The sequence below is a fragment of the Entelurus aequoreus genome, linkage group LG05 (genome assembly GCF_033978785.1).
Source record: "Entelurus aequoreus isolate RoL-2023_Sb linkage group LG05, RoL_Eaeq_v1.1, whole genome shotgun sequence".
NCBI classification, from domain to species: domain Eukaryota; kingdom Metazoa; phylum Chordata; class Actinopteri; order Syngnathiformes; family Syngnathidae; genus Entelurus; species Entelurus aequoreus.
Window position 1 is genome coordinate 55,899,180 of NC_084735.1, and position 144,179 is coordinate 56,043,358.

A 144,179-nucleotide genomic window follows, 5' to 3' on the forward strand; every position below is an offset into this window, starting at 1 on the left:
TTTATATTTTGTATTTTTTTTTTTTGTTTTGTTTTTTTTCAACAACAACAAATATCTGACCATTGGCCGGCCATTTGGAGTGTCCATATTTGAAGAAAAAAATAACAAGACAGTAGGCTATTTACCAAAAATATTGTCTTATTTCAAAAAAACTAAAATACTGTAAAAGTCTGCCACTCCTATTTTTTCACAGACTGCAAAAAGTAGCCTAGAGTCTACCTCTCTCAAGAAATGTAAAACAAATGAAAAATGGCAATATTCATCCCCCACTCTCCAAGAAAGGGTAAAGCACTACTGGGCACATGATCCACAACGGATGTGCTCCTTGCAGATGTATTTGCCACATCCCCCACATGTATTAGTTGTCTTGTTATCGTTCCTAGTGGAACAGATCTGGCACCTGCCTCGTTTTTGCCCTCTGGCCACTGGAGGATTGGAGGTGTGTGCCTCCCTCTGAACATCCTCCACTATCACCACAGCAGCCGCTGAGGCTCTTGGTAGGACAACTCTTCGTGCAATTTGGGGTTGCACCAGCGCGTACCCCAGCTGTTCCAGGAACAGCCTCCTCCGGTACAGCTTTTCGCTGTTCCAGCCTTCACTGATCTCCCTCCAAAGCACAAAAGCGTTGTAGGCACTCACATCGATGATGTTGAAGAATACAACAAGGGGCCATCGTGCAGTCATGCGTCGGCAGCTGTACGTGCCTGTGACTTTATCCAGGTTGTCAACACCACCCTTTGTGGCATTGTAGTCCAACACCATTTGTGGCTTCTTGTCCTCCCTGGTGCTGAGCTGGGCATCCTTGTGCATCGTACTCATGAGCACAACGTTCTTCCCTTTCTTGGGGCAATACGAAACAGCTGTGGCGTTCTCAGTGAAGGCAAACACTGAGGATGTAGCCTGTCTGTTCTTGATTGCAACAAGCTCAGAGGGAAGCTCTGGCTTGTTCTTGCGGACTGTCCCCAGCATGGTGACTTTCCGCTTTGCGAGTTCTTCACCAAGGGCATAGGAGGTGAAGAAGTTGTCGCACGTTATATTGTGCCCCTCCAGTCCCTCAGCCATGTCCAGGACAACCCTCATGCCCTGATTTTTTTCAGGTGCTTCCCCAGGGGCTTTGCCGGTGTAGACCTGCATATTCCAGGCATAGCTCGACTGGGCATCACATGCTGCCCATATTTTAATGCCGTATTTGGCTGGTTTACTCGGGATGTACTGTCTAAATGGACAGCGGCCACGAAACGCCACCAGACATTCATCCACAGTCACATGGGGGCCTGGGTTGTAAAGCAATGGCAGTTGCTGAACCCACTTGTCCCATACATCCCGGATAGCTGCCAGCTTGTCATGTTCTCTCCGGCCCTGTCTTTTCTCTCTGTCATCGAACCGTAGGACACGAGACATAATATGGAATTTCTTCAGAGACATGGTGGCTGGGAAGATGGCCCTTCCAGTCTCTTTATTCCACAGGCTTTCTGCTGCCTCGCCTTTGGACTTGTACACGCCCCCCAAAATGAGCAACCCGATGTATGCCTGCAAGTCAATTGCATCGATCGGCTTCCAACTGTCCCCAAACACACGACTCCCCTCTAAATTGGTCATCAAGAGTACATGGTTCTCAATTGATGGTGTCATGAGGAGCTCAAATGCAGATTTTATGTCTTGGACACGGCTAATCGCATATCGGGTTGGGCCTGGAACCATTTTGATGACATTACCAGCGCTAAGTCTACCCTGCCGTTGACGTGGGGCAGGGGACCACGACAACTTTCCATTTTTGGACAGGAAAATGTCTGCTGGTGTTCCAGTGTTGACAGGAACTTCAGCATCAAGGGTCTCATCCTCATCAGAGGACGATGCCCCATAATCAGGGTCTTCCACAACATTGTCTTCGATTTCAGACACATTTTCCTCTATGTCTACCTCTTCACTAAAAACCTGATCCAAAACCTCCTGGACAGAGAACGTCTTGTGGTTTGGCATCATCAAACTCAAAACAAGAGAGAGAGAGAGAGAGAGTATATCACAAACAGCAGCAGAGAAATGGTTTAGAAGGCAAACTCGAAACAAGAGAGAGAGAGAGAGTATATCACAAACAGCAGCAGAGAAATGGTTTAGAAGGCAAACTCGAAACAAGAGAGAGAGAGAGAGAGTATATCACAAACAGCAGCAGAGACAGCAGCAGAGAAATGGTTTAGAAGGCTGCTATGCGAGTGCTTTTATATGTTTGCTCCTCCCCCCTCCCCTCCTCCTGTTCTCACACGGCGCGGGAACGGAATGTTTGAACTGTTCCGACATCCCGCCATTCCGACAGAGTATAAATTATAAATTTATTTTCAAGACCATTTATCTCAGTGGTTTCTGCATCAATTACTAATAAAGATCTACTCACTGCTTTTTTCTGTGTTCAGGGGACTTAGGAGCACAAATAAATGGTTTCCTACTGGGATGTTCGAGGTAGAAAAACACTAAAATGGCCACCAAACGCTACTCAAACCACACTAGTTCAGCATGTAATAGTCAGATAAACTCACAGTGATTGTTCCATTTCATTTCTTGTGTGACACTTATATGGAAAACTGAGTTTATATGTATTTGTACGTTCAGAAATTACGAAAATCACTTTTGGTCACATTCAAGACCAAGCCTAACAGTATTCAAACTGCAATAACTCGGTCTATGATGGTTGGATTGACTCACTATTTGTTTCTTTGTGTTCAGGGGACTTAGGAGCACACATAAGTAATTTCCCACTGGGGGGTATTTGGTGGGGGGGGGGGTGCAATGTGCCGAAATATCTATGGAAAACTGTCAAAATGGCTGCCAAACGATATTAAACCAACAATAATTCAGTGTATGATGGTCAGATCAACTCACAATTGAATTCTCTGTGTTCAGATCACTTGGGAGCACAAAAAAGTCAATTGGATCATGTGTCTCACTCTAACACACAAAGACTTATAGTGCTTTCCAATCCTGGGGTCTATATGACCCCTGAGGAACGATGGCGTGGTCAAAATGTGTACAGAGAAATGAGAAACAATCATGCAGTTGATTTTATATTTTTCTGTGTCTCCCTGATGGATTAGGAAAAGTCATGAAATATTAGGAAGAAAAACTAATGACAACCATCTTTTTAGAGACTCTCAAAATGCCTTGGGGTCATATCCATTGTTGTTTGGATACTTTACATTTGTTTTGAGCGATACTACAAATTTGGGTATCAATCCAATACCAAGTAGTTACACAGTCAGTATCGACCATACCAACGCTGATACTGATACTTGAAATTTTCAATAATAATGAATGATTCCACTTTTAATCACAACTATAATCGGACAAAAACACAGGATGGCGGTGTAACAAAATCAAGTAAATATTCAAAGCATCTCTTTATTCCCTTTTTTCGAGTACAAATTGTACAATAAAGTCAATATTAGGGGTGATAGAAATCATCATAATACTAAAACAATAATTTTCAAGAATCTGTAGCCTATTTATTTTTATTTAATAATTTTAGTTTTTTATTTATTTATTTAAAAAAAAAAAAAGCTTTTTAGGCCAACTGCACACTTACTCGCTACATATATACGTCATACAGTACGTCAGCATCTAAGACGAACATTTGCAACCTGTCTTCAAGTCAAGTCTTTACTCTCATTTATATACCAAATACTATATCGCGAGAATTGATTTGAATCGAGAATCGTGCTGAATCTGCAATCGATTCTGAATTGAATCGTCACACCGAAAATCGGAATCAAATCGTGAGTTGTTGTAAGAGTCCCATTCCAATAGCTATACAGGAAAAAAATTAAACCAAAGCTAAAAGTACTTATTTCCTGAGATTGTAAACAATAACAAAAGCGACAAAAAACGATTTTGTGAAGATGAAAAATATCTGTAGTATCGACCATACTGTTACTATACCTGGTGTCATTACCGTCGATATTTGTATCAATCCGCCTACCTCTGTTTACATTAAAGAACTCTATCTTAGCAATTAGCAATGTTTTTTGTATCCTCCAACGGTGTGTAGTGTAGAATGTTTAGCTATTCCTTGTCCTCCAGTGATAATGTACTTGTAAGAAACTAGTTTTGCCGCCATGGAGGCGAAGATTAGAGATTTAGAAGCAGCTTCACACTGTGAAGGGACATTAGCTCGCTAGCGAGGACGTGACATTGTATGGAAGACCGCTTTCTCACTTGTCCCTGTCAACAGAGCTTGACTGTTCCATCAAGAAGCATTATCACGATATAACCAGCATACTAAAAGCTCTATCTTCGACCAAATGTATATCATTTTTATCGTATATCGTGAATATCGTGCAACACTACTTTGCATGTATTGTTACATCTAATAATGCTGATTGATGTCTTTGTGTGCTGTCAGGTTCTTATGGCGAGTTCATCCTCAGAGCAGATCACCTCAGCAGAGTTTCATCACAAACTTGTGGCCCAACGCCCCCAACAAAGTTGAGGCTGCTTACGAAAACAAAGATTCAGGGAATATTTTCCTTTTTAAAGGTATGTGTCAGTTAAGTTAAATCGCCTTGCCCAGTCGGAATTTCTTAGAGCAAGTGTGCCACGCAACCCATTTTCAATCCTCAATATCCTCTATAATGCACCCTTAAGGTCACAAATAATTTTTTTTTTAATGTGTGCAGTTAAACTCCCTACACAACCCATTTTTTAAAATATCATCTCTGATGTGCCCTTACCTCCCAAAAATACTTATTTTAAATGCATAATATATTCTCTGATGTGCCCTTAATCTCCTGGCGGAAACTATAATTTATAGGTAATACAGTCTCTGATGTGCCCCTAATCTCCCAATGGAACCCATGTTCAATACATAATATTAATGTCCTGATGGAACCCACTTCGAATACATAATATAATCTCCAATATGCCCTTAATCTCCCGAAAGAAACCATTTTATATACATAATATAATCTCTGATGTGCCCTTAATCTCCTGTCGGAAACAGTTTTCAATATGTACCTTCAATCTCCCGATGTAACCACTTTTCAATAGGTAATGTGATCGCTGACGTGCCCTTAATCTCACCACAGAACCCATTTTAGATATGTGATATAATCCTTGATGTGCCTTTAATCTATGGACGGGACCTATTTTCAATAAACATTATCATATATGATGTTCCCCTAATCTCCCGATGGAACCACTTTTCAATAGGTAATATAATATCTGATGTGCCCTTATCCTCCCGACAGTACCAATTTTAAACATGTTCCCTTAATCTCCTGACAGAAACAATGCTTAATACAGTATGTGCCCTTAATTTTCCAACAAAAAACATTTTCAATATGTGCCCTGAATCTCCCGAAAGAAACCATTTTGAATATGTGCCCTTAATCATCCAACATAAGACATGTTCAATATGTTTCCTGAATCTCCCGACGAAAACAATTTTCAATATGCGCCCATAATCTCCCAACATAAAACTTTGTCGATATGTTCCCTTAATTTGCCAACAAAAAACTATTTTAAATGTGTGCTTTTAATCTCCCAACGGATAGTAATTGTATTATGTATCATTAATTTCTCGCCAAAAAAAACATTTTCATTATGTGCCCCGAATCTCCCAACGGGAACCATTTTCAATATGTACCACTAATCTCTTGACGGAACCCATTTTCACGACATAATATCTGATGTGTATTCCCTTTTCTTGCTGCAGGTAATCGAGTGTGGTCTTTCCGAGGCTACGACCTTGTTCAAGGTTATCCGAGGACATTATCACATTTTGGTTTGCCCAAAAGCGTGAAAAATGTGGATGCAGTTTTGTACGATGAGGAATCTGGGAAGTCTTTGTTCTTTGTTGGCAAATCTTACTACAGGTATGCTCTTATGGTGGCTCCAACATTGGTTGGTTAAAAAACAGGAATAACGTTGTTGTTTGTGTCTTAAAGATACGATGAGGCCAGGAAGACGATGGACGAGGGATTCCCCAAACCTGTTTATGAGACTTTTTCTGGTCTAGCAGGGAAGGTGACGGCAGCTTTCCAGTACAAAGGTGATCATGATAATCAGTATGATTTATTAATATTATTTTACTAACAAACATTGTGTATAATTCTCTTTTGTGAATGTAAATACTAAAAAAACCCTCTGTTTTCCAGGTTTTACTTACATCTACAGTGGAAGTCACATGTTCGAGTATAGCCTAAGCACGGGGACATTTTTCCGAGTTCTGGGAAACAACTACTTCTTGCCTTGCTCTAACTTCTAAACTACTTCCTAATGTGTAATGTTTTCTTTGTTAAATTACAAATCACTGTTATCGCTGTATCCATCCAACATTATTTATGAAGCACCAGGATTGTATGTCACAATGCATTGATGAACATGTGCTGTGCCAAATAAAATATTCATACAATATATTCATTTCCTTGTGGGTTCATTTTTTACCAAACAAAATGTTTTGTCCAATTTCCCATTAATGGATGAACTGGAGGTCCTTCAATTTAACATATTTGCAGACAATATATAATTTCGATATAATTGTTTGTTTTTTTTTGTTATAAATGGGTAAAACAAAATCGAACAGTACAGAACTGTTTTGCACCACACTGTAAAAAAAAATTCTGTAAAAAACGGTCATCTACTGGCAGCTACGGCTGCCAAACGAAAACCATAAAATTAAAGTAAAACATTGTAAACCAAATAATGATCAAAAACATTATATTTACAGAAATTTTCATGAAACGTTTTGCGAAAAAATATCGTAATTTTACAGATTTTTACTAAATTATTTAGATCAACCACCTTTAATAAAGTGACGATGCAAACAGTTCTGCAGAAAAATACCTTTATTCTACAGAGTTTTTCCAAATTATTACGATCAAACACCTTTAATGAAGTGACAATGCTGGCAGTTTCACAGAAAAATACCATTATTTTACAGATTTTTTCTGAATTGTTAAGATCAACCACCTTTAATAAAGTGACGATGCAAACAGTTCTGCAGAAAAATACCTTTATTCTACAGATTGTAAGTATGGACATAGACTTTTATATAACAAGCTACATATTTATTGAAAGATAATTACTGTAATTTTACATGAATTTGAAAGTAATTTAAAAAAAACAGAAAATGCTATGTATAAATAATTTGGTATTTTTCTGTAAAAGAAATAGAAATATACATAGTTTGTCATTACTGGCATATTACTTAAAATAACAGGCGGATTGTTAATTTACTGATAATGTCTTCAATTCTACAGTTTTATAAACTATTTTTAAAAAATAGAAAAATTACAGGCTTAGACGAAATATTGTTTTTCTCCTGTTTTGTCTGTCTTCTATTTGATAGAATATTATTACATAACTGTGTTGCAGCGCCTAAGTCAAGTAGAAATGTTCCTTGGGTGGCCAAATGGACTTTGACAAGACACTTCATGCCAGTGTTTTGCTGACACGTCAATCTTTTGAGGCGGGGCAATAGCTCAAGGCCTGAACAAGACAAGGACTATGTTAAGATGCATACTTTACATGTAAGTAGTTTGTCCTATCTACGTGAGGTCACAGTTTATGTGAACTATCCCTAATTCGAATCGCAGAGTGCCTCCCAAACACTAGGGATGTCCCACCTCCCCTTATCTCAAAAATTCTCGAAATAATTGTTGCACAGCAGCTAAATGAAGACTTAGCGTCTAACAATCTCCCTGAACCTTTTCAGTCCGGTTTCAGGGCAAATCACTACGAAGACATCTCTCGCAAAAATTACTAATGACCATTAGTCCATGGTTCTCGCCCGGAAAAGAGTGGAGTGCCATCTCCGGGTTGAGGAGGAGATCTTGCCCTAACTGGAGAAGTTCAAGTACCTCAGAGTCTTGTTCTTGAGTGAGGGAAGAGTGGATCATAGGATCGACAGGCGGATCGGTGCAGCGTCTGCAGTGATGCTAACCCTGCATCGATCCGTTGTGGTGAAGAAGGAGCTGAGCCGGAAGGCAAAGGTCTCAATTTACCGGCCAATCTACATTCCTATCTTCACCTATGGTCATGAGATTTGGGTTATGACCGAAAGGGCAAGATCACGGGTACAAGCGGCCAAAAGGAAATTCCTTCGTCGGGTGACGGGGCTCTCCCTTAGAGATAGGGTGAGAAGCTCTGTCATTTGTGAGGAGCTCAAAGTAAAGCCGCTGCTCCTCCACATCGAGAGGAACCAGATGAGGTGCTCCGGGCATCTGGTCAGGATGCCCCCCGCATGCCTCCTTAGGGAGGTGTTTAGGGCAAGTCTGACCCGTAGGAGGCCATGGGTAAAAACCCAGGATACTTTGGGGAAACAATGTCTCCCGGCTGGCCTGGAAAGGCCTCGGGATCCCCCGGGAAGAACTGGACAAAGTGGCTGGGGTTAAAGTTAAAGTTAAAGTTAAAGTTAAAGTACGACTGACAGTCACACACACACACCAGGTGTGGTGAAATTATCCTCTGCATTTTACCCATCCCTTTGTTCCACCCCCTGGTAGGTGAGGGGAGCAGTGAGCAGCAGCGGTGGCCGCGCTTGGGAATAATTCTGGTGATTTAACTCTCAATTCCAACCCTTGATGCTGAGTGCCAAGCAGGGAGGTAATGGTTCCCATTTTTATAGTCTTTGGTATGACTCAGCCGGGGTTTGAACTCACGACCTACCGATCTCAGAGCGGACACTCTAACCACAAGGCCACTGAGCAGGGTGACTGTAGTCTGGGCCTCTCTGCTTAGGCTGCTGCCCCCGTGACCCGACCTCGGATCATCACGGCTTGTCACACCACGCTGTGTCTTATTTTGAGCTTCTTGGTGATTTTATGGATGTAGTTTTAGTTCCTGTCTTGCGCTCTTATTTTGTGGTTTTTCACTTCCTGTTTTTCCCTTTCCTGCAGCAGCTTTATCCCTGCCTTTGAGCACTTTTCCCCTCACCTGTTTTCTGTTTGTAATTAGCCGTTTTTAAGTTGAGCTTGCGACACCATTGATTTGTCTGTCATTATTCACAATTCACTGGTGACTGTTGAGGATTTGTTCGATGCAGTGCTCTAGTACGCTCGTACTTTGTGGACGCCGTCTGCTCCACCTTCCGAGTAAGTGTTTTTGCTGTGTTCCAGCATTTTGGTTTTGTCTCCCTCATAGTCTGTCCGTTCAAAGCACTTCCCTTGCTTTTTTTGTTGTTTTGTTTGTTTAATGAATAAATCCCTTTTTTACTGCACGCTGCCACCTCGTTCGTCTGCATTTTTTAAATCACTGCAGCCTTTGTCATCTTCCACAACACAGCACCTGACACGGATAGGCGAAAGAAGATGGATGGATGGATGGATGGATGGTATTACGTCTTAAAGGCCTGCTGAAACCCACCACTACCGACCACGCAGTCTGATAGTTTATATATCAAAGATGAAATCTTAACATTGCAACACATGCCAATACGGCCGGGTTAACTTATAAAGTGCAATTTTAAATTTCTCGCTAAACTTCCGGTTGAAAACGTCTATGTATGATGACGTATGCGCGTGACGTCAATCGTTGAAACGGAAGTATTCGGACCCCATTGTATCCAATACAAAAAGCTCTTTTTTCATCTCAAAATTCCACAGTATTCTGGACATCTGTGTTGGTGAATCTTTTGCGATTTGTTTAATGAACAATGAAGACTGCAAAGAAGAAAGCTGTAGGTGGGATCGGTGTATTAGCGGCGGACTACAGCAACACAACCAGGAGGACTTTGAGATGGATAGCAGACGCGCTAGCCGCCGACCTCACCTTGATTTCGTCCGTCTCCGGGCCGCCGACCGCATCTATGATCGAGTGAAGTCCTTCGTCGCTCCGTCGATCGCTGGAACGCAGGTGAGTACGGGTGTTGATGAGCAGATGAGGGCTGGCATAGGTGGATAGCTAATGTTTTTAGCATAGCTCTGTGAGGTCCCGTTGCTAAGTTAGCTTCAATGGCGTCGTTAGCAACAGCATTGTTAAGCTTCGCCAGCCTGGAAAGCATTAACCGTGTAGTTACATGTCCATGGTTTAATAGTATTGTTGATTTTCTGTCTATCCTTCCAGTCAGGGGTTTATTTCTTTTGTTTCTATCTGCATTTAAGCACGATGCTATCACGTTAGCTCCGTAGCTAAAGAGCTTTGCTGATGTATTGTCATGGAGATAAAAGTCACTGTGAATGTCCATTTCGCGTTCTCGACTCTCATTTTCAAGAGGATATAGTATCGGAGGTGGTTTAAAATACAAATCCGTGATCCACAATAGAAAAAGGAGAAAGTGTGGAATCCAATGAACCCTTGTACCTAAGTTACGGTCAGAGCGAAAAAAGATACGTCCTGCACTGCACTCTAGTCCTTCACTCTCACGTGCCTCATCCACAAATCTTTCATCCTCGCTCAAATTAATGGGGTAATCTTCGCTTTCTCGGTCCGAATCGCTCTTGCTGCTGGTGTAAACAATGGGGAAATGTGAGGAGCCCTTCAACCTGTGACGTCACGCTACTTCCGGTACAGGCAAGGCTTTTTTTATCAGCGACCAAAAGTTGCGAACTTTATCGTCAATGTTCTCTACTAAATCCTTTCAGCAAAAATATGGCAATATTGCGAAATGATCAAGTATGACACATACAATGGATCTGCTATCCCCGTTTAAATAAAAAAAAATCATTTCAGTAGGCCTTTAATAAGTAATTATTTGTATATATGAATTTAAAAAAAAGATTATTATAATTAAAAAATATTTTTAAAAAAAACCCATTATGATTATTACAAATTGTATTACCATTATCAAATAAATGTTTATTAACGAATTGAAAGTTAGTCTAATCAATAATAGTGATATTTTCGTTGTCATTATTTTTATTAACAAATATTTTGGAACAAAAACATTTTAATTATTATAATAATTACCAATATTAATATTAACATTAAATAAATCATATTTACAAATGTATTTAAAAAACGACAATAATATAATAATTGTCATCTTTACATTATTTTATTCTATTTACAAATATGTTGGTAAAAAAAAAAAACAGAACTGTAATAATATAATTTTTATCAAATACTTATTTTTAACAAACTGTATTATTACATTATAGTTACACTAAGGGAAAATCACAGATAATTCATAGTATCAAACACACCTAAAAAAACAACTCAAATCAACATTTTTGAGGCAAAATCTGATGTTTAAGGCCTGGAAATACACCCCCCCCCCCCCCACCCCCTCGCCCCCCGGCAGCATGAGAGCATCTTTTTGAAGATATTAAACAAAAATTGTGTTTTACTATAGTATATATAACTTGTATAGTGGTATATGATAAAATGGTAGAGTTCTTGTCATGTATGTTTTCCACATGTATTTGTTTGCAGTTGTTATGTGTTGTATCTTAATTGCATGTTAGTTGATGAGTAATAACAGCTTCTCCATTGGTCATCCATGAGTCAAGAGCAAAGTTGCTCAACACGCCCACCCCTCAATCTCCCCTCCTGGGCGTGCAAAAACTATTTAAGTAGCGTACAGAAGGTCTGTATTCACATTTACACTGAGCACAAAAAAGATGACATTCTTCAGGCTGTGCATTTTCCTCAATTTGGCACTTGCAGTTTATTGTATTCCAGTATCACAGATTCCTTCAGAAGATGAGAGTCTGGCAGAGGTGAGATTACTTTCACTGTTTCTGCTGAGTTACCCCTTTTGCATGTCTTTCATCTTTTTTTCCCCAGGGTTACTTGAAGAAGTTCTTCAATCTTACGGAGGAGAGTGGCCCTCCGTCCAGACGGGGGATCAATCCGCTGAGTAGGCGTCTGAGTGAGATGCAAAGATTCTTTGGTTTACAAATCACAGGCACGCTGGATGCGGACACCTTGGAGATGATGAAGAAGCCTCGCTGTGGCGTTCCTGACAATCATTTTGCCAGATTCTCCATCTTTGGAAACAACCTCAAGTGGCAGAAAAATAGTCTGACATACAGGTACATGATTTCATGATCACCTAACCAAACTTTGTGCTTCATATTTGTTTTTTTGTTGTTTTTTTACGTGCAGGATAGAGAACTACACACCAGACATGTCCCAGTCAGAGGTGGATGATTCCATAGTAAAAGCTCTGGATGTTTGGGCCAAAGTGACTCCTCTTAGATTCACTCGACTCTACAGCGGCACAGCAGACATCATGATCTCCTTTGGTCGACGATGTGAGTACAATAAACGTTGAAAAAAGCCCAAAAAATAATTAAAACTAAACAAAAATCAAGTCCAAAGTCAGTTTGGGCCTGTCTTTCTGGGCTTTGCACTTCGTGTCTGTAATGCAGGGGTGTCAAAGTCAAATGGACGGAGGGCCAAATAAAAAATTTAGCTACAAGCCGAGGGCCGGACTGTTCGAATGTTCATTGAAAAATTTTTAAATGACGCATATAGTCTAGTGAACCTAATTGAACCTACTGAAAACCTAACAAATATATTCCAATATGATCAGATAAATAAAGCAATATTTTCTTATGGCTCTGTCAGTAATCTTTAATTTTCAACAGACACAAAAGACAAATTTCCTTTATATAAAAATCCCCATAACATGAACATTAAATGAAAGAAACCGGTATTCAAGGCACCATCAGTAGCCTCTATTTTCTATTTTAGCAAAACTGGGCTAAATTTACTTCAAAGAAAAAAACAATAATAGCAATTTTCTATCATCCACTCAACTGAAATATTTTTAAAATATAATTAAATTGAAATACAATAAAATAAAGTGCAAAAATCTATAAATCAAAAACAACACTTTGTTTAAGGAGAAGTAACATGCAGTGAAAACAAATATTAAACTTTAACTTTTAAACTTGAATTGAGTAAAAACTCTAAATATGTGATTGCACAGTAATGTTCACATTAAACCCCCCTCCTCCCTCCGTGGGAGGGAGGCGAGTTGGGTGCCCGAAACCCCCCGCTGGTTTCGGCCCGCCCCTTGGCGCGCGTGGCACGGCGGGCTCCGCGACCCGACGGCTGGCCCTCGTGGCTTGACGGCGGGCGCGTCCCGACGGGCCGCGCGTAGGGGTCGAACGCAGAAGTCTCAGGGCCTCGTGGTGAGGGGGTGGCCTGCGGGTTTCGGCCCGCTTGACCCCCCGCTCCGCTTGGCGCGCGCGGCACATGACGGGTTCCGCCACCGACGCTCGGGCTGCAGCCCGACGGTGGTGCGGGCCCGGCGGTGACGCGCGGTTTGGGGAAACAAAGCAGAAGTCTCAGGGCCTCGGGGCCGGGTTTCGGCCCGCCCCCTTGGCGCGCGTGGCACGGCGGGCTCCGCGACTGACGGCCGGGCTGCAGCCCTTCGGCCGGCAGGCGCGTCCCGGCGGGCCGCTCGCCCCCTTTCGGAACCTTGGACCGGCATCCGCTTGGTGCGTGTAAAAGATCTGCGGTCTAAAAAAAAAAAAAATAAAAAAAATAAAAAAAAAAAGATCTGCGGTCTGCGGGCCGGTTCTAATAATAAATCAAGATCATCCCAAGGGCCGTAAAAAACCTTCTCGCGGGCCGGATATGGCCCGCGGGCCTTGACTCTGACATATGTGCTGTAATGTGTAAGCACTGAGATTGACTCAGTACGGCTCGGTTGGTAGAGTGGTCGTGCCAGCAACTTGAGGGTTCCAGGTTCGATCCCCGCTTCCGCCATCCTAGTTACTGCCGTTGTGTCCTTGGGCAAGACACTTTACCCACCTGCTCCCAGTGCCACCCACACTGGTTTAAAAATGTAACTTAGATATTGGGTTTCACAATGTAGAGCGCTTTGAGTCACTAGAGCATACTTGCCAACCTTGAGACCTCCGATATCGGGAGGTGGGGGGTGAGGCGGGGGGCGTGGTTGGGACGGGGGCGTGGTTAAGAGGGGAATATATTTAAGCTAGAATTCACCAACTCAAGTATTTCATATATATATATATATATATATATATATATATATATATATATATATATATATATATATATATATATATATATATATATATATATATATATATGTGTATGAAATACTTGACTTTCAGTGAATTCTAGCTATATATATATATATATTTTTTTTTAATTTTTTATTTTTTTATTATACATATAAATAAAAGAAATACTTGAATTTCAGTGATCTGGAGGCTATCCAGTAGATGGCAGTATTGTCCTGTTTAAGAGTGTGACAACTTTGCTGTTTACGGCAGACAAACTGCTTTACGGTAGACTAAACGTGACTGCTGTTGTTGTGTGTTGTTACCGCGCTGGGAGGACGTTAATGAAACTGCCTAACAATAAACCCACATAAGAAACCAAGAACTCGCCCTCTATCATTCTACAGTTATGACGTCATTGGGCAGGCAAGCTGTTTATATTGTGGGAAGGCGAACGTGAGAACAGGCTGTCCCCACTCAGGTCCGCATTGAAATGGAGGGGGCGTGGCCTCCAGCTCTGGCTGAATACCGGGAGTTTGTCGGGAGAAAATTTCTGCCGGGAGGTTATCGGGAGAGGCGCTGAATACCGGGAGTCTCCCGGTAAAAACGGGAGGGTTGGCAAGTATGCACTAGAGAAAAGCGCTATATCAATATAATTCACTTCACTCTTTCATTTTAATCTATGAGATTTTTTTTAGAATTTTTAGATTTTTAAAAAAAGCATATTTTCCACAATATTTCAGTTAGGCTCCAAACTTTAAGACTTTTGGGAATTTTACTTTGTTGTTTCCTATACGCCAGGGTTGTCAAACTCATTTTCATTGAGGCCCACATTGTAGTTATGGCTGCCCTCAGAGGGCCGCTTGTTTGTTTTTTGTTGTTGTTTTTTTTTTTGCTTGTAACAACAAATGATATATGACTTTGCTTATGCACTTGATTATTATACATATTTTTTACGTACACTGTAAAAAAAAAATCTGTATTTTTTTACAGTAAAAAAACTAGCAACTCAATCACCAGAATTTTACTATAAAATGTACAGTGTTTTTTGCAACATATTACGGTAAATGGAATAACTTTACCATCGTTTTTATTTTATTCTGGCAACTGAGCTGCCAATTTTTTACCTTAAAAAAAACGGTGATACTGTTTTATCAGTAACAGTAAAAATAACAACCATAGATCTTACAGTAATAAAACTGGCAGCTCAGTCGACAGAATTTCCCGCGTAAAAAAACAGTGGTAGTTTTTTGCAATTTACAGTAATATACTGTAAAAAAAAAAAGCAAATTTTACAGTAAACTGTATTGTCATTTTTACAGTGTACAATTTGATGAATAACTTGCTCTAAAACCATAAGTCAGGTAGTAGTTTAAGTATTGTAACAAAATAAAATGTTTGGAAAGTATGATAATATATTTTTTGCTATATCGGGTAATATTTAAGTTTAAAAGGTGTGCAATGTTATGCGGCACCTGCATGTTTTTCTGTTAAAATGGAAAGAACAAATACATTTAGTAAGAAAAGATAATATACTGTACTGACACTTATTATTTCCAGGCCTTTGTTGGCCACATAAAATTATGTGGCGGGTCAGATCTGCCCCCCGGGCCTTGAGTTTGACATCCCTGCTATACGCGCTGTGCGTAGGGTACCAAAACCCATCCCATTTTGTGTGAAAAAGCGCACGTAAAATGCCAGTTAATGAATGACAGGGTGCTTTATATGAAATTCTACCACAACTTCTTGCTCTGTCACTGTTCAAAAAATGATTGTAGATTTTCCCAGGCTTGTACTCAGTTCAAAGATTCATGGTAACATTTAATTATTGTTAAATTGAATTCCCATGTATTCGTTTTAAAACAAAATGTGCATTCAATTTAAATTCAGGTTTGATTAAACAGCTATACAAATCGTTTTACGTAAATAAAAAAGTATTAAACATTTTTTGTCATTGGAGGGGGGGCTAAAAATAAAATTCTGCTTAAGGCCCCAATTGAGCCAGTGTAGAGGGTTTATAACCACCTAAAATGTATACGATATTCATATAAATAAATAAATGGCGTCCCTACTTGGCAGAAATGTACCTATCTAAGGGGGGCTGGAATGTAACCCCTAGGATAGACAAGGGGACACCGTACATCCCAAAAAATTGGAAACATTTTGGAAACATTTGAAGATTTGTTTCTCCATGTCAATCATTCAAAGACAACATCATAATAGTTAAGTTAAAATTAATTTCGATGTCAAAATATTGTTCGAATCAAATTAGGAATGTGTAACACAACCTACACCACTTGCAAAAATGCATAATGGTTCATTGTGTATTGTACTGTGTATTTATTTTAACAGTTTTATGCTGTGTACAAGGTGTATTCATAATATGTTGTGTAAAGGATATGTCACATTTCTATAAAACTTAACATCAGAGCCTGATGTCTCCTGGTTTTACGACATTTTATATTTGTGTTGTTAATAGGGTTAGGCAAAACAAGTGCTTAACTTCAGCCTAAACCCTTTCGGTCTTTAAAATTGTCAATTTATGAATTTATGGATGTATGTTTGCTTTTGTTTAATTTGTTGACCACTGACCAAAGAAATAATAATACAGACAGCTAGCACCAATATTTCGGGCAAAGTTATGTATAAGTTTCACTTTTGCATCTCATAGTAAATAACGGTGGTGCGTTCAAGGACCCTTGATTGAACTTCAAAACATGCCGTTACTTGTTTTTAAAGACAGGGGAGGCTTAACCCCCAGTAGATAAAATAAAATAAATATAATGTAATAATCATTGTAATATCCACCCATACATTTTCTACTGCTTGTCCCACTCTTCGTCGCAGGGCCAACACAGATCGACAGACAACATTCACACTCACATTCACACACTAGGGACCATTTAGAGTTGCCAATCAACCAATCCCCAAATTAGATGTTATAATGATTATTATTTTACGATTTGCTGCTACATGACTTTTTGTCTTCCGTGCAAGAGGGGACAGATTAGATTTCTTGATAGTAAAGGTTGCCAACCTCTGAACTAACCTGAAAAAAGTGAGCGTTCTCACAAGATGTCTGTGGAATATCAGCAGTTCAGTTCAACAAGCATAAACAAACTCTTTTCCCTGGAGGGGAGGAAAGCCAATGGATGTTTTCTGCTGCATGCACAGACTCGCCGTTAGTGTTGTTGTGCTCTTGCTGCCTGCCAAATGTTACACAACAACTACAACAGTGTAACTGTCAGTCAAATGTAAAGATATGTCATAGTCAACTTTTAGTGGTCCTGAGATGTCGCTGTCATATATTAGCATGATAAGCAAATTAGTATGCATTCATTTCATCTGGAGCGCCCTGTTCTTTATTAATTAACATTATACATGTGCTTTTTCACGCAATCCAGGGTCCCTCACTGATCACAGTGAGATTTGTATAAAGCAGAGATGTAGCGATCAACAGTATTAATTAGTACCATTTTAAATTAAAATGATGGAAAAACCCTGATTAATAGCAGCACTTTAATAAACTCACGGACGGACTGGCGCACTGGCTTAAATGCTAACATGAAAACAAGACGCATTAACATCTTTCCCCATTACGAAACGGCATACCACAATCTACACTTATATAACACATGGCTGTCCGAGCAACTAAGCTATTCAATTGTGCACATTGAACCTATACAAGCTGTGCTCTCTTAGAACAGAGTGAGCGAACTATACTAAACTATATATTTAACGGTGCGTTTAAAAACCACTTAAAGAGTGGGACACCACAGCACCCGTAAGAACACTTATCAGTAAAGCATAAGAAACACAAAACATGCAAAATAGTGGGTCTATAGATTTTAGTTATTTAAAAATATCAACATTTCAGTGATTTTTATTTGTATTTTTTATTTTTGGAATCAGTCCAACAAAATAGTACACAATAATACAATAATACAATTCCAATTCCAAAACCAAGAATAGCAATCAACAGAGCAATTGAGAGGACACACAAACATGACAGAAAACAATCCAAAAGTAGTCAAACAAAAATGAATAATATCAACAACAGTATCAATGATAGGTCGTGAGTTCAAACCCCGGCCGAGTCATACCAAAGACTTTAAAAATGGGACCCATTACCTCCCTGCTTGACACTCAGCATCAAGGGTTGGAATTGGAGGTTAAATCACCAAAAATTATCCCCGGGCGCGGCCACTGCTGCTGCTCACCGCTCCCCTCACCTCCCAGTGGGTGATCAAGGGTGATGGGTTAAATGCAGAGAATAATTTCGCCACACCTAGTGTGTGTGTGACAATCATGGGTACTTTAACTTTTCAACATTTTAATATTAATAGGAATTCCAACATAGCAGTGATTAAAAATCCCTCATTGACGTTATCATCACAGCCATTTATAAAGAAATAAAATAAAAACATTTAAAAAATGAACAATAGTGTCACAGTGGCTTACACTCATAAGTTTGACAACACATCGTGTCCAATATTTTCCACATAGATAAATAAGTCATATGTTAGGTTAATTTAATAGTTAAAACTAATTTAAATAATGGATCCAATATTATTATCATTGTTATCTAAACTAAATGCAGTTTTTGTATGTGGGTACATTTGAGCACATTCAACAATACCGCAATAATGATGACCGTGATCATTTTGGTAACACGAACCGTGATATGAAGTGTTCTTATTGTTACATTCTTAGTGCATAGCTATAGGCTTGGGCGGCCCAGTTTCCATCCTGGGTTTGGGTATCGTTTGGATTTGGAAGATTACTGTGCCGGTTCCTTGTTCCGATTCCAGTTCCCAACGATTCCTAGTTCCGATTCTTTTAAGAGGCAGGGTCTAAAATTTACAAAATGTACAATTCTCATAGGCAGTATATAAATATCAATCCTTTGAACTTAAAAATATACATGTTTCTTTGAACAGGAGTACACGTTCACTAAATTGAACTTTATTTTTGAAAACCTCATAAAAATCATTGACACATATTCCATTGTTTATTTATTACAGATAGGGCAGTTCCGATCAGGGTTTTATCAATCAAAGTTGATTTATACAGCCCTTAATCACAAGTGTCTCAAAGGGCTGCACAAATGACATCCTTGGCTCAGATCCCTCATCAATCAATCAATCAATGTTTATTTATATAGCCCTAAATCACAAGTGTCTCAAAGGGCTGCACAAGCCACCACGACATCCGCGGTGCAGAGCCCACATAAGGGTAAGGAAAAACTCACAACCCCAATGGGACGTCGATGTGAATGACTATGAGAAACCTTGAAGAGGACAGCATATGTGGGTGACCCCCCCCCCCCCCCCCCCCCCACATCAGGGCAAGAAAAAACTCAACCCAATGGGAACAACGACAAACCTTCGAAGGGACCACAGATGTAATAATATGGACATTTCCTGTGGAATCGGAATGTAAATCCTAGTTGTTTCCATCGATGCCTGATGCCCAACCCTATTTACTACACTCCTAGACACTTTGTACACTCTTATATAACTGTAAGATATAAAATATCGGTACTCACGAATGATGACGCAGAATTAGTTCACTATTGGCTTTTTACAAATGAACAACAAAGGTATGGAGTGTTTTTTTGCATAATTGTTTTATTAGACAAGTTTGCTGTCGTCGTTAGTATTATTTTACGACTTCTTTATGTAGCAAACTGGAGATTCATTGATTTTGTAATTGGGCTAGTACATAGTGGATATTGTCACCTGGCCAAAACTGGGAATACATTTTAAAAGCTCAGCTGAAGATCCGGCTTGCCAAGTCGGGAATCCACCACCTGATGCCCCGCTTCAGTATTTGGCCAAAGATAGATAGATAGATAGTACTTTATTGATTCCTTCAGGAGAGTTCCCTCAGGAAAATTAAAAGATAGAAACTTACCAGGTGACTGGCATGGAAGCAGACAGTTTGAAGGGTAACTACACCATCCCTAGAAATCCTCATTGGTAGCAATTTATAAAAGCCAAGGCTTTTATACCATCACGTCAGTTATGATATCAAACCATCAGAGAAGCAGTGTGTTGGTTTGGCACCACTGATTATGTTCTTTTTGGCAGCACATGGCGATTATTACCCCTTTGACGGCCGTGATGGAACCCTGGCCCACGCTTTCGCTCCAGCGCCTGGCATTGGAGGAGACGCCCACTTTGATGATGATGAGACCTTCACCTTCCGCTCAAATTCTGGTAAGATAATCAGGTGTTTTGTTTTGTTGTTGTTTTTTTTACACAGAACTCCAATTATTCAAAAGCTGTGAAAATGTACTGTTTTGTGCTGCAGGATATGTTCTCTTCATGGTAGCAGCCCATGAGTTTGGTCACTCCCTCGGCTTGTCTCATTCTGATGACCCCGGTGCCCTCATGTACCCAATGTACTCGTACAGAAACCCAGACACTTTTCTTCTGCCCCAAGATGATGTCAAAGGCATCCAATCTCTTTATGGTGCGTATCGACCTTACAACATTCCTCAACCAACCGCCAAACCAACCGGAAATGTTTCAACTTCCAGGTCCAAATACGGATCCTCAAAAGCCTGGACCTCCACCCCCCACCACCCCTGATGCTTGCGACTCAACCATGGTTTTAGATGCTGTAGCCACCCTGCGTGGAGAGATGCTCTTCTTCAAAGACAGGTACCACCGAATGACTAGAATTTGCAATTCCGGGAGGAATTGCGTGTGAATGCCCTATGTGTGCAAGCAGGTGATCTGCCGATAGGCGTAAGCGGAACTGAAATGCTTGAATGTCCAGGGTGAGTGGAGTGTGTGGATGTTGGAACGGTTCGAATCGGATGACAAATGTGGGATATGGAGAGGTTTGCCCATTCATTTTCAACGGGGGGAAATTCATGGTAATTACAGGTAATCAGGGAATTTTCGGAACCGGGTAACATGCTGGCTTAAATGTCCAGGGTGAGTGGAGTGTGTGGATGTTAAAACAGTTCACATCGGATGAGAAATGTGGGATATGCAGTAGATTGTATAATGCCCATTCATTGTCAATGGGGAGAAAAATTTGAGAAAAACTGGGAATTTTGGAAAAGGGCAAAACATGTTTTGCGTTTAATATATTGGTAGAGTAGTGTGGGTGGATGTTTGAAATGTCAGAATTATACACATTTTAAAAATGGCGCACATTTTTGGGCATTGTAGGACTATGAATACATCTATTAATTTGAATGGGAATTTCCTGGAAATTTGTGAATTTCTGGAAAACCGGGAATTTCTAAATACAAACGCCATTTCCATATGAGTTGGGAAATTGTGTTAGATGTAAATATAAACGGAATACAATGATTTGCAAATCCTTTTCAACCCATATTCAATTGAATGCACTACAAAGACAACATATTTGATGTTCAAACTTATAAACTTTATTTTTTTTTTGCAAATAATAATTCACTTAGAATTTCATGGCTGCAACACGTGCCAAAGTAGTTGGGAAAGGGCATGTTCACCACTGTGTTACATGGCCTTTCCTTTTAACAACACTCAGTAAACGTTTGGGAACTGAGGAGACACATTTTTTAAGCTTCTCAGGTGGAATTCTTTCCCATTCTTGCTTCATGTACAGCTTAAGTTGTTCAACAGTCCGGGGGTCTCTGTTGTGGTATTTTAGGCTTCATAATGCGCCACACATTTTCAATGGGAGACAGGTCTGGACTACAGGCAGGCCAGTCTAGTACCCGCACTCTTTTACTATGAAACCACGTTGATGTAACACATGGTTTGGCATTGTCTTGCTGAAATAAGCAGGGGCGTCCATGGTAACGTTGCTTGGATGGCAACATATGTTGCTCCAAAACCTGTATGTACCTTTCAGAATTAATGGCGCCTTCACAGATGTGTAAGTTACCAATGTCTTGGGCACTAATACAACCCCATACCATCACAGATGCTGGCTTTTCAACTTTGCGCCTATAACAATCCAGATGGATCTTTTCCTCTTTGGTCCGGAGAACACGACGTCCACAGTTTCCAAAAACAATTTGAAATGTGGACTCGTCAGACCACAGAACACTTTTCCACTTTGTATCAGTCCATTTTGGATGAGTTCAGGCCCAGCGAAGCCGACGGCGTTTCTGGGTGTTGTTGATAAACGGTTTTCGCCTTGCATAGAAGATTTTTAACTTGCACTTACAGATGTAGCGACCAACTGTAGTTACTGACAGTGGGTTTCTTAAGTGTTCCTGAGCCCATGTGGTGATATCCTTTACACACTGATGTCGCTTGTTGATGCAGCACAGCCTGAGGAATCGAAGGTCACGGGCTTAGCTGCTTACGTGCAGTGATTTCTCCAGATTCTCTGAACCCTTTGATAATGTTATGGACCGTAGATGGTGAAATCCCTAAATTCCTTGCAATAGCTGGTTGAGAAAGGTTTTTCTTAAACTGTTCACCAATTTGCTCACACATTTGTTGACAAAGTGGTGACCCTCGCCCCATCCTTGTTTGTGAATGACTGAGCATTTCATGGAATCTACTTTTATACCCAATCATGGCACCCACCTGTTCCCAATTTGCCTGTTCACCTGTGGGATGTTCCTGGTGCTACTTAGCAGCAGGCTTGTGTATTAAACACCCTGATACCTCACCGGGTCCTTACTCATTATTTGAGAATACGCCTGTTCGGCCGCCGTCCTGAGTCTGCAACATAGGTATCGAAATATGGTTCAGTTTAATTTTTACGTGAACGAAATTCAGTCAGTACGTATAAAAGCACAAAATTCGAGAAGCCCATCCATAACTCCGCCCCTCAAAAGCACACTGTGGAGGGAGATGTAGCCAGCGCTGCCTGCAGGAGCAAAAGTCACCGCCTCTGTCCATGGTGCTGGACAGAGTACCATCAGACGGGGCGTGGCAGTGCTGACGGCGAGACACAGCTGGCGGGTGATTAGATTTCACAGGTGGTACGTGTCATCTGTTGTCTTTAACAGTAAGCAGGGAGCAGGAGGGGAGAGAGGATACGGACGTGACTGAAAAGTCACGTTCTACTAGGAGAGAAAACTTTTGTTGACAACACTATCATTAAAAACCTTGTTAAACCTGCACGCTTGGCTCCGGTGCCGTGTCTGACAGTGGGGCCACTAGGAAGCGACTTCCACACACGCCATCTTGCTTTTAAAAAGTGACAAAACAAGCGACAGAAGAACGTTCATTTGTTTGTGGCTCTTACACAACGTTACTCCCCTCTCACGCAGCATTCATTTGAAATGATTGCACATGAGTCATGGCCAATTATGCAAACTAGATGATGAAGTCCTAGAGTAGATTGCAGTCATGTAGGAAACTCCAATGACCATTTTGAAATGACTTTGCTCGTGTGATCCCAGTTTCTTCTGGCGAAGCTACCCTCAGAGCAGATCGCCTCAGCAAAGTCTCATCACAAGTTTTTGGCCCAATGCTCCTGCCAACATCGACGCTGCTTACGAGAGTCAGAAGTCAGACAGAATCTACATCTTCAAAGGTACTTTGTATTTTTTGCATTTGGAAACATATTTCATTGTCTGACGTCTGCCTGCAGACCGTCAAGTGTGGGCTTTCTCTGGCTACGATCTGGTCCGAGGGTATCCCAAAACACTCAGCAGCTTTGGTCTGCCCAGAAGTGTGAGGAAAATCGATGCAGCTTTATATGATGTGCAATCAAGAAAAACTCTGTTTTTCGTCGGCAGTAATTACTACAGGTAAGTTTGAAGTTTGAATCAATATTTTTAGAAAAAACTATTTCATGGTCTTCCGTTCATCTTTTTTTAATTATGTTTTTAGTTTTGATGAGGCTGCGAATAGCGTGGACTATGGGTTCCCCAAACTTATTCATCAGACCTTTTCTGGCCTGAATAAAGTGACGGCAGCTTTCCAGTATCGAGGTGAGTAAAGTATATCAAAAGCAAATAGAGTTTACACTTTTAGTGAAAAACTAGTGCAGAGTTTTATAAAGTTTTAACAAAATTTAAAGTAACAAGTTTAAGTGATCAATAATACTTCAATATGAAGTTTTATCTAGACAAGTGTGTTTCTGCAGGTGATCTACTAAGAGATGCACAATTAGTAACAAGTGCAAAAGTCATGCAAACCGCCCTATTTAAATTAGGTTTTTGCATGTACTGCCAGCCGTCACCATGGAGACACTCATTTCCCTCCACCTTCAAGTTACCTGTGGCATTTACTATGTTGTGGAACATGCAACACACAAATATAACATGCATCATATTTTCTGGACTATTATAAACTCTTCTAGTGTGATCTTACTTTTTATTATTTAGCACGCCGAAAGTACTCTGATGGTGCCTGTGATGGTGCGCTGGAATGATCAAAACTAGAGATGTCCGATAATATCGGTATCAGGTTTTTTGTTTTTTTTGTTGTTGTTTTTTTAATTAAATCTACATAAAAAACACAATATACACTTACAATTAGTGCACCAACCCAAAAAACTTCCCTCCCCCATTTACACTCATTTACACTCATTCACACAAAAGGGTTGTTTATTTCTGTTATTAATATTCTGGTTCCTACATTATATATCAATACAGTCTGCAAGGGATACAGTCCGTAAGCACACATGATTGTGCGTGCTGCTGGTCCACTAATAGTACTAACCTTTAGGCAAGGCAAGGCAAGGCAACTTTATTTGTATAGCGCTTTTCATACACAAGGCAGACTCAAAGTGCTTCACAGACAACAAAGTGAAATGAAAGAAAATAAAAGCAAAATTAAAATGCAGACAATAAAAATAAAAACAGTGCAGACGTTAAAAGTTAAAAGATTAAAAGATTTAGCTGAAAGCTAAGGTGAACATAAAAGTCTTCAGTCTAGTTTTAAAAGTAGTGAGAGTTGGGGAGAGTCTTTAACAGTTAATTTTACTCATTTTTATTAATTACTATTTTCTATGTAACTGTTTTTATATTTTTTACTTTCTTTTTTATTCAAGAAAATGTTTTTAATTTATTTATCTTATTTTATTAAAACATTTTTTTTAAAAAGGACCTTAACTTCACTATACCTAGTTGTCCAAATTAGGCATAATAATGTGTTGATTTCACGACTGTATATATATCGGTATCGGTTGATATCGGTATCTGTATTTAAGAGTTGGACAATATCGGAATATCGGATATCGGCAAAAAAGCCATTATCGGACATCCCTAATCAAAATGCAAAAAAATGTGTGTTGCTAGAAGTTTTTTTAATATACGAAGTATATTTAGGGTTGCATAATAATGGAAATTTGAACAGATACCGAAAACCGATAATTTACAGACCTTTACAACCGATAACCGATATTTATCTATATGTATTTACAAAAGATTTTGTGGAAAAAAAAAAAATTATATTTTTGCCCATAACAAAACATACAAATCTAAAGTAGGGATAGGAATAATTTCAATTTATAATTCTTTACTTAATTAACAAAAATGTGGTAAAAAAATACATTTCCTACTATAATTCGGACCCATGCAAATAATTACAATCATTGCGTAGAGCAAAATAATTTTTAATATTTCAACTTTTCAGTGATTTAATTGATAGACAACCAGCAACTTAAACAATCTGAGTATGATTTTATAAAATGAAAAAACAAACACACTCAAACACAACAAATAAATGAGGCCAATAGAATGAAGCCAATAACAAAATCAATACAAGTGGAGTCACCTCTCTTGTTGAAAAAATGAAATACATGTAAATACAATTGTATTTTTCCCTGAACGTAATACAAAACATATAGAATGATAAAATGCATTTTTTCCAATAAGAAATCATAAAAGTTACAGTTGCCTGTGCTACCAGAAGGACCATGAAATTAAACAAGAACTCATTTTGTTGTCAAGTTATTTCTCCGTTAGGTATTTCCTTTTAAACTGTTGCCTCTTATCAAACACTTTCTCGTCACCTGTGGCTTTACGTTTGCTGCGGTCACCGCTAATAACGCTAGGTCTCGACTTAGCAGGACATGCAGCCTTGTACTGCTTACATAAATGTTCCCATTAGTGATTTTTTTAAGATGACTTATCAGATTTGACTGTGTTAAAGCTTGTTTTTAACCCTCCCCGTCTAATTTCTGCAGAACTAGTTTTACAAAACGACAAGTCAAATGTCTTCTTTGGACATGCATAAAGAAAGCCCACACCGGTATCTGCTGCGCAATTATGCTTTTCTCTGTACACAACAGTATCATGATATCGCATATATGCGACCAGACAGTAGGGGAGGGGTTGAGGAGCCAGGCATCAGCAAAGCCACAACAGAGAGACCAACGACAAACACAGAGATGATAAGTCTTTATTATTATCAACTTGTTTTATCAGTTGATTTTTCATTAGCGGAATCAATAGGATGTCATAATTGCCATTAGGATAATCATCAGACGCCGATAATATCTTGCATCCGTAGAAATATTGATTATTTTTAGTGTCTGCTGGCTCCAAAACAGCCATTAAGTCAAAGATTGAATTTGGGTAGAGATGACATGTATAATATTTTTATAACTGACATTAATGTGTCGATTGTCAACACGGAGGATTGTCTCTCTCCATCGTCTGTCATATCGCAGCGATCGCCTCCTTCTGACCGTGTTGCGGCAATTTGTGCGTAACTGTGCTACCTTCTTTTAACAAAACAATTGGAAGGTGCACATTTTCTTCTATGGTGCAGCTTCCTCAGGGACTTGGTTCCTGTGCCAAAAGCCTTACAAGGCGCAGAACATTTGAACGACATGGTAGGGCTTCTAATAAATAAATAAATAAAACCCAAAAGCTAGACTATGACTCTGAACAGGATCATCTGTATGTAGGATGAATTGATGGAGCAAAACGAGCGCTTAAAAATGAAAGAAAGTATAAGCTGACAATGAACGTGTGATTCGCAGGTTTCACGTACATCTACAGCGGGCCTTACATGTTTGAGTACGATTTGAGGACCGGGAGATTGTTCCGCGTGCTGAGGAACAGCTACTTCCTGCACTGCACTAACTACTAAATGGACTTTTTCGATGTCTTTTTTTAATTTTTATATTTCTGCATGTAGAATGAAACAACTGACAAAATTGTACAATGTGTGTTTTTTTTATCAATCCTGTTTGTTACATGAATATATACAAATAAAATGTGATTATTTGTAACCTGGCCTTTGTTTATGGCTGATAGAATGTCTCCAGCTTGTAGACTTTTATCATTATCTCATCAGTAAGTGTATTCAGTCCCTCATCACTTTAATCAAAGATAGAAATTGATAACATCTCATATGTCCAATTCACACTTGCAATGCCGTTTTATTAGGGATGTGCCAATCGATCAGCCACCGATCAGTATTTGGTGATCTTTTGCAGATTATTGCTTTTTAATGCGGATCACAGAGCGATCCTCTCTGGCTACCACTGTATTTATTTGTAGTCCCCCAACCGCAGCACCTACCGTATTTTTGGGACTATAAGTCGCAGTTTTTTTTATAGTTTGGCCGGGGGTGCGACTTATACTCAGGAGCGACTTATGTGTGAAATTATTAACACATTACCGTAAAATATCAAATAATATTATTTAGCTTATTCACGTAAGAGACTAGACGTATAAGATTTCATGGGATTTAGCGATTAGGAGTGACAGATTGTTTGATAAACGTATCGCATGTTCTATATGTTATAGTTATTTGAATGAGTCTTACCATAATATGTTACGTTAACATACCAGGCACGTTCTCAGTTGGTTATTTATGCGTCATATAATGTACACTTATTCAGCCTGTTGTTCACTATTGGTGTTGGGTTTTATCAAATACATTTCCCCAAAAAATGTGACTTATACTCCAGTGCGACTTATATATGTTTTTTTCCTTCTTTATTATGCATTTTCGGCCGGTGCAACTTATACTCCGGAGCGACTTATAGTTATACTTATACATAGTGTGGAGCCCCTCCCTTAAGTTAATATTTACCTCCAATTATAGTAGATAACTGTATTTCTTAGTATATTTGTCAGCATCGTCACAATCAGTACACATCATGTAAGAGGAGGGCGGATGGATTCATAAATCAGTGGTGTCGATAACAAAGGTGGTATCAGTATACAGTATGATTTATACTAACATGATTAGGTCAATGTTTTTGTTTTCTCTAAATATTTTTGTTTGCTTTGTAGGACTTTAATATGACTAACTATTTTTGTATTACAGCCCTTTTATGCACAGTACCTCCATTTTCAAGGGCTCAAAAGTATTTGGACAGCTGACGAACGAGCCACTAACTGGCCAGCAGTGTCCCAGTCCTCCTTACGTCAAAATAAATGAAGAAGTTGTTTATATCACGTAAAAAGTATCATTCGCTGCGTTAGTATCAACTATATTGGATGATCACACCTGTGCGCATGTCTGATGCAAGTGGTTATCTGACACCTTTCTCATGTCATGACTCTGAAGACATTCAAAAGGGTGAAACTAAAAATAAAATACAATAACACAAGTGCAAAAATAAAATAAGAGTTAATTGAACTTATCATCATACCAGTACCAATGAGACACATGAGATGGCACGAATTAGACTTATAGACTACATTACCACTATGAATTCAATTAACTATGTAAAAAAATATATGAATTTGTACTACCGACGCCATCTAGGATGACAACGCAATTCACTGCTAATTAGCATAACAAACAGACTTGTTTTACCACTATAGCGCATAGAGCAGGCAACATCTTGGACACAAACAAAGTTAAACTTTCCATACAGTACACAATGACAATGCAACCTTAACCAAGAGATGTAAGCTGTCATTTCTTGAAAAAGGACAGCAAAAAGTGCATGCTGGCCAGTGTTAATTTTGACAGCAGTTTTTAATTTAGACTTAGTCATAGTCCTTTAAAGAAAATGTCTTTCAGTTTCAGTGATATTTTGGTCATTAGAATTGATTTAGGCCCTGTTACACTGCACACCAAATCTGAAAATTTTTGACAGATCTGGTTTTTTTTGCCAGTCTAAACGCTCTAAAGTGCTTCAAGTTTGATCTTTTCACATCAGATTCAGGCCACATCAGAAGCTAATCCTGAATCCGATTGGAATCTGATCTTTTCAAATGTGACTTCAGTCTAAACGCAATGTGAACTGAATCTGATTTTTTTTGTCAGCTTTGGGTGAGCTACGTCATTCGTGTGATGTTAGGGATGAAAGTGATGTTAAATCATTCATATTTTTCATTCATCATTTATATGTGTTTCACATTGTTCTTAATCTTCAAATTAATTATGAAGGCTGATTAGTAGTATGAGAATCTATACTGTGTCTAAAGTAGGTGTGTCCTGATCTGATATTGATATCAGGTTCCGGTTCAATATCAGCAAAAAACGTGGATTATATCAGCTTGCATGTAAAATGCATGTAAAAGGATTGGCAAGGCCAGGATAGCTTACCTACAACTGAAGGACATCTGGAGCGGAGAAAATACCTAGCCATGAAAACAAAGATCAGGATATTAAAAACAGCATAGTGAATGCAGTCCTACTCAGTGGTGCTGAGACATGGAGGACCACTGTAAACACCACCAACAAAATACAGTCATTCGTCAACACCCGTGTGTGACGAATCCTCCAGATCCGCTGGCCTAACACCATCGACAACCAAGAACTGTGGCAACGCACCGACCAAAAACCAGCAGAGGAAGAGATCCTCAAACGGCGTTGGCGATGGATAGGCCATAATGTCCGTAAACCAGCCTCAAACACCACAAGGCCGTCCCTCAAGTGGAACCCCCAAGGGGAAAGAAGGAGAGATCAGCCATGAAACACATGGCCCTGAGACTTTGAGGCAGATTCCAAGAAAATGGGCCACACTTGGCAACAGCTAGAGATGTTGGCTCAGGACCGAGATGCTTGGAGAACTCTTGTAGACGGCCTGAGCCCCAGAAGGGGTAATAGGCATCAGTAAGAAAGTACATAAAATGTGTTTACTTGTGCAAAGTTAACATGTAAATGTCTTCCAACAAGCACACAAGGTTGGTCTTTTACAAATTCATTTCTACAAAGTCATTTACAAAAGGTAATCATGGTAGGTCATAGGCTATTAGGAGCTAGCAGCTACTCAACAGCTAAGCACACAAGCTAGACATACTGTACGTATTAGGTAACCTTCAGTGAACAATATTGCAGTCCAAAACGAAATATTTGACAATATAAACAAGTATCAAATATTCACAGGTGCATACTACTTACAAAATACTCCAAGGCAGCAGCTTATTAGCACGCATCCAATGACAAACTTGTCCACATCTTTCAATTTACTGCATCATTATCTTAACTTCAGGAATTATGTGGCCACTCGGTGTCACCAAAAAAACAATTACCACTCCACTTCAACTTAAAGACAGCATAAGTCCATTCCAGGCTGTTAATAATAAATAGGTTAGTGTTGTTCATACTTACCATTGTTCTCTGACTAATTGCACTTAATCAAACTTTTTCTAACACTCCACACTATAACATACTAAAAGTATTTATTGGAACAATATTAGTATCGACCAACACTTAAGTCTTCCATATCAGCATTGTATCGGAAGTGGACAACCCTAGTCCAAAGTTTCCCCAACATGTTTCATTGGCTTTTTGATTTCGGCTTTCCTACGATTCAGTTTTTGTCCCACATTTTGGAGCAGATTGGGATTAGATTTGCAGTGCCTTTTCACCAGATCTGAAATATGCATGTGGCAGAAAAAGTGTAGAAAGGAAAAACAGTGGAAGGTAAACAGAAACTCTGCATTTTGATCCTGTCATAATATTTTTGCAGACTAGTTGAGCAATGAAGCTCATTTTACCAAACTCAGTGTTATCTCAGTGTTGATCTAAATAATGACAATTTACATATTTCTTTAAAAGGTGCTTGTTCAGACAATCAGCGGAATGCGCCGTGCCCAGTCTCGCATCGTTCTCTGCTCTTAACCTCCCATCTCAAATACTTTAGCAGGAAATAATTGAGGGCTTTGCAGGTGTGCAGAGCTAAGACATATTCTCTATCTGCAGGACAATAACTATGGAAGCTCCATGGACTGTCAAGGCTGTCATCATGATGGTGACGATAGCAGTGGGTACAGCTGTGCCTGCCATCCTCGACAGCCAGGAAGATGTCGCTAAAGCCCAGGTAACATGCAAACGACAGTGCTGCTGCTTTGTTTGACCTGGGTCTATGAGACAATCACTTTGGGAAATGATCTGGGATTACTTTGTGTTATTAAAACACTCTCAGGGTTTATCAACTTGGCTTGTTGTACTAGTTGGAGTTCATGTCAAAGTTAGTGTCTTGCATTAATACGTTCCTTTTCATATGTCTTTGTAGGGTTGTTAAATATCAGTTCATGATCCAAAGCATTCCAAATCATGTGTCAGTCATGTTGGAGGCAGTGTTGTATAATAAGGGTGTCCCGATCTGATATGAGTATTGATTAAAAAACGACGTTTTTATATCTGCTTGCACCAAAAATATATGATACAAGCAGTCCTGCAAAGTGTTCACTTGTGCAAAGCTGGACAAGTTAAATGTCCTCCAATAAACACACAGGGTTTGTCTTTTATTGTATTTTAGTCAAGACATTTTCAAAAGGTAAACATGGTAGTCCACAGGCTACTAGGACCTAGCAGCTACACAACAGCTTAGCACACAAGCTAGATATAGGTGATAAGTCTCCTTAATTGAGCAATATTAAAGTCTAAAACACAACATTTGTCAATATAAACAAGTATTAATGAAATAAAATAATACATTAATATACAAAGTCTCCAAGGCAGACGCATATTAGAAAGTATCCAGTAACAAACGTGTCTGGATCATTTAATTTACTGCGTCATGAGCTTAATCTAATGAAGTATTGTGACCCCTGAGGTATCACCAAATCACAAAGTACTACTCCACTTCAGTTTAATGACAGCGTTAGTCTTGTCTGTTCCATTGGAAATTCCACTGGATCAACCCTTTTTTAACACATCAACCCCCAAAATAATGTAAACAACCAGTCAACAGTGAGAATTAAGAGCAGTTTGAGCGTTGAGGGCGTGAGAGTTGTTGAGGTTTGTTCAGCCCTGGGACGCCCATTAGGTTAAGGCTGCCTTGGCTGGGCTATCTAATATGAGCCAGACACTAAATATATCCAAACATTCAACAAAAGTAAAATACATACCGCATACTTCTCTTTTGTGAAGTAAATGTGTGCAACAGATATGTGCATCTACATCAACAATATAATATGCCTGAGCGACTGCATAGGACTGATTTATTTTATATTTTTAAACTTTAGACAGATTGTGGAAGCTGGCGGGCCGAATCCATAGTTTAGGGACCCCTGATTTAGAGTCTCCAATTAACCAGTGCTTTTACATTTGTTTTCTGTTACGAAGAATAAGTGCTTATTACATTTTAACAGAAGTGTAGATAGAACATGTTAAAACAGAAAGTAAGCAGATATTAACAATAAATGGACAAGTAGATGGATAATCCATTTTTTACTGCTTTTCCCTCATAATTTTGACAAAATAATACAATCAGAAATGACACAATATGTTACTGCATACGTCAGCAGACTAATTAAGAGCTTTTGTTTGCTTACTTAATACTAAAAGAGAAGTTGTCTAGTATGTTTTATATCTTATTCAATGACAAAATTGTTCTTCGATTGCAATAAGAAACATGTTTAATATATCAGGGGCCGTATTTATCAAGCGTCTTAAAGTGCCATTTTACACTTAAGTCCTGAGAATTTGCGAAATTTAGTCCTACTCTCAAATTTAAGAATAAAAGCTATTCATCAACTTTCTTAAGTCTAAGAATCACTCCTACTCTCCACGATATTTAAGAGACCTTCAGAGGTGTCCTAAGTGGTTAGGAGTTGCCAGCAGGGGATGGCACTGAGGCGAGAGAGACGTGCGCGAACGTTCAGGGAGCGGAAGGATGTCCTGGCTTTATTTGATGACGAGCAGCTGATCAAACGGTATCGTTTAGACAGAGCGGGTATTATTTTTGTCACAGATTTAATAAGGGGCGTCATCTCATCAGCAACATCACGCAGCAGAGCTTTCACAGCAGAACTAAAGGTCATCACAATGCTTCGATATCTAAGTAATGAATTGGAAAGAAAAGGAAACATTTATTTTTGATTCATTGCCAATATTGTTTGTTTGTTTTGTGTAACGATCTGGTGTGGTGGATCCCAAGGATGCAGAGACGTTTAGCGTGCTGTCAATAGTCTCTCTTTATTCAAGAGGTAGCACACGATAGCAAAAACAAAGGCGATGGTGGCAAATACACAAAAACACACCATGTAAAATCTACCAATACAAATACCTACAAAAAACCAAAAGCGCTGGACAAGGCTAGGTGATACACTTCATGAAAGAAGTATAACTGAAAAGACAAAGTACAAAATAAAGGCGCTAGACAAGGCTAGGTGATCCACTTCATGAAAGAAGTATAACTGAAAAAACAAAGTACAAAATAAAGGCGCTAGACAAGGCTAGGAAAAAAAATACAAGCAAACCTGAGAATGAAGCACAAGACGGACTAGTGAGTCCGCTGGCGAGTCTAAGTACAACTGCGTCAGAAGCAAACAGTAGACAAAGTTCCGGCGCTCACAGGTTGTCAGCAGCCAGGTTAAATAAGCTGTTTCTAATTACTGTCAGGTGTGTGCTGCTGCCTTGCGTCAGCTGCACTCCATACTGTGAACGAGAGAGAGAGTGAACATGGAGTGCAGACAACAGAAATGAGCAAGGAAATTTCAGATTACCACAGTACCCCCCCCTCCCCCAACCCCCCAAACCCCCCCCCCCCCCCTCAACGGACGCCTCCTGGCGGCCTACCTGGCTTGTCTGGGAATCGAACGTAAAATTCCTTGATCAAGTCCTTTTCAATTATAAGCGATCTAGAAATCCATGACCGTTCCTCCGGGCCGTACCCCTCCCAGTCTACCAGGTATTGGAAACCCCTGCCCCTTCTTCTCACATCCAAGATGGTGTTTACTGTAAATGCTGGGTGACCCTCAACCAGCCTGGGTGGAGGAGGCGGTACCTCAGGAGGACTGAGCGGGCTGGATGAGACAGGCTTGATGCGGGACACGTGAAAAACAGGGTGGCACTTGAGAGATCTAGGGAGATGGAGCTTGACTGCAACACGATTGATGATCTTGGCAATGGGGAATGGTCCAATGAACCTGGGAGCCAGTTTCCTAGATTCGGTGGCCAATGGTAGGTCCCGGGACGATAACCAGACCTTCTGTCCCAACTGGTAGTGTGGGGCTGGTGTGCGATGGCGGTTGGCTAAGAGTTGATTCCTGGCCGATGTTCTTCTTAACGCCGCCCTGGTGTTGCGCCCAGCCTGGTGAGCCCGATGCAGGTGTGCAGTAACTGATGGAACGTGGGTTGGGTAGAAGGAAAAACTGGTGGTTGGAACCCATAGGCGACGTGAAATGGAGACAGGCCGGTGGCGGAGCTAATGAGGGAACTGTGAGCGTATTCGATCCATGGGAGATTCTCAGACCAGGTCGAAGGTTGCTGATGACAAGTGCACCGGATGGCTGCCTCCAGGTCTTGGTTGGTCCGCTCGGTCTGTCCATTGCTCTGAGGGTGGTAGCCGGAGGACAGGCTAGGGGAGGCCCCCAGAGATTTGCAGAATGCCCTCCAGACGGCCGAGGAAAACTGTGGTCCTCTGTCGGATACCACATCAGTGGGGATGCCTTGCAGCCGGAAAGCGTGGAGCACTAATAATTGGGCTGTTTCAAGAGCTGAAGGCAGCTTGGAGAGGGCCACGAAGTGGGCCATCTTCGAGAACCGGTCCACAATGGTCAAGACAGTGTCATTTCCCTCGGAGGGGGGAAGTCCTGTGACAAAGTCCACAGCTATGTGTGACCACGGGCGGGAGGGGATGGGTAATGGGTGTAACAGTCCTGCTGGAGCCTGGTGGGATGCCTTGTTCCGGGCGCAGATCCGACATGCTGCCACAAACGCCTTTGTATCTGCCAGAATGGATGGCCACCAAAAACGCTGGGAGAGGACAAAACTGGTGCGACGAATACCTGGATGGCAAGCGATCTTCGACCCATGTGCCCAATCCAGAACGCTGGAACGGAGCCGAGGAACCACAAACAACCGACCTGGTGGGCAGCCCCGAGGAGATGTGTCCGACTTCAGGGCCTCCAAGACTTGCCGCTCGATGTCCCACTGGAGTCCCCCAATGATGTGGGTATGGGGAACAATTGGTTCATGTGAAGAATTGTCAAAGGACAAAGAGTAGACACGGGACAGGGCATCGGGCTTCCCATTCTGAGAACCAGGTCGGAAAGTGATGATAAAGTTAAAACGGGTCAGAAATAGTGCCCACCTGGCCTGGCGGGGTTTCAGTCTCTGTGCGGTCCTTAAGTAGGACAGGTTCTTGTGGTCCGTGTAGATGATGAATAAATTAATATATCGTCCAGGTAAACAAAGAGAAAATGACCTGTCATGTCCCGAAAAATGTCATTAATGAAGCCCAGAAAAACGCCAGGTGCATTAGTAAGTCCAAAAGGCATGACAAGATACTCAAAATGTCCGAGAGGAGTGTTGAATGCGGTCTTCCATTCATCCCCCTCTCGGATGCGAACTAGATGGTAAGCGTTGCGTAGATCGAGTTTAGTAAAAAACCTAGCTGATTGTAATGGAGTAAAAGCAGAATCAAGGAGTGGTAGAGGATACTTATTCTTGACAGTAATCTGATGAAAAGTGCGGTAGTCTATACAAGGCCGTAGGGACTTGTCCTTCTTTTCGACAAAAAAAAATCCAGCGGCTACAGGTGCGGTCGAAGGGCGAATGAGGCCCGCAGCTATAGATGTGTTTATGTATTCTTCTAGTGCTTTGAGTTCGGTGTTAGACACCTTGTACAAACGGGTCGATGGTATCGCCGCCCCGGCTAGCAAATCAATGCCACAATCGTAGGATCGGTGGGGGGGAAGTGAGAGTGCTCTATCCTTGCTAAACACCGCTCTTAAGTCATGGTAGTGCTTGGGCACGTTTGTCAAGTCTATGTTCTCTATAACAGCGGTAGGTGGTGGTGTATGAGATCCTGCTGCGGAACGAAGACAATGTGTGTGGCAGGTCACACTCCAATTAATAAAGGCCGAACGAGGCCAGTCTATGTGCGGGTTATGCTTATGTAACCAGGTTAACCCTAGAATGACGGGCGCGGACCGTGATGGCACAACAAGAAAAATTATTTTCTCACAATGATTACCAAACAAGCGCAGGTTGAGTGGGAGTGTCTGGTGGGTTATGCTGGCTAATAGGCGCCCATCAAGAGAATACACCCTCTTGGGCACATACAGTTTGACAACAGGAATCTTATGGAGTCTCATGAACTCAAAATCCAAAAGTTATCATCTGGTCCTGAGTCAATGAGAGCGCAAATGTCTATTTGTTGGTTAGACCAAGAAAGAGTACCTTTTAGCTGCATTCTGCCTGCGGCCAACGAAGGAGAACGGCGACCTCTGGTGGACGTGTCCTCTGGCGAGTGATGGCGCACTCGTGGCCGTGCGGCAGGGCGCGGTAGTTCCTTGCAGCGGGAGATGAGATGATCAGCGGCCCCACAGTATAGGCAGAGTTGGAGGCGAACACGGCGTTCCCTCACGCTGGTGGTGAGTCGGCGGCCTCCCAGTTGCATCGGCTCATCTATCTGCCATGAAGGAGAGGTGTCTTCGAGTTGCTCCGTCTTGCAGATGGAAGGTCTAGCAGACGCTGATTGGCTGCTAGTGGGGCTTGTCTCCCTCGTCGATCCCTCCTCTCCTCCAATAGGCGGAAGTCGATTTGCACCGCCAGCTCGATGAGATCATCCAGATTCATCGGGAGTGACAGCGGGATCATCATGTGACGAATCTCGTCCGCGAGACCCAGGAAGAAAGCGTCCAACAGCGCCGAGGGACCCCAGTCACAATCGGCGGCCATGGTGCGGAACTCGATCGCGTAATCCGCGACCCGTCGTGAACCCTGTTGCAGCCGGAAAAGGGATCTCGCTGCCTCTCTACCTGGGAGTCGTCGTTGGAAGATTTGCTTCAAGGATTTGGAAAAGTTTGCGTATGTGGAGCTGGAGGTGGTCTGACGGTTCCATTCAGCAGTCGCCCAGGTGCCAGCACGGCCAGACAGGTGAGAGATAACAAACGCTACCTATCAGAGGTGAAAGCGGAAGCGTTTAGCTCGAAATGAAGTTCACACTGCGTCAGGAATTGTCTTACGTCTTCCCTTTCCCCGGAAAAACGTTCGGGTCGGGATAGTCGTATGTTGCTGGTACTTGCGGGTTGTGTAGGTTGGGTGGATGCCTGGTCAGGCACAGTGGTCGAGGTGGGTATGACGGTGGCTAGCAGCATGTTGACTCGCTCCAACATGGCGTCTTGACGCTCCGGCATCCCCTGTAGACCTCGGCTCAGGTGATCAAGCTGGTCCCCCTGCTGGTTGATCTGTTGAGCATGGCCTTGAAATGCTCTTTTCCAGGAGTCTGTCTCTGCGGGTTCCATAGTATTGGCCGGAACTTTCTGTAACGATCTGGTGTGGTGGATCCCAAGGATGCAGAGACGTTTAGCGTGCTGTCAATAGTCGTTCTCTTTATTCAGGAGGTAGCACATAATAGCAAAAACAAAGGCGATGGTGGCAAATACACAAAAACACACCATGTAAAAACTACCAATATAAATACCTACAAAAAACCAAAAGCGCTAGACAAGGCTAGGTGATACACTTCATGAAAGAAGTATAACTGAAAAGACAAAGTACAAAATAAAGGCGCTAGACAAGGCTAGGTGATACACTTCATGAAAGAAGTATAACTGAAAAGACAAAGTACAAAATAAAGGCGCTAGACAAGGCTAGGTGATACACTTCATGAAAGAAGTATAACTGAAAAAACAAAGTACAAATTAAAGGCGCTAGACAAGGCTAGGAAAAAATACAAGCAAACCTGAGAATGAAGCACAAGACGGACTAGTGAGTCCGCTGGCGAGTCTAAGTACAACTGCGTCAGAAGCAAACAGTAGACAAAGTTCCGGCGCTCACAGGTTGTCAGCAGCCAGGTTAAATAAGCTGTTTCTAATTACTGTCAGGTGTGTGCTGCTGCCTTGCGTCAGCTGCACTCCATACTGTGAACGAGAGAGAGAGTGAACATGGAGTGCAGACAACAGAAATGAGCAAGGAAATTTCAGATTACCACATTTTGTATTATTTTGTAGTTTATTGTCAAAATATACACTCCCATTGTCCACTTAAATATTTCTAAGATATTTCTTTATTCTTAGACAAGGGATTCCCTTCCGTGATTGGTCATTTCTATGGACACAGAAATCACGTAACCTAAAATTCCATTTACATCACATAGTAATGTCGTAATTCAGCTCTGAGTGTGACACTTAAGATTCAGTCCTACACTTCGCTGAAAGTGTGAGTAAGACGCTTGATAACTAACTTTTAAGTGCAGCTTTCAGCGAAGAATTTCTTTACCCATAAGTCAACTCTTAGCAGACTTCTTAGGAGTAATTCTAAGAAGCTTGATAAATACGGCCCCAGATCTGCTGTAACAAATAAAGCCAATAATGAAATTTTTGTGGTCCCCTTGATTTTGAAAAGTATCGAAAGACATTAGAGTACTGGTACCGGTACCAAAATATTGGTATCGGGACAACCCTAGTTTTGATAGTAAAATAAAACACTTTATTTAAATAAAGACTCAAATCTTTGGTGTGACACTAGATGGAGCCAGCGTGCCACAATTTGAGAATCACTGGCATAGGCAATTGTGTAATAATATTATGAGGCGATTATACATTAATATTGGAACAAGCTGTAGAAAATGGATGGATGGATGGATTATTACATATTTACTGTTACAAGCGGCCGCCTGAAGGCAGCCATAACTGTGATGTGGCCCTCTGTTACGACCTGTTACACCGGGTCGCTCTTGGTTTTGCTTTTTGGGATTTAATTTTTTTTGGTTCTTTCTGTCTTGCACACAAATGTTGTTTCCCCCTCCTGTGTTGTCTGCTTAGCACTGTCTGGTTCACCTGGAGGTGATTAGCGATTATGTGTTTCACCCCAGGCCGGCTTTACGTAGGGGAAAGAGGGGGCGGAGCCCCCACAAATACATTTCTTGCCCCTTCAAATCAACATTTTTGAAGTTGAGAAAGTACATTTTACTATACTCACAAAATTATTTATGACAAGTTGACAATATTATCGGCAGGAAACAATACACTAGTATCATCTTCCCTCGTCTCTGTCCCTCGGCTGTCAGGCTTCTTGCGTTTGCGCACACACGGACACACACCCCTACCCTTAGCTTAGGTAAAGCTGGGTTGCAATTACGTGACCTAGAGGTACTTCCGGGTTCCAGGCGATGGTCCAGATTCCTATTAGGCTCCTGTTTAAGCGCAGACCACATGGCTTGAATAATATTCATACCCAGTATCCTTGTACTTGGTCCTAAACATTCATCGTCCACAATTATCACACCTTTATCTGGGATATTAATCCTTCCTACCTTACAGTCAACAAGGGCAAACGTTTTGTCAGCTGGAGTGGATCTAGCATAATATTGTGAGAGTCTAGTCCATAGTGGATCTAACATAATAGTGAGAGTCCAGTCCATAGTGGGGCCGGATTAGGCCCGCGAACAGGTTTTATCTGGGCCGCGGTATGAGTTTGCTAAGTATAAAAATGAGTGGAAATTTTTGAATGAAAGAAACTGCTGTTCTAAATGTGTCCACTAGATGTCGCAATAGCAATTCTTTGTATCTGTAGATTATGCTACATATGTAAAATAGTAAAAATAACCACATGATGTAAGTGCACCAGTCGAAGAAAATGAGAAAATTACATTAATGACATCCTGTAATTTGATTTTGATATTGTTTTATCTTGATAGATTGAAAATGAACACCAATGAGTTGACTGAGGAACATTATCACATAATTTATTCAGAAATTATGAAATAACGACAAATAAAGATAGAATACTATAAACCGCAACAAAAACATTATGATTTGTACATTTTCAGAATGTACTTGTTCTATTTTTAAACAAAGAAAACATTCTGAAGTTGTCTTTATTTTTAAGTTATTGTGCCGTGATTTGACCAGTCCAGCCCACTTGGGAGTAGATTTTTCTCCATGTGGCCCCCAATCTAAAATGAGTTTGACACCCCTGCTCTAACTAAACTAAATTCTCTTTTTTTCCAAATAATAATCAAAAAGAGAAACGTTAAGGAACCAAAACGTTAATCAGAATCGAAACCGGAAACATGTTATCAATTCCCATCCCTAGTTGTGTTGTGGAGAAAGTCACTCAAAACAGATGGCTGTGGCCATCGATGTCCAAAGCACACAATAAAACCCAGAAGTCTAAAAAACTACAAAACATCTGAAATCAAGATTTTAGAAATTAAGAATTGATATTGTAGTAACATATGTCAAATTTTTTGGGGTGCCAGCTCATGTCGGGGTGATGGGAAATGAACTAGCAGACAAATATGCAGAGCAAGCAATATTGACTGAAAGTATAACAGTATATTGTCAAATTAGTAAATTAGAAGTCATGTCATTAATTAGAAAATAGGTTATGAAGATGTGGCGTGACCAATTTCACTATTAATCCTCAAGTTGGCTTGGGACATTGGGGGGGCAGATGCAGAAAGGATGAACCGATAATCACTCATTTGAGGTGATGACAGGGTTGTCAAACATTATGCCTGCGGGCCTGATTCGATTTGAACAGTTTTTATCCGGTCCGCGAGATGAGATTGCTAAGTATAAAAATGAACTAAAAGTTTTGAATAAAAGAAACTGCTGTTGTAAATGTGTCCACTGGATGTCGCAATAGCAATTCTTTGTATCCCCTGCCGCAAGACTTGCGCATGACTTCAGAAGGGGCGGAGGTATGTGTCCTGTTAAGATAGAGGCAACCCTTTTGATTTTGGACATTATGTACTTCCGCTGCCTATTAGTGATAGTATACAAAATGTGGATTGTTACGTTCATGCCGTGAGGATGCCTGCCGAGTATTCGCTCGCTTTGTTTTTTTGTAGTTTATTTTGTATTTTGGTACTATTATCCTGTCTTCCCCTAAAGACTGTTGGTGGAGAAGAAGACGGCACTGAGGCAGGGACGTCCTTTAGCCTGAGGCGTATTTCTTCATATAAATAAATGACGTGTGTAATAAATCAAAACGTGTATGGTTTGACTATGTGGTGCATCTAGCTGGTGAATTTTACCGTACAATGTTGAAGGTGCATGTTGTGAGAGGTGCGGAAGTCCAGAAGGGGCAAGGCAGGCTTGGAGGTCCGTGGGCAAGCAAGAGGTCAAGGGCAGGAGTGAGGCGTCAGAGTCTGTGTCCAGGCGAGAGGTCGAGATACAGGGAGGCAGCAAGAAGACCAGAGGGAATCCGGGGAGACGAGACACACAGCTCGAATCCAGGGAATGAAGAGGAACTGCAGGGTGACGACACAGGACAGGACACAATGAGCGCAGAGGAGAGGAAACACAGAGAACAAGGAAGCACATAGGTGAGGAGAGCTAGAGACGTGTAGGGCTTACTGTAGAGAGACAAGTAGCTACGTTCTGGCACTGGAAGGCAGAGGAGCTCTCATCAGCGTCAGGTGTGTTGATTGTAGATTGGAGACAGCCGTGCAGGGGCGCGGCCGCGGCAGAAAAGGCTTGTGCATGGGCGTGCTCAGAGATGCGCTCAGCGGAGCGCACTGACAAAGACCTCCATTAGTTGTGTTCTTTTGTTTGTTGTGTCCTTTTTCGTGCAAAGACACACCTGCTAAATATCTTGTGTTTTTTTTTCCTTTCCTAGGATTACCTTTCTCAGTATTTCTCTGAAGTGGGCGTCAGCGATGGTACCGGGACGTGGCGTAGTGGACTCGATTCCTTCACAGACACTCTGAAAATAATGCAAGAGTTTTTTGGCCTGGAGGTGACAGGACAGCTGGACTCAAACACCATGAAAGTGATGTCTCGCCCTCGATGTGGTTTCACAGACTTGGACAAATACAAATACGCCCACTTTGACGGTCAGCCCAAGTGGGAGAAAAACGTGATCACCTACAGGTAGAAGTATTTCAAATAGTTTTCAGCAGCAATTCGGTGAGCAAATCATTGAAAGGACTTCTATAAACCCTTGCCAGGATTACGGACTACACGTCGGATTTGAGTGAAAGTTACGTGGATGCTGCCCTTGCCAAAGCCCTGCAGGTCTACAGTTCTGTAACACCTTTGGATTTCAAGCAGATTACTAGCGGCACGGCCGACATCATGATCAAGTTCAAGGCTGACAGTAAGTCTTTCTTCTTTTAAGAACGTGCATAGAGAAAAATACTAACTAGTTCTCTTTCCAAAAAAATCAGATCATGGAGACTTTGCTCCCTTTGATGGTGAGGGTGGTGTCCTGGCGCACGCCTTTTCCCCTGGGGAGGGCAGAGGAGGCGACACCCATTTTGATGACGATGAACTCTGGACTCTAACCTCATCAGGTGCGGCCATCAGTAAAGCATTCTAATACTATTGTATGTCAGACCTAATCACACACTGTACCTCACCAAAGTGAGTACACCCCGAAGTGAGAATATGAATATTGCGTGGCTGCTATTATTTTCTAACTCTGCCTTAAGCCTCTTGGGCGTGGAATTCACACAAGTCTCACAGATTGCCTTTGTAATGCACTCCTCCATGATGATGTCATGATATTGGTGGTTATTTCAAGGATACATCAAAGTCACAGTGTTACACGAGCTGTACACTGACTACTTTACGTTGTATCATAATGTAATTTCTTCAGTGTTGTCCCATGAGAACATCAAATATCAAATATTTGCAGAAATGAAGGTCCTGGGTTCTATCCTGGGCTTGTGATCTGTCTGTGTGGAGTTTGCATGTTCTCCCCATGACTGCGTGGGTTCCCTCCGGGTACTCCGGCTTCCTCCCACCTCCAAAGACATGCACCTGGGGATAGGTTGATTGGCAACACTAAATTGGCCCTAGTTTGTGAATGTGAGTGTGAATGTTGTCTGTCTATCTGTGTTGGCCCTGCGATGAAGATGGTGACATGTCCAGGGTGTACCCCACCTTCCGTTCGTGTGCTGCTGGGATAGGCTTTAGCAACCCCATAAGGGACAAGCGGTAGAAAATGAATGGATGGATGAGCAGTGTACTCAGTTTTGTGAGGTATCATACCCACTGTTCTCAACAGTATAATCTCCGTTGTGTCCAGGATCTAACCTTTTCTTGGTGGCAGCCCATGAGTTTGGCCATGCGCTTGGATTGTCACACTCCAAGCTTCCAACATCTCTCATGTACCCCACCTACCAGTACACCGACACAGATGGCTTTGTGCTACCAGACGATGACACGCAGGGAGTGCAGGCACTCTACGGTGATTGCAAATACACTATCATGATCAAATGTTTAGCATTTCTACGCTACTGAAAATATTAAACAAAACTATATTGTCTGATGAAGATTTCTCTATAAAAACTCAGCATTATTATTTAGGGATGGGTGCCTTTCGCATTTGAACAGATACGGGACCAATTCTCGATGCCTGGAAATCGATACAAGTACTTAACGATACCAATTTTCAGTAATGTGTTAGTAAACTTTTCAACTCAACATTTAACAATGAGCTGCAACATTTAACAGTGAGTGCTGTTATATCTTCATTTTCTTGAGTTTAATTTGCAAGTATGCATTCATTTCAGGAAAACTACTATTGACAATTATTTATTATATTTCGGTTAATAACCTTAAAGTCATCCCGTATCCAGGGAATTATTTCCTGAATTTGTAAACATTAACAAAAATGACGCACAAAATATTTAAGGGATAAAATTAGAAATATCGATTTAATTTCTCTCATATCGATCATATACTTATACTACCCTTTGTATCGACATTCCCAGTTTACTTTCATTTTCCTTCTCCAGGAGTCAGATCGTCATCGCAACCAACAGTTAATCCTGAACTGCAACCTGGATCAGAGCCTGAACCTTCTCCAAAACCTGTTCCGGACAGGTGCAGCAATTATTTGGTTTTTGATGCTGCAACCTCCATAAACAATTATCTTTATTTCTTCAAAGATGGGTAAGCCAAGAATATTGCACACAAACATATTTAGCCGAGAGCTCAATGTCTAAGTGAAATAGCGGTCACTATAGGGGTGTTATCGAATAGTCGATTAATTGACGATTCGATTTGGAGGAGTCAGATTCGACTGTTAACTTCAGAGTTGAATCATCAACACTGAACCGTGTTCCTCCAAATCCTGTATCTGACCTCCCCCTGCGTACCAGCGGGTGTGTTGAAATGATGTTCCAAGTTGTGGGACGCTGGGCTCAGGAAGCTCCACATACCGAAACCTTGTTATGATGTCAACATTTTCCAGGCCAGGGATCCCAAACTGATCCAGAGACCGAGCAGGGACGCCCTACTAAAATAGTGGTTGTGTTTTAAATAAAACTGGTCCTAAAGATACCTTGTTATTGCGCAATACTATACTAAGATATTCAAATATTGCAGTATAGGGCCGTTAATGGCCAGCACTAATCGCTGGCTGGCAACTAGCACCCTAATCGTTTGTTGGCAACTGGCACGCTAATCACAAGCTGACAACTAGCACGCTATTCACTGTCTGGCAACAAGCGCCTTAATCATTAGTTGGCAACTGCCGCGTAAATTGCTAGTTGACAGCTAGCATGCTAATTGCTAATGACAACTAGCGCACTAATCGCTAGCTGGCAACTGCCGCACTAATTACTAGCTGAAAAATGGCCCGCTAATCGCTAGCTGACAACTAACGCATTAACCACTAGCTGGAAACTACTGCTCTAACTGCCATTGGCATCCTAAATTTTAGCTGGCAAAGAGAGCACTAATGGCTGACTATCTTAAATGCTAATATGAATACAATTATATATTTGTTTTTTACAGTGAGTTGGGCAACCAAACCACTGTTATTTATAAACTGCACTACAATGTATTGGACCAATGATAATATGTATTTAAACACATTTAAAATACGGTAAAAATTGAGGGGAAAATATGTAATTAAAAAAAAAAGTCTTATCAACCAAAATTTTTCCGACCACCCTGCAGTACCTTTGCAGACACCCTAAGAGTCACGGACATTCTGTTGAAGACCTCTGCTCAAGGTCAAGGGTGCCCATTACGTCAATAGTAAGCTACCGGTCAATCGCGGCGGTTGTGTACAGTGTCGGACATCACTTTCGGTCTTCCATTGTTGTAGACGGCAAGTAAACAAAAACCACAATTTTTTTCATAACAAATCAAATTACATGTATTAAAAGTGCATGTTTTTACCTTGCAAATAAAGTAAATTATGAATTATTCAACATACTGTAACTTTACAATACATTGTATTGCATTGGGTTCTATGGGAAAGGGGGCCTTTCTAAGATAGCCGCCACAAAGGCAGCATGGCTGCTACAGTGCACTGACAGATCTAGTTATAGCTATGATTGTAGCCTTTTTGAGGTGGAAAAAGTTGTAGTTGAGATCTGTTTATTTGTGGGGATCACCCATTAGCTGTGCTCTTGCAATTATACATGCTGGAATTCACAAAATATGTTTTGACGATGAAAATCAGCTCATAACACCACTGAATGAGTCACGTAGTGCTAGCCGGTAGGCTAAAAGCTGAGACTGTTAACTCATTGTCCGGCCCGGCTCTTGACACATTCTTCTGTTTATTTGCCAGCTATTTTTGGAAGAGGAGCAGCAACTGGGATGGCGTCACCACAAGGAAAATAAGTTCTATCTGGCCTGGAATTAACAAAGTGGACGCTGCGTACGAGTACAAGAGACGCAACATTGTTGTACTATTTGAAGGTTTGATTACGTGGTATATTTTCTTAACAAGGACATACATATAATAACATCACCTTTCCTGCTCACCTGAATGCAAATGTATGGAATTAAATGTGGGAACCTGATATTAACCCAGCCTTTCCATGACAAAGGGAACCGCTACTGGCAGGTCCGAAGAAACAGCGTTTTACCGGGTTTCCCTAAACCTATCAGCGACTTGGGCTTTCCTTCATCAGTCACCAAGGTCGATGCTGCCGTCCATGTAACATTTTTGGGAAGAACCCTTTTCTTTGTGAACAACAAGTACTGGAGGTGAGACAACATAAACACAAAGTACATACAGTACATCCAGGGATCTTATTACATAGTTTTTGGTTCGATTCAGTTTATGTTGTTTTTTAATAATTTCAATAACCTACCACTACTATTATTTTATCAATAATGTCATGTATAGGCGAAGTCCAGTATCAATCAATCAATCAATCAATCAAAGTTTATTTATATAGCCCTTAATCACAAGTGTCTCAAGGGCTGCACAAGCCACAACGACGGCCTTGGCTCAGTTGCCACATCAGGGCAAGAAAAAACTCAACCCAATGGTATACAATGAGAAACCTTGGAGGGGACCTCAGATGTGGGGCGACCGGTGCAATGGACGTTGAGTGGATCTAGTTAATACTGTGAGAGTCCAGTCCATAGTGGGGCCAGCAGGGGATCATCATGAGTGGAGACAAGTCAGCAGCGCAGAGATGTCCCCAACTGATTCACAGATGAGTGGTCCACCCCGGGTCCCGACTTTGAACAGTTAGCGCGTCATCTGTGGTCACCTAATAACCTCTCAACGCAGGAGAGGGGGGCAGAGCGGAAAAGAGACAGCAGATCAACTGGTCTAACAGTAGATTTCCTTCCATGTACTTTTGTCTAAGCTCGATATTTGGCAACGACTTCATTAGAGTTCTGTGCCATTGAGACTCTCAGGATGGATTGCAGCAGTTGTTCATTTGTGAGACTACTTCATTCGCTGATTCTAAAGATAATTTAGGCAAGGCAAAGCAAGTGTATAAAGCACAATTCGTACACAAGGCAGATGAAACGTGCTTTACAGAAAATTACAAGAAGGTAAATGATACAAATAAAATAATTATCAGATAGTCATAATTGAAATTAAAATCATAAATTAAGTGGTTCTCACCGGGTACTCAGGTTTCCTCCCACCTCCATTGACATGCACTAGGAAAATAGGCTGATTGGCAACACTAAATAGGCCCTAATGAGCGTTTAAATGCTTGTTTGTCTATCTGTGTTGGCTCTGGGATGAGGTGGCCACTTGTCCATGGTGTACTTCCGCCCAAGTGCAACTGGGATTCGCTCCCACAACCTCGAAAGGGACAAGCGGTAGAAAATAGATGGTAAGATGGAATAAAATCCTCATAATTATGGCTCATATGGTTCTAACATGTCAGAGTTGTACTTTGGCACAAGACCATGAAAAGACTTGCACACAAGCAGAGCTGTTTTAAAGTTCATTCTCTGAGCTAAAGGAAGCCAGTGCAGTGACCTAAGCACTGGACTAATGTTGTCATATTTCCTGGTTCTAGTCAGAACTCGAGCAGCAGAAGCATTCTGGATGTATTGCAGCTGCATTACAGCCCGTTTAGAGAGCTAGAGTGTCCGCCCTGAGATCGGTAGGTTGTGAGTTCAAATCCCGGCCGGGTCATACCAAAGACTATAAAAATGGGACCCATTACCTCCTTGCTTGGCACTCAGCATCAAGGGTTGGAATTGGGGGTTAAATCACCAAAAATGATTCCCGGGCGCGGCTACGCTGCTGCCCACTGCTGCCCACTGCTCCCCTCACCTCCCAGGGGGTGATCAAGGGGATGGGTCAAATGCAGAGGACAAATTTCACCACACCTAGTGTGTGTGTGACAATCATTGGTACTTTAACTTTAACTTTAACTAATGAGAAGACCATTACAGTGGTTTCACCTGCTGGAGACGAAAGGCATGGATTTGTCTTTCTAAGTCTGCTTTGGAAACTACTCCTTTAAATTTAGGCAACGTTGTAAGGTGGTAAAAAAGGGTCTCGAGGTGACTTATAATATTGTATCTTTGCTTCTGTAGGCCAAAGACAATGATTTTAGTTTTGTCTAAGTTTAGCTGAAGAAAATTGCATCCACACACTATGTTCGATGCGTTGACTAAGTAAGTTCAACAGGTTACCTGTTCCCCTGTTGTCAGTGACACGTAGATCTGAGTGTCATCTGCATAGTTGCGGTAGGACACATTGACGCTGTGTATTAGATGGCCTAGTGGCAACATAGACAAGTTGAACAATAGGGGTCCCGGAATCGATCCCTGAGGAACCACACAGATCATAACCATTTGGTCAGAGACACAGTTACCAATTCCAACAAAGTATGTCCTGTGATTGAGAATCTAACTGCCTGTCTCTGAACTAATCTATGTGCTTCGATAGTAGTAGGGGACGGCGTGGCGAAGTTGGGAGAGTGGCCGTGCCAGCAATCTGAGGGTTGCTGGTTCAATCCCCACCTTCTACCATCCTAGTCATGTCCGTTGTGTCCTTTAGCAAGACAGTTCACCCTTGCTCCTGATGGGACTGGTTAGCGCCGTGCATGGCAGCTCCCGCCATCAGTGTGTGAATGTATGTGTGTGAATGGGTGAATGTGGAAAATAGTGTCAAAGCGGTTTGAGTTCCTTAAAAAGGTAGAAAAGCGCTATACAAGTACGACCCATTTACCATTTACCATTTACTTTGTTTCAGAAGTAAACACTTCTTTGTTGTGCCTCTGTTTGCGCAGAGACCCTTACCATCCTAGACAACAACATTGACGCTGTTGGGAATTACAGCTATGGGCACCGCTTGCGGGGGCCAAGCTGAGGGAGGTTTGGTTAATTGAATAGACCTAGGAGTGAAAGGGGCGCGATATCTTTTTGATGACAGAATCCTTGATTGCACCATAAGGGGAATCATTTAAATTCCTGACACTTTGGGTAAATGTATACCATGTATGGGTATTCCGCTGACGTCACCAATGGGAACGAATCGTTTGGAGGAAGTATGAAGGAAAACGCAAGATTGTTTTATAAATATCTCCGCAATGCCTCCCCGGTTGGATTTCAAATTTTCTAGACATATGCAGATCTCAGATACACAAAAACAGGTACCAATAGGTAAGACATGTCGGTTTTGCATTAGAGGGCCCTTTTAACAAACGTGTTACACCTGTACAAAACAAGTCAGTTGAAAGAGGTACTACTTAAACATGTTTGATGTATTACAGTTACAGTGAACGGAGAGGACGAATGGATCGTAGGAACCCAAAACTTATTCGCACAGAGATTCCTGGGATTGGCTACAGAGTTGATGCTGTCTTTGAAAACAGAGGTAGGTTGTTGATGAAAGATGAAACCTTCTGCTACATTTTGCTTTCAGCAAGTACTACTTTATTTTGCAGGGTACTTGTACTTTTCCTATGGACCCAGGCAGACACAGTACTCTTATATGAAAAGGAGAGCAGTTCGTATTCTGAAAAACAACGACTGGATGGATTGCGATTGAACTTCTTCACGCATTAGTGTGCCTTTGATTTACAGCAGTGCCGGTGTTCTGACGAATCAGGCTGCTTCGTCAAAAAGAGCTTCCCAACGCTACTGAGCATGTGCAGGCATGCGCACGCATGTGCATCAAAGCTAAAGTTTTCCTTGAAAAATATTCCATCCATTCATTTTTCTACCGCTTGTCCCTCTCAAAACTAGTTTATGTAGACTTTGTGCAGACTTACCTTGTGTAGACTGTGTCACTCGCGCTACAAGCAAGTGATTCTTTGAAATTATATTTCTTTCATTGTGTTTTCTGACCAGCATGTAGAAACTTACAGAATGAGGAAAAGTACATTGAGGCAAATAATAGTAACCTACATTTTTACTTTTCATCACCGTTATTTAAACAGGAATAGCTACTGATAGCTGTTTTTGCCAAAGCAGCTCGATTCAAAAGAACACCGGCTCTAAGCTTTTTGTGGCCCTAAACAACATATTCTCTGTGGCCCCATTTTGTTCTTTGATATTACTCACATTTGATTGTATAAGTCCCACCCTGCAAGGCTCCAAATGTCACTACTTATTTAAATGGTCACAACCAGGGACGTAATTTGGTGGGCAGAATGGGACAGGTCATCTGACTTTTTCAAAAGGCAGTTTCGGTTCCCTTCCTACTATAGGGTTATAAGGCACTTTGTTGTTTGTTTTTTTGCCAATCCTAACCCTAGATTTTTTATTGTAAATATCTATGAATTCTGATTTGTATCCATTTATGCGGTCCAAGAAGGTCTTAAATTAACCCAAATGGTTCCAGTAATAAATGAGGTGCCCCAAAAAGTCCCAAATGGACCCATGGAGCTTCAGATTCTTTGGGTAAATGTTCAACCTTTTGGATGATTGAGTCAATTTTGGGGAACTTAGGGATCTTTAGCGGTAATATGGTCCTTTTTGGGGTACTTCTGGACCTTTGGGTATATTGCTTTAATTGTGTGAAAATCTTTTGCCAAAGTTAATCTCTGACATGTTAGAGACATATAAACCATTTTGGGGAGTGGTCTCCTGCTGGTGTCAAGAATCAGGAGCAAACATGGTGAGGCTGCGTTTCAGTTTCTTAATCTGGAATAGTATTCCTGAAAATGTGAGACAGGCAATGTTGGCAACGTTCAAATCCAGGCTGAAAACAATTGTTTTTAATTGTGCATATGACAACTGATAGTATGTTACCAACACTATTTGATTTTACTTTAATTGAAAATATGATAGTATGATGATTTTAATTTGTTTGTGATTTGAATTATGGTTACTTTTACTTTTACTTATTTCATTTTCAGTTTTGGCTTCTTGTAGTTTTCTGTACAGCACTTTGAATTGCCTTTTGTATGAATTGTGCTCTCTAAATAAACGTGCCTTGACTTGCTCAGTTCCTGAGTCCATGGACTACAAATACTGTGGATAAGCCCCACTTCCTTTGGGTCCACTTGTTGTGAAAAAAGTGCCCCTAAAAGTCAAAGTCTCATTTTATAAATTCCCCAAACCAGCCGAAAAACTTTCTCAAAAATAACGTTACGCTGTACAGTGGAACCTCAATTTACGAACTAAACTGGTTCTTAAATTAGGTTCGTATGTAAGAAAAATGGTATATGGAAACAAATTTCTACCAAAGAAATTATGTAAAAAAAAAAAAAAAAGATAATTAGTTCCAGATTCGACTTTGTAGGACTCAACAATAACAAGACTTGCACATGCAACTTAATGGCAAAGACTACTTCATGGCAAAGGCAACATAGTTTATGCACTACTGCCATATAACATCTTGGAATTGCAACTGCATGCTAAGTCAACCACATACTTGCAAATGAGACTCTGAAGAGTAAGAAAACAAGATAAAACAACTGTACAACATAATTATTATCATCAGCTTGCTGTTAAATGCTACATTAAAATAGAGATTTTAGTATTAAACAACTAACATTAATGAACATTCAAATTCACACAAAAGTACCAAAAATTTGCGCTCAGGAAACTACTCTATGACTTTAGCTCCAGATTTCTTCTGCTTGTTTGATATTGTCATTACTGACACAAGTGAATGGAAAGGTGTATTACAACTGAGTAATGTAAACGGACCACAGCTGAGAAACACATGTTGTTTTGCAGCCCAACAATGGGCCACGGCCCTATGGTCAAGAAACACTGACACAGACAGTATGTCCTGTTAAACCCACAAAGGCTGACATAGGCTAGCTGCTGGTGTTTTTGTTTGGAGTCAAAGAGAGAACAAAGATAGAGATGAAAAACTTTAAACTATTTATTATTCACAGACTTATGCTGTCTTTAAGTTGAAGTGGAATGGTATCGGTATAGTTACAAGCATGCGCAAAGTTAAGCTCATGATGCAGTCAGTTGAATGCTGCGGACACGTTTGTTACTGGGCACTTTGTATGTGTGAGTGATATGCAGCTCTAATTATTTGATACTTATTTTGACGAATGTGCTCTTTTATTGTTGAATGATCATTAGCTATGTCTAGCTTGTCTACTATTGTGTGCTTAACTGTTGTGTAGCTGCTAGCTCCTCGTAGCCTATAGCATGTTTACCTTTTGTAAATGACTTTAGTAAATTACAAGCAATGGTGTGCGTTTTGGAGGACATTTAGATGTTAACTGTCTGTCCGTTTTTTTTTGGTCGCCAATATCATTCGATACTCTTTTTTTTTTTTTGCTGGTATCGGACCAATATCTGATCTCCATGTGGCCCCTGAGCTCAAATGAGTTTGACAACCTGGCTCTAAAACAATGTGTGTGTAAGGATTCTGTTTTGGTTTAGTTCTTCCTGGGTTACTTGGAGCGCTGATTGTTTACACCTGTCAGGGCTTAGTGATTAGACTCACCTGCCAGGAAGACTAATTAGGAGGCTTTTATGCCCAGTAGCTTCCTTCTGACGTTGATGACTTGTCGTTTCCACTGTGAATGCATTGTCTGTCTGTCACAGTGAATTGTCAGTATTGTATAATATTGAATACGTCACAAGTCACAAACATTTTTTTTGTTTTTTTTACTGCGCAAAATGTAAAAGGAGTCACATTATGGATTATTACGCTTTGCTTACATTTGGCTCTCCGGTAACAGTTGACCATTCACACATGGAGTTGTTGCAGTGATATTTATGAAACCATTTTCCTATAATTATGAAATGTAGTCAGCTGAGTGAACCTTAATGAAAATAAGCTGTTCAAAAGGTGCAGTACAAGAAACAATACTGACCCCTGCTGCAGTAAAGAGGTACTGTCACAGGCTGGTGCTTTATAACAAATCCCATTTACTGTTGCCCTCCAAAGTTGCAAAGTTGAAACTGTGCAGGATTTTTTAAGAGACCAGCAAAACAATTAAATTGTGAAATAAATGTAAATCCAATTGTCACACTACTGTGAAAATACAGAAGATGTAATAAAAACATACATGATATACTCTAGTACATGTTGGATCAATTCTACATGTCTTTATTGTTTGCATTGAAGTGTCTGATGAAAGAACTTTGTAATTTGTCATTTGAAACCAAATTGAATCCAGAATATGTGAGGATTTAAGAATAAGCAAATGTGCACATAAAACTTTAAATAATAAGTTGCAGACAAGACTTAAGTAGATGGCCGAAGCAAGGTTAGTGGAATGATAAGGCACTTTTTCAATTGTGCTAAATTACATAAATATAGAAAATGGATGGATGGATGGATTATGTATGATAACGCCTCTGGTAGCTTGATTAAATCCCACTTTGTTCCGTGAACATTTTGTTGAAGGTTTGTGTGTTTTTAGCATGCTGCATGTATGGGATGCCAAATGTAAAAGTTCAGTCACAGTTTCCTATCAGATATATTTCTCAGATTTAACACACTTAAGTCACTTTTCCCACATTTAGCTCATTTTCATCACATTTAATTTTAAATTAAATGTTGACTCTAAATGTTATATCTAAATGATAAATCTAAATATTAAGTATGAATATAAATGTTATATCTATACCTAAATGTTAAACCTAAGTCTAAATTTAAATGTTAAATCTTAATCTAAATGTTATAGCCAAATATAAATGTTAAATCTAAATCATAAAATAGAATCTAAATCTTAAATATAAATATGGATGTGAGATAGGCTCCAGCGACCCCCCACGACCCCAAAAGGGACCAGCAGTAGAAAATGGATGGATGGATGAATGTGAGCACTAAATGTTGAATCCAAACCTAAATGTTAAATCTGAATCTTAAATCTAAACTTAAATGTTAAATATGAATATAAATCTGAAATATAAATCTGAAATATAAATCTAAATGTGAGCGCTAAATCTTTCACCAAGTGTAAAGATGAATATGTATAGGATGTCAATATTTCACAAAAGCCAGGCCCACATATCTGCCGCTCAGTGCACGGCATTCATACACCTTTCTGACTGTGGAAGAAGGAAACATGACAGATGCTTAATGATAAATAATGCCAATAAAGTTGCATAATTTTTAAAAATGTTAGCTCCAAACGCGTGAGTGTGCATGGTGTGTTGCATAAAGACAATTAGACACTCATACACTTGACACTGCACTTCCGCGTTTGACAATGAATGGAATTGATTCCCACGCCGAGTCTGTTGGAATACACGGGTTTCTATTTGTATATGTCTTTCATCATTTCGCTGTGCTGTTACTTCATGATTGTGTCACATATGAACATTACTTTGCTGTAAACAACGCGGTCACTGTCATTTAAGTTTGCTGCAAGCAGCAGCCAGCTGACACGCTCACTTTGGATCGGTTCGAAAGAATATGTCTTAATTGTAGCTAAATGTTAAAAACATGTTCACAGTACAGTGACATGCAGTCACTAGAGGCAGGTGAGGCGGGGCCTCACCTGCCATTATGGAAAGAAAAAAAATGTAAAAAGAAAAAAATAATAATTAAATTGTTATATGTATTCAGTGATTATACTATAAAGTTATTTTCCATTTAACTTCACCAGTTTTAGATTAATTTTATTCAAAATCGCTGAATTTTCACATTTGCCGTTCAAATACTGAGAAGAGACGATGCGGTGATCAGCAGCCAGTTGAGGCACGTCACTGACTTGAGCCTCAACATGGATTGCGGACTCGGCTAACTGCTGGCCTGCTGTGCAGTGAGACCGTATTGCTATATGAACTATATTATACATTTCCATAGTTTAGTTAGCTGAGGTATATAATGTACAGTGTATTTTGTCAACAACTGTATGTGTGTAAGTATTTCTTGTGCTGAGCAATCATAAAACTGCTGCGAAGACACACTGTGGGAGGCTCGCAGTAACCCCGCCTCCTTGTGCCGGCTAAAGCACCCTCGCCGCAGAACCCCCCCGACGGGAGCGCCACACCAACCAAAGCCCACACCCAAACCCTCCACGTGCAAGACCGAATCCACCCAAAATAAGTCACTTAACAAGAAGCCAAAAAGTGCAAAAACAACAATGCTCGCGCCGGTGGAGCCGCGAACGACCGCAGGGACACAACATTAGGTACACCTGCAGACAGCAGCACGGATTTCATATTTCATTCATTCACAACTCCTCCAACACAAACACGACTGTTCCCGCACTTATAAGTAAATGTAAGACCATAATAACGTTTTTTTTTATTAAATGTGCTTTTTTGTGTGCTACAGTTTGTATGTGTAAAGTTAAAGTTAAGTTAAAGTACCAATGATTGTCACACACACACTAGGTGTGGTGAAATTTGTCCTCTGCATTTGACCCATCCCCTTGATCACCCCCTGGGAGGTGAGGGCAGCAGTGGGCAGCAGTGGCGCCGCGGACGAGAATAATTTTTGGTGATTTAACCGCCAATTCCAACCCTTGATGCTGAGTGCCAAGCAGGGAAGAATGCTGGTATGAGCTTTTAAACATAACCCGTTAACTGCTGCCAATCAAATGGTGAATAAGATACTCTTGAGGGTTCATATGTGTGTAAATCTGAATGTGATGAAGTCAGTGCCTCACCAGTCATGAACCTCACCACACGTCACTGTCACAGTAAGTGTGAAATCCTCATTTGGGAAGAGGTCCGGATCCAGTGCATGCCTATGAGGGGCCGTAAAAGACATTATTCAGAATTACCTCGTATATAGACTACTGAAATGCTCTCACATAAACAACTGAAATGTTTTTTCTCTCACAAACACTACTGAAACACTCTCATACACACTACTGACATTCTCTTACACACACTACTGAAATTATTTCAGTAGTGTGTGAGAGAAGAGAATTTCAGTAGTGTGTGTAAGAGAAATCATTTCAGTAGTGTGTGTGAGAGAATTTCAGTAGTGTGTATGAGAGTGTTTCAGTGGTGTGTATGAGAGTGTATCAGTAGTGTGTGTGTGAGAAAAAAAAAGTAGTGTGTGTGAGAGAATTTCAGTAGTGTGTATGAGAGAAAAAAATTAAGTTGTGTGTATGAAATTATTTCAGTAGTGTGTGTGTGAGAAAAAAATGTCAGTAGTGTGTGTGAGAGAATTTCAGTAGTGTGTGTGAAAGACTTTCAGTGGTGTGCGTGAGAAGATTTCACTTAAAACGGAATTTCAGTTAAACCGGAAGACTTTCCGGTTCCGGTCAACAATAATGACTGCCTCTTTTCAGCCAAGTTGTTCGCGACCAAAATGTCTACCGAACTGCCGGCAAGTAGTGTAACCGAGGCAGTAGTGTGCTGGCCTCAGCACACTATGAATATACTGTAAGAGTATCATTAAATGGGACAACAGTCGGGCAGCAGCCGACCGTTGCACCTCCAAGCCGCGACACCTGAGCGGTCACACAACGTTGCCTTTCCCCTCTCGACAACAAAGCAGCATGGCGCTGCCTGTTACAGCTCCAGCCCAGAGAGTGTGCACCGCAGTGTTGTCAAGCGAAAAGTTTCAGCTCATGGACATCAGGCAAGAGGAGGAAAAGGTCATTCATTTTTTTTATTTCTAAATTATTGTTTAATCCTACAAAATGTAACGCAGCTTGGTAATGAGCTAAACAGTTTAATTAAAGTTAAAGTACCAATGATTGTCACACACACACTAGGTGTGGCGAAATTATTCTCTGCATTTGACCCATCACCCTTGATCACCCCCTGGGAGGTGAGGGGGAGCAGTGAGCAGCAGCGGTGGCCACGCCCGGGAATCATTTTTGGTGATTTAATCCCCAATTCCAACCTTTGATGCTGAGTGCCAAGCAGGGAGGTAATGGGGTAGGGGGTAGCGGGGGGACTATATTGTAGCATCCCGGAAGAGTTAGTGCTGCAAGGGTTTCTGGGTATTTGATCTGTTGTGTTTATGTTGTGTTACGGTGCGGATGTTCTCCCGAAATGTGTTTGTCACTCTTGTTTGGTGTGGGTTCACAGTGTGGCGCATATTTGTAACAGTGTTAAAGTTGTTTATACGGACACCCTCAGTGTGACCTGTATGGCTGTTGACCAAGTATGCATTCCATTCACTTGTGTGTGTGAAAAGCCGTAGATATTATGTGACTGGGCCGGCATGCAAAGGAAGTGCCTTTAAGGTTTATTGGCGCTCTGTACTTCTCCCTACGTCCGTGTAAAAAGTCATACATTTTACTTTTTGAAACCGATACAGATCATTTTGAAACCGGTACCGATAATTTCCGATATTACATTTTAAAGCATTTATCGGCCGATAATATCGGCAGTCCGATATTATCGGACATCCCTACTTTTCAGTTTTGTAAATATTGACTATTGTGTGTGAGGTCCTACCTAAGGTTCAATTCAATTTAAGAATTATACCATCAAGTTAAGATAAAAGTGTCACTGCGGGGTCGCATGTTAATGTGCGGATCGTTTTCCCAGGATGCAGACGGAACTCCGGTGGCAGTGTGAAGGTAGGAAAATTATTTATTTTCCATAAATCAGTCCATAATACAAAAATGCAGAAAAATGCAAACAAACACAAGAAAAGCGAGCGGATTGCACGGGAAGCTAACGAGAAAGCTAAGCATAGAACCAGGAATCAACTATGCAACATAACTTGTTGCATAGTGCAAACAAGACAGCCAGCCTGAGTGTGGCGAAAAGCAGGAATAAATAGCTCTCTGATTAGTGCCCGGGAGCAGGTGAGCATCCCGAACACTAATCAGAGGCAGGTGAAAATAATCAGCACCCATGGCAACTAAAACACAAACCCAGAGGTGCTAAAAACAGAATTAAGTTCCGGGCAATGGATCATGACAAAATGTTGTTAAGGTTGATAAAAATGTGGATGAAAGATATAGCTGACACAGTGCAGTCCACTTCCCAGGTTGGAGTTGGACACATACTGTCGCTAACGACCACATTCAATGAAGAAGGCAACAATGTTACTACTGTATTAGCATAGAAAAAAGTGTGTTGCCCCCATTCACATTTCTGACTGCCCCCTCAAATATAATTGTCTACAACCGGCCTTATTGCACAATTACAATTAACTTAAGATAAGACGTATGAAAAGACCCCGATATTTGTACACAAATGCAATTTATTGTCAGAATGATTATCTAAAGTTCTTTCAGGCCGTATTTTTATTTATATGCATATCACATGGCACACTGCAATCTACTGAGTTCAGATGAATGCCAAATGTTCTAAAATACTGTATATAGTGGTTTTATTCTTTGATCAGTTGATATAAATACCTTTGACTGTAAAGATGTTATCGAACCTAATAACAAATAAAATAACAAAATGAAAAATAACGTCTCAGTTATTTTGCTGAGTAACTAGTTACTAACACAGTTACTTGTTTGTGGGAAGTAATTTGTAACTATAACTAATTATTTGTTTTAAGGTAAGATGACCAACACTGCTGGCATCAGTTTGGCTGTGTGACCAAGGCACAGTGTGTGAAACCATGTTGCACAAGATCCCCACTGAATTTACTGTACATGACGATGAATATGATGATATATATATACACACACACACGCTCACATACATACAGTACAGGCCAAAAGTTTAGACACACATTCTCATTCAATGCATTTTCTTTATTTTCATGACTATTTACATTGTAGATTGTCACTGAAGGTATCAAAACTATGAATGAACACATGTGACAAGGGACATATGTATATATGTAAATACATATTTATATAGATATACATATATACATATGTATATCTACATATAAATATATATATATATATATATATATATATATATATATATATATATATATATATATATATATATATATATATATATATATATATATATATACACACATGTATATATTTATGTATATATTTACACACATATATATACACACACACACACACATATATATATATATATATATATATATATATATATATATATATATATATATATATATATATATTCTGTTCATAATAATTGTGAAAGGTATACTTGTGATGTAAGTCAGAACTAATATCTAAGTGAACACTGAAGTCCATCACACTCTACGTATATGAATTAATAAAATACAACACAGTATGTATTATTTAAACACAGTTATTTAAAAAATAACAATGGTACCATATTTCAATTTACAGTCATAAAAAAACACCCTAAATTTAAAAATAAAATAAATCGGTGATTCTACAATTAGGAAAAAACTCACAGCTCAGTCGCCAGAATTTTATGGTAAAATCACAAAACATATTTTACAGTGAATTCATCAACACAAAATGTGTATAGGTCCATCTCACACAACTTTATTTCCTTTATTTTACAAGATTCCTAAACTGAAGATGACATTTGAGTAACAGGACTGAACGTAACATAAGAGTTTTTAGCATAGAATGATCAAATACATGAACTATAACCACATGACATTTATGCTAACAACCTGTAGGTACATTATTACAGTGATTGAAAAGTTGTTTCAATTATAAAAAATAAACAAATTACATTAAAAAAATATCTCATATAATAGGACTGTGCTGAGATCTACCGCTCCTGTGAGAGTCTGTGAATTATATGACAAATATGAAGGATTTAAATGATTATATCTTTCGATAAAGTCAAATTTTAGGAAGCAGGGAGGGACAAAAAATGTTATTTTTCCACTGTTTATTAATTTATGAAATATGGCATCAAATATTAATCACTTATTCTTATCCTGCATTTATACATTTTATTTCCTGGGGATGTAAATGGCACCGATTCCGTGGAATTGCCCTTTTGTAGCATTTTTTCTTTAGCATTTATTTTGGATCCTGAAGCATTCATGCGCTAAATTTCAACATTTTTATCATTGTATTTGTTTTATTGACTTTAGATAACATTTCTGCATTTGGACATTGCTGTGTGTTTGTCCCTGTAGTTGTGCATTGGGATGGGTACCTTTTCAACTAGAATTGATGCTCAGTGGCACCAATTTTAGGTACTTTTGTGTCAAATAATGTGGTAATTAATTTTAAATTGTTTAATTATTAAATCTAAATGTGTTATTAAACACATAACACACACAAAATAGCTGATAGTGATAACTGTGCTGTTCAGTTGTCATACTTTGGTTTCTCACACGTGTGAGTTATTTGCAAGGATGCATTCATTTTAGTTTTTTTTAGGTGTGTTGCAATAATCAGGAAGTAGTCTTTGCCATTAAGTTGAATGTGCCAGTCTTGTCTTTTGTCGAGTCCTATACAAAGTGTTTATCCTGTAAGTATTTATATTCATTGCACACCAGCTGTTTAAATGTAATATGCACCTTAGTTGTAGTTTTCATTACCAAATTTGGATGTGTTGAAATTGCTATGTAATATCTGTTATTTTAATCAGTAACATGTATATCGCATATCCGATGTTAATTAGCTAATTTACCATCCCAAGTTGTGTGTGTATTTGTTCTGATAAAAATTATTATGAGTAAAGCATTTACCCATTAAATATTCATAAAACGTGATTTTTTCTATAAGTTTTAACTCTACTGTGTCACTGTTTCATGTGAATGTAGCCAATCAAACGCAAAATCCTCCATGAAGCAAAGGTGTTGAAGTGAAAAGAAAAAATGACTATGGAGGTTTAAGCTTTGATGTCAATAAATGTGAAGTTTTGTGGTTTCGGTTTGACTGCAAAGTTGTAATGTCCGACACGGTTCCTGTGGTAGTTGAACAGGCAGGCGAAACCAACGATGAGGAAGAGCGTCACAGCAACTCCAAGGCAGGATAGTGTGATGAGCTGGATTTGGTCATTCACATCCTCCAGGGGCTCTTAATTAGGAATTACATAAAGTTAAAAAAAAAAAAAAAAGACATCATATCATAAGTCAGTTGTAAAATAAAAAAATACATCAACTCACAGTAGATACTTGCCTAGTCGCGGTTCGGTATTTGGGACCTTGCATGTGAGCATAAAGTCATATCTAGTTTATCACGGTTAAATTGGTTCAAGGCCTGACTGTGGTAAACTAATTTCCGCAAAGGATTATTATTAATAGATCAAATATTTTCATAGTTATAGCTAGTTTTAGTTCATCTACACAACAACTTAGCACACAATAGGACACAAGCTAGACTTACATAATAAGTGTCCTTCATTGAACAATATTGCAGTCTAAAACGGCACATATGTTAATATAAACAAGTGTTAAATAATTATAGTTACATATTACTTACACATACAAAGCCTCCAAGGCAGAAGCATATTAGAAATTATCCAGTAACAAACGTGACCGCATTATTTAACTCACTGCGTCGTGAGTTTAATATCACAAATTATTGTGCCACTAGTTGTCACCAAAGGGGGGTGAAAAAACTATTACCACTCCACTCCAACTTAAAGACAGCATATGTCCATTCCAGATAATTAATGATAAACAGGTTAGTGTTTTAATTCATACCATTGTTCTCTGTTTGACTAATTTCACTTGATAAAACCTTTTCTAATATTCCACAGTCTTCACTACAAAAAAAATGAAATCATGTCAATATTGATTAATATCGGTATCGGCCAATACTCCAGGGTCCAATATTGGTATTGTATCGGAAGGGACACCACTATGCAGTACAGTATATTTTCTCTCGATATGTTTTCTATATTGGGTAAAACGAGAGTAAAGGTGACAATATAGGTGTTATTTCATGTTTAGATGATAATTATGTTTAAAAAAATAATTACACTTGAAAGATCATCAATATGTTTTTATACTTTAATGAAAATATTTGCTTTATTAATGTGTATCTTATGTCAGCATGCACTGACGTAGGTATGGTAAATTTCCTCTTAATTAGGGATGGGGGGAATAGAGATAAGGCAATATGTCGTGATACTTTACCAATGATTTAATATCGATTCCTAATGTCTTTAAATTGTTTTCGTTTTTTTCAATATAATTTTTATTTTTGTATTTTTACATTTTTTAAAGTCATGTTTTGGGCCGATTTTAACTCAAGGACGACTTTCGCAGCTCCCTGTGTGGATTTAGTAGTGAGCAAGGCGGTACAAGAAATCAAAAGTTAAGAACTGGAGGACTTTTTTTTCACATTTAAGTGACAAGAAACCTGATCTACTTTCTGTACATTTGCAAAAAATAGAAATGGATCATTTGATTTGCATTGGTTTTTTAACTCAGCTCGTCCAATTACTTTTTACTGTCATCCAGTGTACTTATATACAATTTGTATTTTAATCAGCATTTGACATTTATCAGTGAACTATGTTGAATATCCCAAAGAATGACAATATATATCGCAATGTATTGCAATATATCCCAACATATCGTAATATGTACCGACCTATCCAAATATATCACAATATATCTCAATATATCGCAATATATCCCAACATATCCCAATACATCACAATATATTTAGATTAATCTCAATATATCGCAATATATATTCCAATATAGCCCAATTATCGCAATATAGACAAACATATCGTAACATATCACAATATATCGAAATATATCACAATATATCACAATATAACCTAATATAGCTCAATTATCGCAATATAGCCAAACATATAGCAATATATCGTAATATACCACTCCCTATTCTCTCAGACTTATCCTTTTTTTACGGTCCCTAAAATTCCCAAAGAACTCGCCCGCAGGTCAAATAAGTTTAAAGTCCCATCTGATTGGAATAATCATTCTGCTTTTTTAAAGTCCATTACTACTTTTTTGATCTTCAAATCCAATTTATTTTCCCACTTGCCAATAAGTTGTTGTTGTTGTTCCTGATGTTAAAGTTGTATTCTGTTGCTCCTGATGTTGTATTGTATTGCAATGCTTAATGTGAATATGTGTGAGTGATGTGGGGTGCGGTGAAATTGTGACAGAGCAGTGTGTTCTTGTATTTTATTGAATTGTATGTTTTCTGTATCGGTGTAGGGACCCCCTTGAAAACTAGATGCTGCATCTCAGGGGTTTATCCCAAATATGTTGAATTCAATTGAATCGCATTGTATCGTTTGGTGAAGTCATTCGCCAATACCCAGCCCGACTTTTCATGTTCCGAAAATCCTTTAAAAAGCTATGCAGAAGAAAAAGGTCTATCACCTCAACACTGATCAAATGTTGTTTTCTTGCAGTTGTTGGCGAGCACTCACCCTCCTCAGACTTCAGCAACGGGCCGGTAGAACCAAACCCTCGCCCAATGGTGTTTGAAGACCAAGCTGTTCTTTGCACACAGTCCTGAAACAAAAGCAGGAGTGAAAAGTGGTGATATTAATGTCTAGAAAATAGAAAGAACATATGAAGCACTCACAGGAACACAAGTATCAGATCCAATATGTATGCAAATTTGAACATGGCAGTGCAGATATATCAGATTGACGTTGACAAAGGAGAATATCTTCACAGACACGCGAGACGTGCTGGAGTTTCCGTTCATCAGCACATTGGTGTATGTGTTGAGGGCACACCTGTAGAATACATAATATTTACATTACAGGTGGTCACTTTTGCAATATATATATATATATAAAACACAATAAGTAAGAGTTACAGAAACCCTGACAGAAACGTCCAGTAATGGAAAAGTCAACCATTAGATTTGTCACCATCGTCAGTTCCTCCAGGATTTTGCTGACCTTTTTTTGAGGATTGTTGCAGCCTGACATCACTGATTTCTCTGCAGATTTCTTTTTTAATAACGTTGTGTCAATAGCAACCTGGTCGAGCCCATAGCTTTCATTCCCCCTTCAAGAGCTCGAACCGGCTAAGAGTGCGAGAGTGCTAGGCATTGAACAAAAAGCCATATCTGTCAACTCGATGTCCAGCAAGAATTTTTAACCCTTGTATGCACAACCAACCAAAACCTACACTCTTCCACGAGTGGGGTCAAAAATTACCCCAATAAAACTCAATGCATTTTTGCAACAACTGGGTTGTTGTTTTTAATCATCTTTAAACGAAGAGTTGTAATATTTTTATATTCCAGGTATTCCTCACAAAACATGTTTGTGACATTAGGCCATTTGCATTTGTATTTATATTTTTTCATCAAATTTAAAAAATTTCAGTTTTTGTATCACTATCCCCTCTTCCACGAGTATACTGGACAAAAATATAAACGCAACACTTTTGTTTTTGCTTCCATTTCCATGAGTTGAACTCAAATATGTCAAACTTTTACCATACACACAAAAGACCTATTCCTCTCAAATATTGTACACAAATCAGTCTAAATCAGTGTTAATGAGCATTTCTTCTTTACCAAGATAATCCATCCCACCACACAGGTGTGGCTTATCAAGATGCTGATTAAACAGTATGATTATTGCACAGGAATAATAAAAAAAAATATATGTTTTTTTTTTTTTCTGTCTTTTCTTATCCACTTTGTACCGCTTGCTACTCACTGTGTCTCCTAGCCGCTCAGGCAAATCATGTTGTCTAAAAATGCATTTTCACATCGATAACGTGACATCATCGCGGGAAGTGCGCTATATATATCTAATATATATATATATATATATATATATATATATATATATATATATATATATATATATATATATATATATATATATATATATATATATATATATATATATATATATATATATATATATATAATGTACAGTATATATATATCTAATATATCTATACACATATATATCTAATATATACATCTAATATATATATATATATATATATATATATATATATATATATATATATATATATATATATATATATATATATATATATTAATATATATATATATATAATATAATGTATATATCTAATATATATATTAATATATATATATATATACATATATATATATATATATATAATATAATGTATATATCTAATATATATATATATATATATATATATATATATATATATAATATAAAGTATATATATAATATATATATATATATATATATATATATATATATATATATATATATATATATATATATATATATATATATATATATATATATATATATATATATATATATATATACACACACACACAGCCCGGCCCCCGGCCAAATTGTTTTAACCCGATGCGGCCCCTGAGTCAAAAAGTTTGGGGACCCCTGCTTTAGAGTGATATAACTCAAGTAAAACTAAAACATATTCAATAATTATATTATAATTAAAATAATTACTATTAATTGAGTGAGAGTAATTAGGTATTCAGTGAAAAAATGTTTTAAGTATTGAGTAATTGGTAAGTAACTTCTGATTTATTTAGTAGCTATTTTTTTTTGGTACTTGCACTACAACTTCTAATTATCATCTTAGAACATTATTTCAATTGTATGTGAGTGGTTAACATTTATTCCTTAAAAGCACATTACCACTGATCTCACCTGTTGTCCAGGAAGTAGAAGCGTTTGTTGTCAGCTGGATTTGGAGTGGGCGTGGCCCAGCACGAGGAGATGACTACTTTGAGCTCGTCTGCTGACGTGTTCATGCTGACCTTAACTACCACAGCCTCTTCAGGTGATAAACTGTAGTTGTACGGTAAAGATACTGTGCCGTTCATCAGCTGCACCGACACCTGGAAAAAGCCTAAGCCTGTGATCACGTCTTTCATCAAGTTATACCTGGATGACAAACAAATATTAGACATCAAAAAACTGGCGTGCAAGACAAAAGTTCAATTTACTGTTTGAAAAAAGCTTGAAGTTTTGCGTATACACTAATAACTTGAGAAGTTTGAGTTCATCCCATTTATTTTAATGCAAAGAAGACCTTGTCATTCTCACTATATTTTAATGTTCATTATTCTCACAACATAACCTACAGTATAAGTAATCTAAAAACCTTAGTGTATACAACATAAATGTTTTTGGATTACAGGAGGAGGAGGCCACAGTACTTGGACTGAACTCATGCAAGCATCTAAACTCCACAGAGACAAGGTCAACAGGCAATATTATGGAAGGTCAAATTGGACAAAATTAAAATAAACAAATATATTTTGAAATAATTACCTAAATGTGTTATTAATTAATTTGATGTAAAAATGTATTTAATTATTTAATTATTACAATATTTAATTATTAGTATTTCAATATTTATTTTTAATCATTTAATTATTTAATTATTTATGAATAATTTAATGATTGTATTAAATATTTAATGATTCAATAATTGGATTAATTATTTCTTGATTTAATACATTAATTTACGATCTAATTACATCTTTAATTGTTTAATTAATTACGTGTAATTTACTTATTTATTTCATGATTTAATTATTTATTTCACGATTTAATGATTTATTTATTTCATGATTCAATTCATTATTTAATGATATAATGATGTATTTACCGTACTTGTTTCAAGAATCTGTGTTTCAGCACTTTGTGAATTTATTTTATCCGTCCAACTCAGCCATCAAAGTCAGTGGGTAGGGCCTAACATCTTTTTTTTTTTTTTAAACAATGTGCCACGGGTCTATAAAAAAAGAGCTGCGTTCCACAAATGAACCCCACACTTTAAACACCACTGGTTGATAGATTTCACCAAAAAGGCAAATTGTTGCCAAACAATGGAAGTGGAGTATCTATAAGCTGTGTCATTTTAGCGTGTATGGATGTGATCAAGTTTGGGTTGCAATTATCGTAGGGGTTTTCTGTATACGTAATGACAATTTATGGGCTTGTAGAGGCGGATCTCTCGTACTTCAACCTGTGATTCATCTGGTTAAAAATAGTAATCATTTGGCATTTATAGTTATTTTTATTTGTATATGCATTGTTACAAATTCTACAATGGTATTCTTGCAATATGTTTGAGTCTCATAATTATACTATTTTTACATTGTTTGTTTTTTCTGAGAGGCCTTAATACTTGCACTTTGTAAAATGTGTGGTTGTTGATTGGATCCGATACAAGCATGAATCTTACATACTTTTATTATTTTGTAGTGTGGAATGTTGGAGAATGCTTGATCAAGTAAAATGACACGTTTGTTACTGGACACTTTCTAATACGCTTCTGCCTTGGAGACTTTGTATGTGTAAGTAATATGAATTAATTAATATAATTGTTTGATACTTGTTTATGTTGACAAATGTGCTGTTTTAGATCGCAATATTATCCAATGAAGGACACTTATGACGTATGTCTAGCTTGTGTGCTATTGTGTGCTTAGCTGTTGTGTAGCTGCTACCCATACTTGCCAACCTTGAGACCTTCGAATTCGGGAGATCGGGGGGAGGGAGGGTTGAGGTGTGGGGGGCGGGGTTGGGGGGGCGGGGTTTGGTGGTAGCGGGGGTGTATATTGTAGCCCGAAGAGTTGGGGATGCAAGGGATTCTGGGTATTCGTTCTGTTGTGTTTATGTTGTGTTACGGTGCGGATGTTCTCCCGAAATGTGTTTGTCATTCTTGTTTGGTGTGGGTTCACAGTGTGGCGCATATTTGTAACAGTGTTAAAGTTGTTTATACGGTCACCCTCAGTGTGACCTGTATGGCTGTTGACCAAGTATGTCTTGCAGTCACTTTCATGTGTATGCAGAAGCCGCATACAACATGTGACTGGGCTGGCACGATGTTTGTATGGTGAAAAAGCGGACGCGTCGACAGGTTGTAGAGGTCGCTAAAGGCAGTGCCATCACGGCACGCCCTTAATATTGTTGTCCGGGTGAAAATCGGGAGAAATTCGGGAGAATGGTTGCCCCGGGAGATTTTCGGGAGGGACACTGAAATTCGGGAGTCTCCTGGAAAAATCGGGAGGGTTGGCAAGTATGCTGCTACCCCCCATGTTTACCTTTTGTAAATTACTTGACTAAAATACAAGAAAAGACCAACTTTGTGTGCTTGTAGGAGGACTTTTAGATTTAAACTGGCTGTCCAGCATGGCACAAGTAAAGACGCTGCAGGATTGTTTGTATCGGAGTGCTTGTATCAGATATTTTGGTTGAAAGCTTAAATATTAGGGTTTTTTTGCTAATAATAAGGCATATATCACCATCGGATCAGGACATCTCTACTTTTATCTTTCACAATACGTTTTTCAAATTATCTGAATGTATCTCCAATGCTAATGAGGGTTATTAGTCAGTTGGTATGCAATAATGCTGAGTAATCGTAAGAGTGAGGAAAGCATACCCCATGGAGCCAAAGTCAGTGGACATGAGCATGTTCCTCATGTACGTGCATATAACTGGAACCTCCAGGTGCAATAAAGGTGCTTCTAATGTTCCGTTGGGTGTACTGTTTGTCTCCACGGTGTTGAACAGGGTTACAGAGGCCACGTAGTTGGTATCGTTCTAAAATACAATAATAGTGGTTAGACTCTCTGTTATGTAAAAAATAATGACACAACTACAGGCCAAAACATGTCAGAAAACTCACTTTGGCAAAACTTTTCAGACACATTGTGTCATTCCACTCCACAGTCAGCTGAGCATGACTGACATTGCCGCCAGTGATCCCGCATTCCTGCTGGCCCAGGTACAGAGTGCTCTCCCTGATGTTGTTGTTCACTAGAAACTCTTTAGCAACTGTCACCATGATGCCAGTAACTTTGCAGTCCACTGAAATATCACCTAGGGCTGAATTCATTATATAGGAATGTAATGTTGTTGTTGCTACACCATTGGTAGTTGGTTCAATGGTTGTTGTTGTTGGTGCAGTTGTGGTTGTCATTGGTACACTGGTGGTAGGTGGTTCAATGGTTGTTGTTGTGGGTGCAGTTGTGGTTGTCATTGGTACACTGGTGGTAGGTGGTTCAATGCTTGTTGTTGTTGGTGCAGTTGTGGTTGTCATTGGTACACTGGTGGTAGGTGGTTCAATGGTTGTTGCTGTTGGTGCAGTTGTGGTTGTCATTGGTACACTGGGGGTAGGTGGTTCAATGGTTGTTGCTGTTGGTGCAGTTGTGGTTGTCATTGGTACACTGGTGGTAGGTGGTTCAATGGTTGTTGTTGTTTGTGCAGTAGTGGTTGTCGTTGGTACACTGGTGGTAGTAGGTTCCATGGTTGATGTTGTCGGTACAGTTGTAGATGTTGTTGACATCCCGGTTCTAGTTAGTTTAATGGTTGTGGTTGATGGTGCAGTAGTGGTTGTTGCTGGTACCTGTATGGTAGTTGGTTCAATGGTTGTTGTTGATGCAGTAGTGATTGTTGGCAGTACACTGGTGGTATTTGGTTCAATGGTTGTGGTTGCTGGTGCAGTAGTAGTTAAGGGTACACTGGTAGTTGTTGAAGAAACAAAGGTAGTTGCTAGTGAATGAGAAGTGGTTGTTGGTGCAGTGGAGCTAGTCATTGCAACAGGCAATGGTGGTGGTGGTGCAGAAGTAGTGGTCCTTGGCGCAATAGATGTGGTTGTTAATACAGCCGATGTAAATGCAGTTGCATTGGAGATTGTTGTTGCTACATAAGTTACAGCTGTGATCATTGCTACAAAGTAAGTGGTTGTTGGTTCAATAGAGGTAGTTGTTGGTTCGGTAAGGGTGGTTGTTGATCCAATAGAAGTAGTGGTTGGTACGTTGGTAGTTGCTGGGGCTATGATGGCTGTTGTTGGTATGTTAGTGGTACTAGCTTGTGCATTGTTCATGGCTGGCAATGCAGAAGAGGTTGTTGGTGGGATAATGACAGAAGCGGTGATTGCTGTGCTTGCCTCTACAATTGTGTCAATGGTTGGAGCTGGAGGAGTTGAGGTTGTTGTTTGAGATGACATGCTAACTATTGATACGAATGTGGAAGTTGGTAATGTCTCCAAGGAATCTGCACAAGACACAATGCAGTGGTTTGGAAAAAAAGAAAAATACATTTAAGATAGAATGTGATTACTCCTTGGTAAAATCAAGGTTTGTATGTAAAAAAAATGTTACCATTATGAAAATGTCTTATTAAACAAACCATCGATAAGACACTATCCAAAAACGTGTAACTAAATACTGATAATAATTGAGGAACGGCTTTATCAGAAAACAGATTTAAATTGATTCTAATAGAAAATGTGTTGTTTGTTAACTGTACAATTCATATTGCAGATATTGTTGAAATTTGTACTCAAATTTGAGGTTTTGGATTTAAAAAATGTTGCCAAAAGATTGAATGCTATAATTAAATCAAAAGGGTAAAATTGATCGGTTTAATCGTGTATCATGCTTTGTAGTGGTTTGATAATAATTCTAGCTAAGCAGCACTATGAGAGACTACCTTGACAGGCTCTCCCAGATCTTTGTGGGTTTGTGTCCATAAATCCATCCAGACAGGAGCAGGAGTAGGAGCCCCAGGTGTTTTTACACATAGCCCATTGTGAACAGTCATTTTCCCCAGGAACACATTCATCAAAATCTACAAGACAAAGCAAACAAAAGGAAAAATATGTTTTAATCAGGGTTTACAGTGCTCTTTCACATTTTGGTTTTATGCTCTCACATGCAGACAAATGCTGACAAACGTTTAACTTCATGCATCTATGGCTGTATTTTTGACCATTTGACACAACTGAATAAGAGTACATTTGGACAGTTCTGCTGGATAATTTTATAATAATACGTAATATGAATTAAGTAAGTATTTCATTCACATGCAAAACAAGACTTAGAACTTTACCGGATTTAAGTCTTACACCTAGACCTAATTAAAGTCCTACTACAAGACCTATTTAAAAGCCTACTGAAACCCACTACTACCGACCACGCAGTCTGATAGTTTATATATCAATGATGAAATCTTAACATTGCAACACATGCCAATACGGCCGGGTTAACTTATAACAGGGGTGTCAAAGTCAAATGGACGGAGGGCCAAATAAAAAATTTAGCTACAAGCCGAGGGCCGGACTGTTCGAATGTTCATTGAAAAATTTTTAAATGACGCATATAGTCTAGTGAACCTAATTGAACCTACTGAAAACCTAACAAATATATTCCAATATGATCAGATAAATAAAGCAATATTTTCTTATGGCTCTGTCAGTAATCTTTAATTTTCAACAGACACAAAAGACAAATTTCCTTTATATAAAAATCCCCATAACATGAACATTAAATGAAAGAAACCGGTATTCAAGGCACCATCAGTAGCCTCTATTTTCTATTTTAGCAAAACTGGGCTAAATTTACTTCAAAGAAAAAAACAATAATAGCAATTTTCTATCATCCACTCAACTGAAATATTTTTAAAATATAATTAAATTGAAATACAATAAAATAAAGTGCAAAAATCTATAAATCAAAAACAACACTTTGTTTAAGGAGAAGTAACATGCAGTGAAAACAAATATTAAACTTTAACTTTTAAACTTGAATTGAGTAAAAACTCTAAATATGTGATTGCACAGTAATGTTCACATTAAACCCCCCTCCTCCCTCCGTGGGAGGGAGGCGAGTTGGGTGCCCGAAACCCCCCGCTGGTTTCGGCCCGCCCCTTGGCGCGCGTGGCACGGCGGGCTCCGCGACCCGACGGCTGGCCCTCGTGGCTTGACGGCGGGCGCGTCCCAACGGGCCGCGCGTAGGGGTCGAACGCAGAAGTCTCAGGGCCTCGTGGTGAGGGGGTGGCCTGCGGGTTTCGGCCCGCTTGACCCCCCGCTCCGCTTGGCGCGCGCGGGCACATGACGGGTTCCGCCACCGACGCTCGGGCTGCAGCCCGACGGTGGTGCGGGCCCGGCGGTGACGCGCGGTTTGGGGAAACAAAGCAGAAGTCTCAGGGCCTCGGGGCCGGGTTTCGGCCCGCCCCCTTGGCGCGCGTGGCACGGCGGGCTCCGCGACTGACGGCCGGGCTGCAGCCCTTCGGCCGGCAGGCGCGTCCCGGCGGGCCGCTCGCCCCCTTTCGGAACCTTGGACCGGCATCCGCTTGGTGCGTGTAAAAGATCTGCGGTCTAAAAAAAAAAAAAATAAAAAAAATAAAAAAAAAAAAGATCTGCGGTCTGCGGGCCGGTTCTAATAATAAATCAAGATCATCCCAAGGGCCGTAAAAAACCTTCTCGCGGGCCGGATATGGCCCGCGGGCCTTGACTCTGACATATGTGACTTATAAAGTGCAATTTTAAATTTCCCGCTAAACTTCCGGTTGAAAACGCCTTTGGATGATGACGTATGCACGTGACGTAGCCAGTGAAACAGAAGTATCGGTACCCCATTGAATCCAATACAAAATAGCTCTGTTTTCATCTCATAATTCCACAGTATTCTGGACATCTGTGTTGGTGAATCTTTTGCAATTTGTTTAATGAACAATGGAGACTGCAAAGAAGAAAGTTGTAGGTGGGATCGGTGTATTAGCGGCGGACTACAGCAACACAACCAGGAAGACAGAGATGGATAGCAGACGCGTTAGCCGGCGAACTCACCTTAACTTCCTCCGTCTCGCCGACCGCATCTGTGATCGGGTGAAGTCCTTCGTTGCACCGTCGATCGCTGGAACGCAGGTGAGCACGGGTGTTGATGAGCAGATGAGGGCTGGCTGGCGTAGGTGGATAGCTAATGTTTTTAGCATAGCTCGTTAGCAACAGCATTGTTAACCTTCGCCAGGCTGGAAAGCATTAACCGTGTATTTACATGTCCCTGGTTTAATAGTATTGTTGATCTTCTGTCTATCCTTCCAGTCAGGGATTTATTTATTTTGTTTCTATATGCAGTTAAGCAAGATGCTATCACGTTAGCTCCGTAGCTAAAGAGCTTCGCCGATGTATTGTTGTGGAGATAAAAGTCACTGTGAATGTGATCCACAATAGAAAAAGGAGAGAGTGTGGAATCCAATGAGCCAGTTTGTACCTAAGTTACAGTCAGAGCGAAAAAAGATATGTCTTGCACTGCATTCTAGTCCGTCACTCTAACGTTCCTCATCCACAAATCTTTCATCCTCGCTCAAATTAATGGGGTAATCGTCGCTTTCTCGGTCCGAATCGCTCAAGCTGCATTGAAAACAATAGGAAAATATGAGGAGGCGATCAACTGACTACGTCACGCTACTTCCGGTAGGGGCAAGGTTTTTTTTTATCAGAGACCAAAAGTTGCGAACTTTATCGTTGTTGTTCTATACTAAATCCTTTCAGCAAAAATATGGCAATATCGCGAAATGATCAAGTATGACACATAGAATGGATCTGCTATCCCCGTTTAAATAAAAAAAATTAATTTCAGTAGGCCTTTAAACTCTTATGCGAAGTCCTAGTCAAAGTCTTACGCCAAGACCTAGACAGCTGTGTGTTTGCTCAGGCTCGCTGTTTTCTTGTTCCAGTGATACGTATCAGTTAGCAGTATAGTGCTTATTTTTTCATTGTCCTTCTACCTTCCCAATGTGCCTAATGGTCCCATCATGGCAATCCTTTAATTCTACCTCTTTAGGTTTGCCGTTTATGGCCTACGGGTCAGACTTTGGACCCCCATGTGTAGTATAAAGTAAACATACCAATAATATTTGTGTCGTTTTCATCCACGATATAAATGGAGCTGTTGATCAGGGCGTAAAGCAGATCTGTTGATGTATTTGTGATGTCCTGCTTTGGACTAGGGCTGAAGATCAGAGTAATGTTGACTACCACGCTGCCTGGAGAAAAGTTGCGGATCTCGATTCTCACTTGACCTGAATTCACCATGGCCTTCATCTCAGGGGTCAGCGAGCGGTAAATCTGTGAGTAAAAAAATGCTTACAGAGTTTTGTTTAACATGAAAAGAACATTTCCACAGTCGCTACCTCTTCCATGATGCCTGCAGTAAGGTTTTTGTAGGCCTGGCTGCTGGCGTTTCGCAGGTCTTCAGTGAACTGGATGTTGGTAAGTCGAGTTGTGGCCTCAAGAGTGTGAGCATCTGCAAAAGGGAATAAATACAAATACATGTATATGAAATAATATAGACCCTGTCTAAAGAAATCAAAAGAATGGTGTCTGAATCCGACTTAGAAAGCTTAATCCATGCTTTTGTCTTTAGCAGCCCAGAACACTGTAATGATCTTCACACGGGGCTCTCTAAACAAGCAGCTGCAGTACATCCAGAATGCTCCTTCTCAATTCCTGACTAGAACCAGGAAATAATATTAACCCTTGGATGCACAACCAACGAATACCTGCACTCTTCCACAAGTGGTGTCAAAAATGACCCCAAATAAAATCAATGCGTGTATGCAGTAAACCGGGTTGTAATTCTTCAAAATCTTAAACGAAAAGTTGTAATAGTTTCATAATCCAGGTATTCCTCATAAAACATATTTGTGACATTAGGCCATTTGCGTTTTTATTCATTTTTTTCCTTAATGTCATTAAAAATTTACCCAAAGCAGTTTCTAAATGTATATGAACCTTTAATTCAAAGTAACTCTGACTGTCCCACTTACACATCTGATGTCATCTCTCACATCCAATGCAACTTTGACTGTCAATATTGTCCCACTTACTGTACACATCTGCTGTCTTACCACCGAAGAGGTCATTTTTACACAGCAACATACATGTAAGTAAGTCTTTGTGCATGTCAGCGCATCTTCTATTATATTATCAGACATGTACAGCCCTAGTGTGTGAATGTGAGTGTGAATGTTGTCTGTCTATCTGTGTTGGCCCTGCGATGAGGTGGCGACTTGTCCAGGGTGTACCCCGCCTTCCGCCCGAATGCAGCTGAGATAGGCTCCAGCACCCCCCCGCGACCCCAAAAGGGACAAGCGGTACAAAATGGATGGATGGATGTACAGACATGAACAGCTTTCATGCATCTATTAGGGCACATATGTCAGAGTCAAGGCCCGCGGGCCATATCCGGCCCGCGAGAAGGTTTTTTACGGCCCTTGGGATGATCTTGATTTATTATTAGAACCGGCCCGCAGACCGCAGATCTTTTTTTTTTTATTTTTTTTATTTTTTTTTTTTTTAGACCGCAGATCTTTTACACGCACCAAGCGGATGCCGGTCCAAGGTTCCGAAAGGGGGCGAGCGGCCCGCCGGGACGCGCCTGCCGGCCGAAGGGCTGCAGCCCGGCCGTCAGTCGCGGAGCCCGCCGTGCCACGCGCGCCAAGGGGGCGGGCCGAAACCCGGCCCCGAGGCCCTGAGACTTCTGCTTTGTTTCCCCAAACCGCGCGTCACCGCCGGGCCCGCACCACCGTCGGGCTGCAGCCCGAGCGTCGGTGGCGGAACCCGTCATGTGCCGCGCGCGCCAAGCGGAGCGGGGGGTCAAGCGGGCCGAAACCCGCAGGCCACCCCCTCACCACGAGGCCCTGAGACTTCTGCGTTCGACCCCTACGCGCGGCCCGTCGGGACGCGCCCGCCGTCAAGCCACGAGGGCCAGCCGTCGGGTCGCGGAGCCCGCCGTGCCACGCGCGCCAAGGGGCGGGCCGAAACCAGCGGGGGGTTTCGGGCACCCAACTCGCCTCCCTCCCACGGAGGGAGGAGGGGGGTTTAATGTGAACATTACTGTGCAATCACATATTTAGAGTTTTTACTCAATTCAAGTTTAAAAGTTAAAGTTTAATATTTGTTTTCACTGCATGTTACTTCTCCTTAAACAAAGTGTTGTTTTTGATTTATAGATTTTTGCACTTTATTTTATTGTATTTCAATTTAATTATATTTTAAAAATATTTCAGTTGAGTGGATGATAGAAAATTGCTATTATTGTTTTTTTCTTTGAAGTAAATTTAGCCCAGTTTTGCTAAAATAGAAAATAGAGGCTACTGATGGTGCCTTGAATACCGGTTTCTTTCATTTAATGTTCATGTTATGGGGATTTTTATATAAAGGAAATTTGTCTTTTGTGTCTGTTGAAAATTAAAGATTACTGACAGAGCCATAAGAAAATATTGCTTTATTTATCTGATCATATTGGAATATATTTGTTAGGTTTTCAGTAGGTTCAATTAGGTTCACTAGACTATATGCGTCATTTAAAAATTTTTCAATGAACATTCGAACAGTCCGGCCCTCGGCTTGTAGCTAAATTTTTTATTTGGCCCTCCGTCCATTTGACTTTGACACCCCTGTATTAGGGAGACAGTACTAACCCCAGGTGCAGACCCTGGCCGACTAGTTAGGATATTGTGGTGTGGTGTTATAGTCTGGCTTGGCAGTAACTCTGCCCATTAAAAGCCCTTGTGGCTCAAGCTCACCTGGAGATAAGCAGCATCATAGAACTCATTCTAACTCAAACTGTAGAGTGCATCTTTTGGTACAACACAAAAGAACAATTTGCAAACTTACTCTACTACTCAAGGCATTCGGTGAAGGACAATGGAAACTTGGTTAACCATAGGCTAGCGCCTCTTAAAGTTAATGAATATGGCTATTGATGACATTTTTTGTTGTATTGTGTTTTAAGGTAATAATACCTTATGTGACTTGTATTGGACTTATGTTACTTTTGTTACTAAGTCACACTGTTATGGTATTATTATTACTCAGGTTTTTCCTTAAGGAGAAATGGATTTTGTTAAGATACAGACTCATTTGTGTACATTTTATTACTATTATTTTTGTTCACTATAAAGCACAAACTCTTATTGTGAAGGGAGTATTACTGTAAAGGACGGAACGGGAACTGTTTTTGCCGATATCCATGTGGGGAAGGTAAAATGGCGTTTGCTGATTAAAGCAATGGGCAAAATCTAAAGTTATTGAGTAACAATACAACCATGTTATGGTGCGTTCCATTAACCTTGGAAATTGGACGTCGGAGCTGGGAATGATGTCACAGCCGAGTTAAGGTTGTTCCAGTTATGAGGTCGGAAATTAAAATGGCCATATCCACAAAATCTATCCTTGCGCTTGTCTTGTCTGAATATGAACAACACGTGGCCATATATGCAACCTGCATAAAGTTGCTATCGCTAGAAATGTAGAACGTACAAAACACATTTAAAAATATATATATTTACATCGCAGTAACATTACCATAAATATATGTCCAACAATACATCCTATATGGCTGATTCAGTGTGACAAAAATCCATCACAAATGTGAAATAATTGCTAATGATAATTGCTAATAATATCGCAGAAGCTTCTGTTATTGTTTACACTCGCAGCAGCCATCTTTGAAGCCAACTTGGTAATGGTGGTGAGGATTCTACGACTTTCTGTTGCACTCGGAAATTTCAACCTCCCAGTACAAATGTAATGTACCATTAAATGGGTTGTACTTGTATAGCGCTGTTCTACCTTCAAGGTACTCAAAGCGCTTTGACACTATTTCCACATTCACCCATTCACACACACATTCACACACTGATGGTGGGAGCTGCCATGCAAGGCCCTAACCACGACCGATCAGGAGCAAGGGTGAAGTGTCTTGCTCAAGGACACGACGGACGTGACGAGGTTGGTAGAAGGTGGGGATTGAACCAGGAACCCTCACGTTGCTGGCACGGCCACTCTCCCAACCGCGCTACGCCGTCCCCATTAGTCCAGTGCTTAGGTCACATTTATAATAACATGTAATATTTACGTATTTTGGTAATTTTAAGCATACGACAGCGCATTAATTTCATAAACGCATCACTAGGTTCGATTTCCTTTGACAACATCACTGATTACTGCTCACTGCATGCAGACTTCGTGAGAGCCAACAAACATAAAAAAAAAACATCACTTACTGTACGATGTCTGCTGTCACTGGAATGCAGACTGATAGGATGTTGACATATTCCCTTTTGGATGAAGAATTAATCATAATCCTCGCAAAGGGTTTAAAAAAAAAAGGTGGGTGCAAACCAACATCTTTCGCATGTCTTTCTTGCCTAATTTGGCTGGTTTACCGACTTCTCAGTTTATGCTTCATTTTACTATCAAGATGAGAGACATGATTTATGATCTACAATTAATTTTCACGAGCTCAGAAGCGAGAAAGCATCTCACCAGTTGAGGATGTCAATGCAGCATGCTAAGGAAGTTGCCTCTCTCTGATTAATGCACTGCTAAATGTAGGTCCTTAACATTAGCGCTTATAATAACAATATCACTAATATTTGGTAAATATTCAGGTCACGAAATGGCGCTTTTTGGATGGTTATTTATTGGGTTTTATGGGCAGAATAAACGCAATAGAAGCAATGACGTCATAGCTCCCATTGGCTCAATTGTAAGCAGACTTTTATTTAAGTTTTTTTACGAATTACACTGCATTACAAAAAGACAAATGTTCATGTCTCTCTCATAAGGATTGTGATTTATGGGCAAAATTCGAAAAAAGTACACAGCCCCTTTAACAGTTAGCTGTGCTTTCCAAGTGTTGTCTTGTTTATTACACTTTTTTTTGCAATTCAAAGACATTAGATCGCAGTAGTTTATAGGCAGTGTGTTGCCGTAATCAGGAAGTAGTCTTTGCCATTAAGCTAAATGTGCTGGTCTTGTCTTTTGTTGAGTCCTACAAGGTGTTTATACTGTAAGTATTGTATTTATTATGCACCAACTGTTTGATTGTAACGTGCATCTGAGTTGTAGTTTCGAAACTTGGAGGTGTTGAAATCACCATGATTTCACCAGGTGTTGAAATCACCTTGTAAAATCTATGCTAATCAGTAGCATGTCTATGAGAAAAACTAATGTAAATTAGCATCAAGCAAGCACATTTTGAAAAGTGTAGCCTTACAGTACTTTTGAGTGCCTTGTTTTCGCTTTATTTGCAGGGAAAAGTATAATATTATCTAGAGCAGGGGTCACCAACCTTTTTGAAACCAAGAGCTACTTCTTGGGTACTGATTAATGCGAAGGGCTACCAGTTTGATACACACTTAGATAAATTGCCAGAAATAGCCAATTTGCTCAATGTACCTTTAACTCTATGTTATTAATAATTAATGATATTTACACTTAATTGAATGGTTTAAAAGAGGAGAAAACACGAAAAAAATGACAATTACATTTTGAAACATAGTTTATCTTCAATTTCGACTCTTTAAAATTCAAAATTCAACCGAAAAAAAGAAGAGAAAAACTAGCTAATTCGAATCTTTTTGAAAAAATTAAAAAAATAATTTATGGAACATCATTAGTAATTTTTCCTGATTAAGATTCATTTTAGAATTTTGATGACATGTTTTAAATAGGTTAAAATCCAATCTGCACTTTGTTAGAATATATAACAAATTGGACCAAAGACAAATCATTATTTCTTCCAGATTTTCCAGAACAAAAATTTTAAAAGAAATTCAAAAGACTTTGAAATAAGATTTAAATTTGATTCTACAGATTTCCTAGATTTGCCAGAATAATTTTTTTGAATTTTAATAAACACAAGTTTGAAGAAATATTTCACAAATATTCTTTGTCGAAAAAACAGAAACTAAAATGAAGAATTAAATTAAAATGTATTTATTATTCTTTACAATAGAAAAAATAAATTTACTTGAACATTGATTTAAATGTTAAGGAAAGAAGAGGAAGGAATTTAAAAGGTAAAAAGGTATATGTGTTTAAAAATCCTAAAATCATTTTTAAGGTTGTATTTTTTCTCTAAAATTGTCTTTCTGAAAGTTATAAGAAGCAAAGTAAAAAAATTAATGAATTTATTTAAACAAGTGAAGACCAAGTCTTTAAAGTATTTCTTTGGATTTTCAAATTCTATTTGAGTTTTGTCTCTCTTAGAATTAAAAATGTCGGGCAAAGCGAGACCAGCTTGCTAGTAAATAAATACAATTTAAAAAATAGAGGCAGCTAACTGGTAAGTGCTGCTATTTGAGCTATTTTTAGAACAGGCCAGCGGGCTACTCATCTGGTCCTTATGGGCTACCTGGCGTTGGTGACCCCTGATCTAGAGGCAGTCTGGCTGAGTCCACTCTGACTTCTTGACTGCTTGTTTTCTCGCCAAGTGTTTGAACATGTGCTGAGTCTGTGATGTCACTATACTTGCCAACCTTGAGACCTTCAAATTCGGGAGATTGGGGGGGGGGAGTTGAGGTATGGGGGGGCGGGGTTGAGGTGGGCGGGGTTGGGGGGGCGGGGTTTGGTGGTAGCGGGGGTGTATATTGTAGCCCGGAAGAGTTAGGGATGCAAGGGATTCTGGGTATTTGTTCTGTTGTGTTACTGTGCGGATATTCTCCCGAAATGTGTTTGTCATTCTTGTTTAGTGTGGGTTCACAGTGTGGCGCATATTTGTAACAGTGTTAAAGTTGTTTATACGGTCACCCTCAGTGTGACCTGTATGGCTGTTGATCAAGTATGTCTTGCAGTCACATTCGTGTAAATGCAGAGGCCGCATACAACGTGTGACTGGGCCGGCACGCTGTTTGTATGGTGAAAAAGCGGACGCGTCGACAGGTTGTAGAGGACGCTAAAGGCAGTGCCATCACGGCACGCTCTTGATATTGTTGTCCCTGTGACGTTTTACTGGGAGAAGTAGACGACAGAAACAATGACTTCGTTTAGCTGAGTCTCCCGGCGAGACTCCCGGCGAGCTTCGGGGTGCCTCAGGGTGAGCTCTGTGAAAGTCTTCGATCAGGGAGGGGTCGGCGATGTAAGATGCCGGTACCCAGGACCTATCCTCAGGACCATAAACCTCCCAGTCCACAAGGTATACCCATCCCCTCCCCTGTCGCCGGACCCTGAGAATCTCTTTGACCGTCCAGACTTGGTCCCCATCCTCGAGGACCCTAGGAGGAGGAGAAGCAGGGGTGGGGGGGGGAAGGGAATTGCTAACTACTGGTTTGATTTGGGAGACATGAAAGACAGGGTGGGATCTCATGGAATGTGGAAGATCCAAATGTACTGCAGCAGGGTTGATCTTGGATTTTACCGTATACGGTCCAACAAAACGTGGTGCCCAGTTTCTGGGAGGGGATCGGGAGGTGGAGGTCCTTGGCCCGAAGCAGCACCTGCTGTCTGGGCTGGTAGTCGGGAGCCGGAATGCGCCGCCGGTTGGCGTTGCGACACATCCTTTCAGACGCCTTCAGTAGGGCAGTGCGGGCGGACCTCCACACTCTACGACATCGTCTCAGGTGGGCCCGGGTGGAAGGAACTGCCACCTCGATCTCCTGGGAAGGAAACAAGGGTGGTTGAAACCCCAGCCAGCACTCAAACGGGGACATACCAGTAGCTGCGCAGGTCATGGAGTTAAAAGAGTATTCCACCCATGGAATAAATTTGCTCCAGGAGTTGGGCTGTTGCGCAGCCATACAGCGCAGCATGGTCTCCACCCCCTGGTTTTCCCTCTCTGCTTGACCATTGCTTTGGGGGTGGTAGCCGGAAGTCAGACTAACCGTGGCCCCAACTCCCTTGCAGAAGGCCTGCCAGATCCGAGAAATGAATTGGGGGCCACGATCAGAGACAATGTCGGAGGGAATCCCGTGGATTCTGATCACATGCTGTACCAGCAGGTCCGTCGTCTTAGCAGAGGATGGGAGTTTGGGCAATGGAATAAAATGTGCTGCCTTAGAGAACCTGTCAATGATGGTGAGGATTGTGGTGTTACCTCTAGAGGGGGGAGCCCCGTGATGAAATCAACAGCAAGGCCAAGATTCTCCCTGAAATCCAGGAAATATGGGGGTCGTGCTGGCGAAGCCATGAGCGGCCGAGGACAAGGGGAGCTACGGGGGCGTTGAGGATCAAAAAGCTGATTTGTTCCGTGTGGTTGCCTGACAGGGTTAGTGTGACCAGTGCTGTACGGTGGGTGATAGGTCCCAAGGGATGTCCATCCAAGGCCTGAGCTGGTAAGGACTTCTCCAGGGGCGGAAGTTCAATCCCGGCTTGACAGGCAAAATCATGGTCCAGGAAGCTCTCATCTGCACCCGAGTCCAAATATGCTCCCACCCTCAGACTCTTTGACTCCCAAGATAAAGTAGCAGGGAAGAGGCTGCCAGGGTCACTGCGACCCTGGGGAAAGGTGGTATGGCTCACTAGTACTCCCCTTACTAGTGAGCCTGATCTTTTGGTCGTGTGGGGCAGGTCTGGATCATGTGACCCGCACAACCACAGTAGAGGCAGAGGCGCTGCCGGAACCTCCTCTCCCGTTCCTCAGTGGCAAGTCGTGTCCTGCCCAACTGCATGGGTTCCACCCCACTGGAAGATGCAGGAAAAAACCCAGACTGGTCCACCAAGGGGGCGCCTTCAGCCCGATATCTGGGAGCAGTAGGGGAGTAGGGAGCGGTCCGATTCTCCCACGCCGGCCGTCTGGTCCTCTCGCGGGCTGCGAGTCTTCGTTCCACTGCCCGTTCCTTTAGCCTCTGGTCCATGAGCAGGGCCAACTGGATGAGGTCATGGTAGGTGGCCGGGCGGTCTCGCAACAATCCGTCCTTGATTTCGTCGGAGAGACCCCGACGGTAGGCGCTCATCAAGGCCTTATTATCCCACCCGCTGTCAGCGGCCAGGGTGCGGAACTCGAGGGTGTAGTCTGCAACAGACCGAGAACCTTGCTGGAGGGAGTGAAGACGTGAGGCGGCGTCTCCTCCATCCGTGGGGTGATCAAAAACTGCCTGGAATTCAGAGCGAAACGTGGCAAAATGTGTGCTGAGGCCAATGTTGTGGTCAACTGCTGCCGTGGCCCACTGGAGGGCCCTTCCAGTCAATAATGAAAAAATAAAGGCTATTTTGGCCCCGTCAGAAGTGTAACGAGAGGGCTGGTGACGAAAAACCATGTCACACTGGACCAAGAAGCCACGGCAAAGTTCAAAATCCCTTTTGAATGCTCTGGGGCTAGCGATCTTCGGCTCGCAGGAAGTAGGGGGCAGTATGGGGACTGCAGCGGCAGAGGCGACTTGCTCGGTTGCCGGCGGAGCGGAAGAGCCTGGGGAAATTAATTCTAGTCGAGCTAAAATGTCAGCAAAAGCAGCATCCAGCTTGTTTTCAAGTACACAAAAGCGCTCTTGGTGCTGCTGGAGTGCCGTGTGCACACCTGTGATGTTGGGTGCAGGGGAGGCTCTAGAGGTGAGCGGGGTACGCGTCATGTCTTTGCCGTCTGGTTCTGACATGGCCAGAACGTACTGTGACGTTTTACTGGGAGAAGTAGACGACAGAAACAATGACTTCGTTTAGCTGTCAGCGTGTTTACTGACAGCTGGATATGTGAGTGAGATGTGTAATTAAACCAAATAGATGTAGTGTGACTAAATGTGAGACTTATCTGAGCGTGGTTGTTAGAGGATGTTGAGGGTGCGTGTTGATCCAGGTGGAAGTCCAAATAAGGGCAAGGCAGGCTCGAGTGTTGGAGGACAGGCGGGTAGTCGAGGGCAGGAGCGCGGCGTCGTTGTCAGTGGGCAGGCGTGAGGTCGAAAATCCAGGAAGGCAAGGGGGAATCCACGGGAAGGTCCATGGTGACAAGGCAGACAGCTTGACAAGGAAGGATGACGGGGAGCTGGAGAAGACACAACACAAGCGACAATGAGCACGGCGGGGAGGAAGCACAGGGAGAGAAAATGCACAAATGGGTGAGCGAGGAACGTGTGGGCTTACTGTACTGGGTACGAGAAGCTACGTTCTGGCGTCGGATCTCAGGTTGCGTTGGCTCTTGAAGGCAGATCGCTCATCACGGGCAGGTGTGTGGATTACGGATTGGTTGCAGGCGCGAGGAGGTGCGCCAGCAGCGGAGAGAGTGCGTCTGTGGGCGTGGCCCGTGGCACGCCCGTCAGGACGCACAGCAGGAAGAGCAGCAGCAGGAGTGTGATCCATAACAGTCCCGGTGAAAATCGGGAGAAATTCGGGAGAATGGTTGCCCCGGGAGATTTTCGGGAGGGGCACTGAAATTCGGGAGTCTCCCAGAAAAATCGGGAGGGTTGGCAAGTATGGATGTCACGCGCAACAAAGTTATCAAAATGTTGCCTTGTTTGTTTCAAAGTGAATCTGTACCCAGTAATACAGACGGAAATGGGTCGCTATCTATAAAAGTACTGAATTTAATACACGTCCCTAATCAGGATGCCGTTATACTTGCTGTCCTTCACTTAATGTGGGAATTCAATAGACCTCTGTACCGTACCGAGTGCCACATTGAGTGTGTTCAAAATCGAGATATGAACGCATTTTCAGTTACACCGCTACTTGTTACAGCAGTGCTTCTCAATTATTTTTTGTTACGCCACCCCAGGAAGAAGAAAACTTTTTGCGCCAACACACTTCAGAAAACCACTGTCAGTAACAACAGTTCGTCGCTACATCTGTAAGTGCAAGTTAAAACTCTACTATGCAAAGCGAAAGCTATTTACCAACAACACCCAGAAACGCTGCCGGCTTTGCTGGGCCCGAGCTCATCTAAGATGGACTGATGCAAAGTGGAAAAGTGTTCTGATGAGTCCACATTTTAAAAAAATTTGGGAAACTGTGGACGTTGTGTCTTCCGGACTGTCATAGGCGCAAAGTTGAAAAGCCAGCATCTGTGATGGTATGGGGGTGTATTAGTGCCCAAGGCATGGGTATTTTACACATCTGTGAAGGCACCATTAATGCTGAAAGGTACATACAGGTTTTGGAGCAACCATCCAAGCAACGTCTTTTTCATGGAGGCCCCTGCTTATTTCAGCAAGACAATGCCAAGCCACATTCAGCACGTGTTACAACAGCGTGGCTTCGTCGTGAAAATATGTGGCGCATTATGAAGCGTAAAATACGACAACGGAGACCCCGAACTGTTGAACAACTTAAGCTGTACATCAAGCAAGAATGGGAAAGAATTCCACCTGAAAAGCTTCAAAAATTGGTCCCCTCAGTTCCCAAACGTTTACTGAGTGTTGTTAAAAGGAAAGACCATGTAACACAGTGGTAAAAATGCCCCTGTGCCAACTTTTTTGCAATGTGTTGCTGCCATTAAATTCTAAGTTAATGATTATTTGCAAAAAAAAAAAAAATGTTTCTCAGTTCGAGCATTAAACATCTTGTCTTTGCAGTCTATTCAATTGAATATAAGTGGAAAAGGATTTGCAAATCATTATATTCTGTTTTTATTTACGAATTACACAACGTGCCAACTTCACTGGTTTTGGGTCTGAATAAACATTTTTTGACCAACCTGAGTCATTTGATACTGAAAAATTAATTGAAATAAACTCTATTAATAGTCAATTCAAATTGATCAGCAACATTAGCTCAATGTATACAGTAAAACACTTTAACTTACAAAATAAAAATGAATGCAACAATTTGTGCTGATTTTTTGTATTTTATAAATCAGAATGATGAAGTCAGGATTAAAGGCTACAATGAGGAGCACATTTTGAAGTGCACAGATTTTGGAAGCGGGGTTTGAAGCATGATACTGCATGATACTGATAAAGCATGTTCTCCAAGGTCAAACATGCCATGCCCCCTTTCTATACCGCTCATCCTCATTAGGGCCACAGACATGCTTATGCCCGCTCACTGCTAAAGATCTAGGAAGCCCACCCCACTATTTGAAAAGGACCATGTGCCATGTCGGTCTATTCTACGGTTGTCTTAGAATTAGTCAACCCTTCAACAATTAGCAGTTTACCTTTAATTATATTTTATTAGTAGTAGTAAATGGATGGATGGATATTTTTCTATGTGCAGACAGCGACCTCAATCATAATTTTTTAAATGTAACTATCAAAATGAAAGCATGAAATGAAAAACGCAATACTATTTATATCAATACCTGGTTTTTTTGGGGGTTTTTCTACAACATTTAGTCGGAAATCATGTTCCATTTTCACAAGCCACCAACATTTAAAAAAATCATGAACTAAGTTGAATTATGTTTGTACAAGTAATATTAATTAGATGTTGGTCAATATTAGTTTTAGTTTCGGCATGACAGTTTTATGACATAATTAGTTTGCACTTCGGCCAGCGTGGTGAGTGCTGCTGCCTTCAGGAACTGTTGGACATAATACCGCTGCTCTTCAAACATGAAAGCATGAAATACATTTACTTCCTTGGCATCTGTGTATGTAAAAACTGATATGGCTAATTTGTTATGACTGTATTAGAGAAGTATGCTGCTAATAAAATATTAAAGGTCAATTTTAGGGACATGTTTTTAATTAAAGCGGGGGTTTCAGTGAAGTTATTGAGAGCAGTGGTTGCAGCAACTTTAGTTTTGTGTGAACAATTCTTACCAGTTCTGAGTGCCATATTGAGGACGTCTCCTTGGCTTTGGTTGGAGTGGATCTGAACAGTGACGTTGTAGTTGATCCCAGGCTGCAGGTCCTTTATTTCCATCATGGTCTGTTTAGTTGTCCACTCAATAACCTCTGACCCCTCACTTAAAACCACCAAGTAAGTCTGAGGTGTCAGAGTTAGGCTGGACCAATACACAAAAAAGGAGGTTCCAGTGATGTTGGAAGACTGTAAGTTGTTGATGCCAGGAAGGGCTGGAAAGGGGGAAAATGGATAGACGGATGAATGAATGAATGATGGATGGTTGGCTGGATGGAAGGAGGACAACTCAGGATTTAGAATGTGTGACAGTAGAGCGAACAAACTATTTTCAACTAAAGTTGTCACCATACCAGAATTTCAGTAGTCAATACATATTAAATACCATAATAAAATATATTTTTTAAATAAACCTATTTACTTATAAATTGACTACTTTATTGAAAAGTGTTTCAAAGTGTCTAGTATTTAAGCTCGCTGTGCAACAACATAATGTAAATATCACTTTCAGCTGCCAAGAGGTAACTATACATTAAATAACAGCAGTATTATATAACCTCCCGGAATATCTAAACGATACTGTGCTTATAAATATGATCATAAATAACAACAGTGGTCAACTATTTAACATTTTTAAAAGGACAGCAGTGGTGTGGAGCCTCCCAGTACGTAAAACAAACATATGTGTTAATACTATTCTTTTAATAAGGTGGTAGTGAGATGTCATCATGGCATTTTAATTCAAGTTAAAGTACCCATGATTGTCAGCCTTGATCACCCCCTGGGAGTGGAGGGGAGCAGTGAGCAGCAGCGGTGGCCGCGCCCGGGAATCATTTTTGGTGATTTGTAATTAAATAGACAAAAAGGCTAAAACATGTATCTAAAAACAAATCTTTGTGTTTGCATTTATTATTAGTGTCAACATTTCAGCATTTTCTCGTTACGTTATGACTTTTTGCTCTTTTTTTATATGTATTTTATTTCTACAATGTGCCATAAAAAAGATATGTGTTCAGCAAATGGCTCCAGGGTCACACTTTGAACACAATAATAGGTAGTGAAGTGAAGTGAAGTGAAGTGAATTATATTTAGGGATGTCCGATAATGGCTTTTTGCCGATATCCGATATTCCGATATTGTCCAACTCTTAATTACCGATACCGATATCAACCGATACCTATATATACAGTCGTGGAATTAACACATTATTATGCCTAATTTGGACAACCAGGTATGGTGAAGGTCCTTTTTAAAAAAAAATATAAAATAAGATAAATAAATTAAAAACATTTTCTTGAATAAAAAATAAAGTAAAACAATATAAAAACAGTTACATAGAACCTAGTAATTAATGAAAATTTGTAAAATTAACTGTTAAAGGTTAGTGGACCAGCAGCACGCACAATCATGTGTACTTACGGACTGTATCCCTTGCAGACTGTATTGATCTATATTGATATATAATGTAGGAACCGGAATATTAATAACAGAAAGAAACAACCCTTTTGTGTGAATGAGTGTGAATGGGGGAGGGGGTTTTTTTGGGTTGGTGTACTAATTGTAAGTGTATCTTGTGTTTTTTATGTTGATTTAATAAAAAAAAAATAAAAAAAAACATATTGATAGTAAAAAAAACGATACCGATAATTTCCGATATTACATTTTAAAGCATCTATCGGCCGATAATATTGGCAGGCTGATATTATCGGACATCTCTAATTATATCTATATAATATTCTCTAGTGACTTAAAGCACTTTTACATAGTGAAACCCAATATCTAAGTTAGATTTAAACCAGTGTGGGTGGCACTGGGAGCAGGTGGGTAAAGTGTCTTGCCCAAGGACACAACGGCAGTGACTAGGATGGCAGAAGTGGGGATTGAACCTGGAACCCTCAAGTTGCTGGCACGGCCACTCTACCAACCGAGCTATACTACCCGATATACCGGTAGTAACACTCTCTGCTTGGCTTGTGGGCCATGTCTACATTAAGCCGGATAACTCCTTAAATGAATAATTATTTAGCCTAAGCTCCGTGTCAGCCACACTAAATCAGCGTTTAAGGTTCTTGTATTTCTTGAATCTCCGGCTCTTAGCTTTGTATGGTCTCATCGATCGTTTACAAACTGAGTTTGGAGAGAAAGTAACGCCAGAAAGACCATGCCCCACACAGGAAGTGACGTCAGAAAGAACGCGCCACAGTCAGCTTCATAACAACCCGTTTCCACTCAGAGGTAAACACTACAAAGATGGAGGTGAGTCATCCAGACATGCCCGTGTTTCTCCTTCTTCTACATGTACAGACGCTTGTGGAAATCACACATGAATACCTTAAGAGAAAGCGATTGCAGCTATTTGGGATACAACACTTCTCAGACGGCAAGAGAATATTCAGGTCAGCTGTGATTCTACTTACCGAAAAATTTTGTCCATCTGTCGAAGGAGAGACAACGAGAATGCGGGCTACCGTGGATGTGATCAAAAAAAGGTAGCGTGTGCTTTGTATTACCTGGCTGACGAGGGACGACTACGGAAAACAGCGAATGCTTTTGGACGGGCAAAGCAGACTGTATCAGTTATTGTCTGCCATGTACGTTTGTATGTCACGGACTCAACGTCTAGGTCCAGAGTATATAAAGTCACCAAAAACGAATGCACAATGAAGGTGAAGGCAAAAGAGTGAGGAGTGTCCTGACCAGATATCTAGATCCCTAGATTGACTGATGTAAAATGTTCTTTACTGCATTGTTTACTTTCACAAGTCCTTTAAAGACTTGATTAATTTATGATGTCTCAGGTGTGATTCACTATAATAGGGCCCCACAGCGCACTGAATTCCGGTTAATTGAAATACCACAACACTGGATAATTGTCCAGATAAGTTAAATTTAATTTAAGAACCTGCACACAAAGCAACACTGGAGGTGACTATGACGTGCGCATTTTCCGCGCATGCGTATTAGGTCGCGTTGCGCCGGCGGACGGAGGGGGCAGCGGGTCTTAAACGACCATTGTATGTGTGTGGACACGGATAAGGTTAGGTGGGATTAACCCTGGATAACATTAGCCTTAGCGTAGGAGGGGCCTTAGGCCTTAGCCTACTTATTTCACCGGAAAGACAAAGTGTTGCCAAACGATGTAAGAGTGTCCCTAAACTGTGTCGTCTTAGTACTGATACTTTTCTGCAGGCATTGGGCGCGGTAGTATTGAAGTGAATTATATTTATATAGCGCTTTTTCTCTAGTGACTCAAAGCGCTTTACATAGTGAAACCCAATATCTAAGTTACATTTAAACCAGTGTGGGTGGCACTGGGGGTAGGTGGGTAAAGTGTCTTGCCCAAGGACACAACGGCAGTGACTAGGATGCCGGAAGCGGGGATCGAACCTGGAACCCTCAAGTTGCTGGCACGGCTACTCTACCAACCGAGCTATACCGCCCCTAGTAACACTCTCTGCTTGGCTTGTGGAGGCAGCTCTGTGCTCTCACTTGTGCATTGACTTTTGTGACCTCTTGTATGTGATGACCAAATAAATGCACGACGCAAGACTCACTCTTCTCTTACACTTATTTCCTCATCTCTTTTCACTTTTAATGCATTCCGTACATCACTAATTACCACAACGGATCTCTTCTGGTACGTCTCTTAGCCGAAGTATGCATACAAAGCAGGGCGGTGTTGTGACGCAGCATGATGATGCATATCAAAATTCCATTATAATTTGTTTAGGATATATTTATATGGAGTCGGTGTCCAAGCATCGATGCATTTGACAACCCTTATTTCCAACATTTAGGGACTTTAGCTGAGTGAATTCCACCAGCTGGTCCTCACTCTGTATCTCATCTGTCTGATACAATGGAGACAAATTGAGGCATGCTGACCTGTGCAAAGAGTTCCAGGGTTGCTGGGGTCAACATCGACGTAGCCTGTGTGACATACGCACTGGTAGGAACCCACTGTGTTGTTACATTGTGCCTGAGGGGAACACCGATGAAGAGCAGGATGTGCACACTCATTCACATCTACAAACACAAAAAGGAAGATTTTACAAAGCAAATACTTCAACATTTTGTCCTATGTTTTACTTTAAACATGATAATACACATACTGATCAACTTTTAATGTGTATTGAGTTTTTCCAACATGAAAATAACTCATTTGAGTCACGAGACTGAAAATAAAAGCAATATGAAATATAGCCACATAACATTTATGTTGACAGTAAGCCCATTACCGTAATTCAACAATTGTTTTTAATTAACAGATAACATAAAAGAATGATGTCAGTAACAGGACTGAAATATGAGGATTACATATTATACAAAAAAGTGAACTTAGTTTTGTTGTTCCCAAGGCCTGCAGTCCATGTTATTGATGCAACTTTCTGTGGACCATGTGATGAGTGGAATATAGATTTGTATATATATATATTTGTATATATATATATATATATACACTGGGGTCACCCAAACAATTTTGTGGAATAGCCTTCATTTCTAAGAACAAGAATAGACTGTCGAGTTTCAGATGAAAGTTCTCTTTTTCTGGCCGTTTTGAGCGTTTAATTGACCCCACAAATGTGATGCTCCAGAAACTCAATCTGCTCAAAGGAAGGTCCCTTTTGTAGCTTCTGTAACGAGCTAAACTGTTTTCAGATGTGTGAACATGATTGCACAAGGGTTTTCTAATCATCAATTAGCCTTCTGAGCCAATGAGCAAACACATTGTACCATTAGAACACTGGAGTGATAGTTGCTGGAAATGGGCCTCTATACACCTATGTAGATATTGCACCAAAAACCAGACATTTGAAGCTAGAATAGTCATTTACCACATTAGCAATGTATAGAGTGTATTTCTTTAAAGTTAAGACTAGTTTAAAGTTATCTTCATTGAAAAGTACAGTGCTTTTCCTTCAAAAATAAGGACATTTCAATGTGACCCCAAACTTTTGAACGGTAGTGTATATATATATATATATATATATATATATATATATATATATATATATATATATATATATATATATATATATTGTGGTGTCACCAGAGGCTCTGTGGGTGAGAGATGCTACATTCCTTTATATATATATATATATATATATATATATATATATATATATATATATATATATATATATATATATATATATATATATATATATATATATATACATACATACAGTACAGGCCAAAGGTTTGGACACACCTTCTCATTTCAATGTGTTTCTTTTTATTTTCATGACTATTTACATTGTAGATTGTCACTGAAGGCATCAAAACGATGACACCTGTGAAGTGAAAACCCTTTCAGGTGACTACCTCTTGAAGCTCATCGAGTGAATGTCAAGGGTGTGCAAAACAGTAATCAGAGCAAAGGGTGATGTTTTCAATTGTTTCACCTTTTTGAATTTGGAGGTAATCCTCCTTTTTCATTGTCCCGTTTACTCTCTGTAAAGCACCAATTCCATCGGCAGCAAAACAGGCCCAGAGCATAATACTACCACCACCATACTTGACGGTAGTCTTGGTGTTCCTGGGATTAAAGGCCTCACCTTTTCTCTTCCAAACATATTACTGGGTATTGTGGCCAAAAAGCTCAATTTGTGTTTCATCCGACCACAGAACTTTCCTCCAGAAGGTCTTATCTTTGTCCATGCAATGTCAGATGAAAAAAATATTTTAAAAATAATAATAATAATAAAATATATATACTGTATTTATATATATATATATTAGGGGTGTGGGAAAAAATCGATACGAATTTGAATCGCGATTCTCACGTTGTGCGATTCAGAATCGATTCTCATTTTTTAAAAATCTATTTTTTATTTATTTATTTATTTATTAATGTTTTTTGTTTTTTTTTTAATTTAAATTAATCAATCCAACAAAACAATACACAGCAATACCATAACAATGCAATCCAATTCCAAAACCAAACCCGACCCAGCAACACTCAGAACTGCAATAAACAGAGCAATTGAGAGGAGACACAAACACGACACAGAACAAACCAAAAGTAGTGAAACAAAAATGAATATTATCAACAACAGTATCAATATTAGTTACAATTTCAACATAGCAGTGATTAAAAATCCCTCATTGACATTATCATTAGACATTTATAAAAATAAAAATAAATGAACAATAGTGTCACAGTGGCTTACACTTGCATCGCATCTCATAAGCTTGACAACACACTGTGTCCAATATTTTCACAAAGATAAAATAAGTCATATTTTTGGTTCATTTAATAGTTAAAACAAATTTACATTATTGCAATCAGTTGATAAAACATTGTCCTTTACAATTATAAAAGCTTTTTACAAAAATCTACTACTCTGCTTGCATGTCAGCAGACTGGGGTAGATCCTGCTGAAATCCTATGTATTGAATGAATAGAGAATCGTTTTGAATTGGGAAAATATTGTTTTTGAATCGAGAATCGCGTTGAATCGAAAAAAATCGATTTTGAATCGAATCGTGACCACAAGAATCGATATTGAATCGAATCGTGGGACACCCAAAGATTCACAGCCCTAATATATATATATATATATATATATATATATATATATATATATATATATATATATATATATATATATATATATATATATATATATATATATATATATATATATATATATATATATATATATATATATATATATATATATATATATATGTAAATGTATTTATACACACATATGTGTATATATACATATATATGTTTATGTATGTGTAATATATTTATATGTGTGTGTTGTTCTCTTCTTCTTGGCAGGGTTGCATTCTGGGAACTGTAGTCTTTTAAATAGCGGACATTTTGGAACTAATTGCCCACTATGAAAGGAATGTAGCATCTCTCACCCACAGAGCCTCTGGTGACACCACAATATATATATATATATATATATATATATATATATATATATATATATATATATATATATATATATATATATATATATATATATATATATATATATATATATATATGCACACATTTTAAGTTAATTTAAATTATGCAAGCAATAAAAACCTGTGATTTGACAGCACTAAAAATTACTCATAATAAGATAAGAAAGGTTATTGAAATTATTCTAAATGAAAGGCGCTGGCTTTAAATGAAACATTTTGTGTCTTCAGGAAGCAAACAATATTCAGTCTGAATAAGTTGTCAGTAATATCTGTGTGCATTTAATATGTGTAACTAATAAGTCAGATGGTATTTTCTAGACGGTCACTCATATAGATGCCGTGGGGGAAGAAAGCCATGGTGCGACTGAGTCATTATGGTTCCGGAACGTTATGTTCTCTGCACAAATCACACATGCGAGAGTGAAGTCACGAGCTGCCTCAGTGCCGCTGGTCCTCACCTTGCACGGTCACGGCTGACACCTCCTGTATGTGTATGAGGAGGACGTGCAGCGCGGTTGAGACGTTGTGCAGGGAAAGGTCACATGTGCAGCCTATCAGCAGTGAGGTAGCGGTTCTGAAAGGCTGCACCGGCCAGGAGGCGAGGTAATGGACGGAAACATTGGACTGCAGCGCTCCGGTTACCTGTTCAGAAATAAATAATGTTTAAGCCAAACATGACCAACGTGTTCTTATGGTGCTAACATGTACTTGTGGTACCATAGCTTGGAGTAATCTGGTGTGGTTGAGAAGAGCTCCATCCTCAGAGTTCAGTTGCTGGTAATCTGTCTTCACCGTCACTGTTGCGTTAAAACGGCATCCACCATTCTCGGTGTAACTAGTCATATCTGATGATAACATGTTTTAAGCAAATACAGTACATACATGCAAAAACAGACAAAACAAAAACATGTATTACAATACTATAGAAGATTTGATAACATATGTTTATTCATCATATAAAAACACTGTATGAACTGCATTCTGCTTACAATCACCTGATTATCCAAATCCGTGAATAAATTAGGCTGAGATTCAAGTACATCCAACCAATCCCTGTGAATTACGCACTTAGTCTCGCAACTTAGTCCAATGCTCGCAACTTCCCCACACTTGTTGGACAATTGGCGTCATTTTTGTCCATCAAATTTGTCTCTGAGCGGCGCGACTTTCTAGTTTTCATTTATTCATATATTTATCTAACATTTATTTATCCAGGGTAAGACAATTAAGAACAGCGTTTTATTTGCAATGCTGACCAAGCAAAGGGGAAGCATTTACATGATAGAGATGTTGAAGTGTGGTGATAATCTCTCATTGTCTATCATTTACCAACAACTATTAGTGCAAAAGATTGCTCTCAACACTTCACAAATTAGGAGGGGTGAATGTGATAAATGAATGTTTAAGATGCACAAACACTTTTTACGTGCAAAACATACATGGAGAATGTCTGCAACTTGTGGACGATAGAGCAGATAGTGGACAATAAGGAAGCCTTTGGTGGTGTTTCTGTAATTATAAATAATCATTACTATTATTAGTTACAATGAATTAAAACAGTACAGTAATTTGACAATGAGCTCTGAGTATGTGCTTTTACTGACATCTAGCATCTACTTTTAAGTCTGAGTGGTGTAAAATGAGTAAAACATGGACAGTATGCTACACATGGCCGTATACACCATTGAGGTGTATACAGCACAAGGTCATGTCCTCAGTAGATGATATGACTGATGCAAAATGTACTTTGTGTAGGACATTGTGCGCGCTGTACTGTATCGCCTTGTACAGCACCCGGCAATCATCTTCTCACAATATACGATCTTTGGTCATGCACCGCCGGCTGCAACTCCAGCAACGTACAAAACCCAAAACCAGTGAAGTTGGCACGTTGTATAAATCATAAATAAAAACAGAATACAATGATTTGCAAATCCTTTTCAACCTACACTACCGTTCAAAAGTTTGGGGTCACATTGAAATGTCCTTATTTTTGAAGGAAAAGCACTGTACTTTTCAATGAAGATAACTTTAAACTAGTCTTAACTTTAAAGAAATACACTCTATACATTGCTAATGTGTTAAATGACTATTCTAGCTGCAAATGTCTGGTTTTTGGTGCAATATCTACATAGGTGTATAGAGGCCCATTTCCAGCAACTATCACTCCAGTGTTCTAATGGTACAATGTGTTTGCTCATTGGCTCAGAAGGCTAATTGATGATTAGAAAACCCTTGTGCAATCATGTTCACACATCTGAAAACAGTCTAGCTTGTTACAGAAGCTACAAAACGGACCTTCCTTTGAGCAGATTGAGTTTCTGGAGCATCACATTTGGGGGGTCAATTAACGCTCAAAATGGCCAGAAAAAGAGAACTTTCATCTGAAACTCGACAGTCTATTCTTGTTCTTAGAAATGAAGGCTATTCCACAAAATTGTTTGGGTGACCCCAAACTTTTGAACGGTAGTGTATATTCAATTGAATAGACTGCAAAGACAAGATACTTAAGGTTCGAACTGGGAAACTTTGTTATTTTTTGCAAATATTAGCTCATTTGGAATTTGATGCCTGCAACATGTTTCAAAAAAGCTGGCACAAGTGGCAAAAAAGACTGAGAAAGTTGAGGAATACTCATCAAACACTTATTTGGAACATCCCACAGGTGAACAGGCTAATTGGGAACAGGTGGGTGCCATGATTGGGTATAAAAGCAGCTTGCATTAAATGCTCAGTCATTCACAAACAAGGATGGGGCGAGGGTCACCACTTTGTGAACAAATGCGTGAGCAAATTGTCAAACAGTTTAAGAACAACATTACTCAACAAGCTATTGCAAAGAATTTAGAGATTTCACCATTTATGGTCCGTGATATCATCAAAAGGTTCAGAGAATCTGGAGAAATCAGAGGCCGAAAACCAACATCGAATGCCTGTGACCTTCGATCCCTCAGGCGGTACTGCATCAAAAACCGACATCAGTGTGTAAAGGATATCACCACATGGGCTCAGGAACACTTCAGAAAACCACTGTCAGTAACTACAGTTTGTCGCTACATCTGTAAGTGCAAGTTAAAACTATGCAAAGCGAAAGCCATTTATCAACAACACCCAGAAACGCTGCCGGCTTCGCTGGGCCCGAGCACATCTAAGATGGACTGATGCAAAGTGGAAAAGTGTTCTGTCGTCTGACGAGTCCACATTTCAAATTGTTTTTGGAAACTGTGGACTTTGTGCCCTCCGGACCAAAGAGAAAAAGAACCATCCGGACTGTTATAGGCGCAAAGTTGAAAAGACAGCATCTGTGATGGTATGGGGGTGTATTAATGCCCAATGAATGGGTAACTTACACATCTGTGAAGGCACAATTAATGCTGAAAGGTACATACAGGTTTTGGAGCAACGTATGTTGCCATCCAAGCAACGTTCACATGGACGCCCCTGCTTATTTTAGCAAGACAATACCAAGCCACGTGTTACAACAGTGTGGTTTCATAGTAAAAGAGTGCGGGTACTAGACTGGCCTGCCTGTAGTCCAGACCTGTTTCCCATTGAAAATGTGTGGCGCATTAAGAAGCGTAAACTACCACAACGGAGACCCCCGGACTGTTGAACAACTTAAGCTGTACATCAAGCAAGAATGGGAAAGAATTCCACCTGAAAAGCTTCAAAAATTGGTCTCCTCGGTTCCCAAACGTTTACTGAGTGTTGTTAAAAGGAAAGGCCATGTAACACAGTGGTAAAAATGCCACTGTGCCAACTTTTTTGCTATGTGTGGCTGCCATTACATTCTAAGTTAATGATTATTTGCACAAAAAATATGTGTTTCTCAGTTCGAAAATTAAATGTTTTGTCTTTGCAGTCTATTCAATTGAATATAAGTTGAAAAGGATTTGCAAATCATTGCATTCTGTTTTTATTTACGATTTACACAACGTGCCAACTTCACTGGTTTTGGGTTTTGTAACACAACGACATCCACTTTTACTATAAACATCATCCGATCCGAAATGTGCTGTCAACATAACATTAACATTAAATTATAGTGACTTAACTAATGTTGGTTTCATCTGAATGAAATTGATGTGAAATGCTGTTGGGAAAATACTGTTGTCATGTCAGCCAGGTTCTGTTCACAGAGATCCAGCCCGCCCGCCCTAAATTTTGTTGCGCCATCCGTGGGGGGGGGGGGGGGGGGGGGGGGGCTTTTTGCGTATGTCAAATGTGAATTATTGAATGACAAGGCCCATCATATGCAATTTTACTCCAAACGTACTCCTGGCCACGTCCGGCTCTGTCACTGATAATAATATGAGAACATATTTCCCTCTCAAGCTTCCAGTAGCTTTCATGGCGCATGTCATTAATACCTAATAACTAGAAAGAAGGTTATGGGTTGAATCCCCGGGGATAGTTGAAATGATCGAAAATATATGGATCCATGTTATAATTGTCAAAGAGGTTAGATAATATAACACGTGATTTTTCTACCTAAACTGAAAGATTTTGTTATTCTGGAAATGAATTGCCTTGCTCAAGGGAATATTAATTATATGGTGCTGGGATACACATGATTTCAGTCTTTCCAAAGCTCCTCTTGAACCACCAATTTTTGACCTCTGTATTTGTCAAATCCTAGTTACGGCCCTGATGCTACATGAATGCTGGCAAGAACCCAGCTAAGAGATCCACACTAAAATCGCATTTGTGACATTTTTTCAACCTATAAAGGCTAAATCGTTCAGACAAAGATATAAACACAGTAGAGATTGGATAATTCAGCGAGACTGTGAGGTAATAGTCAATTTAGTTGACTATTACACCCCTAGTGTAAATATTAACCTTAATCATTGTGTGATTTGTCTTTCTTAAGCTTACTCTAATGCCTAGACATTTTCTTTCAGAGAACAAAAAAGGAATTGAACATTAAGTTTCCCATGTGTTCTTATTTCTCCAAAAAAGACATCTAGTAAATTGAGATTTGAGTCAAAAAGTATAAAAATCACACCCATTAAAAAGGCACATACAAGACAATACAAGTTTTTTATTTTTCAGGGAGTAGGCAACCCAAACTGTCAACTGTCAAGGCTAATACACATATTTCATGATAAATATTAGTGTTTGTATTCATTATTAGTATCGACATTTCAGACATTTCTCATTATGTTATGCCTTGTGTGCAGAGGTGGGTAGTAATGCGCTACATTTACTCCGTTACATCTACTTGAGTAACTTTTGGGATAAATTGTACTTCTAAGAGTAGTTTTAATGCAACATACTTTTACTTTTACTTGAGTATATTTATAGAGAAGAAACGCTACTTTTACTCCGCTCCATTTATCTACATTCAGCTCGCTACTCGCTACTGATTTTTATCGATCTGTTAATGCACGCTTTGTTTGTTTTGGTTTGTCAGACAGACCTTCAAAGTAGGATCTATCGCATGCCTGCGTTTCATCAATCAGATGCAGTCACTAGTGACGTTGGACTCCGTTTCACCAATCAAACAGAGCCAGTCGGTCACATGACCATCACACGTTCAGATCAGTTCAGTTTCAGTTTATTTCGAACATGCATACGATACAATGTAATGCATCACACAATTGCAGTTGTTTCATTGGACCCCGACTTAAACAAGTTGAAAAACTTATTCGGGTGTTACCATTTAGTGGTCAATTGTACGGAATATGTACTGTACTGTGCAATCTACTAATAAAAGTTTAAATCAATCAATCAAAATTGTGAAGGAAAAAAGACACTTTTTTAACCTACCTCCTGTCAAAAGCCTAAAGACTGACCGCACAGTTCCTGTCTTCACAATAAAAGTGCTGCTCCATCGCGCCTGCGCTAACAAAATAAGAGTCTCCGAAAGCCAGCGCAAACAAGCTAGCAAGCTACGGAGTTTGCCGCCAATGTATTTCTTGTAAAGTGTATAAAAACGAATATGGAAGCTGGACAAATAAGATGCCAAAAACCAACCACTATTATGTGGTATTAGACAGAAAGGAGGAACTTTTTTTCTCCTCCATTTGAAAATGTGGACGTTATCAGTACTACTGTCTGATTCCTATCAATGCAAGTCATCAGAATCAGGTAATACACCAACTTATATTCTTGTCTTCATGAAAGAAAGGAATCTATATGTTAAACATGCATGTATATTCATTAAAACACCTTTAACATGTGAACAAAAACGGCAAAATAAATAAATATAAATTATATACTGTATATATAAATGTATGTGTATATATATATATATATATATATATATATATATATATATATATATATATATATATATATATATATATATATATATATATACATTGTATATATATATATATGTATGTGTGTGTATATACAGGTATATATATATATATATATATATATATATATAATATATATATATATATATATATATATATATATATATATATATATATATATATATATATATATATATATGTCAGTGTGAGTGCTCGCGCACAGGGTGCGTGTGATGCGTCAGTGCATTAGATTTGTGGCAGAAGTGCTTGTAGTTAGTGCATGCTGCATGCTGCCCCTGCTTGCTACTTTCTGCTTACAGCTATCGCCGCCAGCTAGCCCATGGGTGGGTGAAAAGAGGAGCCGAGTGCGTAAGCCTCCTCCTGCTGGTACAAAGCCTCTCCACCACCAAGACTCCTGTGGTGCCTCCTCGTGGCCACGCACGGTAACTGCGTCTTTGCGGACGCAGGCTAAACTGTAGGGGATCTCGGAGCAACAGTGGGCCCCAGAGGCGAGGCGTGCAGGCCCACCGGTGTGTGGACACGCCCTGGCGTCCGCCAACCACTGCCCCATCTATGGGTTAAATAGAACCCCCCCCCCCCCCCCCCCCCCCCCACCCCCCCCCCCCCTCCACCCCCTTCCACTGCCTTGTGGGTATCCTCTGGAATGGAAAAGGCTAAGGGAGCCAACCCCAACAGAAAACCCGGCCTGGACTCCGTTAGGTAGTTCAGTGTGCGAAGCACTGTTCTGGCATGTCCTGCAGCCGAACTGACACCAAATGTATTGGTTTTCCATTCCTTTGGACAACGTCAGCAAGGGGGGGCCCTGTTGCTTGGGCAACACAGGATCTCCATACACCTTGCCCAGGCCTCTTGTGCCCTGGAGAGGAAACTCCAGCTTCACTGTGCAGTGAAGGCACAACACGGGAGGTAAGCAGTTACCGGTTATAAGCCCTTTCTCGTTTGGCGTAGGGATGGGCGCCAGGGGCTACCTCCGTCGGTGGGAGAGATGTTTCATCTTACTGGACAGCTACCGCCCGCCTCAAGCTGGGCAGCCCCCAGCCAATTAGGTGCTGTTCCGCCACAGCCTGCCTGCTTCATTGGGTGCATGAAGCTAAGGGACTCTTCCTGACAAGTGGGCTGTAAACCTTGCACCAAGCAAAACAAATAAAACAAAGACTCCAGCACTACGTCTGGGATGCTGGAACGTCAGAACCATGACCCCCGGACTAACTGACAACCTGCTCGATATAAACGACGCACGCAAGACGGCAGTCATTAACAACGAACTCCTGAAGCGACGAATAGACATCTCTACCCTTCAGGAAACCCGACTCCTCTCATCAGGCTCACTGAGAGAAAGAGATTACACCTTCTTCTGGCAGTAGAAGCCTCCGGGTGAAACCAGAGAATACGGAGTTGGCTTTGCAATCAAGAACACTTTACTAGGAGCAATAGCACTACCTACAGGCAGATCAGAGAGAATTTTAGCCCTCTGCCTTAACACCACCATGGGACCTGTCCACCTGGTGAGTGTGTATGCACCAACACTTAGCTCCTCCCACGAAATAAAGGACAAATTCTATGATGAGCTTGAGGCGACTGTGAGAAACATCCCCAAACAAGATCAGCTCTACTTGCTTGGTGACTTTAACGCAAGAGTTGGCTCGGATCATAACTCCTGGCCATCTTGCTTGGGTTACCATGGCATTGGTAGAATGAACGAGAATGGGCAGCGTCTCCTTGAGTTCTGCACATTTCACAATCTCTGCATCACTAACTCATACTTTCAGTCCAAACCCCGCCACAAAGTCTCCTGGAGACACCCAAGATCTGGCCACTGGCACCAGTTGGACCTGATCATAACACGGCGCTCTGACCTCAGAAGTGTCCTCCAAACATGTACCTTTCACAGTGCGGACTGTGACACCGATCACTCCCTCGTCTGCTGTAAAGTCAAACTAAATTATCTACAGAGCCAAACCTAAAGGACCCCCGCCCCCCTGTGTGGATTGCAGCCGATCCAACTAAAACTGCCTCCTTCAACCGTGCCTTAGAGGAATCCCTCCACCAACTACCCCAGTGCAGCTCTGCCCAGCAGTACTGGGAAGGCTTACGAGACACCATCCACACCACGGCCCTAACGGTTTTTGGCAAAAGATTGCGAAGGTCCAATGACTGGTTCGAAGCCAACGCATCTGTATTGGCACCGATACTGGAAGAAAAGCGTATCGCCCTTACCAACTACAAATGCACGTCGAGTGACAATACCCTACATGCTCTCAGGGCATCAAGGAAGAAACTGCAGAATGCCTCCCGTCGCTGTGCTAACAGCTATTGGCTACAGCTTTGCAGCAACATCCAATCAGCCGCTGACTCCGGTAACATCAAAGGCATGTACGACGGCATCAAAAAGGCGCTTGGACCATTACACCACACAACTGCTCCGCTGAAATCGGCACTGGGAGAAATCATCACTGACCGCTCTAAACAACTCGACCGCTGGGTAGAACACTACTCCGAACTCTACGCCAGCGACAACACTGTCTCCGATGCAGCCCTCCGCCATGTTGAGTGTCAACCTGTAATGGAAGAACTGGACATGGAACCAACAACTGAGGAGCTAAGCAAAGCGATTGACAGCCTAGCATGCGGTAAATCACCTGGCAGTGACGGAATCGCAGCTGAAATCCTCAAGTGTGGAAAGCCTGCTCTCCTCTACCAACTTCACAAGCTCCTCTGTCTGTGCTGGAGTGAAGGTGCTGTCCCACAGGACATGAGGGATGCTACCATCATAACCCTGTACAAGAATAAATGGTAAATGGGTTATACTTATATAGCGCTTTTCTACCTTCAAGGTACTCAAAGCGCTTTGACACTATTTCCACATTCACCCATTCACACACACATTCACACACTGATGGCGGGAGCTGCCATTCAAGGCCCTAACCACGACCCATCAGGAGCAAGGGTGAAGTGTCTTGCTCAAGGACACAACGGACGTGACGAGGTTGGTAGAAGGTGGGGATTGAACCAGGAACCCTCAGGTTGCTGGCACGGCCACTCTCCCAACTGCGCCACGCCGTCCCCAAGGAGGACAGGAGTGATTGTAACAACTACCGTGGTATCTCTCTACTCAGCACTACCGGCAAACTCTTTGCCAGAGTTGCACTGAATAGACTCCAGGTTCTCGCTGAGAAAATATACCCAGAATCTCAGGCAGGGTTCAGAGCAGGAAGGTCTACTACTGACATGATTTTCTCTCTGAGACAGCTGCAGGAGAAGTGTAGAGAGCAGAGAAAACCACTCTACATGGCATTTATTGACCTTACGAAAGCTTTCGACCTTGTGAGCAGGAGTGGCCTCTTTCAGCTGGTTGAACGAATAGGCTGTCCCCCCAAACTCCTTTGCATCCTCCAGTCCTTCCACACCGACATGCATGGCACCATCCAGTTCGATAGGTCCACATCAGACCCCTTCAAAATCTGCTGTGGTGTCAAGCAGGGATGCGTGCTGGCGCCCACCCTGTTTGGGATCTTCTTTTCCCTCCTCCTGCGCCAAGCATTTCGTACAGCAACTGAAGGAGTCTACCTTCACACAAGGACAGACGGCAAACTGTTCAACCATGCCCGTCTGAAAGCCAAAACAAAGGTCAGGCCACTCGTCATCCGGGACATGCTGTTTGCTGACGACGCAGCAGTGGTAGCACACTCCCAGGAGCACCTGCAAACCGTAATGGACCAGTTCACCAAAGCCTGTCAGGACTTCAGCCTGACCATCAGTCTGAGCAAAACCAAGATGATGGGACAGGGAACTGAACCACCCCCCTCTATCACCATCAACAACTACACCCTGGAAGTCGTAAACACCTTCAGCTACCTTGGTTCCACCATCACCGACAACCTGTCACTCGATGCCGAACTCAGTGGCCGCATCGGAAAAGCTGCCTCAACTTTTGGGAAGCTTACAGCGAGAGTATGGGAAAACCGCAAGCTCACTATCCACACTAAGGTGCAGGTGTACAGAGCCTGTGTCACCAGCACTCTACTGTACGGTAGTGAAACCTGGACCCTATACTCCCACCAAGAGCGGCGGCTAAACATCTTCCATCTTCGCTGCCTTAGGCGTCTACTGGGCATCACCTGGAGGGACAGGATCACAAACCAATCAGTCCTGGAAAGAGCACAGCTTCCCAGCATGTGCTCCCTACTGAGGCAGCGACGTCTCCGCTGGCTGGGCCATGTCCGGCGGATGGACGATGGGCGAATCCCAAAGGACATCCTCTATGCTGAACTCACAACTGGCAAGAGGCAGATTGGCCGTCCCCAGCTGCGTTATAAGGACGTCTGCAAACAAGACCTCAAGTCTTTTGACATCAGCCCGACAGCTGGGAAGATGCAGCCCAGGACCGCCTTCAGTGACAGCAGGCCCTCCGCAGCGGGCTGCTCAAGTCAGAAACCACCCTGGCCCAACACCATGAGGCTAAGACGGCAAAGAGAAAGAAACAGGGCTCTGCGACACCGGCAACATCTATGGGTCCGAGGCACAGGAAATCAATGGTCTTCCGAGACTGCGATGCCGATGATGATGATATATATATATATATATATATATATATATATATATATATATATATATATATATATATATATATATATATATATATATATATATATATATATATATATATATATATATATATATGATATGTGTGTGTATGTATATGTATATATGAGGTAGATCACCTCGACTTGGTCATTTATTAAGTAATTGATTAACATTGAAAAACCTATTGGGGTGTTACCATTTAGTGGTCAATTGTACGGAATATGTACTGTACTGTGCAATCTACTAATACAAGTTTCAATCAATCAATCAATCAATGCCTACTGAGCCTATGATGCTGTTAAGTTATTGTGGCTCAATTTGCCTTAATTTTTTTTTATTTTAATGTATTATTATTTAATATATATTATTGTTTTAGTTGCTTAAGAGATATTCCTGGCTCTGAATTTGCTCATTGCTATTTTTATGTTTTTGTGCATTATTTGTTGCCGTCATCATTAAACAAACAGGTTACTCATCAGTTACTCAGTACTTGAGTAGTTTTTTCACAACCTACTTTTTACTTTTACTCAAGTAAATATTTGGGTGACTACTCCTTACTTTTACTGGAGTAATAAATCTCTAAAGTAACAGTACTCTTACTTGAGTACAATTTCTGGCTACTCTACCCACCTCTGCTTGTGTGTTATGTTTCTACAACATGCCATAAAAAAATAGGTGTGTTCAGCAAATGGCCCCAGGGCCAAACCTTGCCTTCCTGGTGAAAAAAATTAAGCAGTACTATTCAAAGTGTTGACAGACGACAGAAGAGTATATCTAAGCTGTGTTTTCTTAGCACTTATTGAAGTAATACAGGTTGGGTTGCATGCTTCTGGAGCTTGTTTGCATGCTGTGGTAATGCACACTCCCTGGGCTTGTGGTGGCAGATCTCCTCAAGTACTTCCATGGCCGCTTGTATTTGATCAGCCAATGAATGTGTGATGTAAGACACACCTCTCTTTCACTTTTAATATGTACCGCTACTCGCTAAATATAGCAACAAAGTGGCTAAAGTGCATCACAGATCATTTGGGCTACGTCTTATGTCCTGGCACGTATGAGGTGTGTTGTGAGGCGGAGTATGTCTTCCATTATCATGTGTTTATGAGCGAGGGCCAGTTATATATATATATATATATATATATATATATATATATATATATATATATATATATATATATATATATATATATATATATATAGTAATGCGGACGCTGTATCAATCTGTTGTGGTGAAGAAGGAGCTGAGCCGGAAGGCAAAGCTCTCAATTTACCGGTCGATCTACGTTCCCATCCTCACCTATGGTCATGAGCTTTGGGTTATGACCAAAAGGACAAGATCACGGGTACAAGCGGCTTAAATGAGTTTCTTCCGTCGGGTGGCGGGGCTCTCCCTTAGAGATAAGGTGAGAAGCTCTGCCATCCGGGGGGAGCTCAAAGTAAAGCCGCTGCTCCTCCACATCGAGAGGAGCCAGATGAGGTGGTTCGGGCATCTGGTCAGGATGCCACCAGAACGCCTCCCTAGGCAGGTGTTTAGGGCACGTCCGACCGCTAGGAGGCCACGGGGAAGACCCAGGACACATTGGGAAGACTATGTGTCCCGGCTGGCCTGGGAACGCCTCGGGATCCCCCGGGAAGTGCTGGACGAAGTGGCTGGGGAAAAGGAAGTCTGGGCTTTCCTGCTTAGGCTGCTACCCCCGCGACCCAACCTCGGATAAGCGGAATAAGATGGATGGATGGGGATATATATATATATATATATATTATATATATATATATATATATATATATATATATATATATATATATATAGTACAGGCCAAAAGTTTGGACACCTTCTCATTTCAAGGTGTTTTCTTTATTTTCATGTCCATTGTAGATTGTCACTGAAGGCATCAAAATATAATATAAAAAAGGATATAAAACATGTTTTCAGTTATTTCGCCTTTTTTTGTTAAGTACATAACTCCACATGTGTTCATTCATAGTTTTGATGCCTTCAGTGACAATCTACAATGTCAATAGTCATGAAAATAAAGAACACGCATTGAATGAGAAGGTGTGTCTAAACGTTTGGCCTGTACTGTATAACCCTGCAAGCTAATTGTTTTATGCACCTTCTCTATGTTTTGTATTGTTGCATTATTTTTTTCACAAACATGAGCATGTTTTCAATTTTTTAAGTACCAGTTCAGGCACCACTTAAGCTATCACAAACTCGCATGTCAATAGTTGGCGTGACACCAGGATGCGGAGACTTGAAGCGACAGGAAGGTAAAAAGGAGCAAAAGACACCATGGACATTAGTCACACTAGACAAACAAACTAGGGTTGGCAGGAAGGCAACACTGACAGATAAACCCTCCCTATTAATGATCAGAGGCTGGTAAGTCCCCTGATCACTAATCAAGAGCAGGCGTGGAGAACAGCGGTCAGAAACAGTGGTGAAGTCACTGCAAAACAAATCAAACAGGAAGTGGAATAAAAAAAAAACAGAGCTAGACAGAAAGAAAACGCTTAACAAAGGAAAACAAGACAAAAACCCATGTCACGCAGATCATCAGTTTTTAGAGCACCCATTTGGTGCTGATATTGGTTAAAATTTTAACAACACCCATTCCTACTGTTGGATACACACTAAACATGGAAAAAGGACACTAACTTGAAGTGCCACTGCAGAGAAAATGGCAACATTTCTGCCAGCCTGGACAATCTATGTCCCAGTCACAGTCGCCACCACTGGAATGAGAGCCATTGGCTGCCGGACAAGATCCAGGTTTGCTTGTGAACTCCTCGGTCCGCTTTAGAGCTACATTCAGAGAAAGCAACACCTTACAAGTGGCATAATCAGTCAACCATTAATGCTGCACACTTACGCAGGGCACAGTAGCTTCCCACTTGCATGTAACCATGGCAACATCTGGTCACCGACGCCGTCACTGCGCGGTACTCCGTCAGCTGAACTATTCTGTAAAGTTTCACTGGACATGTCGTCCAGGACAACCAGCCTCCGCAAGGCTTTGTCGTGACATAAGGAATCTCCCGCAAGACCAGGGAACTCACAGTGAGGGTCTGATTGTACAAACAAAGATGGTAGCCAGATGGAGAGAGGCCTTTTCCTACAGTAAAATAACACGGTTTGGTTTTAGGCACAAATGATCAATGACTAATGTCATAAATGAGTCATACCTGCATCTTGTTGCCCAGTGCAAAGAGCCAGGAGGGCCAATAGCGTCCAGACGATGAGCATCCAACGCATTTTCCTCATCATTTAAGTCATTTATTTAACGGCAACATCTTAGACGCTTGTTTTCTCTTCTGGGTTATGCTGAGTCACTGATAGATGTACTGAAATACTCAATCCTTAGGGGGGATTCTTGCTCCCCCGCCTCCTTCGGTTGCTTCTCAATCAGGGATGAGAAAAACACAGCAGCTAACACGTTTATGATGTATTGGACTTGCAGAATATTCACATGTGTGGTAAATACAGAGCAGCCAAAAATGGTAAATAAGTAAGAGTTAGAGTACCGTTACTTTAGAGTAGTCTTTATTATTTTTTTGTCATGCCCCCCCCCCTTGGGGACACCAACACCTTATCATGCCCTCCCCACGAGGGCTGGGCGATATATCGAGTTTGTAAGATGTATCGATATATTTTTAAACAAGATATGAATTCAGAAAATATCGTAATATCGATATAATTTATTTCACGTTAAAATGACCAAACACCGCTTATTTGTTGGGTTCCTTGTTCTCCCCCTGCTTTCCACCCCCTCTCATTGGCAACTAAACTCCTCCCCTTCCTCCTTCCAAGACATGCTTGCACGTATAAGAACATCCATGATTGGTTGGTTGTTTACTATGATGAGTCACGATTGGTTGAGATTAGCGCAAAATAGAGATGTCCGATAATATCGGCCGATAAATGCTTTAAAATGTATTATTGGAAATTATCGGTATCGGTTTCAAAAAGGAAAATTAATGACTTTTTAAAACGCCGTTGTACGGAGCGGTACATATCCGGTAAAACACGGATATAAACCCAGTCAGCAGCCCGTCCCCTCTCCCCGTTCCTCTCTCCCCTCTCCCACACACAACACAGGAGTTGACGACTGCAGCATGAGAGGTTTACTGGTGACGCTTGATGACCTCATCAAACCGCCATGAGTGGAGCATAACAACAACAAGAGTGTGTTGTTGCTGGTGCTGTAGCCGTGGCTAACAAGCGAGCTCGCTCGGGGACTGACTAACGACACCATGTCTATGGTTTGGGATTATTTTAAAGTGTGTCTGACGGATAAAAAACTGGCAATTTGCAATGACTGCAAAAAGTTGGTTAAGCGAAGAGGAACCAAGACGTCTTCCTTTAATACGAGCAATTTGATCTCCCACCTCTTCAAGAATCATAAAAAGATACACGATGAATACAAGCGGAAGATGGATGAAAAGCAAACACCGAAAAAAAGTAGTACCACACAGTTGTCGCTTAAAGACTCCGCCGAGAAAAAACAAAAATACAACAAAAACCACCCCAGGGTGAAAGCGCATGTTGTGGTCAGGGACAACGCACGCAGTATGGCAAAAACTACGGTGGAGTTTGGTGTGGCTAGTCTGCCCTGCATGGCGCACACTTTGCAGCTTGCAGTGAGCGGAGGTGCCCTGTCTCAACGCAGCATTTCAGAAGCTCTGGCTGACTGCTAGGCCACTTCAAGCACTCACCACGAGCTTGCAGCACATTTGTGTTACTCATACAAATACGTTAGAGCAGGGCAGATTGAGCCCAGTTTATAATGTCCTGTTGTACAGTATGCCAGGCAGTCTTGCACTAAAGGAGGACTATGTTATTGTTTACTTTATTTCTCCAGTATACTCTGGACTGAAGCTGTGTGCCTTCATTGTTTTTGTAGCTGTTGTTTTGAAGCATGTTTAAAAAAAATAAAGAATAATGCACTTTCTTAGACTTAAACTTAGACTTTGTGAAAGTCAAAGTATAGTATTTCCCATAGTTTTAGTAGGTATCAGGATTATTTAAGGGAGAGCATATCCCAAATTCCAATCTGCTGTTTAAAAAAAATTATGCACTTTGTGACTTCAATAATAAATATGGCAGTGCCATGTTGCCACTTTTTTCCATAATTTGAGTTGAAGTTGTTCTCTTATTTTGGAAAACCTTGTTACATTGTTTAATGCATCCAGCAGGGCATCACAAAAAAATTAGGCATTATAATTTGTTAATTCCACGACCGTATATATCGGTATCGGTTGATATCGGAATCGGTAATTAAGAGTTGGACAATATCGGAATATCGGATATTGGCAAAAAAGCCCTTATCGGACATCTCTAGAGCAAAACATTAGGGACAGGCCAATCAGAGGCAAAATAGGGTGGGTCATGGAACCAGGGAGAGAAATCACAACTGACATCCCAAATGATGACAAAAGAGTCGGAGAAGAGAAGAGGGAATTTTCAAGCGAGCGATTTATACTTTTGAAAAAACTAGTGGAAAATGGCAGAGGGATTCTCTTCTTTAGATGTTTCTTTTAGCGATGTAGATGACGTCCAGGAAACCCACAATGCGTCTACTTTGCCACATTTGGACAAATGTATGCGTCTGGATGAAACATTAATTTGAGTTGTTTACCATGTAAACCCAAATTATAACTGTTCTCCAGTTGCATATTACGCACGAGAAACGCTGCCAAAAATGTATGCCGAAGTGAGGAAGATCATAGATAGGTCATTTTATTTATGTTATGTAATTCTGTGCTGCTTGAACAGTTTCTTTTCTGTGCTGTTAATACCCATCTTGACTGACTGGGTTAATAAAAGTGCCACTGACTGTTTACAGTCAGTGGCACTTCGAGAATAGCCGAAGAAAGGGGGAGGTTGGAGGCAGTCTCGACAACGCTGAGGATCCTTTCTGAATGTTTCAAACCACAACATCACTTTTCCATTGCTTTCTTTGGACACATATTAAGATGGCAAAACTACAACAATTTTTTAAAAAGGCTAAAAAACCCACGAGCAAACAGACAACATTGCAGTGCTGACTGACCACAATGGATATGCTGCCTGGCACAAAATGGCTGTGCTGCAGGCACACAGAGGGTGGATGAGATGTTCATACACTGGGACAAGGCTCGAACAACAAAGCTTATTTATATTCAGTCTTGTGGTTCATAAATCAAAAAGTTTGTATAATAAGGAGTTCGTAAAAATTGAGTTTCCACAGTATATGATGAGAACCAGCACCACCACCACCCTCTCCTTAAAGTACAGTATTTGGAGAGGTATGATGAGAACCAGCACCACCACCACCCTCTCCTTAAAGGCCTACTGAAATGAATTTTTTTTTATTTAAACGGGGATAGCAGATCTATTCTATGTGTCATACTTGATCATTTCGCGATATTGCCATATTTTTGCTGAAAGGATTTAGTATAGAACAACGACGATAAAGATTGCAACTTTTGGTATCTGATAAAAAAAAGGCTTGCCCCTACCGGAAGTAGCGTGACGTAGTCAGTTGGACATATACGCAAAGTTCCCTATTGTTTACAATGATGGCCGCATGAAGTGAGAGAGATTCGGACCGAGAAAGCGACAATTTCCCCATTAATTTGAGCGAGGATGAAAGATTTGTGGATGAGTAAAGTGCAAGTGAAGGACTAGTGGGGAGTTGAAGCTATTCAGATAGGGAAGATGCTGTGAGAGCCGGGGGTGACCTGATATTCAGCTGGGAATGACTACAACAGTAAATAAACACAAGACATATATATACTCTATTAGCCACAACACAACCAGGCTTATATTTAATATGCCACAAATTAATCCTGCATAAAAACACCTGCGTGTTTGTTACGCTAGCTCCTAGCTCCTCTGCTAGCTCCTAGCTCCATAGAACACGCCAATACAATTCAAACACCTGATCAACACACACAATCACTCAGCCCAAAAGACCGTTCACCTAACCCAAGGTTCATAAAGCTTATATATTTTTAAAAAGTTACGTACGTGACGCGCACATACGGTCAAGCTATCAAATGTTTAGCAGCCAAGGCTGCATACTCACGGTACCTGATATTCAGCTGGGAATGACTACAACAGTAAATAAACACAAGACATATATATATATATACTCTATTAGCCACAACACAACCAGGCTTATATTTAATATGCCACAAATTAATCCTGCATAAAAACACCTGCGTGTTTGTTATGCTAGCTCCTATGCTAGCTCCTAGCTCCATAGAACACGCCAATACAATTCAAACACCTGATCAACACACACAATCACTCAGCCCAAAAGACCGTTCACCTAACCCAAGGTTCATAAAGCTCATATATTTTTAAAAAGTTACGTACGTGACGCGCACGTACGGTCAAGCTATCAAATGTTTAGCAGCCAAGGCTGCATACTCACGGTACCTGGTATTCAGCTGGGGATGACTAAAACAGTAAATAAACACAAGACATATATTTACTCTATTAGCCACAACACAACCAGGCTTATATTTAATATGCCACAAATTAATCCTGCATAAAAACACCTGCGTGTTTGTTATGCTAGCTCCTAGCTCCTATGCTAGCTCCTAGCTCCATAGAACACGCCAATACAATTCAAACACCTGATCAACACACACAAGCACTCAGCCCAAAAGACCGTTCACCTAACCCAAGGTTCATAAAGCTTATATATTTTAAAAAAGTTACGTACATACGCAAAAAAAAGTTGCGCACATACGGTCAAGCGATCAAATGTTTAGAAGCCAAAGCTGCATACTCACAGAAGCACGTCTGCGTCTTTGTCATCCAAATCAAAGTAATCCTGGTAAGAGTCTGTGTTGTCCCAGTTCTCTACAGGCGTCTGTGTATCGAAGTCAAAAGTCCTCCTGGTTAGAGTCTCTGTTATCCGAGTTCTTCCATCTTGACTGCATCTTTCGGGAATGTAAACAAAGAAGCGCCGGCTGTGTACTGTTGTTGCTGACTACGTTCGAAAAATACGTCCATTTCACACCGACAACTTTCTTCTTTGCTTGCTCAGCTTCTTTCTCCATAATGCAATGAACATGATTGCAACAGATTCACGAACACAGATGTCCAGAATACTGTGGAATTATGAAATGAAAACGGAGCTTTTTCGTATTGGCTTCAATGTGGAAGGCATATCCGTGTTCCCCGGGTTACGTCACGCGCATACGGCATCCTCAGAGGCGTTTCGAACCGGAAGTTTAGCGGCAAATTTAAAATGTCACTTTATAAGTTAACCCGGCCGTATTGGCATGTGTTATAATGTTAAGATTTCATCATTGATATATAAACTATCAGACTGCGTGGTCGGTAGTAGTGGGTTTCAGTAGGCCTTTAAAGTACAGTATTTGGAGAGGTTGGTGGTGGTGCTGGTTCTCATCATATACTGTGGAAACTCGATTTTTACGAACTCCTTATTATACAAACTTTTTGATTTATGAACCACAAGACTGAATATAAATAAGCTTTGTTGTTCGAGCCTTGTCCCAGTGTATGAACATCTCATCCACCCTCTGTGTGCCTGCAGCGCAGCCATTTTCTGCCAGGCAGCATATCCATTGTGGTCAGTCAGCACTGCAATGTTGTCCGTTTGCTCGTGGGTTTTTTAGCCTTTTTAAAAAATTGTTGTAGTTTTGCCATCTTAATATGTGTCCAAAGAAAGCAATGGAAAAGTGATGTTGTGGTTTGAAACATTCAGAAAGGATCCACAGCGTTGTCGAGACTGCCTCCAACCTCCCCCTTTCTTCGGCTATTCTCGTTCACATTGTTCCTTATGGAAAAATTTGCTTCAATAAACAAACCAACTATGTTTTTAAATTGAGGTTCTACTTTATTACTAAGGGTGTTCCAATCCGATATTGATATCACCAAAAAAAATATAATCTCTCATCCTAAATGTCCAATACAAGCAGACCTGCAGCGTGTTTACTTGAGTAAAGCTGGACAGCCAGTTAACATCTAAATGTCCTCCAATAAACACACAAGGTTGGTCTTTTCTTCTATTTTAGTGAAGTAATTTACAAAAGGTAACATGTATATTAGGTGTCCTTCATTGAAAAATATTGCAGTCTAAAACAGCACCTTTTTTATCAAATAATTGTAGTTGAATATTACTTACACATACAAAGTCCTTTTACTTGATCAAACCTTTGCTAAAATTCGTCACTACAAAATGATAAAAGTATGTATGATTCTTGCTGATACCCTGATGGACCACACTCAACGCTTCAATATCAGTATGGTATCGAAAGTGAAAAACTTGTATGAGGACAACCCTACATTACACTCTTTTTAGAGTAGTCTTTTCTAATAACTGCCAGGTCTTGTTTTATTTTTTGTTTAATTGCAATGCATCTAACTGCTTGTATTGTTTCCTGCTGGAGCAGTAAGTATGTCAACACCCAGGGAGATGTGCTGAGAAGAGAGAAACCATGGAGCTTCCCCAAAGATGAACTTTCCACGCAGGTAACCATGGCAGTACCAGCATCCTTGCATATACTGTACACTGGATGTCATATGAGGAAGAATGCTGTCATTAAACCCATAACAAATATGTCATTATGTGTCATTAATACAATTTAGAACCTTCATAGACCGACTGATTTCTGCATCAGAGAGAAGATAATGTTCTTTAATAAGTTGTGCATAATTAAACATGCTTCTATCATTAGGGTGATTAGGATGCTGCAGATGAAAGGTGCAGACTAAGATTAACGTTGTGCAATCTTTCAAACCACAGCTGAGGTAGAGTTTTCTGATCATACACAAGGAAAATGAAGACTGTGCCACGCCTTATTGTGTCCCATGGCGGTTGCTCGGTAGTGTTGCTGAGAGGAGCAGGGCAGTCAGTGAGGTAAACATAATTTCTCCACTAATGTTATAACAAGCATACTATTGTATATGTCCCACCCTCCTAGCATTTCAATGGTTTCTTTTAGTGTGATTCATGCAGCCAAAATGTCTGATTTCGCAGCAGCCAAAAAATGATTGATTTCAGTGTCCTTCGCAGAAAAAATGTTTTGTAATCCAACAAAATATTTTCAACCAAAAAAAATTACCTTTTGCAACCCAGAAAAATATCAGTAACCAAATACATTTTTGGCAACCAAGTAAAAGATTTGCATCCAAAATGTGACACTTTGCATGCCCTCTGATGAGTTGTTTTTTGCTGTTCCTATTCTTGTTTCCTTCCTTACTGGAGATGGGCAGAGCCACGACCCACACCTGCTTACCATCACTGGTCCATACCAAATTTAAGGTAAAGGCGTCGGATTGTTGCTACTCTAGGGTTTACTGCCCCACGCTAAGTATCGCTTTTTGCTGTTATTCTAACTAATAGTACCGCGTGGCTTTTCTTATGTTTTTTTTTTTTCGTTTGTGTGCCACCAGTTGTCGTTTCAGTTAAGTTTATACTTTTTGCCAGTACCCTGACCCCTCCCTTTTTGTCTCCCCCCAGCTTACATTCCTGATACGTCTTTGGAAGACTACTTACTTTTGGTATATGCTTCACGGCTGTTATTGAAAGACTTTGACTGCAACAACGCCCATTTTCTGCATTTCGGGGTCCAAAACTGAACTTAAGATAACACAAACTATATATATATATATATATATATATATATATATATATATATATATATATATATATATATATATATATATATATATATATATATATATATATTTATATATATATATATATATATATATATATATATATATATATATATATATATATATATATATATATATATATATATATATAAATATATATATATATATATATATATATATATATATATATATATATATATATATATATATATATATATATATATATATTAAGATTAATTAAGATTAAAGTACCAATGATTGTCACACACACACTAGATGTGGTGAAATTTGTCCTCTGCATTTGTCCCATCCTCTTGGGGAGCAGTGGGCAGCAGCGGCGCCACGCCCGGGAATCATTTTGGTGATTTAACCCCCAACTCCAACCCTTTGTTGCTGAGTGCCAAGCAGGGAGGTTATGGGTCTATATATATATATATATATATATATATATATATATATATATATATATATATATATATATATATATAAATACATACACTATATATGTATATATATATGTATATATATGTATATATGTGTATATATATATATATATATATATATATATATATATATATGTATATATGTGTATATATATATATATATATATATATATATATATATATATATATATATACTATATATATATATATATACTATATATACATATACTATATATACTATATATATGTATATATGTATATATATATATATATATATATATATATATATATATATATATATATATATATATATATATATATATATATACATATGACACTTTTATTGGAGATTTTCATCAAAACATGTAGTCTTGATAGTCATGATAGTCTTTTCTCATACCCATCACACACATCCGGTTGGCGGCTTCACAATAATAGCGCTACGCTTCAGATCCGGTCTAACCAACAAAACAACAAAAAAATCGTCTTACAATACGATCATACTATTCTGGTACTCTGTGTTATTCTGTGATATTTTTAATTAAATTAATGTTTTCTGGCAGATTGAAGTTAGGTGTATTGTAATCAACGGCGAGGAAGACCTTTGAACAAACTCGTCTTCTTCGCTACCACTGAGACTAGGTTTAATACTGCAGGCATGCCTGCCACTGCCCTCTGCAGCCCATATTGTGTAATTACAGTCCACTACACAATATTACCATCCCTATGGTATATTCTTTTATAACCTGTTCTGATTGATAGTCTGCAATTACAGAATGTTTAACAGGCTGAATATTACATTTTCTTAGTAAGTAGGTAGAGAAGGTTAAACATTATCCTCAGTGCTGAGCTCTGTAGAACTTGCACCTGGCTCGCTGACAACAAGCTATCCATCCACTTGGGTAAAACAGAATCCATCCTGTTTGGGTCCCACATCAAACTTAAGAGAGTCAATGACTTCACCATAAAAGTAGGTGACAGTGTCATCACCAGGAAAGATGAGGTCACCTACCTAGGTTCCATTCTAGAGGCTAACCTTTCCTGTGATAAAATGGCAACCAAGGTAATCAAAAAGGTTAACCAACGAACGAGATTTCTCTACAGAATTTCCTCTCTGGTCAACAAAAGCACCTTGAGGATTCTGGCGGGAACTCTCGTTCAACCCTTTTTCGATTACGCATGCACCTCCTGGTACCCTAGCACCTCCAAAACCCTCAAATCTAAACTCCAAACATCTCAGAACAAGCTAGTCAGGTTACTTCTAGACCTCCACCCCAGATCCCACCTCACTCCTACCCACTTCTCTAAAGTGGGCTGGCTCAAGGTGGAGGACAGAGTTAAACAACTTGCACTGAGCCTAGTCTATAAAATCCGCTACACCTCCCTGATACCGAAGTACATGTCAAACTACTTCCTTAACGTAAATGACCGCCATAACCACAACACCAGGGGGTGCTCCACTAACCACGTTAAACCCAGATTCCGAACTAACAAAGGTCTTAACTCATTCTCTTTCTATGCCACATCAATGTGGAATGCGCTCCCAACAGGTGTAAAAGAAAGGGCATCTCTATCCTCCTTCAAAACCGCTATAAAAGTTCACCTCCAGGCAGCTACAACCCTAAACTAACACCCTCCCCGGATTGCTAATAATCAAATGTAAACAATCAAATGCAGATTATTTTTCTTATGCCTTCTGATCTCTCTCTCTCTCTCTCTCTCTCTCTATGTCCACTACTTGATGTCCATATCCCCACCCCCCCACCCCACCCCCCCTCCACACTCCTGATTGTAAATAATGTAAATAATTCAATGTGATTATCTTGTGTGATGACTGTATTATGATGATAGTATATATGATAGTATATATCTGTATCATGAATCAATTTAAGTGGACCCCGACTTAAACAAGTTGAAAAACTTATTCGGGTGTTACCATTTAGTGGTCAATTGTACGGAATATGTACTTCACTGTGCAACCTACTAATAAAAGTCTCAATCAATCAATCAATATCATGCAGAGATATGAATGCCATTAACTTGGACTATTGTGCAGAAGTTTGAGGCAATAATTCCATAAGCACACTATATCCACTCATCACCCTACAGAAGAAAGCAATAAGGGTCATTCATAAGACAGGATATAGGGATCACACAAATACATTTTTCTTACATTCAAAACTAGTGAAATTTAAAGATCTTGTGGAACTACAAACAGTACAAATTAAATATAAAGCAAAAAAACAATTCACTACCTGGAAATGTGCAAACGTTTTTCACTGAAAGGAAAGGGGGTTATAATTTAAGGGGTAATTTCAATCTTAAAATTCAGAATGTACGCACAACACGAAGAAGCTTTTGTGTTTCAATATGTGGGGTTAAACAATGGAAAAGTTTGAATGCGGAATTGAAGAATGTCCAACTTTAATTTTGCTAAAAAACAACGATATAAAGACATGATTTCCAATATGTACAAGAACGAGGGTTTCTAACAATCATAAACTGTTTACATTATTATTATTATTTGGGTAGTTATTTACTTGTTATTGGTCAGTGTTACCATCAATACTTGTGTTCGTGTGACTATATACAGTATGTGTATATTGTAAAATATTATTTATTGAAATAAAACCGGAACATTTATCATTGTATATATATAATAATAATAATGATGATAAGAAAGCTAGTTATTTGATTTAAAAGATAAGGGGTGGGATAAAATAAGTTTCACTTCTTCCCACTCCTTTTTGGATATGAAAAAAACGCAACCACTATGTAATGTTTTAATTTTTTTGTGTTTCAATTGTGAAATATTTGTTTCTATTTCTGTACCTTACTGTAACGTTATCATGATTATTTCCTCTTTTCATTATTGTTTCTTTTGCTTTGTTTTTAACATGTCCAAAATAAACTACTACTACTACTAACTTGTACAACATGTAAAGTACAGAATATCAGAAACATGTATTCATGTAGAAACATTATCACCTAACATCTTTGACAATCAAAGCATGATCGTAACAATCCACATTTTGTGTTAATAATGCGTGAAACTGATATCTAAACATGGAAGTGTAGCCTTTCTCCTCTTAACATTTCAATAAAGCAAATTAATTGTCCAGTCAAGGTATTAAAAACTTAAAAATGATCTCTCTCGGGTACACTTGACGAAAAAAATTTTTTTTACTGCGATTAATCACGATTAATTTTGAGTTAACGATGAATTAAATACAATTAATCGTGATTAAATATTTTAACCGTTTGACAGCCCCAATGTGTGTGTGTGTGTGTGTATATATATATATATATATATATATATATATATATATATATATATATATATATATATATATATATATATATATATATATATATATATATATATATATATATATATATATATATATATATATATAAAATGTAAAAAAGTTTGTTAATTAAATTATGAAGAAAAACTGAAATATCACAAGTTTTTCACACCTGGATTTGGGTATATCCTCTGCCATTCTTCCTTGAAGAACATTCTTAGACAGCCATGTTTAGCATCTCTCCAGAGATGCTCAATTGGGTTTAGGTCAGGGCTCGGGCTGGGCCAGTCCAGAAAGGTCACAGAGATGTTCCGAAGCCACTTTTTTGTTATCTTAGCTCTGTGCTTAGGATTATTGTCTTGTTGGAAGGTGAACCTTCGGCCCAGTCTGAGGTCCTGAGCACTCTGTGGGAGGTTTTCTTCCAGGATATCGCTGTACTTGGCCACATTAACCTTTCCTTCAATTACAACCAGTTGTCCTGTCCTTGCAGCTGAAAAACACCCCCGTAGCATAATGCCTCCCACCACCATGTATCACTGAGCAGACCCTGGCTTTCCCCACACATACTGATTAGAATTAACAGCGAAAAGTTTATTTATTTATTTATTTATTTTTTAACATGTCTTGTCCAGCCATTTAGGCAAATCATATTGTTAATGGAGATGCCTATATCTGCTGCACAGAATGTATTTACAAAAAATAAGTGTGGGATACTTTACTTCTCTTATTGACTTATTTGTATTTAACTTTATTAAATTGATTTATTTAGTCTTTGGTGCAGCCGAACCGAAGCAAGAGAGGATAAAAAGAAGGGAAAAAAAAGAAGATAGCGTGGGAAATTGCTGAGACAAGAAGGGAATAAGACAGAGAGACAACAACAACAACAGAACAACATCAGCAATTACAATATATATAGATATGATACCAAAAATTAAAGCAAAAGTCTAGCTAATTAAGTAAGTACTAATAACACAGAAATGACAATGAATATTGTTGCACTATAAATGGAGCAACAACAAAAAATACCAATAGAAATAACACGATTTACAATAGCAAAAATAATTACCTCTATTATCAACATTACTGTTACACTAAGTAGCAGATTGGAACCCAAGCCCAAGCAGAGGCAGAGGTGTTCTCAACAAAAATAGTCTTTATTCTGACAACACTGGGGGAATAAACATGAAACAATGGCACTAGATGGAAACAGCTAGTGCCATGAAAAAATGTGTCCTTTAGTGTTTTTTTAATGACTTTAATGTTTTTCACAAAGAATATATATCATTAAAATATTGCTTATATGAAAAAAAAACTTCTTGAAGTATGTATTTTTGCGTTTTGAGCGCAGTAAGTGCAGCCTCTCTCCCATGCACCTTCAGTGGTTAAAAAAAAAAAAAAAAAGATGTCCATGTAGACGACTACTAATATGACCCACCAAAGGGGTAGGAGATGTCTCCTGGATGTTTGAAAACATAACAAAATCCCACAGGTAAGACCATGATAACATGAATGTGCAGTAAATGAGTATCTCCGTGTGATTAACCGGCCCTGTGCGATAGCCAGATCACGAGTAGTGAGGAAGTGCTATTCAAATTAATAGAGCCACTTTGGAGCCAAAATTGGCTTGCAGGGAAATCTGAATCTGGCTGCTTTTTTTAACCAACGATGGCAAAACGTTGATTAGGTTGCAGATATATACTTGCAAGGCCATTTTCAAAAAGCACTTTTAAAGAGAAGCTAAATCTTGTGAAATGAGGTCGGCGACCCCTGAGCTAGCTAACCTGTATGTCCCAACCGGTGAGACGGATGGTCCGCCACTTCTAATCGAATCTACCAACTATGAGCGGTAATCCTGGTTTAGGGCTTCCAATGTGTGGTACAAATTGTGAGTAAAAATATTTTATTTACATATTTTTTCCACATTTAGTACGTTTAAAATTATTTTAATTTTGACAGTGCCAAACAGAGGTATGTTTTATTTGCTAATGCGGGTGTATGGATTTGTATACGCGCCAGAAAAAATAGCCCATTTTGTACACTATTGAGGTGATTCAAACTCAGTGGCCTTCTGGTTAGAGTGTCCGCCCTGAGATTGGTAGGTCGTGAGTTCAAACCACGGCCGAGTCATACCAAAGACTATAAAAATGGGACCCATAACCTCCCTGCTTGGCACTCAGCATCAAGGGTTTGAATTGGGGGTTGAATCCCCAAAATTATTCCTTAGCGCGGCCACCGCTGCTGCTCCCCTCACCTCCAAGGGGGTGGAACAAGGGGATGGGTCAAATGCAGAGAGTAATTTCACCACACCTTGTGTGTGTGTGACTATCAGTGGTACTTTACTTTCAGTATAGTATTTCACCATGTGGTAACATAAATTATGTTATTATGAGAGGTATTTATTAAAGTCGAACTAAGTAGGACATCACTGAAGGCTTCGGTGTGAAATACACGGCCAGCATTATTATATATATATATATATATATATATATTTATATATATATATATATATTTATATATATATATATATATATATATATATATATATATATATATATATATATATATATATATCCACATCGAGAGGAGCCAGATGAGGTGGTTCGGGCATCTGGTCAGGATGCCACCCGAACGCCTCCCTAGGGAGGTGTTTCGGGCACGTCCGACCGGTAGGAGGCCACGTGGAAGACCCAGGACACGTTGGGAAGACTCACGTGGAAGACCCAGGACACGTTGGGAAGACTATCTCTCCCGGCTGGCCTGGGAATGCCTCGGGATCCCCCGGGAGGAGCTGAACGAACTGGCTGGGGAGAGGAAAGTCTGGGCTTCCCTGCTTAGGCTGCTGCCCCCGCAACCTGACCTCGGATAAGCGGAAGAAGATGGATGGATGGATGGATATAGATATATATATATATATATATATATATATATATATATATATATATATATATATATATATATATATATATATATATATATATATATATATATATATATATATATATATAATATATACCATAGTAGCATATATTGCTACTATGGTATATTGTTACTATGGTACATTTGTAGTATACTTTATACCTGCATTATCCTTTCCATCTTTTGTAACTGAGCTACTGTGTGGAACAATGTTCCTTGTGGATCAATAAAGTGTGTCTAAGTCTAAGTCTAAGCCACTCATGCCTGTATTCATTTTATTTTATTTTTTAAAATAAAACTTGGTTAAAATACTTTTAGTACTTTTTGAGCACATCCAACTTTACTGTGTTAATGATCACCGTGATATGAAATATTCATATTGTTACATTCCTACTAGGGTTGTACGGTATACCGGTATTAGTATAGTACCGCGATACTAATGAATCATATTCGGTACTATACCGCCTCTGAAAAGTACTGGTCGTCCCCCCGTTGTCGTCACGTCGAGGTCTATTTACGACGCCGAGATGAGCGGTCGCACCCTCTTTCGCTCCCGATCGGGAATCCAAACAACTGCTCGGATTATCCCACACTTCCTCCTTTTTCTACTGTGGATCACAGATTTATATTTTAAACCTCCTCGGATACTCTACCCTCTTGAAAATGAGAGTCGAGAACGCGAAATGGACATACACAGTGACTTTTATCTCCACGACAATACATCGGCGAAGCACCTTGGCTTTGGAGCTAATGTGTTAGCATCGTGCTTGTCTGCACATCGAGGCAGAAGAAACATGCCCCTGACTGGAAGGATAGACAGAAAGTCAATAATACTACTATTACTTCTACTATCAAACATTTTCGTTATTCTCTTTCTCTTTGTCTTCAAAAAAGCCCGCCAAAAGGAAACCCAACCCATCCCCCAGCAACCCTACCTGGCCTCCTCCTCCCTCTCCCTCCCCTCCCCCTTTCTCTCCCTCCCCCTTCACCTGGAGGACGATCAATATGCCTCTCTCTCCTCTCTCTCCTTGCTCTTCAACTGCAACAGCAATAATAACCAACAATTTTTCTGGTCAGTACCACAACACAGCGGACTCTGATGCTCTTTTTGGTTCCAGTGGACTACACATCATCCACCTTAATGTGAACAGCCTCTCTGGAGCCAAACTCGACCAAATCAGAGAAATGTTCCTCAACACGAAGGTAAAAATCTTGTGTTTCTCTGAAACCAAATTTGATCAAAGTATTTCTGACTCAGAGATAGAAATACAAAACTTTTCGGTTATCAGAAAGGATAGGAATAAACACGGTGGGGGCGTTTGTATGTATATTCACCAGGATATTAAATACATATCTCGCACTGATCTTAACCACAATGACCTGGAATCTGTGTGGGCGGAAATCAAATTTAAAAATGCTAAGCCGGTACTAATAGGGACTGTTTATAGACCCCCTAATCAGAGTGATTTCTATGGGGCTTTGGAAGAATGCTTGGCGGGGACAGACAACATGGAAAAAATTATAACTGGGGATCTGAACACAGATATTCAACGCAAAGATGCGCCTGTCTTCAGATCCTTCAGCAAGTTTTGTAATCTGCACGGTCTTTCCCAGCTAATAGCGCTACCCACAAGGGTGTGTGATTCCACCCAATCAACCATAGATCTCATTCTCACTTCAGACCGGCCTAAAATAAAAAATAGTGGGGTCATGATCTGTGGTCTTAGCGACCACTATCTAACCTTCTGCACCCGTAAAATAGCTAAACCTAAAGCCAATGGCCACATAACAGCCCAATCCAGATCCCTCAAAAAATACTCCAATGACAATTTCCATTTAAAATTAGATGAGATGGACTGGTCCCCTGTGCTCGCGAGCAACCTGGTCGATGTCGCTTGGGATCGCTTCAAAACGGTGTTCCTAAAGATACTAAATGACATGGCTCCCGTGAAAACAGTCAGGATCAAAGCCTGCTCGGAACCATGGATGAATCCGGACCTATTAGCTGCCATAAAAGACAGAGACAGGAAATACTCTGAATACCAAAAATGTAAAACAGAAGTAGATAAACAACCCAATAATATCAACCTCAAATTACTCCTTTCAACTCTCAAAAAGCAATGCAATAAATTAAGAAATAAGTCAACCAACCTGACTAAATCCTTAAAAAAAAATTACATTAACGACAAAATAGAGGAAAACACGAATAAGCCACGTGAGCTCTGGAAAATTCTCAACAACCAGCTTCCTGGTTGCAGCCAGAAACTTAAAACAAGACTCACCAACATCAGCATCAAGGAGGGTGACTCCCTCATTACAGACAAAATGGAGGTAGCTAGCAGACTTAACGCCTTTTTCACCAGCATAGCCGCAACTCTTGTCAACAAGCTGTCCCACCACTCTGGTCGCTTTGGTGTAGAACACATTAAAGCCTTTTACAGAAAGCTAGGAGTATCCAACGATGATTTCAAATTAGAAATGGTCACAGCTGATGAGGTGTTTAAAAAATTGAGCGCGCTCCACCCTAACAAGGCCACCGGCCTTGATAATATTCCCTCCGGATTCCTCAGGGACTCTGCCTCCATCATTGCCCCGATCATCACGCACATAATAAACCTATCAATTACACAAGGCCAAGTACCAAAAGATTTTAAGATAGCAAGAGTAACTCCCCTCTTTAAAAAAGGAAGCAAATTGGAACCTGGCAACTACCGACCTGTTTCTATTCTCAGCTCCATTTCGAAAGTAATGGAGAAAATAGTTTATGAACAGGTCGATAGTTACCTTGCCACTAATAAACTCATGTACAAATTCCAATCCGGCTTCAGAACTAACCACTCCACTGACACATGCCTTCTCTATCTGACCGACCACATCAAACATGAGGTGGACGCGGGCAAATACTGCGGCATGGTCATGCTGGACCTTCAGAAGGCCTTTGACACCGTTAACCACGCTATACTGTTGGATAAGCTCAGAGCAATCGGATTTAACAAAACCTCTTGGAGCTGGATGCAGTCTTACTTGGAGGTGAGGGAGCAGGTGGTAGAGGTGAACGGCACCGTGTCCGCCCCCCTCTCGGTGAGCTGTGGAGTCCCCCAAGGCAGTATATTGGGACCTTTACTGTTCCTAATATACATAAACGACATGTCATCGGCATGCGACTGTGAATTGTTTTTGTTTGCGGATGACTCTGCCTTGCTGGTATCCGGCAAGGACAAGTCACAGGTGGAGAAAATCCTCAGTGCTGAGCTCTGTAGAACTTGCACCTGGCTCGCTGACAACAAGCTATCCATCCACTTGGGTAAAACAGAATCCATCCTGTTTGGGTCCCACATCAAACTTAAGAGAGTCAATGACTTCACCATAAAAGTAGGTGACAGTGTCATCACCAGGAAAGATGAGGTCACCTACCTAGGTTCCATTCTAGAGGCTAACCTTTCCTGTGATAAAATGGCAACCAAGGTAATCAAAAAGGTTAACCAACGAACGAGATTTCTCTACAGAATTTCCTCTCTGGTCAACAAAAGCACCTTGAGGATTCTGGCGGGAACTCTCGTTCAACCCTTTTTCGATTACGCATGCACCTCCTGGTACCCTAGCACCTCCAAAACCCTCAAATCTAAACTCCAAACATCTCAGAACAAGCTAGTCAGGTTACTTCTAGACCTCCACCCCAGATCCCACCTCACTCCTACCCACTTCTCTAAAGTGGGCTGGCTCAAGGTGGAGGACAGAGTTAAACAACTTGCACTGAGCCTAGTCTATAAAATCCGCGACACCTCCCTGATACCGAAGTACATGTCAAACTACTTCCTTAACGTAAATGACCGCCATAACCACAACACCAGGGGGTGCTCCACTAACCACGTTAAACCCAGATTCCGAACTAACAAAGGTCTTAACTCATTCTCTTTCTATGCCACATCAATGTGGAATGCGCTCCCAACAGGTATAAAAGAAAGGGCATCTCTATCCTCCTTCAAAACCGCAATAAAAGTTCACCTCCAGGCAGCTACAACCCTAAACTAACACCCTCCCCGGATTGCTAATAATCAAATGTAAACAATCAAATGCAGATACTTTTTCTTTTTCTTATGCCTTCTGATCTATCTCTCTCTCTCTCTCTCTCTCTCTCTCTCTCTCTCTCTCTCTCTCTCTCTCTCTCTCTATGTCCACTACTTGATGTCCATATCCCCCTACCCACCCCCCCTCCCTCCACACCCCTGATTGTAAATAATGTAAATAATTCAATGTGATTATCTTGTGTGATGACTGTATTATGATGATAGTATATATGATAGTATATATCTGTATCATGAATCAATTTAAGTGGACCCCGACTTAAACAAGTTGAAAAACTTATTCGGGTGTTACCATTTAGTGGTCAATTGTACGGAATATGTACTTCACTGTGCAACCTACTAATAAAAGTCTCAATCAATCAATCAAAAACGTCGTGTCATTCCTGGTTTACGAACAGACGAGCATGTTCGGCAGCGCACAATCACAGAGTACTTACAAACAAATCAAATCAAATCAACTTTATTTATAAAGCACATTTAAAATTTACCACAGGGGTAGCAAAAGTGCTGTACAATGGGCAGGTTAAAAGATAATACGAGTACCGAGCAAACACAACACAACACAAACAGAACACGATAAAAAATAAATAAAACATAAAAACATAAAAACAGGTTCACAGCAGGTGTATTATGGGGCGCCATTGCAGGATGGATATCACTCAGAGTTAAAAGCCATGGAATAAAAGTATGTTTTTAAGAGAGATTTAAAAACAGGAAGAGAGGAGGCTTGTCTAACACTCAGAGGTAGGTCGTTCCAGAGCTTGGGAGCAGCAGCGGCGAAAGCGCTGTCACCTCTAAGTTTCAGCCTTGTGTCAGGAACCGTCAGTAGCAGCTGATCGGCTGATCTTAGGGATCGGGTGGGGCAGTAAGGCTGAAGGAGGTCAGAGAGATATGTTGGCGCGAGGTTGTTTAGACATTTAAAAACAAATAAAAGGAGTTTAAAGTTGATTCGGTAACGCACAGGGAGCCAGTGAAGGGACGCTAATATAGGGGTGATGTGCTCACGTCTGCGGGTCTGTGTTAGCAGACCCGCACGAGCTGCAGGCGGGCGAGGGAGGCCTGGCTAATGCCTACATACAGTGCATTGCAGTAGTCTAAACGATTCGAGATAAAGGCGTGGATTAATTTCTCGAGATCATGTCCTGATAGAAACGGTTTCACTTTCGCTATTTGGCGTAATTGATAAAAGCTTTTTTGAACGACGCTGCTGATTTGTTTTTCGAATTTAAAATCTGAGTCAAATTTTACCCCCAGGTTTGTGACACAGTCGCTGAGATACGGGGTCAGAGTGCAGAGGTCAACGTTGGGGGAGGGAGAGCGACTTGGACCGAACAACATCACTTCTGTTTTGTCTTCATTTAGGCTCAGGAAGTTAGCTGAAAGCCAGGCTTTGATGTCGTGCAGGCAGTCAATAGGACGTTGAACCGTGTTATTTTGTGCCATGGGAAAATAAATCTGGCAATCATCGGCATAAAAATTAAATGCAATACCGTACTTCCTAAAAAATAGGAACAGACAGTGTTTAGACAGAAAAGGGAGAACGGACGCATTTTGGCTTAAAAACTAACGATAAAGGTGAAGTTATAACACTGAAACGCCCTCAGGAAGAGGTGCTTTAAGAGCGGCTAAAGTCCAACCGCTGTCTGCAGTGTTTTAGCTTCTTCTAAATCACTAATCATCGTCTCCATGGCTACAAATAAATTAAGTTTCTTACAAGTATCATCTCTGCAGGACGAGGAATAGCTAAACATGCTTCACTACACACCGTAGCTCACCGGCGTCACAATGTAAACAAACGCCACGGGTGGATCTAAACCTGGCATCCACTGTAATGATACCAAGTACAGTAGCATATCTAGTCGATACTACTATGATTACGTCGATATTTTTTGGCATCACAACATCTTCTTTCGTTTTAAAAAAATGTATGTTATGTTTATAAACTCAGGAAATATGTCCCTGGACACATGAGGACTTTGAATATGACCAATGTATGATCCTGTAACGACTTGGTATCGGATTGATACCCAAATTTGTGGTATCATCCAAAACTAATGTAAATTATCCAAACAACAGAAGAATAGATGATTATTGCATTTTAACAGAAGTGTAGATAGAACATGTTAAAAGAGAAAGTAAGCAGATATTAACAGTAAATGAACAAGTAGATTAATAATTAATTTTCTACCACTTGTCCTTAATAATTTTGACAAAATAATAGACACGATATGTAACTGCATACGTCAGCAGACTAATTAGGAGCCTTTTTTTTGGTTAAATTACTACTAAAAGACAAGTTGTCTAGTATTTTCACTATTTTATTTAAGGACAAACTTGCAATAATAAACATATTTAATGTATCTTAAGATTTGTTGTTAAAATAAAGCCAATAATGCAATTTTTTGTGGTCCCCCTTATTCAGAAAAGTTTTGAAAAGTACCAAAAAGTATCGAAATAATTTTACACTAATTCCGACTATATAATGTAAGGCAGAAGTGCCATTGAGAAAAACATGGTGCTACCACTTTAAATTAGCTCCAACGTCAGGTCCTCTCCAGCTCCCGCCCCTTACGCCTTCCAGCCAATCCGAGCGCCGCGCACGTGACGAGCTTTCTTTGCGATGACCTCATCCCTGGTGTGGGATGACGTCAAATTCAAGATGGATGGAATCACGACCAGTACGCAGAAATCCACACAACACTGATTAAAGTGTTTGGATGAAAGAACACAATCACGAGTGTTGGGTAAGCCGATACTTCTATTTTAAGTTTGAGTAACGGAAAACATTTTGTGGGCAGATTACCTTCTTAGGAGGAGCGTTTTTTTCTTCCCTTTTCCTCCCTGACGTAACTGAAAGGCAGCAGAGCTGTTGTAAACGCGGAGCGGCTACAACCTGTTTAGCTCCGAGTTGTCTCGTTATACCGGACTAACATTAAAAAGGCACATCTAAAACCACGAATAGCGGTTTCGCGGTTATTATCTAGTTGTCCTACCGACAGTGAATTCAAATGAGTCCACAACGCGCCCAACTTTCACACTCCTGGTTCGACATTTGCGTTAAGCTAGCGGAATAGGCGCCATTCACCATTTTAGCCTCTTTCTCGATGACAAATGTGCCGCCGTTGTCCGCCCGCATGGCCGCCGTGTTGTGCTGGGACAACTTAAAGAGTGTTGCTGCCGGACTGCGCCACGTTTCATAGGCGATATAATACCCCCAAAGCTTTACCGGACTTCCTCGTGGAAAAACGACACGAGTGACGTCGGACTCGTTGTTTTTTGTGGACGTTAGCGGTTAGTTTTACACGCATGGAGGGCATCAAAGTGTACTTTTTTTTTCTTTCATTAAGTTAGTACTGCCCTCTGTAAAACAAAAACACAGTTTTATTGAGAGAGAGTCTTTTTAAGACCACTGAATGTCATTGTAATTTGGAGTGAACTAACATGCATTATATCAAAGCAAAACAAAGGAATATAGTATGTAAGCAGTTCATGCCAGGCAAATGCATAGGGTTGGATATTGTTTGGATCAGGGGTCTCCAACAGGTAGCTCGCCCGTGTAGGTAACTAGGGATGGGAATTGATAAGATTTTTCCAGTTCCAATTCCACTTTCGATTCTGCTTAACGATTCGGTCCCGTAACAGTTTTCTTGCCGAATTTTATTTGGAGCAGGGGTGCTCACACTTTTTCTGCAGGCGAGCTACTTTTCAATTGATCAAGTCGCGGGGATCTACCTCATTCATATATATAATTTATATTTACTTATTTATGAAATATATGTTTTTGTTAACAAGTTAAAGGTGTTTAATGATCATGCAAGCATGTTTAACACATATAGTTAATATTGTTAAAAAATTAAAGGTGTTTAATAATACAAGAATGTTTAATACATATAGTTAATATTGTTATAAATGATAAATGGGTTATACTTGTATAGCGCTTTTCTACCTTCAAGGTACTCAAAGCGCTTTGACAGTATTTCCACATTTACCCATTCACACACTGATGGCGGGAGCTGCCATGCAAGGCGCTAACCAGCACCCATCAGAGGCAAAAGGTGAAGTGTCTTGCCCAAGGACACAACGGACGTGACTAGGAAGGTAGAAGGTGGGGCTTGAACCCCAGTAACCAGCAACACTCCGATTGCTGGCAGAGCCACTCTACCAACTTCGCATTGTTAACATGTTAAAGGTGTTTAAAGATAATGCAAGCATGTTTAACACATATAGTTAATATTGTTAACAAGCTAAAGGTGTTTAAAGATAATACAAGCATGTTTAACACATATAGTTAATATTGTTAACAAGTTAAATGTGTTTAAAGATAATGCAAGCATGTTTAACACATATAGATTCCTTTCTTTCATGAAAATAAGAATATAAGTTGGTGTATTACCTGATTCTGATGAATTGCATTGATTGGAATCAGACCGTGTTGCTGATAACGTCCGCATTTTCAAATGGAGGAGAAAAAAAAGTCCTCCTTTCTGTCAAATACCACAAGAAAGTGGTTGGTTTTTGGCATCTTATTTGTCCAGCTTCCATACTCCTTTGTATACACTTTACAAGAAATACATTGGCGGCAAACTCCGTAGTTTGCGAGCTTGTGCACGCCAGCTTTCTGAGATTCTTACTTTGTTAGCGCAGACAGGATGAAGCAGCGCTTTTATTGTGAAGACAGGAACTGTGCAGTCGGTCTTTAGAGTTTTGACGGCAGGTACGGTGCGACAGTCTATTGAAATAAAAAGTGTTTCTCACCTTCCTGTCGGTGATTGTTTTCTTCATAATGAGCTCGCAGCAGCCAGCGTCATCTCACAAGACCCTCGGGTGCCGTGAATGTCAATCAAGTAAATAATAATAATGATAAATGGGTTATACTTGTATAGCGCTTTTCTACCTTCAAGGTACTCAAAGCGCTTTGACAGTATTTCCACATTCACCCATTCACACACACATTCACACACTGATGGCGGGAGCTGCCATGCAAGGCGCTAATCAGCAGCCATCAGGAGCAAGGGTGAAGTGTCTTGCCCAAGGACACAACGGACGTGACTAGGATGGTAGATGGTGGTGATTGAACCCCAGTAACCAGCAACCCTCCGATTGCTGGCACGGCCACTCTACCAACTTCGCCACGCCGTCCAAAAAAAAAAGTGACGTCACAGTGAAGATTGATGATCGCTAATTTTGAGGTCTATTTTTTTAATGCCTGGCTGGTGATCTACCGACACACCCTCCACGATCGACCGGTAGCTCGCAATCGACGTAATGGGCACCCCTGATGTAAGCAGTTCATGCCAGGCAAATGCATAGGGTTGGATATTGTTTGGATCAGTGGTCTCCAACAGGTAGCTCGCCCGTGTAGGGATGTAACTAGGGATGGGAATTGACAAGATTTTTCCAGTTCCGATTCCACTTTCAATTCTGCTTACCGATTCGGTTCCGTAACAGTTTTCTTGCCGAATTTTATTTGGAAATTTAGTTTAGTTTTGTGGTAACATGACCTTACAAAGCCTAGAGTGAGGTCTCAAGAGGCACATACAAAGCATTTCTATATATATATATATATATGGAATTATAAATATATGGAATTCATATTCTTCTCTATAATTTAATAGTATGTGCGCAGTTGATATAATTCATGCCAGGAAAATGCATAGGGTTGGATATTGTTTGGATCAGGGGTCTCCAACAGGTAGCTCGCCCGTGTAGGGATGTAACTAGGGATGCGAATTGATAAGATTTTTCCAGTTCCGATTCCACTTTCGATTCTGCTTAACAATTCAGTCCCGTAACAGTTTTCTTGCCGGACTTTATTTGGAAATGTAGTTTAGTTTAGAGGTAACATGACCTTACAAAGCCTAGAGTGAGGTCTCAAGAGGCACATACAAAGCATAGAAGAAGAAAATAACTGAATGAATATATATATATATATATATATATATATATATATATATGTATGTATGTATGTATGTATGTATGTATGTATGTATGTATGTATGTATGTATGTATGTATGTATGTATGTATGTATGTATGTATGTATGTATGTGTGGGAAAAAATCACAAGACTATTTCATCTCTACAGGCCTGTTTCATGAGGGGTTTCCTCAATCCTCAGGAGATTTTAATGGAAGCATTCACATACCATGGTTTATATAGGGCACAGAGCGGGTGGGTACAGGCAGGCGTGGGGGCGTGGTGATTGACTCATGTGTTACCTAGGAGGTGTTTCCTTCTGTGACGGCATGCTGATACAATTTCGCTGCGCTTGTTGAGGGATGACAACTCTGGACGGTATATGATAAACAGTTTCTCTTTTAAGCATAGGTTGCATCTTTTGTTACCACTGTTGTAAGGTGTGCTGGATGCAAGAATTTGCCATGTTATTGAGTATTCAACATTATTGTCTTTGAGATTCCAAATGTGTTTGCTGAGTTCTGTAGTGTTCCGGAGTCTTTTGCATCTGAAAGAAGCCTTGTGATTGTTCCATCTGGTTTTGAATTCTCCCTCAGTTAATCCTACGTATGTGTCGGATGTGTTAATGTCCTTGCGTATTACCTTTGCTTGGTAAACAACTGATGATTGTAAGCACCCCCCGTTGAGAGGGCAATCAGGTTTCTTGTGGCAGTTACAGCTTTTGTCGGTTTTGGAGTCGTTCTGCATGGTGGTGGGCGGCTCCTTTTCAATTGCTTTATTGTGGTTTGAAATGATTTGTCGCATGTTGTTCATGCAGCTGTAGCTCAATTTAATGTTGTTCTTGTTGAATACTTTTCTTAGGGTGTTGCCTTTGGGGAAGTGTTTGTCGATCAGGGTGAGGAATTTGTGGCCAATATTAGTTGAGACGTTTTTGCTGTATGGGGGGTTGTACCAGATAATGTTGTTTCGTTTTCTGCTCCTTTTTGGTTGGTTTCCTGGCGTGGGTTCGTAGGTGAGGGTGAAGTTGTATCGGCATTCATCAAGTGCTTTTTGGTATGGGGGAGTTGCTTTGTCGAATTCAGCTTTGCTAGATGACAGCATCGACAGCAACCACCCACCCACCACCACGAAAAGAATACCTACCGGAATTAATAAAAGACTATCGATGCTGTCATCTAGCAAAGCTGAATTCGACAAAGCAACCCCTCCATACCAAAAAGCACTTGATGAATGCGGATACAACTACACCCTCACCTACGAACCCACGCCAGGAAACCAACCAAAAAGGAGCAGAAAACGAAACAACATTATCTGGTACAACCCCCCATACAGCAAAAACGTCTCAACTAATATTGGCCACAAATTCCTCACCCTGATCGACAAACACTTCCCCAAAGGCAACACCCTAAGAAAAGTATTCAACAAGATCAACATTAAATTGAGCTACAGCTGCATGAACAACATGCGACAAATCATTTCAAACCACAATAAAGCAATTGAAAAGGAGCCGCCCACCACCAGGCAGAACGACTCCAAAACCGACAAAAACTGTAACTGCCGCAAGAAACCTGATTGCCCTCTCAACGGGGGGTGCTTACAATCATCAGTTGTTTACCAAGCAAAGGTAATACGCAAGGACATTAACACATCCGACACATACGTAGGATTAACTGAGGGAGAATTCAAAACCAGATGGAACAATCACAAGGCTTCTTTCAGATGCAAAAGACTCCGGAACACTACAGAACTCAGCAAACACATTTGGAATCTCAAAGACAATAATGTTGAATACTCAATAACATGGCAAATTCTTGCATCCAGCACACCTTACAACAGTGGTAACAAAAGATGCAACCTATGCTTAAAAGAGAAACTGTTTATCATATACCGTCCAGAGATGTCATCCCTCAACAAGCGCAGCGGAATTGTATCAGCATGCCGTCACAGAAGGAAACACCTCCTAGGTAACACATGAGTCAATCACCACGCCCCCACGCCTGCCTGTACCCACCCGCTCTGTGCCCTATATAAACCATGGTATGTGAATGCTTCCATTAAAATCTCCTGAGGATTGAGGAAACCCCTCATGAAACAGGCCTGTAGAGATGAAATAGTCTTGTGATTTTTTCCCACACATACATATTACGCTCTACCACGGTATCGAGCACTATTTTTTGGATAATCTAATTAAGATATATATATATATATATATATATATATATATATATATATATATATATATATATATATATATATATATATATATATATATATATATATATATATATATATATGGAATTAATATTCTTCTGTATGATTTAATAATAGTATGTGCGCAGTGGCAGCACGGTGGCAGAGGGGTTAGTGCATCTGCCTCACAATACGAAGGTCCTGAGTAGTCTTGGGTTCAATCCCGGGCTTGGGATCTTTCTGTGTGGAGTTTGCATGTTCTCCCCGTGACTGCGTGGGTTCCCTCCGGGTACTCCGGCTTCCTCCCACCTCCAAAGACATGCACCTGGGGATAGGTTGATTGGCAACACTAAATTGGCCCTAGTGTGTGAATGTGAGTGTGAATGTTGTTTGTCTATCTGTGTTGGCCCTGCGATGAGGTGGCGACTTGTCTAGGGTGTACCCCGCCTTCCGCCCGATTGTAGCTGAGATAGGCTCCAGCGCCCCCCGCGACTCCGAAGGGAATAAGCGGTAGAAAATGGATGGATGGATGGATGTGCGCAGTTGATAATATTCATGCCAGGAAAATGCATAGGGTTGGATATTGTTTGGATCAGTGGTCTCCAACAGGTAGCCCGCCCGTGTAGGGATGTAACTAGGGATGGGAATTCATAAGATTTTTCCAGTCCTGATTCCACTTTCGATTCAGCTTAACGATTCGGTTCTGTAACAGTTTTCTTGCCAAATTTTATTTGGAAATGTAGTTTAGTTTAGAGGTATAATGACCCTACAAAGCCTACAGTGAGGTATCAAAAGGTACATTCAAAGCATAGAACAAAAAAATAACTGTTTTGCAAATAAATCTAAGGAATTCATATTCTTCTCTCTAATTTATTAATGTGCAAATTACACAAGAATGTAACATTTAGTAAACGTGTGATATTAACTTATTTCATGCAAAGTGAGATCTGTCAAGCCGTTATTGGTTATAATTGTGATGTTTATGGTCACACTTTATGAAAACTTAGAATTGAAGATGTAAGGTTTCAAAAACTGTAAGCCATGATGATCAGAATTGTAACAAATAAAGTCTTGACATATCTCACTTTCATGTTCTAAATTAATATCACAGATTAGTTTCACATTTGAAGTTAATTGTTGAAATGAATGGACTTTTACACCGTATTCAAATTTTACGAGTTTCGCCTGTATAATGCAATGACCGAGAGAAAATCTAAATGAGAAGGCATTTATTTCAATTGACCAAATAATAGCACTACATGTTGTATTCAGATGACGTGGTAGCGTTACTGCTGCTAGGATCGGATAGGAGCGGTTAAAATCGCGACTTTCATTTATAATTGTTGCATGCTGTGCAGGGCTCGAATTTAGCATGGTTGCATGCTTTAGAGCTCCTGCCTCGAAATAAAATAATATTTGCCTTGGTGCCCTAAAATATGAGCCCTCCTTTAAGGCAACACTTGCCTTGACCTTAAAAAAGTTAAAATTCGAGGCCTGCTGTGTGTTCAAATGTTTCAGCATATTGCTCGCATGTCCTCCTTGATGAACTGGCAGCCTTATAATTATTACAAGTAGCGCTGTCGCAATCTTTTCTTGTACAATGTAGTCAACTTTTGAGCATTTCTTGCGCCGTGCTTTGCCATTTTGAGATCTGACGTCACTACGCATGTTGCGTAATGACGTCCTAGAAGAATCGATATGAGAACCGTTTGTAACTATTTAATATCACGGTTACTATTATTATCATGGTATTGTTGAATATTAATTGAATTTGCTCAACAAATACTTATGCACACACTGAAATCTTTCGATAGTGTTATTTATAAAATAAACTAGGGCTGCTATCATGATAGTTGACTAGTCATTGATTATCGACTAATCAGATTATGAAGCATAAACCTATTCAGTGGCTGTAATTTAGCCATTTGCTTTTAAATTCAGCTAAATATATTATAGGTATGTGCTAACAAAGATGACTAATTCATTCAGAAATATGTATTTATACTGCAACAATGCAGCTCAATATGCTGTTACAAAAATAACCTTTACATTTTTTTTCCATTTAAAAGCAAGAACAGGCCCATTGCTGATAAAAAAGTATACTTTTTTTTATGGAAACCAAAGACAGTAAAAATAGCAGCAAAACTTCCTCAAAAATACACAAGCATTGTGATGTGTGTAAAAGCTGCACATACATTATTAACTCTTGGCATTTTTAACAATCTAATAAACTCTTATTCATTCTGAACATTTTAGATAATTTTGCTAGTAGGTTGTATATTTATTTTTTTATGATATCTGAGCCGTGGTGTCTAATGTTTGGGTGTGGGATTTACGTGCTGACGCTGCTTCACAGCTGAAGTTACTGACAAATATAACAAGTTCTTGAATTGATGTAGACCAGTGGTTCTTAACCTTGATGGAGGTACCGAACCCCACCAGTTTCATATGCGCATTCACCGTACCCTTCTTTAGTGAAAAATACAATAATTTTTTTTTTCAAATTTAAGACAAAGTTACATGTTTTTTTTACTGGTGCACAACATGAACCGTGCATGAACATCACTTTGTTCAAAGAACAAAACCAACACAGTGCATGAACTCACAACAAATTACACACCTGCAAATCAGATGGAAAAGTAGAGGGAACATCGTTTGGTGGTATCCATAATACGCCGATAGGGAGAAGTTTTTATTTACACAATGAGTCGGGTGTGTCTTGACCTCCGCGGTGGAGGCTCCGCCGAACCCCTGAGGCCGACTCACCGAACCCCCAGGGTTCGATCGAACCCAGGTTAAGAACCACTGATGTAGACAAAGTTTAGCTGCCAGACTTTGGATTAAATGATAGTTAAATATTTTCTTCACGCAACTTTGTCTCACGCTTGTTAGCTAGCTAGCGAGGCTAACAAGCTAACTACCTTAACAAGTTCAGTCACCCCCTGGGAGGTGAGGGGAGCAGTGAGCAGCAGCGGTGGCCGCGCTCTTGAATCATTTTTGGTGATTTGACCCCCAATTCAAACCCTTGATGATGAGTTCCAAGCAGGGAGGCAATGCGTCCCATTTTCCTAGTCTTTGGTATGACTCGGCCGGGGTTTGAACTCACGACCTTCCAGTCTCAGGGCCACTGAGCAGGTCTCACAAGGCCACTGAGCAGGTTTTCACAGTACGATATCATCACAGTATTAAAGCCACGGTACGATATTATTGGAATAAGCAGCCTCGCGACACTGGGAGGGACAAGCGGTAGAAAATGGATGGATGTATGTTAAAAAAAAAGATGACTTAGTGTGGAAAATTGAGTACTACTTATGTTAAGGCAGTGGTTCTTAACTTTGTTGGAGGTACCGAACCCCACCAGTTTCATATGTGCATTCACCGAACCCTTCTTTAGTGAAAAATATACACTGTATATATTTTTTTTCCAAATTCAAGACAAAGTTATATGTTTTTGGTAACACTTTTGTATGGGGAACATATTCTAAGTAACAAAGACTTAATTTAGAGTTTTTTGGACACTAGGGGAACATATTATAAGCAGAGGTGTGGACTCGAGTCACATGACTTGGACTCGAGTCAGACTCGAGTCATGAATTTGATGACTTTAGACTCGACTTGACAAAATGTAAAGAGACTTGCAACTCGACTTAGACTTTAACATCAATGACTTGTGACTTCACTTGGACTTGAGCCTTTTGACTTGACATGACTTGCTACTTTCCCCAAAACCCAAAGCTTAAAAAGTTATTTGGGAGCGCTCCGTATCTTTCATTTTGTACGTGTCTGTCTGTCTATCAGCGTGTGTGCTGCCTGCTGGTGTGCTGTCAGTACAACAGCCAATCAAATTAGTTATACGTTGTTTTCATCACACAGCATTCATCCAATCAAATTGCAGGACAACCACCGAACAAGAGTTGTCAAACAATGCGGCAGAGAGAAACAATTATGCCAAAGTTGGTTTTGTTCGGGTATAAAAACTACGACTTGGTCAACAAAAAACGAATTGCGTATGCAAATCACGCAGTTCGAATATTACAGACGGAGACGCAATAACTTCCAACTTCGTTCGACATTTGAAGTTTCTCAAAGAAGGGTAAGTTTTGAATGTAAGATAACGTTTATTGGCTAAGTAACATGACTTTTATTTGCTGTGTAGTTAAATCAGTGAGGCTGTAAACTCACTGCTAACGTTATAACCATAGACATGTTTTAAGGGTATGCAGCATCGAGCGCTACTGCCTACTGGCGCAGACGAGACGCGGGGCCGCCATCTTGGAGTGGTGATCCGCTCCACTCAGTGCAATTCATTTGTCAGGAGCAATGAACTGTCAGCGCATTTAATTCATTTTACCTCACTGAATACCACTGATTTTCACGCGGTTTTTTGTCTTACGTGTAGCTATGATAACGGACACATGTTTTGGCAAGTTTATTATTCATAGTTTGCTTAACAGTAATATAATATTCTTATACGCTATAAGTGACCAGACGTCCGAGATCAAAACTGGGAATATAATCCCAGAGAAGGGGGAAAAAACGGTAAGCTATTTTTAAATTGAAGAAACAATATGATTAGGTTATATATACATGCGTATATCCTACATAAACAATGTATGAATACATTAGATATCTATATATCTTAGGGACCTATAGACTGTATCTCTGTTGCTGCAGCAGCAGAGAGTTTATTCTGTCTTGACACTTTGTATTGATATTTTGTATTACATTCTTCCCTTAAATGATCATGTTTACAGTGATTATGTATGTATTTTTTATGTATGTCGCTTTGGATAAAAGCGTCTGCCAAATACTTAAACATATATAAACACCTGAAAGTCTTTATATCAGCTAAAACCACCAATTTGTTTCACTACATTCAGAATAAAACCAAATGCTGTTTTACCCAACAATGTTAGTATTTGAATATTGTTACTTGAAGACTTATTCCTGGTTACAATTATACTGTTAAGAAAGTATTGTCTTATATTTTGCCTAAAATGAGAATGCATCATAATCAGTGGCGGCTGGTGAATTTTGTTTTAGGTGGGGCTGAAAGTTTGTAAACCAAACCCCTGTAGGGGCGTCATCCTCCCCCAGAAGATTTATTTGTGATTTTCACATACAAATATTGAATATCTTTGCTCCTTCTCAACTCTGTGGTAATATTATTTTCATAAAATACAACCAATAGTATGTTAATGTTTGTTTTTGCAAATGTGTTTATTCTGTAAAGGAATGAGTTAAATGTTTAAACTATTAAAATTACTGTTAATAGTGCTATTATGAATTGCAATGTCAGCACTATTTTTTTTCCTGCAATTTCAAATGCACTTGTTTTAATAAATAAATACAGCGTTTTAAAAGCATACACAATCTGTGTAAAAATATAAGTCTGTGGTTAAAAGGACTTGAAAGGACTCTAAACTCAAAATGCAGGACTTGGGACTCGACTTGAGACTTTCCAGTCTTGACTTTGGACTTGACTCGGGACTTGCCTGTCTTGACTCGGGACTTGACTCGAGACTTGAGGGCAAAGACTTGAGACTTACTTGTGACTTGCAAAGCAATGACTTGGTCCCACCTCTGATTATAAGTAACAAAGACTTAATTTAGAGTTATTTGGTTAGGGCCAGGGTTAGAGGGTTAGGCTTATAATAAGGCCATGCCGAATAAGGCATTAATAAGTACTTAATGACTAGTTAAGAGCCAATATGTTACTAATTTGCGCATGTTAATAAGCAACTAATTAATGGTGAATACTAAATATACTACTAAATACTAAAGTGTTACCATGTTATTTTACTGGTGCACAAAATGAACCGTGCATAAACTTGAACTTGTTCAAACAACAAAACCAACACAGTGCATAAACTCACAACAAATTACACACCTGCAAATCAGTCTGACTTCTGCTGTTGCCGTATAAGTAGAACGCCGATAGGGAGAAGTTTTTATTTACACGATGAGTCTGGTGTGTCTTGACCTCCGCCGAACCCCTGAGCCCGACTCGCCGAACCCCTAGGGTTCAATCGAACCCAGGTTAAGAACCACTGTGTTAAGGATAATACGCTTACTGTAACTAAATACAATACTAATGCTCAAATGTTGTAATCCTACTTATTACTACCAAGAGGTAGTTTCAAAGTGTATTTAGGGTTGGGAGAGTGGCCGAGCCAGCAACCAGAGGGTTCCTGGTTCGATCCCCGGCTTCTACCACCCTAGTCACGTATGTTGTGTGCTTGAGCAAGACACTTCACCCTGATGGGTCGTGGTTAGGGCCTTGCATGGCAGCTCCCGCCATCAGTGTGTGAATGGGTGAATGTGGAAATAGTGTCAAAGGGCCTTGAAGGTAGAAAAGCGCTATACAAGTATAACCCATTTACCATTTCAACTAACAAGCAAATGTAAAAAAATTCAGTTCAGTGTCTTTAGTGTGTGGCATGGCTCAGACGGTCTTGTGGCTGTGCCAGCAACTTCAGGGTTCCAGGTTTTTATCCAGCTTCCGCTATCCTAGTTGTGACACTTCACCCGCCTTGCTCTGGAAGTGTCACGGTTTTAGCGCCTTGCATGACAGCTTCCGCCATAAGTGTGTGAATATGTGTGAATGTATAAAATAAAGCGCTTTGGGTATCGCTATATAAATACAGACCATTTTTAAACTGACATTGTCAACATGCTATCATGAGGAAAAGTTGATTGAAATGCCTCACAAATTGATGTTTGGTCTGGGTTACATCTTGGTTTTGCATTAATAATCTTTTACGGGTAATAATCAAGTGACTTCTAATGTTAATTGTATTTCCAGAATTGTAGATGATCGCGGCCTGGCAATATGTGCAATCTATATTTTGCATGTCTGTCACATTTTCACCTTTTTATTTACCTTGACTGCAAAGCCAAAATGCGTCCAAACGTCTGATTTTAACTTTGCGGTAGGATCCACTAGCTTGAGCTTTCCACTCCTGCTCCTCTGTGTTTCCTGCCATCTTTTACTGAGTTGTGCTGCGCAGAAGATTATGGGAAATTCGGTTTGTTTCTCAGACCAGTGCCAGAAAAAAACTACACTAGCTTGTGTACTCCCAATTCTCATTTACGGTCACACGTCACAGCGTTATTGTGTGAATTTTGAATCCCCAATACCGCGGTATTAGCAATACCGTTACATCCCTTTTGTACTGCCATAAAAAAAACAAGGTCCGTTTTCTAAAATGAGCAAGGGTGTTTAATTAGGGCAAATGTTCCCACACTTAACATGTTTTCACCTGCGATGTTGTCGCGACTGGCTTGCTTCCATCTGGAAAAACACGAGTGATGACGTCACAACTATGTCCACAAATGAATTTGTCTGCGGCAAATTTTATTGTCGCCAAATTGTTGCATCCCAAAAATAGACACACAATATATGTTCTTGGCAGAAGAAACATTCAATATTGTTATGGCATTACAGGGTTTCCCCTAGAATGCCAAGATACCTGTGTGGGTGGTTATGGGCGTGGTCACATGACATCAAGTAATTTGCAAAATATGCTACTATATTTGTTTCTTTAAAAAGGCTCAAAAAAATGTATACATACATTTTAAAACAAATCTGTTAACATATTTTTTTTAAATTGTTTTTCCATATTTGTAATTGTTGCTGCTTGTACTTGGCTGAGATTTTTTCAAGTGACTTCAGACTTTTAATGAGTTTTTTATTCAAAACAACTAGCAACAAATCTAGCATCTTTTTATGGTATTTATAAAATGTAGTCGTGTTTAGAGACTCTACTTCTGTCCCTCGATGTTCCTGACGAAAGGCAAGCTGCGGCGAACATGACGTCACACTTGCTTCGCGTGGTTAGATTTCCCTCTGTAAAAGCCGCCACTGTCCTCTTTATATTTGCACATTTTGTAGATGGCTGGACGCGGGTATATCTGGGATATATTAAAATTACGTCAACATTGCAGATATGCTGACAACGCTCCAGACTATGGCGTGCATTTTGTTTAAATCCGGTTTGGGCGGCGTGGTTTTTGGTCTAAGTATTTTTCCGGTGGTCGAGTTTTCGGTACATGTCAGTAGTGTGCAACTAATAGGCTACATATATCAATTCATACTGTAACGACCTGCTGGTGTTAATGTTTTATGTTCGTGTGGTTTGGGTTTGGTTTTTCCTACGTTTGCAAACACACCGTCCGTGCCTGAAAGCGCAGACTCTAGGGACGAAAGTGTTTGCACGGGAGCTAAAACCTGTTGGAATTGTGCTGTTTGTTATCAAAAGATTGGTAATAAAGTTAAAAAATAGTGTCAGACTTTGTGTGATTTCTTCTGGGTGCCACAATACATTATATTACTTTAATTTGTTTTCAAGAAAAAAACAACTTATTTTCAAGGTGTGGTCGTAATGAAAATGCTCTGTCGCCACAACCACATTCAATTAAGGAGAAACCATGCATTATAAGACCCTTCATTTGTATACCCCGGCCGGGTCATACCAAAGACTATAAAAATGGGGCCCATTACCTCCCTGCTTGGCACTCAGCATCAAGGGTTGGAATTGGGGGTTAAATCACCAAAAATGATTCCCGGGCGCGGCTACGCTGCTGCCCACTGCTCCCCTCACCTCCCAGGGTGTGATCAAGGGGATGGGTCAAATGCAGAGGACAAATTGGTACTTTAACTTTAACTTTATATGAGTGCTTAAATTTGTAAATGTTCTAGATTGTTTTTAATTATACAGGCAAAATGAGAGTTACCACATATGTGGCATTACGCAAGTTTACTTCCTGTTGTAGACACCTATGTATCTTATTTCTCCATAAGGATTGCGCGATAAACAATATACGATTATAAATTATATACATTTGGCTGACGATATAGATTTTAATACTGTCGTCATATTGTGATAATGCGTGTTGATGACACTTGCTAGCTGAGTCCTGTACATTTGAAAGTAACAACCCCTATAGGTATGGGTATCGAATCCGGTACTTTTTTGGCACCGACCGAATCACGCCAGTCCTACCAGGCACCGATTCATGTGAAATCCAATGGTGCCATATTTCTGTACATGGGTTGCGCATGATGTCATGCTCGGTTGCCGACTAAGCTGCCGACTCAACCGGGTTTTTTGCACTTCTGCACTTGGCGATTACTCTAGCAAAATTAGAGCGCACTCAGCCAAACTACCTCTAGGTTATGTTGCAATTTTCAATGCCAACTAGGGTTGTCCCAATAACAATATTTTGGTACTGGTACCAAAATATATTTCTATGCTTTTCAATGCTTCTCAAAATAAAGGGGACCACAAAAATGTCGTTGTCGGCTTTATTTTAACAGAAAATCCTATGATATATTAAACACATGTATCTACTTGCAATCAAAGAAAAAATTTGGCATTAAATAACATAGTGAACAAAACATTAGGGGTATAAAAATTAATCCGTACAAATCTAAAACTGGTTTTAACTTAAGAAATATGAATACATTGTTTGGCAAGCTTCTTGATCAATCTATATATAGGATAGATAAGTCGATGTCTGGTTGTTGGAAAGTCATTAATCAATTGATTAGAGATTTGCTACAAAATATGGCCACTCTAATCTTGCGAGACTTCTGTGCTGACGTCATACGAGAATCACGCTCTTGTTTGCAACTGACAACGACAAAGCAACACGGCAGACAGCACCGAAAGAGTTTTACAAACAATGCATCCCCAAATCTTAAATCTAAAGTGTAGTAAATGTTTGGATTCTTTAAAAAGAAAGGTCAGTTGTATACAAGTATAGCCATTTGTAAAGTTTGGAAAGCAGCGATAAAGTAGCAATCTGATCACCTACGTTTTGTGACCGCACGCCGATGAAGGAGATCGGGATGCTAATGCTTCCAGAGCTACCAATTGGCAAGAGAAGGACACTGATTTGAAAGACTTCCAGCCCCAACTTAGCCACAGCATGTAAATATTATGTGGAATATAATTTAGGATATCTGGATGTATCCCCCTGTTTTGTATTATTTGCAATTAAGGCAGGAAATTAATCACAATAGCGGTAGTTTCAGCACATTGTTTATACAAATCAAAATAATACTTGACAATACAATACAATAAGACACACAATAAGACTTTAGTCCACGTATTTAGGTGTAAACATAGAAAGAAAAGATGGATCAGATCTAAGGTTTTACTTCCAAGTGCTGAAAAAAGTTCCGTGCACAAAGTTGTCTCCACAGCCTGGATATGATCGGCTCTCTCCCGGGGGAAGAAGAGGATAAACTGCCGGAGGTCGCTCAACATAATGATAGTCGAAGTCTCGTATTTTATCACAATTTGGTTACTAATGTCACACCACGCTTTACATGTTTGGTGTTAAATATTTTAAATGAATAAATACAGACATGCACCTGGGGATAGGTTGATTGGCAACACAAAACTGGCCCTAGTATGTCAGTGTGAATGTTGTCCGTCTATCTGTGTTGGCCCTGCGATGAGGTGGCGACTTGTCCAGGGTATACCCCGCCTTCCGCCCGATTGTAGCTGAGATAGGCTACAGCGCCCCCCGCGACCCCGAAGGGAATAAGCGGTAGAAAATGGATGGATGAAATACAGCTACACTTACATTTTAAAGTCGCTCTTTTCTCGCCACATGGAAATGTAACAAAGTATTGTTCCGTACAGTGTTTCGCCAAATATCACAGCTAAATCGAGACAAACATGGGTAATTTAAAAATACATAATACATTTCTGTACCGCTTATACTACATCCTCAAGTATGTCTCGGTTAACACGTTTATTTAGACGCCATCGGTGCTCCTTTCTTCTTCTATGGTGTTTTTCACAACAAGACTTTAAGCCGCGAAGGAGGCAACCAACACAACGGAACACCCATCAATGCACAGAGCCTTATGAATAATCTCAGAGACATTTAAACATTTTTTTCCCATGATTCGCCATATAAAAATTCCTTCAAAAAAATCTCTGCCACCACCCACTTGTCTTTCTTTGTTTCAGACATTCTTGGTTTGTCATGTTTGTAGCATAATCTAAGATAATTTATTGATGCTATCTGCTATTTAACATCAGCAAAGCCATTAGAGATGTAATATTTGTTATATTTGTTCTATTATAACAGCGGACATCAGGCAC

At 40.2% G+C, this 144,179-nt stretch overlaps 4 protein-coding genes across 4 annotated transcripts in view; 3 read left to right on the forward strand and 1 right to left on the reverse strand.

Moving 5' to 3' along the window:
• The window catches only part of LOC133650781 (collagenase 3-like), a 16,241-nt gene extending 9,848 nt beyond the window's left edge, over positions 1–6,393 (forward strand). The window contains exons 7-10 of the mRNA XM_062048423.1: positions 4,391–4,524; positions 5,702–5,861; positions 5,934–6,037; positions 6,144–6,393. Coding sequence (XP_061904407.1) covers positions 4,391–4,524; positions 5,702–5,861; positions 5,934–6,037; positions 6,144–6,253 — 508 coding nt within the window. The 3' untranslated portion in view covers positions 6,254–6,393. The remainder of the gene's footprint in view (positions 1–4,390; positions 4,525–5,701; positions 5,862–5,933; positions 6,038–6,143) is intronic.
• A 5,151-nt stretch (positions 6,394–11,544) lies between these two features.
• Positions 11,545–50,769, forward strand: LOC133649954 (uncharacterized). Its single transcript, XM_062046672.1, has 22 exons — positions 11,545–11,645; positions 11,713–11,960; positions 12,034–12,182; positions 20,000–20,128; positions 20,223–20,384; positions 20,452–20,575; positions 23,275–23,408; positions 23,466–23,625; positions 23,708–23,808; positions 26,811–26,908; positions 29,523–29,634; positions 29,740–29,838; positions 30,925–31,061; positions 41,765–42,018; positions 42,096–42,244; positions 42,315–42,440; positions 43,178–43,339; positions 43,890–44,046; positions 45,680–45,810; positions 45,942–46,101; positions 49,095–49,198; positions 49,269–50,769. The coding sequence occupies exons 1-22, from the start codon at positions 11,547–11,549 to the stop codon at positions 49,370–49,372; spliced, it is 3,099 nt and encodes a 1,032-aa protein (XP_061902656.1). The 5' UTR covers positions 11,545–11,546; the 3' UTR covers positions 49,373–50,769.
• An 8,392-nt stretch (positions 50,770–59,161) lies between these two features.
• umodl1 (uromodulin-like 1) lies at positions 59,162–107,099 on the reverse strand. Its single transcript, XM_062048424.1, has 16 exons — positions 106,744–107,099; positions 106,431–106,673; positions 106,217–106,363; positions 93,404–93,531; positions 93,145–93,328; positions 89,642–89,782; positions 85,717–85,971; positions 73,432–73,544; positions 73,147–73,366; positions 69,949–70,086; positions 68,141–69,510; positions 67,895–68,055; positions 65,146–65,382; positions 63,078–63,234; positions 62,920–63,004; positions 59,162–60,575 (listed from the first exon to the last, which is right to left on the reverse strand). Exons 1-16 carry the CDS (start codon positions 106,823–106,825, stop codon positions 60,388–60,390), a joined length of 3,849 nt encoding a protein of 1,282 aa, XP_061904408.1. The 5' UTR covers positions 106,826–107,099; the 3' UTR covers positions 59,162–60,387.
• A 20,438-nt stretch (positions 107,100–127,537) lies between these two features.
• zbtb21 (zinc finger and BTB domain containing 21) overlaps positions 127,538–144,179 on the forward strand; it is a 21,096-nt gene continuing 4,454 nt past the window's right edge. The window contains exon 1 of the mRNA XM_062046444.1: positions 127,538–127,695. The gene's annotated coding sequence lies outside the window, so the exon portion shown is untranslated. The remainder of the gene's footprint in view (positions 127,696–144,179) is intronic.

What these genes read in the sequence shown, in the direction of transcription:
- umodl1 (XM_062048424.1), bottom strand. Translation starts at nt 106,825, where the DNA reads ATGATGAGGAAAATGCGTTGGATGCTCATCGTCTGGACGCTATTGGCC. An exon ending in GGGAAGCTACTGTGCCCTGC is followed by an intron (nt 106,364 to 106,430) that starts GTAAGTGTGCAG and finishes CTCTGAATGTAG; the next exon opens with CTCTAAAGCGGACCGAGGAG. An exon ending in ACTGACTTTGGCTCCATGGG is followed by an intron (nt 65,383 to 67,894) that starts GTATGCTTTCCT and finishes TTTGTCATCCAG; the next exon opens with GTATAACTTGATGAAAGACG.
- LOC133649954 (XM_062046672.1), top strand. Translation starts at nt 11,547, where the DNA reads ATGACATTCTTCAGGCTGTGCATTTTCCTCAATTTGGCACTTGCAGTT. An exon ending in AGGCATCCAATCTCTTTATG is followed by an intron (nt 20,385 to 20,451) that starts GTGCGTATCGAC and finishes TTCAACTTCCAG; the next exon opens with GTCCAAATACGGATCCTCAA. An exon ending in AAGATGTCGCTAAAGCCCAG is followed by an intron (nt 31,062 to 41,764) that starts GTAACATGCAAA and finishes TTCCTTTCCTAG; the next exon opens with GATTACCTTTCTCAGTATTT.